This window comes from Tauraco erythrolophus, chromosome 8, assembly GCF_009769465.1.
Source record: "Tauraco erythrolophus isolate bTauEry1 chromosome 8, bTauEry1.pri, whole genome shotgun sequence".
Classification (NCBI taxonomy): domain Eukaryota; kingdom Metazoa; phylum Chordata; class Aves; order Musophagiformes; family Musophagidae; genus Tauraco; species Tauraco erythrolophus.
In genome coordinates this window covers 15,367,853-15,470,199 of record NC_141472.1, presented here as the reverse complement: position 1 = coordinate 15,470,199, position 102,347 = coordinate 15,367,853, and the positions used below count along the sequence as shown (strand labels likewise).

General features: G+C 41.2%; 4 protein-coding genes and 2 non-coding genes across 14 annotated transcripts; 3 read left to right on the top strand and 3 right to left on the bottom strand.

Moving 5' to 3' along the window:
- Positions 1-19,945: 19,945 nt before the first annotated feature.
- INO80D (INO80 complex subunit D) lies at positions 19,946-54,635 on the bottom strand. Of its 3 annotated transcripts, XM_086616148.1 has the most exons (13): positions 54,605-54,635; positions 53,230-53,299; positions 45,352-45,447; positions 44,999-45,245; positions 38,708-39,456; positions 35,580-35,688; positions 29,849-30,073; positions 27,707-27,816; positions 25,689-25,822; positions 24,031-24,248; positions 23,464-23,621; positions 21,286-22,478; positions 19,946-20,861 (listed from the first exon to the last, which is right to left on the bottom strand). In XM_086616148.1, the coding sequence occupies exons 4-12, from the start codon at positions 45,214-45,216 to the stop codon at positions 21,310-21,312; spliced, it is 3,090 nt and encodes a 1,029-aa protein (XP_086472274.1). In that variant the 5' UTR covers positions 45,217-45,245; positions 45,352-45,447; positions 53,230-53,299; positions 54,605-54,635; the 3' UTR covers positions 19,946-20,861; positions 21,286-21,309. The 3 variants fall into 3 exon arrangements, with proteins under 3 accessions (XP_086472274.1, XP_086472272.1, XP_086472273.1); XM_086616146.1 differs by having other exon boundaries at positions 19,946-22,478; XM_086616147.1 differs by lacking the exon at positions 54,605-54,635 and adding an exon at positions 54,415-54,436 and having other exon boundaries at positions 19,946-22,478.
- A 4,038-nt stretch (positions 54,636-58,673) lies between these two features.
- NDUFS1 (NADH:ubiquinone oxidoreductase core subunit S1) lies at positions 58,674-78,723 on the bottom strand. Of its 7 annotated transcripts, none has more exons than XR_015222295.1 (22): positions 78,366-78,723; positions 77,572-77,639; positions 77,242-77,333; positions 75,678-75,785; positions 75,333-75,409; positions 75,159-75,240; positions 74,919-75,049; positions 73,977-74,162; positions 73,381-73,515; positions 72,865-72,979; positions 71,716-71,861; positions 70,963-71,091; positions 69,634-69,763; positions 68,995-69,155; positions 67,243-67,397; positions 66,479-66,654; positions 65,619-65,753; positions 65,348-65,420; positions 64,903-65,026; positions 63,657-63,770; positions 60,549-61,805; positions 58,674-60,240 (listed from the first exon to the last, which is right to left on the bottom strand). XR_015222295.1 is itself a non-coding variant. In XM_086615779.1 (20 exons), exons 2-19 carry the CDS (start codon positions 77,633-77,635, stop codon positions 64,935-64,937), a joined length of 2,187 nt encoding a protein of 728 aa, XP_086471905.1. In that variant the 5' UTR covers positions 77,636-77,639; positions 78,366-78,723; the 3' UTR covers positions 58,674-61,805; positions 64,903-64,934. The 7 variants fall into 7 exon arrangements, 4 of the variants coding, with proteins under 4 accessions (XP_086471905.1, XP_086471906.1, XP_086471903.1 ...); XR_015222294.1 differs by having other exon boundaries at positions 58,674-61,451; positions 61,663-61,805; XR_015222293.1 differs by having other exon boundaries at positions 58,674-61,805.
- A 286-nt stretch (positions 78,724-79,009) lies between these two features.
- EEF1B2 (eukaryotic translation elongation factor 1 beta 2) lies at positions 79,010-82,975 on the top strand. Its single transcript, XM_086615782.1, has 6 exons — positions 79,010-79,140; positions 79,366-79,488; positions 80,863-80,986; positions 81,370-81,436; positions 82,129-82,254; positions 82,781-82,975. The coding sequence occupies exons 1-6, from the start codon at positions 79,061-79,063 to the stop codon at positions 82,933-82,935; spliced, it is 675 nt and encodes a 224-aa protein (XP_086471908.1). The 5' UTR covers positions 79,010-79,060; the 3' UTR covers positions 82,936-82,975.
- Positions 81,217-81,294, top strand: LOC147528356 (small nucleolar RNA SNORD51). The gene has a single exon (XR_015222320.1). It is a non-coding gene; the product is annotated as a small nucleolar RNA SNORD51 (small nucleolar RNA).
- Positions 81,745-81,878, top strand: LOC147528355 (small nucleolar RNA SNORA41). The gene has a single exon (XR_015222321.1). It is a non-coding gene; the product is annotated as a small nucleolar RNA SNORA41 (small nucleolar RNA).
- Positions 82,976-87,805: 4,830 nt separating the features above from the next.
- Positions 87,806-88,861, bottom strand: CMKLR2 (chemerin chemokine-like receptor 2). The gene has a single exon (XM_009984922.2). It carries the CDS (start codon positions 88,856-88,858, stop codon positions 87,806-87,808), a length of 1,053 nt encoding a protein of 350 aa, XP_009983224.1. The 5' UTR covers positions 88,859-88,861.
- Between the last annotated feature and the right edge of the window lie 13,486 nt (positions 88,862-102,347).

Genomic DNA, 102,347 nt, shown 5'->3' with positions numbered 1-102,347 from the left:
ATGAACTGGTCTAGATTTCCATTTGTGCTTCCTTCTCCCTCTTATGGCATGGAACTCCTCACAGTCACATACTTTCTCTTCAAGATGTCCCTGAGAGGTAGGAAGGTGCTATGTGCAGCCCACAGCATAAAGAAGCACATGTAGGAGCACAGGATGTTTCTGGTTTAGCTACGAGGTGTGTCGCACACCAGGTGTCTCAGCATGGGGCCACCCTCTCTTGCGGTCTGAGCCTCCTGAGACAACATCTGAGGACACCGCAAAGCACTGGAGAAGAACCAGCAAGAAGTTACTGGAGTTACTGGGCAAACCAGCACAGCAGGGGCTGTGCAGGCTCCCCCAGCTGCCCTGGGGAAGGGGCTCAGGGGGAGCCCATCTTCCTATGTGTGCAAGCCACGGTGGGGTGGAGGAAGGAGAGTGACGTTCAGACCATCAAAGTTTGGGCTCATCTGTATTTGGTCATAAGTGAAAGCTCTCGTGACAGCTCTCTGCAAGATAATCTGTGGGTTTTCCTCCAGATAGGTTAAGCAGCTCTTGGATTAGAAAGTGCTGAGGAGTGCTCCCTGTAGTTTGTCTTTGCTAATGCTTTCTTTAAGATCCTGTTCCAGACAATGCAAGTGATGGCTCTCTTTATAAATCTTGGCCATAAAAGTTACATTAGCACAGGGATGGGTAATACAAGTTCACCTACGGAGATCTCCGTAAGCCTGCAAAGCAAGCACGCTACCTTGTCAGACGGGCGACGGTAAACCAGTTTTTTATAAACCTTCAGGTTTAGCATTGTAAATTCTGTCTTGACACCCAGCCTCCCTTGGCAGAGGTAAGAAAAATCCCAAGTAAAAGGTCCTCTCTAGGAAGGACATGATAGATGAGAGACAGAGAAGTGTCAAGGAAAAAAAGTGTTTGCAAAGACTGCAGGAGCTTCACCCAGTGAGTCTGGAGCTGTCAAAATCCAGGTTGTCAGGATAATTGAAGAAAAGCAATTTCCTAAAGAGTAATGAGCTAAAGTGAAGGAAATGTGTTTCCTCAGCTCTGGAAACAGGATATACTGAATTATCACATAGTGGAAGAGCCTAGCAAGACATTTTGACATACGTCACTCAGGCATTAAAGAGCTGCAGCCTCTTTAGGAAATTAAGTAATGAGGGTGAATAGGAATAAAGGAAAGTGCCTGTTTGGAGCAGATGAAAGGACTCCAGATGTGTATGCGGCTGTGACTGCTTCATATTGTTTGGGACTTTCAGCCCTGAAAACAAAAGAGACAATCCTGATGAAATATGTAAGCCTTCACTTGAATGCTATCGAGACAGAATCAAACCTAGTGTTAAAGCACAAATACAGAAAGGAAACACAAGAGGAAATGAAAAGTGAAAGAGAATCTCCCCTTGAAAGAAGTAATAAAGATATTCCACTGCCCCATGCTTTCCCTTATCTCACGCTGCTTGGGGAGCATCAGTTCCGCACGTGTGAGCCACTGCATAGACTATACCACATATCACAGGATGTAATTTCTGGGTTTGAAACGAACAATTGGAACTGAGGGCCTCGTGCTGCTCCTCAGCATCCCCTGCACAGCCCCAGCCCCACAGCCCACTCGCTGTCACTGTCGTTTCCACCGAGGGCTCGCCAGTAGCCCCGCCACCCAGCACGGCTGCTCTGGAGCAAACCCAGCGCAGGTCAGGAACAACTTTGAGTTGATTATTAAAAACTCAGGCAATACTTACATTGCACAATCCACTTATGACAGCCTTGCAGAGTTTGGACAATGAAATAAAAACAGGAACGCAAAAGTAAAGCTGATCGACCAGGTCATGTCGCCCTCTGCGGCAAGCTGCAGCACTTTTGCCCTGCCCTTGGTCGTCTGCTTGGGTTCATGCTGTTTGCTTCTTCCCAGGGCCCGACACTACGTTCACCAGTTCTCACGAGCTTGCTGGGGACCACACTTCTGACTGAGGTCCCTTCAAACAGCCCTGTCAGCCTGGCACATGTTGGGGGGAATGTCAACACCAGTGCTGGTCTGGAGGACACGGCTCCTTTTGAGTGTAGTTCAGACCTGGGGTGACTAAACAGGTGAGCTGTGTCACACTGCCAGGAAGTTTTCATCGAGGAAGAAAAAAGAAAATTCAAACCTTTTGATTTGAAGCTTTCCGATCCAATAGAGAGGTCTTGCCATGGGGGAGTGAGCTTGACAGGCAGCCATTGTGTTGTGGTGCTATCTGAGACTCAACAGGGACTATAGCTGTAAAATTAAAGTGATTCAAAAATGTGGCTTTCAGGTCCCGGTCTTGGGTTGCAGAAAATAGCTGGAATCTCAAGCCAGAATATGCTGCAGTCCTGCCTTAGCCATAGCTGAATCTGCAATGACGACGCTCTCCCACCGTTGCACGTTTGTGTGGGTGCAAGCAGACTGCTTCCACCCGGAGAGCCACCCAGCAGGCATCCACCTGGGTCCCACTCTGCACCTGGGGCAAACGGACCTTCGCAGTTAATGACGTTAACGCTAGCTTGCGTCCTTTGAGAAACTGGGTCTCCGTTGACCGCTGTGTGCCGCAGGCATCCACCAGCGAGGCAGCCGGGGCAACCGCGGAGGAGAGCGGGGCAGCTCTCGAACCGCCGCCCTCCTCTCGTCGCTGCCCTACTCCTCCACTTCCGCGCCAGGAATGGTGTTTTGCTCCTGCATTGATCATGACAGCAGGATTATTGTAAGTATGCTGTGGACTCAGATAGGCCATTAGCAAGGAATGATCCCTAGGTAAATAATTAGCAAATTATCTGTTTGAAAATAGAAGCAGAAAACTTAATTCTTGATTGTTAACTGCCTGGTATTTTTCACATAAAAATTACAGTCATAAACCAATTTCACAATGCAAGCCATGCACAGTAATACTTTCCTCTGTCAATCCATTTTCCCAGAGTAAACAAAAACCTCTGAGAATGCTTATCTTGGTATAAAACCTTGCAAGAAAAATAAACAGAATGATGTCCAAAATGAAAAATAAAACAGGATCTGTTAGTTTTATAGCACTGGGAAAGCCATAAAACTTCATACTCCGAGTGCAAGAGGTTGAAACTGTTTGCTTTCATCAGCGTATCCCTTCCATCAAACACCACCTTCCACAGCAAATCAAGTCCCAAACAGCTGGTGGAAAAACAGGAGGCAGAGTGAAAACAAGGCTGAATTATGAATTATATGAATGAGTGGATTTATTTTTATGGCATTAATGATGACCAAAGTAAAAAGAGGATTTCCTTTTATAGTTCTGATGTATTTAAGAGTTATGCACCACAGGGTGCGTTCCAATTACAGGACCAGAGAGAGACATGGAGGGGACACGTTGTTTAAAACCCACCAGTTTCCAGCCAGAGAGTCTCACACCTGGATAGCCGCCCATATAGGACAGGGTGAGTAATGTCAGCTGATAAGGCAACAAGAACATGAAAAATGCTGTCTGTCATAGCTCCACGGACTGCTAACTGGAGCTTTGGACAAGAGGTGAAAGCAGACCAGAGAGAGCTGCTAGCAAGAGCTTGGTTCCGCTGGAGTAGATTAGGGTGTAAGACAGCAAAATCTGCAGGGTGTCCACCAGAGGAGACAGTTGCTGGGCTGCACACAGACAAGGAGGGAGATGCTGAGTGAAGAGTACGCACAGTGATGGTGAAGCCAGCTGTGCTACCAGGTGCCACAGGGACAGTGAGGTGCACGGGACAACGGAGAGCCTGTGAGATGGGCTTCCAAAATGCAGGCAGGCATCAGAACTGAAAGTCTTTTTGTGTCATCCACTGAGGCTGAATAGATTCAATCACATTGAGTCACTTCTCTTTTCTGCTGGTATCCTCCATCATTTTTGGCATAGTTTAGTTAATGCCAGTAGAAGATTCAAGCATTGTTCATCTCTTACAGACTTAAGTTAGAGCAGCCAGATACAGATTCTGGCATTGGTTAAGAGCACCAGTTGTAAAATCCAGGAAGAAGCAGGAAGAGAGAGGTAGAAATGTTGCGGGTAAATATCCCGTGTTACTGGGGGGAAATTGAGGAAAAGAGTGTCTGCAAGTATTCAACTAAATAACATAAGAGCTGCCACTCACCAGCCCCACTCTCCATCATCTGGCAAAGGCAGATGGCAGCAGTGCTGCCTGTGGGCAAAGTCTGCCCAAAAGCAGGGACTACTCAGAGAGACACGGTGCGGTCGGCATGAAACACTGTGTGAAAGCAGCCAACATCACAGCAACCAGGAACTGACACGAGCAGGACTGCTAGCTTTTTAAGCGTTTTTAATGGGAAACCGTGTCTAATAAAGGCATCATCTTTTTGGCGTGTCATCACAGGAAATTTGCCACAGGCAGCCAGCTTTGCAGGGCATGCAAAGTATCACAGCAGCTTTGCTGAATTTTTCCAATAGAGATTACTTGTCAAGATTCTCATCTCCATCATCTTTGACAGGGCCTACCTCAGACAACGTATATATTTGTACGAGACCTTGACTGATTCTAATTTCTTAATTAGGGGTATTAGGAGTAGCTCTGCCAAGCAAGGCCTTGGACCTGGGCAGAGCCAGTAGAGATAAAGGAGCCAAGTGAAGAGGATAAGGTCTGACAAGGAACAATTCTGACTTCTAGAAATCTAATTTTGCTTACCAGAATCTCTTCAGCAACAATTTTAGTTGCAGTCTGAGGAGAAAGGAGATGGAGAAGGGAAGACAAAAATGGAATGGGCAAAACATCGGGCAAAAAAGGAGGAGAAAAAAAAAACCTCCAAAGCTATATTAAACAGTAGGACCCAAGGGAGAGCAGAAAAATGAGATTAGTAACAGAGGAAACTGCCTGGCTCCACTGAGCAAATGCTGGTTAACAGAAAAATTAAATTCTGCGGAATTTAACAAGGCATTAAACTGGTTGGGGGGTGGAGGAACAAACCAACAACCAAGTGCTCTCAGATATGTCAAGTAGCTTTACTGACTTTGAACACTCAGCTGGACTGGAAAAGCTCTTTACTAAAGCAACCATAACAAATGCATGCAAATTGCTGAGAGTACAAATTATAGAAGACTATACACTTGGGGAGGTATCCTCCGCTGATGCTAATACATGTGTCTTGATTCAGGCAGCAAGTTTAAATGTCTGCACCAACAGGCAGCAGGAATGTGCAGAGAACAACCCCAGATGCCTCATGTGTCTTGGATTTAACCCATTCGTATGCTTCTACGCACTTAAGGAATCACCCCTTAAACCTCTCTTCCATCCCAGTTGGGTTCATCCTAACGGGGTGATGGCAAAGAACATTTTTCATTTGCAAATGGAAAATAGAATCCAACAAAGGCATTATTTCGAAGACCTGCCCAAAACTGGTTGTAAGAACTTCAGGGCCCCCAGACTCAGGCAGCTCTCCCAGCACTGGAAGGGATCAGGAGCACCATGAAGAGACACAGGGAAGCTGTAAGTGGTACCACTTGCCCCATCTAGAAACGGTGACAACAGTCACTTTGGAAAATATCTGTGAACACTTCCAGGGTCCAGTTCTGCACAAATTCCACTGGCACAAATGGGAACCGACTCTGCCAATGTGGCAGTATTGTAACTGAGACTCACAGCTCAAAATCAAACTTTGGCAGAGTACAGGCCCAAATCTGACATAAATCAGCCTCTCCAGTCTTCCCGATGCTTTGGCACCAGCCGGTTGAGGCAGGGTTGCTGCTATCCCATCAGCTGGAGTTTGGGCTCAGTGCATTTCTTCACGAGTACTGTCACTCTCAGCACATGCAAAGTCTCAGTGCAAGAAAGCCACAGCTTGAAGAAGAACGCTCCAACACACTTAAAACCCGAGAGAAACCAAGATTTCTTTTCATCTGTGAAGTCCTTTTTAGCATGACCCATACTCTGTTATACCAGGTACCACACAGATGCTCTGATGAAGTACTATATAGACAGGGGAGGGTGCCATGTCAGAAGCCAGCTGTGCTCCTCACAAGCCTTACTGCCCTCCCTGGGGTCACAGCACCAGCTCAGAGCACCCATGGGGGGAAGACCCTCTCCTCTCCCTCTCACGACAGCACTTTCTCTCCTGCTGCAAACGGCTGCTACCGCATCCGATGTGGCTGCAACGGGGAAGCTCGAAGTGGCTGAAGCCCGTGACACTCTCTCCCAGCAAACACAGGCTTGCAGAACACATGGGAGCTGTGAGAAAACATTGGTCAGCATGACCACCTTTACATCTGTACCAGCAGCCTAACTAGCATCAGCTGCCTGGGAGGCATCACAGTCGAGGGCCCCGCAGGTCAGATTTGCAGGAGCCCCCTGGGACAGCTGCTGGCTGGTTACAGGGGGTTTCTTCCACCAAGAGTTGCACAGCATAAAAGCAAAAGCTTTAAAATTTATACAGGCAAGAACATGAAGCTGGTGCACAAGCTCAGCAGGAACAGGCACCAGAGCCAGATTGAGTTCACGTTACAGGACTCTCCTCCACACTGGTGGCTGCCAGCCATCGCAAGTGAGATGTGAGGGGTGAACAGGACAAGCCTCATGGTCCTAAGGACATCTGTCAAGGGAGTTATTGGATGCAGGCGTAGAAAGTTTGTACCGCTGTTCCTCTACAGAAGCACAAGAATGTGTCTCAATATCAAAGCTACTTTGCTTTCAGGGACATTTTTAGCACAGCGCTTCAATTTTCTTACTAGATTCACTCGTACCAAGACTCTTCACTGCCACCTTCCACAAGTCGTAAATTAGCAATAGCAGTAAACCAAAGCAGCCCTTTCTGGGCTGAACCTCACACCAGTAAACACAACAACTATCTCTCATCCCTTTAAAACAAACATCCTGTATCTCCAATTCAGACCCGACAGCTGCAGAGTACCAGCCATGCGCCGGGGTGTAAGCCCCAGGGGGAGCATGAGAGATGGCCCCTGTTATTTCCTGCAGATGGGACAATTCCCCTTGACTATGCAGGGAGAAAGAGAGGTTGTCTTGGCCTCTGCAGGAAGCCAGCTCCCAAATTTGATAAAGGTTTCTTGTTCCACTTGCTTCACCAAATATGAGAGCAACACTTGCTCTTGTAACAAAACGTCACCTGCTTTTCAAGTATGAACTAAATGAACTTTCCTGAGAAAATAATTGCCAACTATTAAAAAGCTACTGCTGGAGCTCGAGAGGACTGTCAAAATACAAAGAAAGATGTACCACGTTCTTCCCGAATTGATCCTTCAAATGAAACCTATTTATGTTTTGAAATGTGGCACTAGAACAATGACTGGTTGTTTTTACGAAGTTTCAGACTGAGAGCCATGCAATCATTTTCTAAGAGCAGCATTTCTTTGCTGTTCATGGAAATGCTGGAAAAAAAAAACAGGTGAGTCAGTTGGTCTCTGCCTCAGCCAGCAGGAGTCTCAGCCCATCTTTCGTCAAGCCCACGCTGGAGAACACCCAGCTTGGGACCAGGCCCGGCAACTGCTTCTGCCAGGGAGTCATCCCCAGGGAAGAGCCTCCATTTTCCTAACTTCCATCTTCTTACTCTTCATTGCGGCCTCAAATCTTACACCAAATAGCCACTTACTTCTGCTGTTTTGTTAAAAGCAGATTTTTAAAGACGATTTTCTCCATAAGAACCAATTCCTCCACCTCTTGCCATTTTGACTCTGAGTGCTACTTGAGACAGGAGAACTTTGAAGGATCAGCTTTGCAACATCCACATGCACAGCCAGAATCGCACCAGTAACAGCCCAGAACTATTACCCCTGTAGTGTTCAAATGCCTCACGCCCACAACCTTGAAATTCCCTAGAACAGACAAGCTTGAGGTAGATTTTCTCCAGCCATATTGCATTGAACTTACACTGCTGTGTTTTCCTTCTGTTTACTTTAAGTGTTTGATCTCTTCTGTCATCACTCTGTTTTGACAAATGTCTGGACGCAGCACTTGCGGTGTACTCCCATCTCCCAGGAAGGCAAGGTATTAAGGCACAAACTGGTTTTGTCCTTTGCCACAAAACCTTTGCAGTGTGTATTAGCATGGAAGACAACTACATCCTTCACTGACACCGCTTACCCCTCAGCCTGAATCACAATCAGGCACTGTGAAACGCTGCTCTAATTACACTGTCTAGAATGGCTGGGCCACCGTGCATTAAAAAGAAAAGTCAAATTACTGAATGCCCTTCTCATCAATCTCTGCTGATAGTTACTCCGATGATCAGGGCAGCACTAAGAGAGACTGCTTATGAAAAACACGACCTGGAAGATGGTCTCACCTAGGACAGAACTGCTTCTTCCCTTGCAAGTCAGAACTTCAAACATGTTGGAGATGGAGACTAGCAAAGCAAACACCAGCTGTAGCACGTACAGAAAGCAAAGGGGACGACTTCACAGAACAAATGGTGAGAGGAAGATGCAGCAGCCATCTACTTACTGCAAAGTGTCCACAGCGTAGTTCTGTCTGAAGAGAGGACATCTTTCAAGCTACTGTGGAAAAGTCGCTCTCAGAGAGCAAACCTGGTTAGTGCCCGCCAAGGCAGTCGAGTTCGCACCAGCCGCTGCAGAGGATCAGGAACAGCAGCTTTTCCCCAGTGCACAGCTGTCTGTGTTTGAACAATGCAACGGTGATTCCCAGCGTCTGACCCATCCAGGTAGTCACTACATGCACGCACTGGCCTTGCAATCCTGCCTCAGAGCTGACCGGAGCCCCGCAGCACCTCAGCAACCATCATTTCTCATCCACATGCTAATCCTCAGAATAACACCAAACTCCAATTTACCAGTTCCGGTGATGAAACAGGTATATATTTTTTAAATCTCAGAAAACTCAACAACATAGAAGACAAAATTCTATTCTATACTCCTTAAATTATATTTCAAGTACAGCTCTGCAACTCAAATCAGAAAAGAAGATGAAGAGGATCTGGTCTCCAGGCCAGTGATCCAGAGCTAGAAAGCACTGTAATTAGAATCAGGACTGAGATTTAAGACCCTGGTTTGTTTGCAAAACTAATTAGCTAATGTTATTAGAAAGCAATAGAGAATAAGCAAGAGCAGAATCAGACTCTACAGCTATCTAATCAAAGGACAGTTTAATAACTGTACTTAGGATAAGTTTAAAAAAAATAAATCACTTTATGGATTAGATTTCAGCCTGGGCAATATCCATACATCTCGGACTTAGCAAAATGGCTTGAAGGAGAGCGTTTCATGATAGTAAACACAGCTACTTCACAGCAAGATTTATTAATACATCCAAAAGAAAGAAAGAAAATCATTTTGTCACACTATATACAGATAATACATACAGTGTTTTATACACATATTACATCAGTTTTTACACAAGAAAAATATACATAAAAATGTAAACTTTTGTATACAAAAACCCTTAAACAAATTAAACAAGGACCAGATAACAAAAGGAGACCAATCTATTATCATTTCATTGATTTTTTTTTTTAAATGGTAATACAGTACATTCATTGAGAAGTATGAGGAACATGTGAGCCAACTTTTCCTATTTAAAGGGAAAGTACAAATGCAAGCTTTCCTACCCGCCCCTGGAACGCTGTCCATGAGCCTCCAGCACTAGAAGCAGTAGTGTGAGTTGCTATCGCTGCCAAGGGACCCTGTAGGAAGCAACCCTTCTTCTCGGGCATCCCCATGCACCGCACTCTCCCAAAGAGACACATCCTCAGAAGCCACCTGGATTGGGCTTTTTGTGCGTATTAGCTAGTCTTGCAGCTAATACCATGAGACGGGATGCGGCAACGCAAGTTTGTATGTTCCCTTTAAGCAGTCATTAAGTGGATTTAGCTTTGCTGGAGTAAGTTGTTTATTTTTCCCAATGTACGGTATGCTGAACACGTGTCGGGGATGAGAGGGAAGAAGGAAGGGGTGTAAGAGACTGCTAATCCTTGCTACCATGCAATTACTTCAAAATCAGGTACGTTTGCAAGCTACAAGTCACTGGTTCAAAATACACTGCCTCACCTTTGCTTTCCCACTGCAACTTGTTTACATTTTAAACTCTAGTGGCCAAACAACTGTACGAGGCTCTTTGTTACAAGGCCGTTTCTGATATCAAAGCATGATCAAGCTACCTTTAAAATGACACCAAACACAAACTTCTCTGAGACAGCCTTAAAAAGAGTGAGCATTCCCTCTAAGCACTTTGGATTGTCCACCTGTCACCTTCTCTTTTATTAAATCTAGGATAAAGACGTTTAGCCTTAACTGCAAAAAGGATATTGGTTGAGATTCTGACGTCTGTTTTGTTCCACTTGCAGATAAACATCTTGGGGAATTGAAGGGAAAAAAAATAATAAAAATAAACCCACAATAATAAACCCAAACCCTAAAACCTCAGGCATCAAATAAGAAGGGAACTACTTAATATGTTGGTGAAAAAAGTTGCAGAAACTCATTGGAAACAAACGAATGATAGATTCCAATGAAGGCTTCTCACATTACATAATTTAAAAGACTTGTTACAGACATCTTCAATAAAAACATCCATCCTCCACAAAGTATGTTAAAATGTAACACAATACTGATGCACTGGTATTTCTCCTGAAAAGCACAGAAAGACATGAAATCTCCTTAGTGCTATCAGTACTACTGAATGTAGGTGGTGAACAATGATTTACGAAAGTAAAGTAATGAGGGAAAAAGCTGTGTAAAAGAAACCATGAATCATTAATTATAATTGAACAAAAGGAGGGATGGGGCAGAACATGATTACAGTATGCCTCAGAAACCTCTAAAGGAAATAAATTCCTAAAAACTTGTGTTTCCATTTCTTTCTGATGTCCATCTAAGTGATGGTGGGAGTAAGAGCTTGTCTGCTTGCTTTTGGTTTTTTGTTTTCTCTTTTTTTTTTTTTCTTTTTTTAAAATAACCCTTCTAGTAAAAATTCAAAAGACAATTACAAATGGCTTTTGATAATTAAGAGTCTCCTTTTTAAAATAAGACTTTGATAACACATTTCTCCATTTCTTCTATATAATACAGCTTCAGTGAAAATACGTCATAAGGGACAGCAATTTGCAAAAAGTGGGGAAAAAAAATTGCCAACCAAGGTTCATAACATATACACATGTATATGCAGGACATCTACACTCTATATACATATTTAATATACGTATGCATGAGTATATATCAGGAGAGAACCAACAGGTGCATTCTCCACATACATAAACTGAAATAGAGTAATATATGTGTGTGCATAAATATGTATTATACACACACAGTACACAGACATACCCATACACACGCCCAAACATATGTATTATAGAAATCGTCACGTACGACTGCATGAAAGCTCAGATGGAAGAGAACACCAGTTACCTTTTCGTAATAGAAATGCAAGGAAGACAAAATTCCATGGCTGAATTGCGGCCAAGAAAAATCATGCCATATCCATACTGAAAACGTGGAATGCAGTACAGCTCAATGACAGAATTGGAGGAGCATTCTCCATTGAAACTGAAGCCTAAGTTAGCCAGGAGTTTCAACAGCGCTTAAAAGTGACTGAGCAGGTTCCTGACAGCTGCTTTCTGCTAAAAGGATAAAGAAGCTCCATTTAGCCAGAAAACAGAAATAAAATACTGAAAACCACAATTTACTTGAATAAGCAAAATCATTCAATACACAATTAGATGCAAAGTGCTAGCATGTTAAATGGCCAACTCTGCAGCTCGTTTCAAAATCTGTTTCACGGTAAAACATAACGAGCCATGTTTCTCCTGATATGTTTGATGACAACTCCACTGGTCAGAACAGAGCGCGGGGCTGCCTTCTGCTTACTGCCTGCATTACGGGAAACACGAAAACCAAACTCCCTTTTTCTCCCTGAGGCTGAAAATTGAAGATCATTTTCGGTGGGTGCATTTTTCTCATTTTGAACATTTACCTCTAAAACATGATGCTGGGGTTAACCTTTTAACATGCCACGAAGCTTTGCATCAGGTTCTAAGAAAAGTTTGTGTTCATCTGCAGATCAATCGCAGTCGTACTCAAGCACAATTGAATAGCTGGGAAATTCTGCAAGTTCAAGCAAGTGGTCAGGGCCCATTTCAGCTGCCACTACAGTCACCGAGAGAATTTCTCTAATGCATAAGCAGAGCTGGATTGGGCCATTAAAGCTGATTGCTGCTGGCAAGAGAAACTGTAGAGATGCAGGGACAAGGAGGAGCTGGAATGGAGGCAATGGAGCAGAGAAGCAGAAGAGGTTGGCATTGCAAGAGGCCTTAACGAGTATTAACATAGAATAAACCAAAAGCAGAAACGTACCAAGGAAACTCCACTGTGAGGGCTGAGGTAACACAAATCAATGGTGACCAAGCTCAGATCAGTCACTGGTGTCACCCAAATCCCTCAGAAGAATTAAACCAACCTTGTTTGGCACAAGTGCTTACCTGTTACACGTCTGTTACATGGCTAGTGTCTCTCTTTAGCTCACACACTTACTCATGTTACGACTAATGTACATGTGTGTGATACAACGTATATTCCATCTATACATCTGTATGCATGTATATATAGATTTAGATTGATTGCATTCATACGTATTTATTGTACATCATAAGGGCAAGTCCACATTCAGCAAAGTGCTACCAACATCTCATATACAGATATATCTCTCTGTACAGGTATACACAAAAGTGGGTCTATTCTTCCCCATAAAGGCATAAAGATTTATGCTGCTAACTCCCATTACCACCAAATAAGCAGAAGGAAAGGCCTCTGACAACTTCCACCTCCCTGCCCTTTCAGTTGTATGCATATGTGCCAGAAACGAATTAAAGGGAGGGGGAAAAGGGGTGGGATGCGTTGGGAGGGTATAAGCATACTGATAGGGAGGGGGATATTAAAAAAAATATTTGCAAATTAAGATTTGATTTGTAACTGCTTAAAAAAAGCTTTCAAAAAATTCAAATGCCTGTGCAATACTGGAAGCTCTATTTTTCTAAACAGATTTTTAAAGTCACCAGGATCATCATCATTAAAAGTGATATGGTATGAATAAATAACAATTAGGTTACTTTCTCCAACCTAAATAGAACAGTACAAAAACTACGCCAACCTGTAAAAATGTTTCTGACTTCTCACAATTCCAAGTGAGAACTCCTATAAAGAAAACTTCCCTCTTCAATTACAAAAAAAAAGTTAAGTGGCCATAACTAAATTCAGAATTTCACAGCACAAGTGAAACTCCCTGGATCAAAAGTGCATTTTGTTCTGCGATCCCATAACAGCAATTTTGGGTAAATATTAATACACGCCAAGATTCTACTTTGAAGACAAGATCCTTTTACAGAATAGAGATCACCCCACAAACAGTGCCCCTTACAACCTAATTAGAAAACGCAAGTACACTGATTGACAACGTTTTCCAAGTCAGACCATAGGAGATTCGGGTATCAATGTGCAGAGATACAGCAATTCCCATGCCTCCTCATCCCACCAAATGCAAACCTTCCCATTTCAATTTCTCCTGAAAAATATCACTCATTTCTCCCATCCCTCCACCTCCCCCATCTCTTTTATTTAAAGGCTGTCTTTGGGAGCTTGGTATTTTCATGGCATTTTAAACAGGGCTCAATGCAACTCATTTAAAAAAACAGTCAAATTGACATGATATCAGAGTTAGCCTTATAACAGAAGATTATGTAGTAGAGAGCTTCAGTTATTTATACAACAGTGAGGACATAACAACCCCCTACTAAATAATCACATTTCTACAATACATTCCATCACCTCTTGACTACTTTTCTCTTTACAAAACTATAACCTACATACAATATACACATTCGTATCGCACATACATCCCCCCCAATGCATATTTTTTGTGTGTATATATAATACATACATGCACACAAGCAGTCTAATTCTATTTATAAGTCACAGTGGGAATTCCTTTGTGAGGAAAGGAGGGGAAAAATTCCTGAATAAGACACTGTAGATTTCTAATGTTCTGACTTTTCAAATTCCAACTCACAGAGCTAACTGGAAATAAATACATTAAAAAAAAAGAAAAGGTCTTACAAACTTGTTTCACAACTTCCAGCTACAGTAGTTGGATTTTTAAAAATTTGATCTATTTACCCTGTAACTAAATTTCTAATCATAGGTACAAACCACGGATAAATTATTGCAGAATGTAACACTCAAAATAAAATTTAAAAAGAGTTATAGCAACGGTAATATAAGGGTTAAAAAGAGTTCTATGCTTTGTTGATACAGGATACCATTTTATTTTATTTATATATATATATATCTATATATAGATATAGATATCTGCAAGGTAGCAAAGAATAGCTGTACACCTTGACACGGCAAAGATCCAGTGTAAAAAGGTGCTTCACTAGTTTGTTTTTCCAAAAAAGCTTGTATATAATTTTATAGCTATTAAAAACACATATGCAACATAATTCATTACACTCAATACAGCTTTAGTATAAAACTTATAATTTATGAGGTGATGTTAATAGCATAAATTAATATACCATTTCTCTTAAAATCTACAATAAGTATTCTGAAAGCTCATTGGGGAAGGGTATCTTTAAATAAAAAGTTTAAAGCTGAGCGTGATGAAAAAGATTCTGTATGTTGAACTTGAGATGAGAGCCCCGAGAAGAGAAAGAGTCCCTAAGCCAGACACCGTGGACTATAAAACTGAACAAAGATTTCTACTTCTTGCGCTCTCACTTAGGTGACGCTCTACCTTAAATTATTATTTACTTTTAAAACTATTTAATTTTTTTTTTTGTTAACTGCCCTTATTTCCACAAGGAATCCCTGAGACATACCCAAAACTGTACAGTGAAGGTCATCACTGTTCAGAGAAACTGGTTCAACCCCTTCTGGTAGGATGTAGCTATTTTGCATGAGGATCGAACTGTCCATCACTTCAGAATGACCCTATTTGCACCAGAACCAACTACACTGTTTAAGACGCAGGTTAGAGAGCCATTTCAGGGTAGATCGGTCCACTCCAAGGTAGAAGCCAACGCCATCGCAGTTAGCTACATCAGAGCGATCTGCACCGAAGTTAAAGTTTTCCAGAGGATATCTGGGAACGTTACCTATCCAGAGTTCTCGTCCATGGGCACCGGCTGACAATGACAGAAAGCAGGTAAAACATTAGCACTGCTGGACCAAGTTCAACGCGCGTATGCGGTCGATACGGGGGTACTCTGGACATCTCACTGTGTGTGTGTTTGGGTGACTAGCAAGGGGGAGGAGTAGGAAGAATGCATTTTTCTACATCAAGTAAGTACAGTTTTAAGGTGAAAAGCCTAAGTTTCATCCTGTTCACTTCCAAACCAAATTCTATGAGCCAGAGAAGACTGAAAAGGTGCCAACACTTACTCCAAGGAGACAGCAAAAGAAAGCCTTCTCCAACTATTGCTGTCAATCTACAGCCAAGCCCAATTTCTTCTTTCACGCTTCCACTACCTTATTCCATAGTAGTCAGAGAAGGAGTATGTGAAAGCAGAATAAAACAGCGGAAAGCAAAGAACCCAACGACCATGAGAAGTAGCAGAACAGCAAAGGCAAAAAGATCCCAAAATAGTCAGTGTTTGTTTGCTTTTTTTTTTAATGGCTGAAGACAGGAGGGAAAAAAATTGTCCTAAGACACATCTTTTATAACTCCTCCTCCACCAAACTCTTTTTTCCCCAACAAGTGTTTTTGTCTGGTTTTAAAGACAAAACCAGAACTTTACCTGATAGAGCTAAAGTCTGATGTCCAGGCCTCTCCTAAAATCCAAGCTTAAGTTTAGTGAACGCAAATGTAGATTTTTCCACCAATCCTCCTTACTTTATTTGGGCTTGCGAGTATTAAAAAGAATAATTTAAATTTTCCTTCATGACTTTCTACTGATGCACTTCTCAAAAGAGGAACCTGTCAGAAGGTAAACTCTTGCTAAAAAAGCCTACACATTCACTGCTAGTGTGTGCACTCCCATGACCAGTGTTGTACCCTCAGCATCTAGTTCATGACATATGACATGCTGTGAAACATCATCTTACTCATGATCTGAGAAATACTTTGATCTATTGCACTGTCATTTTAGCATCCGAAATGCATGTTATGAATTGCAGGAATCTCTCCTCCTTCTCATTTTACAGTCAGATTCGATCAGGACCATGGAAGACTTACCGATTGGCATTACTTACATTGGAGAAGTATCTGAGAATGGAAGAATAAAAGAAAGCATGATGAAGAATGCAGAGAGGAAGGAAATAAGGGAGGTACAAGAAGCAGCCCACAACACCCCATCATTAAATGCTACCCAAGAGATCAGAAAGACCTTGTGACCAGAAAATCAGGAAGACCTAAAGATCTGGTCAGCACATTAGCCCCAAACTATTCCTTCAGTTAATGTTTCCACCACCACCGGACATGCAGCAGGCCTGCACAGGAGACTCCTTCACATGTAATGGTAAAAATACAAACGCAAAAAGAAACATCCCACCAGGGAAGCTGCCCAGACACCCACACAAACGCTTCACTGCAGAAGATCACGGCAGGTAAGTTTTCTCTTGTTTGTTTGCTGAAAGCACCTCCCGCCACCGTCCCTGTGCCCTGCAAGTCTTGAAAGATTTGACTGCAGGTAGCTGGCTCTTCTAAAAATTTTTCCCTCCTCCCTGCCCAAAGGCTCATACTGTTGGAAAATTCACCAGCGGATTCAGCTTGCTGCAGCACAAAGACAGGGTGGAATACCCCTGGAGCCCTGCTGAAGCCTACAGCGAAACGCAGCAGCCATGATGCTGCAGGAGCTCAGGCAGGAGCTGGAGTTCAGAAGCAGACTAACACCGCAGGTATGGAACCCCCAGGGCCAGCTTCTCAGGGAAGACACCTGTCCATTGTTTACTGTACTCCCTTTGTGAGACTCTTCTTTCTTTCTTGGCAAGCAGATTCAATCCCAGATGGTATTTAGATGTGGTAACAGCAAAATGAAGCTTCAAACTGAATTTGGCTACTGGTTTGCAGGTTCAGTCCTGGGCCCTTCGCCTTGGCCATGTCCCTGAAGCCAGTGACATCACACTGTGCCCAACACCTCACAACAGAACTTCCCAATTTTTCAACTAATACCCATCTCCACTGAAAAAAAAAAAAAAAAGCATGCTGCTTCCCTTGGCTTCTCTTTGCTATTATGGATGACTCTCTTCTGACATTTTTTCCCTTGCACTTGTATTCCAATACCATCTCTGATTTTTGCCAAGCAGGTGACAAGATTCTCGGGGCCTTCAATGCTTTCCAAATCTTCAGATCACTAACCTGCTCCATGAATCGGGAAATCTAGCTGTTGCCATCTTCTCCACAGTGCCTGAGGCTGACCTGCAACTGTGCTCCCTCTCAGCATTATCACTTTACAGCCTTTATGCCCAACCACAGAGAAAAGCATGCTACTAACAAGAAGGGAATTAAGCAAGAACCTGGAGGAACTGGAAGGCAGGAGGAGATGAAATGATGCATCTTTTCCATCTTCTTGCATCATATATAGATCTTCTTGTGTCATAGTAATTACAAGGCCAAAGAAAAAAAATCAACTTTGAGGTATTTAAGTGCATATGGCTCCCCTCAAAGTTGGCGTCAAGTCTTCCTAAGTGAAAGGAAATGTCAAAGCGTGTCTCAGAGTGTCTAACACACCAGGCCAGCATGAGACTGTTCCTGATGAGCCTCTGTACACTGTCAAAGTTCATCTTGTATTAAGTACTTTTGTACAAAGACTAATTGAGGTGCTATTATTACCAAAAATGATGTTACTGGAATTTTATACTAAGTCTAACTTTTTTTCAATTCTTTAAAACTCAAATCTATGTAAAGAAATTAACTTTTAGGTTGAACTAGCTGTATTCCATTTGTTAACATGTAAAGGGCATGACGGGTATCGACCATTTCAAATCAATGGACTAAAACTGCTACACTAGCTCTTTGGTGAAAGGGTGATTAGAGTGCTAATTGCTCTACGAGGAGATAATACTCAAAAACCTTCGCGAGAAAGCATGGATTCTACTCGGGAACCACATAAATAACAGCCTCGAGGATGACCTTAACCAGACCTGCAGTATTTCCCAGAGGAAGAGATGTGAAACATCTCTGGCTGCACATACCTCTCGGATTGGATCTCTCACATCCAACAGTAAGACACTGATTCACTGAAGTCAACAGGTTGTGTGGGTGTGGAAGCCCACTTGGAACGATCCACCTCGTAAAGCTAAGATGAAGATGAAGACCTGTAACTGCTTGGTAAGCTGTAACCATGAAATTGGTGGCTGTGAAAAACGGGGAGGTGAACTAGGAAAAGGCAAGAATGGTGGCCTATTTCAGAACTCTGTGTCAGACAGGACGGAGGGATTCCTCTTTCGAATGTATACAAACTGAAGTTTATTTTTTAAAAGTGCAGCTTTATTGCAAACTCAGTTTGCTCATTGAAAAATGTTACGTAGTCACTTTTCAGGGAAGAATCATCAAGGGGTATACGAAAATTGAAGTCTAAGCGGGGAAGAGAGCTGATATTCTAGGCTGCCTTAAAGGAATGGAGGTACATAACAGCCATTGATTTCAAACAGGAATTTCGGACCTGCAATGCTTTGAGACAGCTTTTGAAATTCCCTGTCTACATCAATGCTCAGATTAGGAGCTGGGTTCTGTTCGGAGTTAGACGAGTACAAACTCACAGTGACCTTAGACCAAAGAGCTCCTCCATAATTTATACCAACACAAGCAAGCAGAACTTGGCTCTCAGTTCCTCTTCTCCCTTTCCCCCTGCCATTTGCTAAGAAAGAGAAATGTGATGTGGGGCAAATACACTCTGCAGTATCTGCAGCTTCATTAAAGAGTTTGATGGGCACAAGAACGATTTCAAGACCAAAGCCTTGAAACCAATTTATAGAAATTAACATCCTCTAAAATGACATGAATACACAAGCAGATTACAGAATTAACCATTTGGTATACTAGTTCTCCACTCTTTTTCAGCCAGTCATCCAAACACATTGAAGAAGGTATATGGACACAACAAAAATAATTTGCAAATCAAACAGTTGTCTCCTCAACAAAGTATGGGGAACATAATACAAAAATAAATAAATGCCTTGTCAGACTTGCCTCATTTCACAATACCACTGGGCATTCCTCTATCAGCAGGACAATCACAAGCAGGATTTCAAAGGCTTCAATTCAACTTTTTACATGATTTAAAAACATTTAAATGTTACAAACATATTTAAATCACCACTTTAAAATATTCGGCTTATATTATTAAGATCTATTTTACCAAGTATGAAATAAGGACTTCATAACAACAGAAGCATGAAAAATCATTTTGTTTCCTCCACCTACACAATCTTGCAATTTCAGAAAAGGACATCAACATCATTCATACTCCTTTATATTTAAGGAGAACAAACCTTTCAAGAAAAGAGGGATAGTATGATTGCTATGATAGTAAGAAAACACAAGACCTATCAGATTTAAATTCTGTTCCTTAGCAAGATGGAAGGAGAGGTTTGGGTCAGAGATTTTGGTGTGGGCCTGACTGCTAACAAAATGAATTACTGAAGCAACTAAACTGCCTTTAATGATTCCTTGCTCAAACAAGTTATTAGGCCTCCCTATTACATGTGCTTGGTATCAAGTCTTAATTTCCTGAATAGGCTAGAATACATGCACGTAGGACATTCTACTGCAAAGTACAATGAAATTTGTCTTCTACAGTAAGAGACTGAAATGTGGGATTTTCTATTCTCTCTGATCTGCATCTCAGAAACAAACCAAGAAGAGTAAAGATTTCTTATATTAAGTAGGAGCTAATTTTACAGTCAAAGTCAGAGTACAGTAGCAAGTTTGAGCCCTATAAAGTCACCAGCAAATTCCTTTTTTCCCTTCCTGATAAAGAGATGTAGGTAAACACCTCAGAATTTCTGCTGCTGTTATATCTTGGATTAAAAAAACATAAAATATTTTTAAAAAAAAAATCTAAAAGATAGTGGACTATTTTCTTTAAGAACTGAAACTACTACCAAAAAGTCTGCGTACTGTCTTTAGCAGGAGGGCAGTGAAAGCAAAACTGTCCTGCAGACAGAAGAAATTCTTACCTATTTTGCTTTAGTGATTTCTCTTTTGTTTAGCCATGACCTGCTGACAGGTACCTGCTAGTTCCTTTCATACATTCAGCTTCCCATAGAGAGCATCGAACCCTACAAGTGTCAAAAAAACTATATGGCTCCCAGGGCAGAAAAAACTATCCAAGAAAGTCTCAGTGGCTACACATAATTTGAGAAACGCATCCATTTGAAACTTACCAAAGGGTCTGACCTAGACTTGTATGGATGGGCAGAATACCAACCAAATTCTTCCAGTTTCAGCTGGGAAATACCTGTCAGCCTGTCAGGCAAGGAGTTCTGGACAAAGCCACACTTGAAAAGGCAAATCATCGATGCTACAAGGCCACAATAATTAAGCAAGGGAGGGAATTTCTGCACAAGAATCTTCACTAATCCATGATCTATTTTAATCCTTCTGTTTTTCTTTCTTTCCCTGGGCTAACTTTGTATCAGCCTTCAGATTCTGGGAATCAGTCAACCGATCCCCTTGCTGCTCAATGAATTTAAAAATCATAATAATAATAAAAAAACGAAACAAAAATCAGCATGCAGTAAGAACAGTGACCAGTTCTGGAAGGGGACAACTCCCACCTCTTCATCAAAAGGAGGAAAGGAACTGCTGCTCCCTGCACCCCAAACACACACACGAACACAGAGGAGGTCAAGAGACTATTTTAAGAAACTTCCAAACTCATCCTTGAACCATGATCTTGATTTAGGACTTCAGTGCACCATTCTCAAATCAATGTGTGCAGCCAAGTTTTCCATGCCAGATGCTACCTTTGGAAAAAAAGGGGTTTTTTTAAAAAAATTAAAAAATCAAGAGACTTCTGCCCATTCTACCAGATGCTAATAGGATGGCAAGCACTGATCCGAACCCTAGGAAACAGTAACATGCATCAGTAATCTGAGGTATCTTCCCATTTCTATGTCTTACTGCCAAGATCAATTACATCCAGTAACTGTGCTGTATCCTTAAGGAATTATTGGGGAACGGTGAACCTGCCTGCAATAAATGAGCACCGGTGCGTAAAAAGCACATGTGAACGCTACAGCTAGGTTCACAGAGGGCTAATCCTGGTCAGTACTGAAGCAGGGGTTTTCTTCTCAACCCCCTCTTAAAAAAAAAAAAAGGGAAGGGAGGACAGAAAAAATAAAGAAAAAGGAAAAAAGAAAAGATAGAAAACACAGGTCCCCCATCTACCTGCACAGAGCCAGGCAGACAAGCTCAGTTGGAGGTGGTGAAGGGCGCGGATGCGTTATTGGTACTGGTAGCGGTGGCACCGGTTACTGCGAAGCCCGTGGGAGGAGCTATGGAGCTGTGGCTGGGCTGCAGGTCCTTGGGGATGCCACTGTGGGAGCTCAGCTGGTGCCCGAAGGCTGCGCTGAACTGAGGGAGCTGTTGTTTAGGGGAGGTGGAGGCCATGAGTTCAGCGGAGGCAGGACCCATGCCACTAAAACTGGTCTGCGGTAACCCCGGCAGCACACTGGAGCTGTTGGGGGTCACAGTGGCGAAGGCAGGCTGTGTGGTCTCTGAGTGCGAGGTGGTAGGTGGTGTGGACAGGGAGGTGGACAGGAGGTGTCCATCTGCACCGAGAAGGTTGCTAAACGGAGAGGGGTCCCCAAGATTGACAGGAAGATTTCCCCAGTGAGTTCTGGGGTTGACCACCCCGCTAAGTGGCACATCCAGCTGAGTTGGTAGCAAGTGCTGTGCCATCATGGGCATCTCTGCTGAGAAGGTAGCTGCCAGGTTATCACCAGAAAAGGATGTGGTGTGAGGGGATGTGATATGGTCACTGTAGGGAGACGGCACATGCTCACTATCATAATGGCTTCCATGGGGTGAGGAGTGTGAATGGTCACTGCTGTATTGCTGTCGTGAGGTGATCAGGTCATCTGCCTTGCTCAGCAGCTGGGCAGGGTGGGGCCTCTGGGAGGCATGGCTGCCATCATGAAGTCCATGAAACTGTCCTGGGAAGGCTCTCTCCCCAAGGCCACTCTGGCTTATCAGAGCGGCAGAAGTAAGGCCGACGTTGGCTGGGGCTGAGAATTGCCCCTGGATCTGCCCTGCCAGGGGCGTAGGTGGGTTGGACAAGGTAGCAGAACGGAGCAAGTTCTCATCCAGCTCCAGACCGGAGAAATTATCATGTACCATACGCCCATTCAACAGCTCCCCCAGATCCGTGTTAACCTCTCGACTCAAGGACTGCATTCCTGGAGCTCCAGCACCTGTAGAGAACACCCCTATCCCTCTATCTGACAGCTCCTGAACTGGCACACCATCTGTCTGTGTAAGTACTCCAATGGTACTCAGGCACTCGAGAGAAGTTACAGCCTGTAGGGCCCGTTCCAGTTCTTCAGCCTCTTCTGTAGTCGGAAGAAGATCTCCATTTTTACCTGCAGAAACAGGGACACCAGAAGTTAGTGCACTCCCTTAGGTGTGCCTCGCACTGGCACTCTAAGGATGCAGATGTACAGACAGTTCAGTACACAAGTACATTGCATGTTAACCTTCCAGAATGGCTTGTAGTACACAGAAAATTTCCTTCACCAGTGTTCACTAGGTTAAGCAAGGTAAGAAAAATGAGAAATTACATCTTCCTCTTCAATGGAATTCTCTCTCTCCGCCCTCCTCTTCCACATACTACAACACAAGACGCCTCCCAAACTCACTAGACTTAAAAAAAAAGCACTTAAATAAGATTTTCTTCAATGCTGCAATAACACAAATAGTTTACAAACTCCCTTTTACTTCGCACATTACAGCCTGGGCCTAAAATTTACAGTCAGTATAAGTTAGGTTAATTTCAACCCAAACACCATCTGATGTCATGTCATATCACAAAACGACCAAAGAAATCACATACTCCAACTCTGGTTGTTCTGATTTCTTTGTTATCTGTGATAGGTACAGAGTTCTAGAATCCAGAAATTCCGGCACAGTTCTGATCAAAAGCTAGTTTCAAAAATGTATTTAAAGATCTTATTCTCACTCTCTTCTCCTTTTATCAAAGGCCAACATTGACTGTGATTCCAGCCCCACTCAATGGCAGAAAGATGCCATTACTGAGAATACGCTTGATTAAACTGCAATACTGACAGATAGTAAAAACGTAAAATGAATTATTAAAATACTAAACCAATTAATATTTTCAGAGCAGTAATTATAAGAGCAAGCAGAGAACTACACACATCAGACTTCTTAAAGTCTGCTTTACTTCAGAGCTCACAAACAAACAATAGAGCAAATGCACACTTCCTTGTCTAGAAGTTATTACCTCTGTAGGAAAGCAAGCAACCCCTCAAAATGCATTTTAGAAACACTCACTTCTTCAGTTCACTGACTATGTTCACGCTAGCATAAAATAAAACAAAATAGTACCTTCAAAGAAATCAAAATCTTGCAAGTCATCGGGCAGCCGCGGCAGGACATCAGAGAAGTCCTCCTGATTCAATTCCAAGTCATGTGGAATGTCTGTGATTTCATTGGCGATATCATCAGGCAGCTCATCGGCACTCAGCTCTGGTGTGGAGGGGCTCCTGGACAGAAAGTACTGTTAGTCTACAGTATTCAACTCTGATTCCTCCAAATGACAACTACGAATGTATACGCATCTATAATGTGCGTTTCTCCACACCTTTCCCCCCCACTCCCAAATCATCTAGGAAAAAAAGTGCTTTTAGAAAGTTTCTTTAGGAATTTTGCACTTAGCCTATTGATTAAATACATAATATGAGACATCAGGAGCAAGACATTTTATTCATCAAACTCAATAACTGCTCAAATCTAAAATGACCCACTCTAAGGTTTTTTCAACAGTCACATGGAGATGAAATTTCTAGCCCCACTCCAGATGCTGATCAGCACAGCAACATCACACCTTTCTACAGTGCTCATTGACAACGTCCAAGCTAGCAGTGGGCAAAATGAGGCAGGGCTACCACTGACCGTATGTGGGGCATCTCTACTGGCAGTGAGACACTGGCAGGCATGGTGAGGTTCCCTTGGGGCACTGCAGGAGGAATGGGTTTCTGGGGCCGGCGTGGGCCTCGCCTTCTCTTCTTCTTGTGTTTTTTGGTAAGTGCAGGTGGCTTCGTTTTTTTCCTGGGTTTCCTCTGCTGCTGGTGCTGAACTTTACGGGAGCTGTCCCCTCTCAAGAAATTGTCCTTTGGGAAAATAACAACAGCAATGTCACCATATTAAGAACAAGTATCACTTTCCTTGCTTTTTTTCCCCCCTGGTCATTCTGCAGACATTCACATGTAATGCAAGACAGACTGCTAACTGACACTCAGGCAAGATTATGAAAATTAAGCTGTTTCCTTCCTCGTTGATCCCAATAGCAAAAATCACATAGACCAAATTATGAGGTAGGCTAAATAGGAGATCATGCAGTGTCACTTCAAAACTCATCATAGCAAACTCTAACTGAATCAATCAGTGCAAAACCATAACCTTTGACAGCATTCCTGTAAGTATTAAAGACAGAACGCTGCTGTGAGGTGGTGATAACGGGGATAGTGTGCAGCAGCTGAAACCAGCATCCTCAAGTGCCCACTGCCATAAAAGAGGGACAGCACTGAGGAAAAGGAATTAACGCTGTAGGACCAGGGTAAGGATGTGGGTAAACAACTAAGGCCTCATTGCTTTTGAGCAGTAATCACTGACTAATCAAAAAATAAACTGAACTATCATCAGTCTTCATACTGCGAATGGCAAAAGATTGTATGTGCTACAGAAGTAAACCTTGAGACACACACTGAAGACTGCCTGGGAGACGGGGAAAAATCTCATACAAATCTGTGTAGTGCAGACTCTCACATTTTAATCTATAAAACTCCATAATTCACAAGTATTGGGGAAGCTAGACAAAAATGATAGCAAAAAACTTGCAAAAAACAACAGGAAAAAAAAAAAGGCAGTTTTACACCTAATGCCTTGAAACAGAGGCAAGACAGAAATGGGTCTGTGAATTATCCTAAAAGTTTTGCTCTGGAAGATGGGAGACATAAAAGGAGAGCAGAAGACATCATCCTAATTTCTGCATTCTCTCAACTTGTAGCAGGCCACTGCTTTTCCTCTGGGATCCACAGATCCCTGAAGGAGGTTAAAGATAAATTCTAAGAGTCACTAAAAGGTAAATAAAGTAGCAAAACCATTATTTGTATGCTTGTAATTGTTATCTACACTTCCTCTAGAAAATATTTTGGGCCCCATGTACTGAGACTGTTGGAGATGCAGTGTTCTTACCATAACACACTCATACTATATTCAGATCCAAGGGCCAGGAGTAAGTCCAAACAAAACGACCACAGGATCTCTCGCAATGATTTTCTATTTCTTGATTCAAGAGAGGAATTAAATTTCTTCCAGTGAAGGAAATTCTCATGCACGCTTTATTACATCCTCAGAAGTATGTAAAAGATTTTCACAACACACTTGATACTAATTGGGAAAGTTTGGCAAGTATTAGCCTCTTAAGAAAAATAAAAGGAAATGAGCTTTTAAGTTCATAGAACTTAAGTTCTATGTTCATAGAAAGACTGGGGTTAAAACTTCTTATCATCCTAATACACAAATAATTACAGTTTTGACTTTGTACTTACCATTTTTTTGGCATGTTCTTCGCACAGAGGTGTCTGATGTGTAATGTCAAAAACTGGCACAGAGCACTGTTGACCATCTGCAAACTTGGCTGTGCAACTTGAGAAGAGCTGCTGAGAACGGTTCAATAAGATATCTGTGCATTTCTGCATCAGGAATAACACACGAGGCAACAATGGAGGAACGCCCTTTGATTTATCAAACTGATGAAGATCAGAGCCTTCAACTCTATCTGTCCATAGATGCTGTTTTTAATGAGTACCCTAACTTTGTTATTCAAGTTCAAAGCTAGACAAGGCTCAAACCCAACTTTTAAAAAGAAAAACTGCATTCATGCAGAATCTCTAATGATTTTATTATATATTGAGATAGTTTTATGGAAGCAGCCATTTCACTAATGAGTTCTTAGCAAAAAGAAGCCTTTTCCTGGAGTCTTAATCAATAGATCAATAGTAGCAGTTGGAACAGTGTAGTCAACAGGACTATTTCCTTACAGACTAATGACAATCCATACTGAAACATTAAAGAAAGAGTATTTCTTAATTCAATCTTTTAAGGTACATTCTTGGCATTTATCTTTAGAGCACAGACAAAGAAGTTTCAAGATCCTTCCTGTTCCTCTGAAAAAAAGATGTGCAATCAGACAGAAAGGTCAAGTAAATCCAAATGTAAGCTTGCTGAGATTTCCTTCAGAAAAATCCCCTGCAGGAGTGAAAATGTTTCCAGACTTAAAGCAAATCAAACAGATATTTCATTGTGTTTTTTCAAACAACATTAGAAGCTCCTTCCATCTTGAACAGTTCTCAGACCTCAAAATCACTATGTATGTTCAGAAAATGTTAAAACATAAAAGAAAGGACAAAGGAAATGAAAAATCTGCAGAACAGTCCAGATGGTTCTGACCCATCTGTCGAAGTCTACTAAGATTCTGCTCATTTTAGGAGAGACTATTTCCATTGAGAAGAAAGTGCAGAGGGAAAAAACGGTCCCGTATATAAAATCAATTCTCTGCTCTAGCACACCAAAAAGCAAGACCACTTAAACTTCAAAAAAAAAAAAAAAATCAGAATCATGAGGCAAATCCCAAACACAGCTGCATACCATGGTGCTCTCTCATAGAGAGGTTTTGAACTGCTCTGCGGACTACTTTTAAGGGGCCTGCAAAAATCAATGAAGAAAAACAAGTCATCTGCAAATCAAAAAGACTGAAAAAGTGCTACAGTCTGATAGCAACTGGAACAGACAAGCTCTAGACACTTAAAATACCAAAACCAAAAGTTCCGATAAAAGAAGTCTCTCCAAAAGTGCCAACAATTCCTCAGCTAAAAGTAAAAAAGACAAAGTCTGAAGAATTCTTAAGTATTCCAGGTCACAAGTTTGCCTGTTTATAGTCTTTAGAATCAAACCTCACATCTAATGTGCTCCCTCCTTTCTGCGACCTTCATGCATTGGCTCTTAACATCCTTTTCAGGCTTTGCTTGAAATCCCCAGCCCTGGGAATTCTTCCTCGTCTAGAACTTGAATTCTGTGACTCCTTCTATTCTGCTGCTTTAAACAATGCAAATGCAAAACATCAGATTTCCGTCTTTCTAGTCAGTGTAAACCCTCTTTTTCCACTGTGTAAAAACTTGTTCCCATAAACCCTTCATAGGTAGGTAGTCCATAGGAACCTACCAAGAACTGTATGAAAGACATGAGGCTGAAAGCCACATGGTCTGTACCAAGCCATCCGTGAAAGACAACAATTTTTGTAAAGGCTTCTTGCACCTGCTAAACACAGCTTACAAAGTAAAATGATGCGATTATGATAGATACCAGTGGCAAACTACTTATCTTCACTGTCTACAGACCCAAGTCACACAGACAAATTAAAAGCAAAGTACTTGATGATACACTAACAAATTGATGTTTCTTTGTGAAAACACATGTGTCAATGCAAAAAAATAACTAACAAACAAAAAACCCTAAACCAGAACAGCTTCCATGCCCGAATGCAACTTCCAAAGAGTTAAGAGGATACGCTGAAAACAATGCCTGGTGAATGGAAGGGCCTTGTTAGTGCACTGTTCTCCTTTCGAAGTCCCAGTACAAGTTGTTGGTTCTGCATCTCTCTGCCTCGCTTGGCTTGTGCTGAAAAAAACAAAAAAGCATAAAAGTTTAGAGAAGAAAAACCCAGTCTGAGGTGGTTACTTAGCACAACTCTTGCACTGAACGTGGCACAATAGGATGAAAAATTGTAACACACGTGTGTGTGTCGTGATCCAGATGGGTGCACACTACTACCACGCGCTACACAGGGATACAGAATAAATGTCAATGACAGGTGAAGGTGTGACTGCAGTAACAGGATTATTGCTTATTTCACAGGGCCTTAATTTTAATGAGAGGTGTTGTGTGCTACTACCATGTAAATATCACAACACCCTGCAACAGAGCCAAGGTCAGCAGTACATGAGTGCCCACACAGGTGACCCTTAAAATGAGGTCAATCTTGAGAACACAATGTATTGGATATGCCTACATGGGCAGTCAAGTGCACTTCCAAGCCTGTTCATAAATCAAAACATGCCGAGCATCCTCAGAGCTGACATGCAAGCATGTGCTCAGACAAACTTCAACTGAGCTCTGGAGTGGCAGAGCCTGAGCGTGCTCAACATGGGTAAAAGCTCTCCTTCAACGTGCTACAGCCCAATCCACCAGCAGGTGCCCGGAGCTGAGCGCTTCCTCAGCACAGCCTCAACACCTTGAGCCTGAGCTGCAAGCAGGCGACCAGACAGCAGTGTGGATGAGTACTGCAAGCATTACACAGCTCGCTTGGTGTTAGCCTGCTCTTGAGGCATTTGTCACCTTCGTGTAGACAAAGCTGGCGATTCCAGGGCTGAATTTCACCTCTGTACACGTTGTTTTCTAGGTTGACAAAAAGTTGTCTGTAGCCTGACTGTTTTCCTTCAGCCATTTCTGTCATCGACTGCACTTTGACTGAGCAAAGTTTTAGTTAGAAATATTACTCCTGCGAAAAATTTCATAACTGAAAAGACTGTGGTTACCTAAACTAACCAGAGCAGTGATGATAGGCGTACCTGGCTTTGCCAGTCTATCCAAAACAATGTAATCTTTTTTGCATAATAAAAAGCAAAAATAATGGAAAAAACCCCAAACAAACAGCAAGAGCTTGCCAGTTCTGGCAAGGTTTTGCCTATAAGTTTAAGTTTGGAGACATTTAACCAACTTCGTAAACGAGCAATGCACCTCTACATTACACCTCCGAGCAGCTCTCCAACATCACTCCACCTCCCCAACAATAAACCTTCCAACTGTCATGAACCACAGCCCACTGTCCACAAGAAAAACCATCCCATAACCAGAACATACGCTCAGCATCCTGCTCCAGCCTACCTCTCATGTTAGTCTCCCCTACCCCCCATACTCACGCATCCTGTAAAGCAAAACCACAACAGCAAAAGGATGCTGCTGGTACCCCAGACATAACGCCAGGGTTCAGACTTACTCTGTTTCTGCACAAGTATGAATCAACCAACTCTCAGTATGCTGAGAGCTGCAGGGATGTTGACATTATCTAGAAAGAATTCCCACAGAAGGTAACCTTCAGAGTTGTTAGAAGATATTTATTTTGTTGCCAAGTTTCATTTAATGTTAGATTGATTTAAATCTAACAAAAAGCATAAGCTTAGGTTTGATTTGCTGGGAAGAGAATTAAGAGGCGGTACAGACATTTCAGAATAAGCTGTCTGAAAAACGAAATCTGAACTGAAGCAGTGAACTGCAGACCAGACTGCACGCCTTCTAAAGAACTGGGCTTAACGAAATACCAGATATTTGAAGGCAGTCAAAATACATAGATTAATTAATAAGAATAAATTTTAGCAGGCCACTAACTTCCCTTGTGACATTTCAGAAATTGGGCCCAGATACTGCCGAACAATCCACATTTTAAAACACAAAGCTGGAGAATGCTTGTCTTCATGGAAAACGTCACATGCCATGTTTGTTTTACTCCACTGATAGGCATTTACATGTCACGGTTTTTCTGCCTCATGCATGTCTACCAGTTTCAGAGTTCAGTATTTCAGCGGTTGGACACTCTGCCCATCTCCACCCTGCCCAGACCCCAGGTTACTGTAGTCACAGGGCAAGGTCTAACCTGGTACGAGCGCACGCAGCTCTTCGCAGTTCTTGTATCAGTTGCCCAGCACGCTCCGGCTCTCTGCTGGCTGCCTGCAGCAAGGCTTTCCGGAGTGTATGCCGGCATTTCTTCTGACGAGATTCTGCCCGCTCCAGGCGGCAGAGGTGCTTGTATTTCTGCTGAAAGTAAGTGCAAAGTCTGGTCACCCTGGAACTCCTGTCATCTGCATTGTCATCATCGGACCTGAGGAAGGGAAAATAAAAACAAATGGGCTTTAAGTATTTTTTTTTTTCTAAGGAAGCTAATTTGTTATTTTAATAGAATTGTTAAATTGGCAACCATCTTCTAGCCCCACAAACATCCAAAGGCTGAAATCAGGCAAGGTTGTTTGAGAAATGGTAAGAGCAAGATCTCTTTTGAATTCTAAAGGTGCTTACCCTTCTTAGTATGTCATTATTAGAGATTACATCAATTTATCATCAAGTCTGACACATTTAAATGTCTGAAGCCTGCTGTTCAAGAAAAAAAAATCTATACTGTTAACCTTTATTTACTGTAAATGTCTCAGCAAATGAGACAAACTCTTAAATCAAAGTGCAATTAATAGAGAAGATAAAGGTGGGGAACTATGTAATGGAAATTTATTGAAGAAAGGTCATGCTGGAGAAGATGGTCAAATTCTAACAAGCACCAAAACTGCTGACCTTTTTCAATTCCTCTTACTTTGCCAGGTGGTGTTTTCCTTCCTAAACCAAAATGTACACTCACACAGCTAGCAGCTGATACTGCTTTCCCCTTGCTGCAGAGTTGAAGTTGAGTTACGGTGCAGCCATGGAGAAGAAATTCACATGTAACTCCAAAGCTACTGAGGGGAAAATCAGACCAGGGCTAAGCAATGACCAGAATGAAGGATTGATCCAATTCCTTGTTTGCTTAAGAAAGCCTTTTCCCATTTATCTTGGCTTTCCAAATGTCCAGGCACATATTAACAAGACCATCAAACCATGTCAACACATTCAGTTAAATGAAGTAAAAATTGTGACACTTAATAAAATCATCACTGGGACTTAGTAAAACAACAAGGTCCATGAAGCTACCAAGAAGTCCTCCACTACAAGCACTGGTTTGCAGAATGATTTTTTTGTTCATAGAGCAACAAAGAGCATGAATAGAACCTAAGCAAAGCAGACTTTGTTCAGTTTTTCCTTACAGAAGAGAGAAACTTTTTGCTAACTTTCCTATCTGTAAAACCAAGGAGGGGCAAGGGGAAGGAAAAAAGTCTGAACAAATGAAGCAAATCAAAAGCTCCCAAGGGTCAGGCTGCAGAGCTCAGCCAGCGAGACTGAACAAGCTGACATCCAAACCTGCACATAGCAGAGTGGACGACAAATAGCTGATGATAGAAGAGATGCAAAATACCAGCCATGGTATTTATTAAATAAAGTAAGATCCAGAAATGCAGGCAGAATAGCTGTTTCTGAAAGGCAATATGACTAAGACCTACCTTCCTTTCTGGAAAATCTTATTCCATTCACGCAGGCTAAATTTAACAGACTGCATCCATCTCCACTAAGGCTGCCCACAAAAACTCCACAGGAGCAAACAGCCTTGACACAAATGCACATTTTTATAAAGTTTTATGTAAAGTCAACCACACTACGTATTTTGTTTGTTAAAAGAGACTACAGATTATTCTCTAAAAACATAATTTAAAAATAATTACCCTCTCTAATTAAATGCGTAGTAGCAAATACAAACTATTACAAATATTTAACGTATATAATGTTTAAAATATTTTCACACTGAAGATGAAATGAAAATACACTTTTAAGATCTCTTAGGAAAGAATGCCTACTGGAAAAACCAACTTGTTTAGAAAAATTTAAATGTGTGCTATTTAATATAGATTTTCTTTTTTCTGATATATTAATAGAAAACAGGAATGCACAGATGGGATCAGTCAGATATAGGTAGGTCTAAGACCTTAGGTATTTCATTACTGCTTTGGGCCAAGATTTTTAAGTAAAGTTCCAGACATACTGATTTAATTTTAAATATGGTTACAAATTAACTTTCAGAAAAGACAGGAATAGTCTCTTAGGGGAAAAAAGTTTTTTTTCTGTGTGGAAAGTGTTTTTTAATGCAAATGTCTCTATATTTGAGACTTTTTGCTTCCCTCCTATTGAAATAGACAGGAAAAAAAAATTATTCATATGTTACAATATTTTGAACTGCAGTTTATGAGATCATTTTTTAAAAGTAGATGAAGACATATTTACAAGAGGCAGAAAGAAATTATGCCTGCAGTGGATAAGGGTTGATTTGGAGGCAAACAGTTTCTAAAAGCCAATGCAGAATTCTGTTTCCAGGCCAGTTAGATTAACCAAAATATGTATTGTAAGTTCAAAGAAATCTAGAAGTATTGCAATTACATCTCCTTTTTTTTAATGCTACGCAAGTACTGAAATCAAAAGGTCATTTTATTGTTGTCCTTTCATAAACAAGTTTACCAACTTCTATTTAGTTTATTCTCTTAACTGCACATATAACTTCTGAAGTTCACCTTATGCGTGGCATTTCATTTTTTAAAAGATTTCTGAAAGTGCACGCAAACCATTTGATAATCCAAAATGCTTCATCCCAACCCTTCCCTTTAAGATTGTCATGTGTAAACATCAGGGGAAGTATTACTGAGTGTTCATGAAGAAAACAAAAGCGGCACGAAGCAGCAGAAAGGAAGAGCAAAAGGGCAGCGGGAGCAGCCAGGGACCATCAGGGAACCAGGAGAACATGCTCTCTACCCTGAGACACAAGAGCAACTGTACTTCAAAACCCTCTGTAAGGAGGGATTTGAAGAACCTTCCCTTCTTCCCTTTAGTTCTTCTAGTTACTGGGAGTTACTAAATCCAACTTTGATAATACAGTGTTGATATTTGCTCCTTTGAGTGAGCTGGTATGAGGAGGGACTCCAATCCTCACACTCCCTTTTCAAACTCGTTACTTGAAACACCCACTTTATCTGTACTTCAGCGCAGGAAATGAAAAACTACTTTGTTTTACAGTCATTTGTTTTCCAGTACTTTCTAAACTACAAGACCCAGTAATCAAATCATCTTGGGAGAAGCTCCACTAATCTGCAGAAGAGAACAGCCCCTGCTTTCCCTCCGAACTGGTGCTCCAGCAAGGAATTCCTGCCACCCCAGCAGCCTTCCCCACCAGCCACCCTGCCCGCACTGCGCCCGCTGCCAGCTCCTGTTTAACTCAAACATTTGTGCTTGCCTCGAAGCGCTGCGTCCTAGAATCCTGCGACCACAGGAGCCCTATTTTTCAAAATTAAAGGACAGAACAATAAAAGCAAACATCTGGCCTATGCTTCCACAGATGACTGCAACGATGTGAAATTTACAGATTAGAAGGCCAGAAGGCAAGTGAACTCAAAAACGTATTACTATTAAGGCATTAATTTTAAACCAACTTGGTGAATTTTTGAGAGAGCAGAAGAGCAGCTACAGTACCACACAAGAAGTTCAACAGAAAGTCAGAGGATTCCCCTCACAATCACTCAACCAGAAATGCTGAGAACAAGCTGTCCAGTAATGCAGAAATTAACTGCTTGCTTTCTTTTACTAATCTGTTCTGAGAAGCATCCCTCCTGCTGTCTTCCACGGAGTCAAATGGAGAAGGACAGAATGCAGCTAGCTGGTGGACAGTTATCCCTTTCACACAGGGACAACAAGCTCAGACACAAAGGAACAGAGAAAAAATAGCTTTAATTTTACTATGAAAAACAGTAAGTAAATTCACATAGATTTAGGTATGTGACTTCAGAATCTACAGGTTTTGGGAAACAATCTCCATCAGTTTTCTGTCAAAATTAGCCTTCAAAAAATTCAGAGTCATAACAAGTCATTGGCTAATTTAGGAGCCACCAGTCTGCACCGTCGGATAAGCAAGACAGAGTCATTTTGACAAATCGAATCACCCAAGAAATAGTCTGAACTAATTCATCCTCAGTAGCAGATAGACTACATGGCGAAAGCATCAAAGTGAAACATTTCAGGTAGAAGAAATCTCTACTGAAGCTTGCAGAATAGCAATTAAAGTTTTAGAAGGCTGACATCAAGTGAATGTATCAATGTTTATTCATAAACAAAATTAAGAAAGTTGTTGAAGAGCTAACACTGGGCAGGCTGATAGAAGTAGAAAAGCAGTCAGTACCATACAAAAAATTATCCATCATGATTTAGTCAAGACAGTGTTTAACTGAAGTGCATAAAATGCTAGAATAGAACAGAAAATGTCAAGACAAGGTATTCTTTTCTCTCAGTATGTGGAAAGAGTAGGAAGAATCCAAAGGAAGTTAAGACAAATAGAAGACAAAAACACATAGAGGTGACCTTTATGAGTTGGCAAAAAAACAGGGATCTATGGAAGAATCAGATCAAATGTCAAAGAGAGAAGAGTGTAAGGGTAGTTTTTTAATAGATATATCTGCTTTGAAAATTATGTATGATTTAAAAGGCTGAAAGTCTGTTCATGTTTTCCCAAAACAGTTTATTTAAAAGTTGCCTTTTAAGTTAAAACTGATGTTTCTGAAAGCTCACTTACTTTCTGACTGCTGATACCCTAATAAACAATGGACATTCATAACAAAAAAAAAAACCACTTTCTTTTAAAAAAGTGAAATCTACACATTGCTATTAAGTTTGATTCACTGAAGGCTCTCAGTATTTAGTATCCTGGTGTCTGTCCTGATGACAGAGATACAGCTTTGTTGTTGACCTTGGGGACAATCTTTAGAGATGGTAAGAAGTTCCGGTAAGTTTCAGGACTTCCATGTAACACTAGAATAAGGTTTCATTAACATCATTACTCTAACGTGATATTTAAAAATTAAACAAATGGGAGAGAGTTGTTGTATTAGAAAGTCCAGTTGCATAAGGAAAGAGAATCATGTTATAGAAACAATCAAACTTTACTGAGACCCCAGTTTCCTTTTGTTATCAACATGCTTCAGTTTCGTCATAACACTAAGATTGGGATGATTTGTTTTAACTTTGCACTTTAAAATTTACATAATAGACATACATTATCATATCCTGCCGCAAGTTCAGATTCACGACTTAGCAGCGTATGGAGAACACTATAAGCCTTTCTGTACCAGCAGCTAATACCTGCTCTGTTTATCCCTTCAATCACATCACTTCCTTTCAATATTCCCAACCACTGGACACAGGTTTATTCAATATTCAATTATGAAAAGAAATGCCATGCCCTTAAAAAAAAAACACATTAAAGCAACATCCTGTACAATTACCATAAGGACTAACGAGTAAAATGTATCAAGTCTACTAACAAAGTTATTCACAAATAGCAGGAAAGACAAGAAACCAATAGCAACTACCTTCACTTGGTTCTAAATCAGGAAATACCTCTGCTTAGCAAGGCACACAAATTCATGAATAAATCCCACAAAACCCAATTAAATTTAGGCAAATAAGCTTAAATTCTTTCCTGACGCATCCTTCTGATAACATACGGCACAAAGGCATCTAAGTTAGCTGCAAACTGGGACAGAAGGTGACAAGCTGTTTCATAGCTCTTGCAAACAAATGAGTTCAAAAATCCTTTGTTTCAGCAAAGCACTTGAATAAGTGCTTAGGTTCCACTGACTCCACTTGAAGTGAAGCTCACATTTACATGATTCCTTCCATCAAGGCCAGCATGAATACTGAAGAATTATACTCACTCATGTCTCTCATAGCCGAGGGTTTCTCGGACAGACCACGCAACCTGGTAAGGGGAGGTTTGCTCTGAATCCTCCAGCTCTTCTCCACTGTCTTCAGACCAATCCAGCCCTAAGGGAATTGAAAACATGAACACTGGATCAAAAGTGTATCCACCTCAATTAAGTCTCTGAGCAACCTATGGCACAAAAGATGAACGTGTAGTATCGTCACAAGCATAATTATGTTTGATTAAATCATATAATATTCTCAATTACACAGGAAAAGCTACATTAACAGCCTCATTACAGTGTGCTAATAGCATGCACTGATTTTTGTCAAATTTGAGTTTTCCTTTTAATATCTTTACTGGCTTCTTTATACATAAGCAGCTTTCTTACCCACAGAAAAATATCACAAGCTTTCATACCAAGTACATGGAATCTTTAGAGACAAGGTAAGAGAGAAGTCCCTGCCACGGAGAACTGACTGCTTGGCAATTTTTAATGCTATATGATCTAAATAGGCCACTTTCATTTCTGTTTATATTCTGATCCCCGCTCTGTGCCAAAACACAGGGAGAACAGAAAAACCTAAGACAGTGCAGAATGGACAGAGGTAGATACACAGCTACACAGGATGTTCCCCTGCTCAGTCTCTGTAACTGCCTGTCAAATGCATACATTAGCATGAAAAGAGAGCTAAAGAGATGCACACACTCCTGCGCTTCTACTAAGCAGCATGCTTGAGCTTAATGACGATGCAGTAGGATCAACTTATGGTATGCACCAGCAGGCTCAGTTAGTTGTGCTAAACACAATCGTTGAACAGGACAGCCAGAAAGAGAGGCCACTAAGTTCTCAACTGGAACATTACTACTTTTTCATTTTCTTGGGTGCTCCTTGAAAATAGAGCGGTAGTTGAGATAGAGTTAAGGAGCACTTTATTTTTGCTAAAAATAAACTGAACTACTATATCTGAGATGCTTCTCAAGTCAGATGCTTTGAATTTGGGAAATGCACCAGTACTTGGTCACCTACTTTCAGCGTTAGAGACACACACACACACTTGGAATACAATCATCAGAGGCACCTTCGTCATTTAGAAGCAACACTTTTAACATAAACAAGAAATATGAGAAACACTATTTTTCAGGAACTTCAGCATCCTGAAAATTCTATTCTTTGTTCCTATTTTGAAGATATGCATTTGAACTAAGTTAAGGTATCTTAAGACATTTTATAACATCCCAGAATTGTACTTCCAATTTACATCTTTTTTTACTCTTGTCCCTTCCATAAAGGAATGGAAAAACAACTCCAAACCTTGGACAAAGATGCCCACAATTGATATCATGTAACAAATTATTTACCTAAAGTTTAAAAATAAAATCAGAGGTCATGCTGTTTTGCTTCTAATAGGCACTGCAGAAATGAAGAATAAAATCTAATCCAGATTCAGCTATACTCACACTGAAGACTGCAGTTACATTAATATCCAGTTGCATGGCTCTGATGTAGGTACACATAAAACCGGCTGCACCTTTTTAAAGATTCTGTGCAGTCATCTCTAGTGCTACTCTATCATAAAACAGAAATCCTGAAATTCTCTGAACTGGCTAATTGGCATTTAATATTAAGGTATATTATGAACAAATAACAAATATATTTTCCACTCTCCAATAATCAATATGTGAATTCTGTTACTTTGCCAAATATAAAATGTTCTAATTGCATACACATACAGTTACATATCTGCATAACCTTACATTTACAGGTGTAATCAGTTCTTTTAGTATGCTTCTTTTTTAGGAAGATGTATTCTCTTCAGTGTAAATACCACTTGATATTGTAAAACATTAAACACAGAAAGTGATCTTTCTACAGTCTCAAAACGCAGGTCACTTTCTAAGCTATTGGGGTCTGTGACTCTCCGAAGTGCCTCTGGACTTGCCATTCCTCAAAAGACCTGCATTATATGTAGGATCATCAAAGCGGTTTTCTGAAGAACAATGTCCTTTGGAGACATGCTATGGGATGCTAATTATCTTCTGAACAAATAGTCAAGCTATCCCATGAGTGACAAAGGGCAGATCTTAACAGCAAATTGAAAAAAGGTTAATTGAAATAGCAAAAATTACAGAAGTTCGCAATTAAATAAGATGTTATATGAAGAACATCCAGATTTCTTTGAATTTTTTTTTTTTAAAAAAAACATGAATGGCATTCCTGCTCTAATATCACACACCAACTCCTGCTTCCCTTTTCCCTGTCAGTATTTTACTTGTTAGAAAAGTACAATCTAAAACTAAGTGGAAAAGTAAGGTAGCTTCGGAGGGGGAGGGAGATAACAAGGACAGACAGGTGTACCTAGGTCTGTATTCACAATTGGACAAATAAGCCACACAGTCAGCTGCCTTTTTAAAGCTTTATAGAGTGCTACCGCCATGGCAGCACGTTGGTTATATTTCCTCATATTTTCACAAGCAGCACTTGATTATTACGGTTTCTAGATAGTAAGGAGGAGACTATTCCTGCACCGGTACGTGGACAAGATTCCACTCCTCCAGTTACCTTCTGTAATGGCACTGCCCTCCCACAGCAGTCTTTTGCTTTTGTTCCTTCACATTCTGTATAAGCCCAGAAAAGGCCCATTCAAGTAAAATTCTCTTATGTTCCAATTTTGCCAGTTAAGTCAACTGGAAATCTGGATCTGCACAGAACGACGGGCCAAATCTCCGAACTTCTACTTGCACTCATTTTGTAAGGTGCACTTGCCACATATTTAACATTCAATCTAACCTTGTTCATTCATGTAGGTACAGCTGGTGCCACCTTTACTACTCAAGCTGCAAATCTGTACAATGTCTGTATCATCCAAACAATGTTTTTTACACCTCAGTTTGATTTCTCAAACAGTTAACAGGACATTAAGAAGAATAAACAACCAAAATGCCATAAACCATACACAATGGCTCCTGGCATTCCCTTCATACAGAACAGGGATAAAGAAAACACTAAGAGATTACCCAGTTCAGGGTTATTTTGTAAGGATCACCCATAACAGAGGACAGGCCTAGGAAGACATTCCCCTTATGTCTTTTGGTTTCAGGTTAAAAAGTAAGCAGGCAGTGCATCTATTATCTACCCACCTAAATGTGGAAACAGATCAGTGTCCAGCTGCTGTTTTCGAGTGCACAGTTTCACCAGTCTCTGTAGCCGGCTCATGCAGGACAAGTGTGGAGAGAAGGCTGTGGCTTTCATGAGGACCCGGTCAGTCCTTGGAGGGTCCGTGACAGGAGCCCTAGCAGGTGGCAGGAGAGGCAGAGGTCTCTTGCAAGACAACTGCCGGGCTTGTGCTATAGTGTGTGTGGTGGGTGCCACTCCCTGCATTGGTAGGCTGGTGTTCGGAGGTTGAGGTGACTTGCAGACTACGCCCTGCGGTAGCCCTGTCGGCTTTAACGAAGCTGATGAAGGTGGCAGATGGGAGTGCTGCTGCTGCAGAGGCTGCTGCTGCAAAGGTGCAGGAAGGGGGCTAAAGTGCTCTTGGCGAACTTTTAAAATCTCTGTCTCTCTCTGGCGCTGCCGGTTTTGAGCCAACTTGCTCTGCAACTTTTTCCTCACTGTTGCCCCTTTCTTTAGGTCATCATCTTCCTCGTTGAAAGCAAAGGGGTCTTCTAATTCTGCCTCCAGGTAGTGGAGAGGAAGCCTAGCCCCTGGAGGGGAGAGGGACATCCCATCCAGTCCATTGGGCATCTTCAAGGCCAAGGTGGGCACTGCCAGACTGAAGGCCATAGCATCCATCTGATGCCTGACCTTTACCTCCTCTATGGGATCATTCTTTTTCTTCCTCTCCTTTTTCGGTATAAAGCCAAGTACCTGCAGGTGGCTGTTGCAGTACCTTTGAAAAGTAAAAGCAGTCAGTCATTAATTCAACTCTTGTAAGTAAAATTTGAAGAAAACAGACGTCACTAAAGGGAAATCCACATGCACCCATCTCGTGAATTTAGATGGAAACACAAGAGGTTTTATAAGAATTGTACACAACTGCTTCTAATACAGCAGATACCTGTGGTGTTCCCAACCTGTAAGAGAAAACAAAACTTATACACATAAGTGACAATTTGTAAGCTTAAGATACAAAAGTCTTCATTCATTATTCATCGGAGATTCACTCACAACTATTCAAAATGTTTACTCTCCAACAGGGTAAATACTTACAAAACAAAGCAAACAAAAAAAATGGACTGTCTGATACATAAAAAAGTGAGAACTCAAGCCATCAGCTCTGATCATTCCAAATGCTCCCAAGAAAAAGTACACCGAAGACTACTTCCTTTCATTCAGCTGTTCTTTCACTGGAACTAGTTAACATTTTAATCAACAAACATATTATGAATTTCACTGTAGTAGGGAGCAGTTTCTTATATGGACAATCTCACTAGAGATACCTGCTGAGAAGGGTCACTATTCGCACTTAACAGCAAGTGGCATAAATATTTAAATTGTTTTACTAGTTTAATATGACAAATTCTGTAGCCAGAGGATTAGCTGCATGATCTTCAAACAAAAATCTAGTTTAAAAGAAATTCTCTGCTGCTAGAAAATGTTTACACAATGCCAGGAATATGTATACATACAATCCACAAACATGGATTTTAAGCTTTTCCAATATAAAAAAGCTTTTAAAATCATGCTATTAAAAAAAAAAAAAAAAGAAAAAACAGAAAAAAAAAAGGAAAAATGGATCCCATCTATAACCTGCAGCTTACAGATGAAAACAAAGATATGAGGAAAAAGGGATGTCTATATCAAGGTATTAATGAACAAGATAAGGACATACCCGTGAAGGTATTCATGGATATGAATAAGGACAAGATACAGAAATATACCACGAAGGTATAAAATCTGATCAGTATGAACCTGAGAAAAGTAAGGTTTGTTGAACAAATAGGTTAAAATTAAATTATTCCTGGTCTTCATTGAGAAAAAATAACAGAAAAGCCCAAACCAAACCCCCCAAAAGGTTTAACACTTCAGTCTAGTGACTTTCAACTTGCAGTTCCACCCCTAAAGAAGCAATGCGTGAACTGCTGCTAAAGGGTCCATAAAAGGTAAAAAAGAAAATCAAATTCATATATGCTCCTTAACGATCTCCACACATGTAGGCTCTTGAGGGATCCACACCCATACGGACTCGCAAACCAGAAAAGGCTGAAAAGTACTGATACTTATCATTGTCTAAATAATTTCTTAAATACATTAAGTTGTAAGTCATAAATAAATCTGAGCGAGGCAAGCAGAAAGCCAGCAATGTGTGGAGCCCTTATTAGAATACACTGGAATACTGTAAATTCATATTCAGAGATGCACTTCTAAAAACAAAAATTATATAAGGAGGAGTCAATGAAGCTTTCCTTAAAGGCAACAGCACTATTCCTATAACTAAAATGAAGCACTTTTAAAATATTTTGCTTGAAAAAGACCAATGAGATCCGTTACCACAGCACTTTTAATATGACAGAAGAAAAATCAATAAACAGACAAGACAAACACAATGGATTTTTTTCCCCTCTTATTACAATAAAAAGAGAGTTTTGTTAAATGTGAATGCTTCCTTTCTATTGTTCAGAACTTAAATATTGCCACCTTGTGCTTGTGCAGGAGTGAGGAGGTAAAACCAGCTAGTCTATTTTCACTGTGAAAACCAAAGAGAAAGCAAAAAATAGAAAATGTGAATAAACCTATGAAAAGGTAATTAGCTTGGTAACATTCTCTGAGTTTCAGGCTATTAAGGATTTTGCTTGTTCATTTAATTCTAACAGTATCATTTCTATATGGCAGAGAATAAAGCTTTGGCTTTTAAAACTGACCACACTGCATCACTGAAAGCCAATGCTATCTTACACAGGCATCACCTCTAGACACAAACCTATAGATGTCAGGCTACAACATAATGAAAATATAGACCACATGCACTTGCAGACTCCGGTACAGACTGACTTGACCCTGTGCTTTAGGATCTATCAACTCTCTTGTCTGCCAGCATAACTGAGGCTGATACACCTTGCCCACTGGTCTAAAAGGAACAAGAAGCAGCTAGGAAGAGCACTTAAGTCTTCTCTGGAGAGTAGACTACATGTAGGCAGTTTTGGCGAGGTGTAGTTTATTAGCACCAACTCAACCTTGGCCTTGCCAGGCTCTAACTGGTCCTGCGGAGCCAGGCGGGCATGCACATCCACTTCCCTGTCCTTCAGGCTCCAGTATGGCTTTTTACCTGGCCCTGGCCCAAACTGGCTCTGACTTTATGCAGTGCTGCAGAGCCTGGTGTAGACGTTAACTGACTCTGCTGGAACCAGTCTATAGCTAGCAGAGTCAAGGCAATGAACTTTTTGGATCAGACGTAATGCCAGGGAAGGTGTTAGTAGTTCGTGCTCTGAAGACAGATTACTGGGAAGACTGGAATAGCACCTGCAAGTAGCACAGACCCTTTCACATGGCTCTGAGCATGAAACCCGTTAGGGCCAAACTGGCCCTACAAGAGCCAATTCTGATGTGCCTGTCCTTAGTGGCGCAATTTCTCAATTCTGTAAACTGCCTGTGAGTTATTCTCAGCTGACAGTACCACACTGATTATCTAATATAGTTTTTTCCTCCTTCCTTACTCAGTGTCAAAGGCACCAATTCTAGTGCAGGTGAGGTCAAATGCAGGCAGCACATATGGTAAGAGTGGTGGGCCAACATCCATTAAAACTATCGTAACACGAAGCACACAAAAGGTGACGGGCTCTGAAGGCTTCAGCTGGACAGTTTCCCACATCACTGGGAAGGCAAGAATCCAGACAGTAAGGTTTCCCACCTACAACTGCATTCTGCTTCGCAGTACATCCCAGACCAGTACCGAGATCTGTCACTTATTTAAAGGAAGATTCAATCAAACTGGAGAGTTACGTTGTGTATTAACAAAATATTTACAGGTAATCTTCAAAGAGGAGAATTAGAGATAAAATGGTGTTTAACTCAGTTAAATTGCAATAACACTTAACTTAAAAATTAAGTTGAACTTCATTATCTATGTGTGTATTTGGACAGGAAAGAATTAGGAGACGTATTCAGAGGAAATACAGATACAGAACCCATGTCTGTATCATCTCATATACATTCTTTGAAAAACAAGACAGTGAATAGAGAAATTGGACTTCAAATAAGGCAATGAAGTTATGCACTATTAATAGATTTAATTTGTAGAATGTTAATGGTTGACAAGAAATGTAATAATATAGCGGTATATTAAACATCTTTGTGGTTGGTAGCACCTCGTTTGTCTGGGGTCAAGTGATAACGTTTTTTAATTATCTGTGGATGAACTACGAAGCTTTTGGCATATAATGCATGCATCCTGTTAAGACACTTTATTTTTTATAATCTTTAGAAGTATATAAAAAGATGGCTGTCTGAGCATCATACAGCCTGCTTCTGATCATGTACAGTTACATGTCTAAAACTGTGACAAAATGACCATCTGACAGTAATTTTGTACACAAAAAATTAAAAGATCGGAGTGAAGAACTCAGACATAGCAAACATCTTTATATCGAACAGAGTGTGAAAAAAGTCTCCTAAGAAACAGATACAGGTTTGCCTGCCAAAAAAAAAATGTAGAGCAGGCACAGTCTTATCACTAGCATTCATTAGATTTTATTGTTAAAATTAAACTCCGCCTTGAGAAGCAGTCTTTTAAAATATTCTTTCAAACTATCACATCCTCTCATTTGAAATTAAAAGCTTATTTTCTCCTTCAGACACCTGCTGTCCTCTTCAAGTACTGTAATGTGACACTCGACATGCAATTGAATTATTCTAATATAACATACACCAGATGTCATGACCACACTTCACTTTAACTTGAGAAAAATAAAAAAAAGAACAAAGTGTGAACTCAATTCAAGGTGTAAAGAAAAATCTCAAATTCCACAGGAACATGAGACCTAAAAAAGTGTCATTAAGTACTATTATTTCTATTGTTTTTAAGCATGACCCCTGGCAAACAGCGACGCGGTCTCAGTCAGCGCTTGCATCTGAAATTACAGCATACTATTTGCACTAACAATTTCCATGATCATTTCTGCGAGCTTATTTCCAAAGAGCCTCAATTGTACAGTGGCAAAGAAACAGTCACTGACTGTCAAATTACAGCTTAAAGTTATTCATCTTGTGCCATTTGAGCATTTGCCCTACAGCTTTTGACAAACGTTCATGTTTTTTTCTCACTTCATCAGTCTCCTCAACTGAAATGGCAGGTGAAGTGCAAGTTAATTTAGAGCACAGTCCAACTGTTGTTTCAGACAAGAGAGGGAGCTGTGAGCTGAGAAGGAAGTTGCATGTAGGGAACAGTGGGAACACTGCTAATAATGCAAAAGGTTAGTGAATGGCAGCTAATAATGTGAAAGGTCAGTGAAGAGCGGTTTGATTCTTTTTTGGCACATATTGTTTATACTTTAGGTTAAAAAAATCGTTTCTAACAGAACGAGTCTCAGACAGTTAACACACATATTAATTAAATACTGTGTTACTGGCAAAATCTGCAATAATGACTCTGAAAAATTAAAGTCATATATACCTGGCAGCCAAGATCAGACAAATTCTGCTATTTCAGTCCAAGCAACACCAATGAGACTAGTGTTCAGGAAGTCTTAAAGAGCAAGGAAGAATGTCCTCATGGTTACAGTATGGGCTGCAATTCAGGAAACCTGGTTTGAATTCCCAGCTCTCCAACAACTTCAAGCACTATCTCTTGCAAGGCATTTAATAGCTGGGCACCTTGGTCATCTTCATTTGGGCAGAGATGGAGAGGAAAGGGGGAAGCAAAGAAGAAAGGGAGTGGACAGCACTTTCTCAGCTGATCTATTATCAACTAATATTTATTTTATTCCAGTAACACAGCACTACAGATCAGTACCAAATGACAAACACTGAATTGTAATTCTGGATCCACTCCTATGTGTCACTACTCCCTAAGCCCAAAAGGTATGCATTTTCAACTGTTTGTCCTGAACAGCTAGATGTAAGTGTGCTTTTGGCACAACAGGCCAAACAAGCAGGCCTTTTTAAGAGCGTGTACTGTGACAAAGCAAATTAATTAGAACAGCAGGCACTGTATAGCAAGTTTGATCCACAGTTTACTGCGAATTTGAGAAAAGCAACTAACTCTCCCCAAAACTTCCTTGGGAGTAAGTTACTGCCCCTTTTCTGAGTACTTGACGCCCACAGAAGATAAAATAAAGTTTACTGGTCTTAAAACAAAACACTCAAAGGAATATCCTGGAATTCAATCCACTCAGGCCAGCTCCTCCCTCACCCTGGAATCTGGCAGCATCTTAAAAGAAAATTCACGCCTATGTCCCAGCCACTTCCGACTTTGCAGATGGGTAAGCACAACTCACCTACGGTCCTCGGATTTGGGGATAGGGTTGGTGCAGCGCTGGCTGTTATACTTGGCCACATATTCACATTGCTTGAAGGGGGCAGTCTTGTCCTCCAGAACGTGTCTGATACAGAAGGCGTAGCCGTTAAGTCGCCTCTGCTTGCACAGTTTGGGGCTATATGAACACAAGGGCTTATTGTCAACCTCAGAGAAGTGTATGTGTTTGCCTTCATACATCACGTGACTCTATTCCTTGTGAACATCAGCTGAAAGAACCAAAATATTAAGACAAATCACACAAGGAAAAAAAAATGCATTCAGTTGTAGATAGCGTGTTTCATCTTGGCAGGAAAGGGGGACACAAAACAATACCTGATTTTAAATCTTCTGTACCATATCAATGTTAAGAGAGAGCCTCAAGGACACCACTATCCTGGAATGATGATGAATCAAGATGAAGCAGATTGTCTAAGGAAAACATCAAAAAGGTCAAAGTCAGTCAGAATAAATTAGATATTATTACTGCTTAATAAGCAAGTGGCCAGATGTAGCCACTAAACCTATAGTTCAGCTAGCATCCACTAAGTCAAATCCACTAGCACAACAGTTTTCAATAGTCACAGATCTTTGGAAACAATGAAGGGAAATTACTGGGGAAAATAAAATTCTACTGCCACTGCGCTTAAACCTGTTAAACAAAACTCCACTCATCTACCACAAAGTGATTAGGAGCTACAAGTTGAAAAAGGTTAAGCATCAGATTAGATCAGTTGCTTTCAGGAATCAAGTTGAACGATGATTAACCTATTTGATTGCAGAGGTTTCACTTCAAACACCTTTGGTGACAAAAATGCTGGCAACTATCCGTGCTCTGCAAAATTTTAATTTCATCAGGCAGCGCAAGAAAGCTTTTTTTTTTTTTTTTAAAAAAAAAAAAAAAAGCTTTCTTTACCATATCTGATGAACAGTCTTCAGGTCTTCTAGCTGCCTACTGATTCTGCAAGCATCAATATGCAGTCCTTCCTGAGGTCATCATGGTTCTTCAGAGCTTTTCCTACTATTGTACTTATTTTAGGTAAATGCACACATTAATAATGCCAGAGGCAGTACTCCCATCAATGCCAGGAGGGCTGAAATGTCATTTCAGCAAGAGGCTGGGGTTTATTCCCTCTAAATAGATTCCTATAGAGCAAATCCATGCAATCATAGGGTACTTTTGCAGTTCCCAACACTATTGAGTCTTTGGCAACCATCTTTAAAAAAAAAAACAAAACCAAAACACACACACAAAAAAGTCCTGACCCATCCCAAAGCAGCTTCAAATAAAATCAACAGTATACATATTCTGCAGCTACTCTGCTACACTCAGCTTAACCTACAAAAGGCAGCTTTTATTCAGAAATGCCATCCTGAAGCACTGGAATAAAATCTTGTGAACACGGTATATTCAGTACTCGGATTGGTTTCATATGTGTTATATACCATGCAAAGGAATGTACACAGAGGTGATATTCAGGAAACATGTAATAAATTAGAGGCATGTGATAAACGTACAGATTACCACCTCAATCAACTTACTGGCTCCCAAGGCCTGAAATGGCCAGAACACGATTGCAAGGAGGGAGCCTACACAGACTTTGCAGGAAAGATGCAGTTTTCTCTTGCGAAGGCATAAGCCTTCCCTATGCACTGTATAAAAGCACGTTGAGAAAATGACAAGCACTATGGCACTGGGGGATCTAGAAAAGCAACTTTAAGTCACTCAGGCAAAACAAAACACATTATCGCACCTCTAACAGTAAACTGCATAAACCAGGCCTTTCAGTAGCATATATCTAGTTGCAGAAGCAGAGGACAGAAGACTACCAAAAATTTAAAAACACACTTAAAATTCTTGAAATAGTTGTATAAGCACACATGCAGCATACACAGCATACAGAATGCAGACATGTGCTACAAAATGTAACTAGCACAAGTGACCTGATTAATCATTTGACAATAGCACGGATCATTTCATATTTCCTCTTTATACACATAGTTCCTTTTCCATGCACACACTCTCCCAGGGGCAGGGGCCTCCTGCTTTGTTTACACCAGACAGCCATAACACAAGTGTGGACATCTAATCCAGCTCCAATCACCTTTCCCAACTTCTCTCAATACAGAAGCACATGAAAGTACAGAGCACATATTATATATATTCGAAACTAATCATTGGAGTATGACCCTTCACAACACATCAGTCCTGAGAACAAAGTTCATTGTTGACTGTGCTCTTCAAAAACATGAACCAGGAAGAGGGAACTCTCTCTTCTTCAGCATGTTGAGAACCAAATAATCCTTTCAGACATCTTTATTAAGGCAGATACTCACATACACTTCAGTATTATCCAGCAACAACATGAAAGAAAAACACAAATCCCATGGTGACATGTCCAATACAGTAGTTGTGATCTGTGTTTGGGTCTCCTATGTTTCAGAGGCATCCTCCTCCATTACTAGGGCAGCAACAGTAACCAAATGAGTCTTAACTAACGGCATCTCATATGCACAACGAAGCTGATGGAAAGCCTTTTGCTCTGGAGTTTGCTTCTCTCGACAGTTAACCAAAGCTTGTATTTGGTGGCATACTGGACAGGATGAAAAACTCGAAAGAACAAGTGCATCTTGCAGTTGAGGTGACTCACATGCTGCTCTCTATTTCTTTCTGGTTTATTTACAACCTTCTCTTAAGCTACTACTATCACGCTTTGCGGAGTTTTTAATGGATCAATGACCTTCTCCTCTTTCACACAGCCCAGCAACACTTCTTTTCTGAAGGTTATCAAGCAACACACCAAAGAAAGAGTTCTTCAGAACGGTTCCAAAGTAAACAGTGAGAAATGCATACCTGGTGTGCCTCCGTTAAGCTCCTGCAAAGAAACTGCTCCACAGTTCCCCGTCACTATAATCCTGAATTTATTCTTGTTCCCCCAGTCTTATTTTTGGATTTAACTCATAATTAAGTCTTATTTTTGCATTTAACTTGACTGAGTCAAGGCAGACATAGCATTTTACTTCTCACTTGTCTGAAAGATACAGGGCACAATTACGATGCCATATGAAACATTTAAGCAAAAATATTGACAATAATCCTCAGGGAAACCGATGAGCTTGAACGTGAGGTTTTGGGTCTATATATACCTTAAAAGAAGCTCATGTAAATATAATAATGTTAAAACTCCTGATAGGAGTTAGTGCAACTACAGTGCAACAAATAAAAAGAAAGTTAATATACCTAGCAGTCAATGTTATATTAAGAAAACCCTACAGCAACTCTCTTAAACTTGCAATTATATCTGTATTGGTAGATTCCTACACAGACTCCTGGAAAGACAGTGGCACTCCGTGGATACACTGCCAGGACCAGAGACTGAAGTTGTACTTAATCTAAAAAGGCTTTTTCTTTCTGCATCCATAATATACGATGCATATATATATATACACACACATACATAAAATAACAAAGACTTTTAAATCTATTGATTCTGATTTAATCTGATGCAGTATTTTATTTTGAACAAAATATACAGGAGTTCTTAACAGAGCTTTTTGCTGCTACATAAAAAGTAGCACAAGGATGGAATATGCACATGCGCTTAACTGAAGAGAACTGAAACTACACTAAGCTAAATAGTGGGAGGGGGAGAAATTATTTTTGTCCCGCAGGATTCAGTAAGAGATGACGGAAACATGGACTTCCCCTGGAAAAATCTAATGCTTAAGCAGCTGTATTTCACTGCAAAAATATCAAGATACAAAACTTTCTGGAAGCTGTTTTGGATTTTGTATTTATACTTTATACATTGAAGCTGTAGAAAGGTTCAACAGAAATATAATTTACGCCTGCATATGCTCCAACTGACTTTAGCCACAACCCATGAATGAGAAACCAGAGGCTCCTTCTTGAGGAACCTAGATTTTTCTTAAACAACTGCTTCTAAATAAAAGATTTGAGCTGATCAGAAGCAACGGGGCAAAGAACAGAAGAGAATCAAAAAATGTGTGCCATTGCCAAAGATAAGACATGATTTAGGCTTAAAAAATCATAGTAGGGGATAAGGCAAACATAGAACAGTCATATACCATATCACACAATATTACAACTAGAGGTACTTGATGAAGATAGTAGCAGATATCAAAAGATATTAAAGAAGTACTTCTTCATTTTTACTACTCATGGTTAGTGAACTGCTGGAACTTGCTGTCAGAGGCTATGGAAGCAGACAGTATGATCAGGTTCAAAAAGACAATAGAAAAGTTCATAGACAATAAGCACATAATTAATGTACCTGCTAGCATGCCTAATTTAATAAATATGGATGGTGGAGGAGTAAGAGAAGAAAATACTAAGAAGTGGCTGGGCTTTCATGCTTTCCCTAAATAGCATCATTTATTCCTACTGCCCAAGACAGAACATCAGGTTGGATCAACCCTTGATCTGAACCAACAGAGTATTTCCTGCGTTTTTCGATGGTTATCACTAACATTTGTAATTTGATAACAATTCATTTCTCCTTTTCTCCCATTTTTTCATCCTGAGCCACTGACTGGAAAAAAATCTCCCCTCTCTGGCAAAAGCCCTATCTGGACATGTGAAGAGCAAAAAACTTGGCATCCCAGCAAGTCTTCACAGCAAGGACAGGCAGGACACAGAGCAAAGCCACACTCTGCGACATCATCACTTAGAGCAGGGCTACCTGTCCTGCTGAGAGCAGCCACCGGTGGTCCATAAGACAACAGAAGGCGCTTTGCAAAGTGACTGTAAAAAGAGAAACGAAAGACTTAAATACACACAGGTACACACCTGCGCAACTGTCAGTACCTGCTGTCAGGCAGAGGAAGAAGTCAGCTCGGCGAGCAGGCATAATTAGCTCCCTTGCAGCACACATCACCTCCAAGACAACAAAGTTGTAGCTCTGCACTCCATGAACCCTCTCCCAAAACAGTTACACAGTCCTTCAGAAAGGCTTGGAAACAGTGTAGCAGCAAACTTTGACAGGCAATCTTTGCTAGACCATACTGAGTATCAGCATCATGTCATACAGAAATTTGGTACCTGACATCATCTGTAGTCTACAGAGAAGTTAACAGCCTAGTCCCTAATAGAAAGCCCAAAGCACTATAGCCCCAAAACTCAATCAGTAATTTTGAGAAAACATTGTTCTGAAAATATTCTAATATTTTAAATCATGTGGGTTAGATACATTCCTAAACATACACTCAGAACTTGATATTCAACATATGTAAGACCCTTTTAGGCAATGGAATCCCCAAATGCATTGTAAATTGCAAGGCAATTATATGCCAGTGTTTAAAAGACGTGTAATTAAGAGGACTCAGCTCAGAGCTTCACACATTGCATCCACACAAAAGCCACGGTTAAAGAGGTCTTAACCGTGTTGTTTTGCATTTGCTCACACTAGCGCAAATTTCATGTTAAATTGCTTGGTGTGTTCATGACATCTCACAGACTCGGTACAATCATCTACATATGCTTACTGAACCATCAGCTTGGGGCCAGAAGTGCACCACAGGTCTACAAGAACCTCAGCTTTTCCACAAACACAAATCACATAAATAGCAAGTAGTTCTGTTGATTCCTCAACTTGTCTGACCCTTTTGCTGAGACTACCAGTAAATACATTGATTTTAAGATGCTTGGGCAACACGGAATTTCATCCACTCAGAGATGAACAGAGACCATAAAAATCATTGCAAAAACACACACATTTAAAGCTACCTTCCAGTAAAACTTTTGATTAGTATTAGTAAAAACTGCATTATTAGAGAGAAAGCAAAAACATTCCTTTTTTCTATTTCATAGTAAGAGACTTTAGGCAACTAGCACTTCTCTGAAGTGCTCTGTTCTATCAAGAGAAACTGCACCACATCTAATTGTGGTTGACATCAACACCACAAAGTTTTAACTTCTGTCCCCCTTCTGTGATCTAACCATAACTTTGGCTTCATTCTGGTCATTTAACAGCTCAGTTCTCTACTACGCTCAGCTACCAAACCAAGCCTGCTGTAATTCTGGAAACAAGAGTCTTTTTGTTAGTAAAAGCATCCAAATTGAGACAGAAAACACTGGGAAGCAACCAAAGTAAACTACAAGAGTTCCTGCAGGGAACACTTATTAACTAGAGCACAGTCCTTACTCAAGAAGACCTCTGAAGAGCCCCGCACAAGTCAAGGTACTACACACACACACACACACAAGTACCCTGACAGATCAAGGCATTTACCATGTTAAGACTTTACTGGAAGTTTTTAGTTACCACCTGGAATCATGTTTGGGACTACTTTTTTCTATATGTTAAAATCTGCCTAGGAAGATAGAAGCAGCCTCATTGTCCTCATTCTGCCTTTTTAGAAAGCTTATTCTTCAACTCTGCAGTTCATACTGCATAAGCATGTCCGATATATTAACGGAAAGGCAGCAGTATATTTTAGACAATACTGGTAACATAGATTATGCTTCAGAATATAATGCAATACAGAATTAAATTTAAGTATTATTCCCAATAATAATAATAATAATGGCTAGAGAACTAACAGACTTGTAACAAGTTTCAATCAAGGGCAGAAAACATAACTTAGAGGAGGGAAAATAGCTCTTTTTTGTTCCAAAACTAACAGGTTATTTTTGTTTTCCTACAAAAAATTAATTTAAGCAAGAATATTAATTTCAGCTGAGTCACTCATCTGATAAACAGTACCTTAAAGAAAACATGACAAAGCCCAAAGACTAAAAAACAACATACATATAAGACTTTAGAAATTTCAGAAACTTTGAAGGATTTCTAAAGAGAAAAGATGTTAAGTAGAAAGATTCATAACTGTCGCTAAGAGCACATTCTTATAGATTTCAATAAAATAATTTCCTAAACAACGGCTATTCCTGACCTAAGGTTCAAGATGGGCTCTGTGTCTTTGGAAGTCTTTTCAACGACAATTTCTGCATTTAAGCAGAAGGTCTCAGGCCCCAGTCCTGCAATTGAATCCTCACAGGTAGATTCTCATGCTTGCACAGAAGCACGCTTATTTCAACGTGGCTATAAACAAAACAAGCCCAAGTTTTGCCAGGGCAAGCAGGGCTGCAGAAAGGCGGCCTTCAGATGCAGCAACAAATGGAACTTTAGGCCTTCGCAACATTGCAGAAATGCACTTCAAAAAGTTATCTCAAAATATCAAAACTATGATCCTGAGAGAAGGCAGAGACTAAACATACCACAGCATACCTTGCATCTGTACATGAATGAAAAAAGGCCGTAAATCCAAGACTTTTATTTATTAAAATAACAGATAACCTGCACTTGAATCTGAGATTAAACAAAATACCTCAGTCTTATCTTTAGCCCCAATACTACAAAGACAAACAAGCTTATTTTCACACAATACAGGAATATCATTCTTGCTTCAGTGGGAATATTCAATAAATAAAATAAAGCAGCAGAGCTCCTCACAGAGCAGCCTTTTAGCAGTCACAAGCTATCAAAGTTTCAATATAGTATTACAATAAATTTGTACTTCCTGAGGATTTACCATACTGTGAGAACATGGTACATGCAACTCGGTAGGATCAGGCCCTACACAGAAATTCATTCACTCATCATAAAAATATTGAAACATCAAAAAACTCCCACTAAGTAAATTTCAGGTTGCTTTCTGTAGATAATTTAGCTTTACAATTAATAAAACTTGTCTGATGTATGTATATGTTACAAACAAATCACATAAAAGGCTGAAGATGGCTGCGAACATGTCACCGGGTTGTAAGTGACAGCTTCACACAAAACACGAGCACTCCAGTTGAGCAGTCAGGAGCAGCGGGTACAGCCTTGGCATGAAACACTGCCAGTTCAGGGGTGCCCACAGGGGAGGGCTCTCGACTACAGGGGAACGATGCGCTGCCCTAAATTTGCCAATTTTCTTCTTAGGTCTACCGATCCTCAGAAATTGAGAACAGCCTTAAAATAAACCTTCATCGTGTGTTGTTAGGTAACAAAGTTAGAACTAACTATAGATCTACATATTTTAATCAGATGCAGTGATATAAGGCTTTAAGGTGAGCACTACTGACGTTTCCAAAATCCATTCGGGGTTACCTGCACCGAGCCATCAGCCCTTTGAGCTAAACGACATACGAAGGAAGAACATTTGCTCAAAACCGGACACCTCCCGCGTTAGAACCCGGAGCTATTTCACCTGTGCGGGGTGAAGCGCGTCGGTGGGTTTTCCAGCGGACTCACTTCACAACTACCAGACGTTCTTTCCCCTGGAAAAAAGGACCCTTTCATTTTCAGTCCTGGGGGGCAGCGGCACCTCGCAGAGACACACGCACACACACACCTTCCCCCAGCGGGGCCCAGGCCCGGAGGACAGCCGGGGTGCCCAGCACGGACACGAGAGGGGCCCAGGGCCCAAGTCCGTGCGCGGCCCTCGCTGCTACAGGCCGGCGGGGCAGCCCCTTCCCCGGCTGCGGGACCCGCGGGCTGCTACCCCCGTCCCGCCGACGCCGACGGGCCCTGGGACAGGGGGGTGGCTGAGGGACCCCGGTCCCGGCCCCGGCGGGGCTGAGGCGGCGGCCGGCCCCGGCAGGTGGCGGGGCGCGAAGGCGACCCCCGGGGCAGCCCCGAAGCCGCCCCCATGTGCTGGCAGCTTACGGAGGAAGCGGCACTCGGACGGCCGCCCCGCACCCCCAAAATCGCACCTCCACTCCTCCCAAAAAGTTACGAGGCGAACCCCCCCGCTGCCGGGCTGGGCGAGGGGGTACACGGGCGACGGGGGGGTGGGGTGGGGGGGTCGGGACGGGCGGGAGGGGCCGCGGCCTCGGCCCGGGGGGCCCCCGCCCCGCCGAGCCCCGTCCCCACGGCCGCGGGGCGGGCGGCGGCAAGGAGGGGGGGAAGCGCCCTAAAAACGCCGCGAAACTTTCCAGGCCGCGGCCGGCGCGGCCCCGCACGCCCCGCGGGACCGGCACCGCCTCCGCCGCGTCGGCCCGGGACCGGGCTGGGGGAGGGGGTGCCCCCCCCTCCAGCCGCCGCTCATTAAAAGTCATTTCGGCAAATTAATGCCGCCCCCAGCCCCCCGTCCCGCGGCCCCCCTCGCCCCACCGCCCGCGCGGGGCGGGGGGGGGGGAGCGGCCCCGGCCAAGGCGCCCCCGCCGCCTCCCCCCAGCCGCCACGCTCCGCCAGCGGCGGGGCTCGGCCCGCTTTGGGCCCGGGGCCCGGCGCGGGGGGCCCGGCGGGGCGGGGAGCGGAGCTGCCGGGCCGCGCCGCGCTGAGGCCTAGCGCCCCCCCGCCCCCGTTCTCCCCCGCCGCCCTTCACCTCCCGGGCAAAGGCGCCACGGCGCCGCTCCCCGACCCTCCCGCTGGGCCCCGGCGACCATCTCACCCGCCTTCGGCGCTCCTCGCCGCGCCCGAAAGGCTCAAAAACCTTCCCGGCTCCCCTCACCCCCCGCTGCGGCCTACACCGCCCCGACCGATCCCCGGCCTCGCGTAGCCCGCCTCTCCGCCCGCCCTGCACCCTTCGCACCGCCTGCCGCGCTACGCGAGCCCGGGGATGCAGGCCGGGCCTGGCTTACCTTTCCAGCTGCTTTTTTTTTCTCCTCTCTCTCCTCTCCCCCCTTTCCCTCTGTTGGGCTGACAGATCAGAGTTTCCTCCCCAGCAGAGGGACTGGGAATGGGCTCGAGCTCTGTGCTGAGGAGCTGCTGCCCCCCTGGCTCTGAGAAGATCCTGCTTTTTGTGGGGAGGAAGCTTTGGGGGCTCTTTATTATTTTAAAACTACAAAGTGCTCAGAGGGTAGGTGATTATTAAGGGGAATCCCTGAATATATTCTCCAGCAAAGAAGGCAGGGCTGCTGGGGCTGCTCAAGAAGAGAGCCAGCAGCCTCCTACAGCACCACTACAGGCACCGAGAGGACATAACATCAGAGAGCGGCTCCTCTGCCCTCCAAAACAACAACTTTCCTACCATCTTGGAGGTAGTAGAGAGGGAGAGAGGGAGGGGGAAAAAAGTACAGAAGGTTTTTATAAAGTGTCAATTTGGGGGAGGGAGCCAAATGGCCAAAACCAGATTTTTTTATCATTTATGCGACTTTTTATTTTAAATAAAAATAAAATACTAAGCCGTGTGGCTGAAGAAGTGATTTTATTTATAACCTGTTAAGATCAGCTTTCTGGAAAAAAAAATTAAAAGGAGGTACGGTAAAAAATAAATTTTTAGTAACTTTGTTTTTCTTTAAAAATTAAAAATTTGCATTTTTTTCTTGTAATTTATAAAGTTGATAACATTTTTGTCATTGTGTGATAGTTGTAAAAATTAATATGTAATTGTGGAAGTTAGTGTAACTTTTTTTTTGGCGCTGGTACTCTCAGTAGAGCAGCTGAGATTGATGTGGGATAGTTTCGCGAAGCTGTATCATTACGTCTTTCTCAAGGCATTGTAAATAAAACTGGATGTACAGGTAGGAAAAAACCAACTATTTTTTATTCTTTTTTTTTTTTTTTCTAGAATAGGCCGTGTAGAGAAGGTGTGGGAGATGTAATGCAAGCAAGTGGAACTTGTGATATGTATCTGAGAAATTCTGCTAATCTGTCATAAATTTAGTGTTGTCTGCCCTTTAGGATGGGATGTGAAAAAATAAAGCTCAGAGCAAGAAATTTGGAGGCAATAGTTGTTTTTAATGTTTTTAAACCACTTTGCAGCCTTCTAAAAACTGTTTTGGTTCTTTTTAAGTTACTGGTTTGATTTGGGGGCTTTGTTCCTGATATATATGAATACTAGTATTCTTGACTTGATTCTTTACAGGCTTGAGAAATACCATTAATTTATATTACAATATTTTGTAATATAAAATAGTTGTTGTGTTTTTCTTTGTTGCCAATGTTTTTATTAGATTGTAAAAATTAGGTGAAATGCTGTCAAAACAGTGTGAGATGCTACCACGTATCTATAGGTAAAGACACTGATTACTGTATTCAGCAGATCTCTGATAATGTTTCTTGCAGTAGGATTTTGCACAGCCCTGTTCAGAGATGAACTGCAAAGATGCCTTTTTATTTGTCCTGAAGGAAGAAGAAATAATTAGGAAACTAATGAGCTATACCTGAAAAAAAATATATTGAAAGTTTTTCCATTGTAAAAATTATTCAGGTGGTATAGGCTAATTGAACTGCAGTCAAACTAAGGTCAAATGAATGAAGGTATTGAATTACTTAGTATGTTGTCAACCTCTCCCCCTCCTCTGTCAAATCTGAAATATGTTGGTTTAGCTCAGTTACTGTAATCCTTAAAAAAAAAAATAAAATTATTCCTGAATTTAGATTCCTTCCATTTTCAAAACATACTTTGTGAATTTGCCCAGCTAGCGTAGTGAGTGTAGATTGTGTGTTTGTAGTGGGTTCTTCGTTTAGAGAAATTAGTTTGAATTAAAGTATTATTGAAAGTCAGCTGGTCTTTGTGTCAAACTGTGTATTTTTTGTTCAGCAGGAGTTTTTTTTAAATTCTGGTTAGGCTACCCAGCATATTTTAATAATTCAGTGTGTTGCGTTCTGTGGAGTTACTGCATAGGAGGTGATCTTCCGTATCAGATTATTAATCCATTAAATGCATTATTCTGCTCTGACATTAGAAAACCAAAAAATGAATCAAATATGTTAGTCCTATATCATATTTTAAAAGATTTTGTATGGAAGTAATGCGATAATTAGGGTACTTCATGATCTTACAAATTATTATCGTGTGCTTTAGAGCACGAAGTATAATCATTCTTTTTGTAAGATATTTAAACAAAAAATACTTTTATGTTCTATATCTAAACTTCATTGCAGGAATGACAGGGATTACAAATGTCGGTCATATATGGGAAACGCCTTTTCAAATATTACAAATAAATTATCTCAGTGGATTCAGAAATTCAACAAATGCAGCATAAACTAGTATTTTGGGTTTTTTTTTGTTATAAATAAATAAAGGACCAAATTCTCAGACTCCAGTTTTGTAAGTGCTTGTAGGCCTGATTAATAATTCAGAAGTGTTTGAAGAATCACTCAGTACTTACTTGCATAAAACTCTTACCAAGTTGGTAGGGTGTTGTTAGAGTACCGAATTCAAGTTTCTGCACTAAGTGATTTCTTGTATCTAGCATTATTTTAAACAAGAGAACTGCTACTTTTAACTGTAATTCAGTAGTTCGGTATAGTTCAACTATAATTCAAGTTTGTTCTCTTTTTTACACTATTAAGAAATGTTTAGTGTTTTAGGAATAGAGGCATGAACAATTGTTACCATGAACGCTTGGTCTATATTGAGTCTGTGGTATTCTTGAGAGTATCTGAGGGGTTTCTTACTATTTTTTTTTTTTAAGTGGGATGCAGATGACATAACATATTAGAGAAATGGCTATGAAGGCACTTGAGAACATGAACACAGAAACAATATTTGACTTACGTGCTTGTCTTCGCAGATACTGACTTTAATTGGATTACTTGCATGCCTCAATTTAAACACGCATCATAGTAGCATTACACATTTTGGTGACTTCCTGAGGTCTAGTTGATGTGCGTAGAAGCTTAGTGCCAAGGGAAAGGAGAAACATTTTGATTCTAGCTGGGAATAGGAAAACTGAAATGGGATATTTTTTAGTGTCTTGTACAAAAAAAAAAATTGACTCTTTTTAAGGAGAACAAAGTAAAGAGGAAAAATTCACTAGATCTTAGTTACATGGACTATTGTGTAATCATTCAACAGAGAAATTAAAATCTGTACATTATGAATAGAGGAATTTATTTAACAAAACTTTGTATATTTACCTGAGAGGATTAAAAGTATTTGCTTTTGAGTAATTTACTAAAAACTGCAAATATTATTTTAATTGTTTTGCTGTCAACAAAATGTTACACAGTAACACCCTAAAGGAGCAAAGTCTGCTAGCTTTAGTAATGTGGAATTAAAAGAAGGTTTAAAAATAAAGATTTCTTTATCTATATAGACAAGACTCTTGAGAGATGGATCATTTTGATGGAGTAGTGCTCTGAAATTATGTAGGAGAACAAATTGGACTCCGAGACTCCTGTACAAGGACAGTGTGTAAATCCGAAGGAAGAAACATCCCCTGTACAACATGAAGAATTGTATTCTGGAAATTCCATTTCTTCACTACAGAACAGGTCTGTCTGCCTTGACTTTGAAGTGGCCACATCCCTGGACCGGCTGCTCCAGCCAGTAAAGGTATTGTACGCTTGAGCACAGGGTGGTCAAAGGATGTTAATGTTCCCTAAATCACTAGTTTCGGGCTCATGAGGCATACTTCGCTGGTGTGTCTGCCTGGTTGGTGTTAATGGTGAGACAAAGGGCAGTGACATAGTGAATAAGCTTTGTGAGTCTAATAAAAGTAATGGAATAGATGCTTTAGGTTGTGTACCAGTTACTGGAGGAGACTGCATCAGGAAATGAACATTGACGCTCTCCCAAGGTCATATGCACACCCAGTGCAGACCTCAGGAATTTCTGGAGCATGACTTAGACTCTGTGCATGTGGTGAAGAGTCTGGGGTTTTCAGCAATTAGTGTTGGAATGTCAGTGTCTTGCTATTATTCCTTGAAAGACACATACATTCTGAGGCAACAGTTCCAATATCTTCAAATGCTTTCGAAAGGAATCAGCAATTTATTTAAAATGCAGATGAAGGAACAGTTGTAAGCATGTAGATGTTCATTAGAGAGTTTCATATATAGAGCCACATTTCTGTAGATCTTGTCTTTAGGCGTTCAAACGCTGAAAAGGGTGACAAATTAAATAAAACCTGAAATTATGATTAGATACATTCTTCTAAGCCATGTCTTGAGCAGCAGTTTTATGTGGTGTTGGTTCGTTTAATTGTGGTGAGTTCTGAGGTCAAGGTAAGCATTAAAGCCCAGCGTATTGGTATTATTAAAAATTGTTATTCTTCTATTTCAACAGTTCTTTAACACGGAAATGTTATTGCAGTGGTTGTCTCTAGCATATCTGAATTTAAGTTACCCTGTCTGCTGCAGTAGTACGTATTTGATAACCTGCGTGCTTTTTGCCACCTTCAGAAACATCAGAGAGTCCCTATCCCAAAAACGTTGTCTGCAGTCTGAGGATTTTTCTCTAGCAAATACACCCAAGTTACGGCATAAATTCAGTTTCTTAATTCAGCTGCTAAACTCCTTCATCCCCACGCTTTAGTACACTCCTCCATGGCGGACAGCACGGCTGAAAGTGTGGGACAAACCATATGTAGAACAGAGTAACTTTGCTTTACTTCATTTGAAGTCGTAAGAGCTAGCAAAGCAATGCAAAGTACAGGTGACTGGCCTTGTTTTCATGAGTCTTAGGGCCTTCATTAAAGCTTATGGGAGCAATAGGAATTTTGCTGTGGATTTCAGTAGGAGTATAGTTGCAGAAGTATTTAACCAATAGGGAGCAGAGGTATGCTAGCTATTGCATGATAATGTAATTAATTGATAGTGAACTGTACTGAAAATAGTAATTAACTAAGACTTAAATAATCTGTTCTTCGTTATCAATGTGTATTTTAATCTGCATTAAATAAACGATGTTGTCTTTCTAAAGCTCAGCAAAGACAAAATAGTAAGACTGTTAATTGTGGGAAGGTTGTCCAGAGTACATGATGGGCACGTGGAGATTTCTTTAGAAAGAAGACAAAGGAATGGAATAAACTGTCCCAGCAGAATGCCTAATACACTCCCATTTTACTGGGAAGCCCACTGTTAATTCAACGTATATTGTTGCATTTTTACTATCTGCTTCTGTCTGTTGATGTTTCATTAACTATGATTGTAGCGGTTAAGAAGCTACACATTATCACCAGTCCTTCTTGCTGCTATTGGTTCAGTTATTCATTTACATTCCGGTTAGACTGGGTCCTGGTCATCACTGCAAATTGGAAAGACGAGAATTCCCACTCTGGACCAAATCAGCAATCTCTTAGTCTTCTGAGAGTAGCCAGTGTAAGATGCTTCAAAGAAAGATGTGGAATATCCTGTGATGGATAATTCAGAAAGGAAAAGCATGCAGGACAGGATTTTTCAAAAATAGTTGGAGTTGAGCTAACATCAAAGCATAAAGCTTAATTAGTGTCTGGGGTCATGAGATCCCACTGGATTTTGAAAGTTGTTATACATAAAGCTTTTTGCTCTTGGTATGTTTCTTCTTGATGCATGGTTCTCGTCCCTGATCTGTTTCAAACATAGACACAGGTGTACAAAAGGTGACAAGAAGAAATAAAATTATTTCTTTGAAATATTAAAGCGTATTCAAAATTCAATATTAGCATCAGAGTGAGGAGATATCTCTACCAGCTATTGTATCTTACTACACAGAGGCCTCTAAATCTCAGTAGGCTTCTCAGCGTTAGGCTGGAGAATGTGAATGGACGCTCCCATGTAGCCAAGAGGAAAACGCTGATTAACAGTGTTCCGCAAAGCAGGCTTTGCTGATTACGGAGTCACTCGGAGTTTGAACTGCGAGGTTTTGTGTACCTTGTGACAGAGTCACCCATGACTCTCTGTGCCGTTTCTGTTGTGCTCAGCTATGGGGAGCTGGGGATACCCCGGTACTTTGGGACACGTTGCTGACATCATTCCATCAGCTAATATGCGTTACTGTGAAGCATCTTTTGGATAAAACCTTACACAACAGAGAGCCATGACTTGTATATACCTCCCACAGAACGAAGGATTCAGTTTGTTTCTGAGCAAAGTTTTCCTTGTGACTCTCTGTAAACTTCAGTGTTTCATTCCCAAAGGTACTTGTGTCCATTTGAGATTTTATGAATAATGATAAATAATTATGTTTTAGTATATATTAATAAATCAGTAGGTTGGGTTTTCTTAATAATAGGAATTTAAAAACTGCTTCTTGAGGAAGGCAACTTCTTGGGTAACTCTGGGAGAACTTACCCCATAAAACGCGTTCTTGTACTCCTGATAAAAAGCTTACTTCTGTTGTCAGTGAAGTCCTTAACTTTTAGGTGTTCTCCATAATTCCTTGCTTGCTTATTGCTGTTTTTTTATCCATGATGGTAGTCACAGTTAAGTCCCCTTCTGTCAGTTTGCTTGTTAGCACTTTCTCTGTCCGTGTTCTGTCAGTGCCTTGAAAGAGTCAGTCTTTCAACCCTTCATCACTGAAGGTGATTTCATCTAATTGCATATTTGAAGGCCAACACAACAAATCATTATTAAGAGACTGTCTTGTTTTGGAAGAGGATGCTTTGGCTTAGCCATCGCTTGCAGTATTTTATGAAGAGCAGGGATGGAGATGAGGTTTTTACTACTTTTTATCTCTGGATTAAGGCTGATGCCAGGCTGCTGCTCCGCTTTTTCTTTAGCTCTATGAATCTGAGATGCTTTTCTATCTGTTTCAACAGGAGTATACAGCATATTCTGCAACCAAGCAGATAGCAGACACTGAATCTATCAGCCTCAGAAGAGACACTGATCCCAAATCCTTTACTTCCTGGGGAAATGCTACAGGCACTTCCTTTTCTGCCTTGAGCTGCACTTCAAAATACATTTTAAAAAAAGAGTAAGTTACAACTATTTTTATGAATGGCCTAGTTTTGTTGGCCATTTCAGAGTCTTACTGAGAACATACTTCAGTTTTACTTGACCTGCACCTAGGACCACATTGTCTTCTTTTCATTGAAGCAGCTCACTGAATTGCCCAGGATTTAATGCAGTCTCCCTCTGGAACTGAATGGATGTACCCATGGGATGATGGTGCTTCCAGGAAGGTGGCTATTGAACAGAGTTTTTAAAAAAAGTTTTGTTTGTTTGTTTTAAAATCACAGCCTTAGACTTAGACGCTTAAATCTGCCTGAAGTATTTTGACAAAGTTTGTTTCTCTCTAATCTGGCTGCTGGTGTTAACCTGGCCTAAACTTGCTTGCAAAGGTAAGTGCTTAGTAGGGTTTTACCTTGAATTAACACACCCTTTTCCTTCTCCACTCCCCACAACCTTCTGCTGAAGACAAGACTACATAAAGGCAAGGTTTAGTCTAAGCCATGTTTGGGGTTAACTGCTTGCACGTCAGAGCTATGCTGGCACAGGGGTGTGCTGAGAGAAGAGGATACTAATGGCTAAACCCGTGCGTCTCTCCCGGACATGGGCCTGTTCTTTGCCGTACGGTCTGTGCAGGCAGGAGCGCACAGAAAGAAGCGAGATGAAGGTTACTGGACTGGACCATAACTGGTGATGCAACCAGTAGGAAATTCTGGCAGTTGGCCGCCAGGTGGTACCAGGGCTGCACTTGGGGAATTAAATCTCCTTCGGTTCTGGTCTTCACTTTAAAATAAAAGTACAATAAACCCCCTGCCCACTCCCCAATAGAGTCTGCATAAACGCACCCACCAGCATTGCATTTGGAGGTTAGCTGCATCAGCAGAACTGACTGCTCAGGCAATGTATCCCCTAGCTAGCAAGCCCTTACTTTGTAACAGTTGAGAACAACAGTTGGAGCACGTTAACCTCCCTCATCCCAGCTCTTCATTGCTGCCTTCTCATAATGCTCTGCTTTAGTCTGAGGTGCAGCTTCAAAACCAGCAAGAACCAACGGTGAACTTGTTTTTAAATGAACACAGCTAAGTTGTATAAATAGTCCTGTTTCTGTAATTTTTGTTCCAATACTTTGCCCATCCTACATCACCTCCCTTCCTTTGCAGACCGCTACTACCCTTTTATCACTAGCTGGGCAAAAGTCCACACGTGCGCTGACTGTCCAGCCACCAGGGCAAACAGAAGAGATAAGGGAAGGGCTACACTGTAAACTCAGTTGATAAGAATGCTAATTTAGATTTCTCTTTACTGTCTAGTTTCCAACAGTCAAGTTTGTAGAGAGCCTTGTTGCTATTATCAAGTTTGGCTGCAAAGTGCTATAATACGCGGTGACTAGTTAGGTAGGAAAGAGGGTAGAAGCAGGACAGACAGCTTGCCTTTCAAGATAAGGGCTGGACACTGTTTTTGAATAGAAATAAGAATCTCCTATACAAACTAACTGAAGGATGCAGAGCTTTCAAAAAAAAAAAAAAAAATTAACGTGTACCAGAGCTCCTAGAGTTAAATAATGCTGTAACATTTAAGGCAAAAAAAAATATCGTTTTCTAAAGCTTTTGAACCTTTATAAATTTTGAAGTGAAGAAGTGATAACTTACTTGTTGCACAGCTGAAATTATTCCTCTGTGTTTGTACAACATGAATTTTCAGGAATAAAAATAAGGTTTTCATCCTAGGAACCTGAGAACCAAATGTTTTGCTGAATATAGGATTCAGCTACACCCTTTCCTCTTAAACCTACCATCTGTGAGAAGAGCCAACTGCCTTCCTTTTGGCATATGTTCTCACACACATTCTTCTTTTGCTATGTCCCTGCCATAAACCCCTCTTCCTCCTAAAGAAGTAACATACCACAAGGACAATGTGAAGGTATTACGCTGTACTTGGTCACCTATGTGGACATCCACACTACGGGATCCTGTGAACTGCTACATTAAAAATCGACTACAGTATTTCCAGATGTCTCATTAACATGCATAGTAGCATCTTTAAATAAAGTGAGCAGTTGGGGTTTTTTTTAACACCAAAAGAACTGACCCTGTTGGTAACTGGAAGATGGCAGGCCCAGTCAAACAATGTCCAACGTTTAAGACTGAGTCAGCTACTGTAAGGACACTGGGCTATACCGGGTTAACCAGAAGAGTTTTCTTCCTGGGCAGAAGGAAGACAATTTTTTTAAAAATTACTTGCTTGTTACTGAAAAATTTCAGGCATGGAGAAGAAAAGGAACTTTATAAAGCCAAGGCTTCTACAGCAGCACTCTCGTGCACTCGGTATTATTCTACGCTGAAAAATGCAGCTTTTTCCTTATGCAAAAGTAACTTTAAAAAAATAAATAAATTAATAATTAAGTTGGAAGTGATGGCTTTATGAAACTGTTCCCGATTTCATGATTCCTGGAAGGATTACTCTAAACCTTATTACCCTAGTAGCCTGTTGAAGTTATCCTTCTTCCAAACGTACATTCACCAACATAACAGAAGAGACAGTTGCTGTTCTGAAGTCATTCTAAAGCTTAAAAAAAACCCCGCCACCCAAATAACACCACACACAACCCCTTCCCCCATTTTGCTATAAAAAGATCAGCACACAGAGAAACTATTCTGAGATCTTTTTTGTATTTGAACTGGTGTAGCTAAAGGCCTTTATATTTTTGCTAAATTTTTAAAGCAGTTCAATATAAGGAAGCTGTGTGAAAACTGCTTTTCTTTTACACAACATCAAAATTATTTTTATTTCCTCCATGAGCAGTTTCTCAACTGAAAGGAAATGGAGAAACATACAAATACCTAGAGCAGTGGTAGGTCTGAACACTGACATAAACCAGGATGTTTGACTCAAAACAGGGACAACTTGCTCTGAAAGCGCGTTACAAAAATAGCATGTACACACTCTCACCAGTGCTTAAAATTAAGATACCTGGATACTCTGGAAGAAGGTTACAATCTGGTATTTTTGCCAGGTCGACTTGTTCCTAGCAAATCAAGACTTACTGAGTCTGAGCTGCTTACTGAGTTCTTTTCATGCAAGAAGTGCGAACTGTATGAATTACGTAGGTAATGGATTGTTTGGTATTATAATTTATTTGTATACAATCATCATGTACTCTGCCTCTGGGTACAGTTGAGTGCTGCATGTTCGCTCAGACACGACAACAGTCCTATAATATTATGGGACTATTTGAACTGATGAAAATGTGAATGAATAAAAGAAAAATACAAGGACATAGCAAACAGATTTTGAAAAAAAAGTATCAGTCACAGCGGTTAACTGCAACAAATACTTGGATGGAGGTGGGAGCAGTCTGATTAGTCTCTAGCAGCTGGCTGGCTCTTCTACTGCATGAGCACCTTCAACAACAGCTTTGACACACTTGGCCATTGTCTGGGATGCTCTACTGATTGAATCTGAAAAAAAAAAATATCCAAACATACGTCAGTGTGTTGTAACTGTTCATTTTCAAAATTATACTCAGACCCAATATAAAGGAAATTTAGTACAAGACTGCATAAAAAGAGGATAAAGAAAATTGCTTAGTTGAAAATATAATTCAATAGTCTGTGCTTTATGCAAATTCCAAGTCATTTTACTGGAAGATTTTGTTTCTTTAAAATACTCAAATCCTACATATCTTAGTGGAAAGCTTTAATTGCCTCATAAGAATCTTACTGTAAAGCAATGTAAAATGTATTGCTGATTTCAGAATTAAAAGGCCATACTACACGTACCTGTCATATAAAAGTCTTTTATTGTGAGCTGAGGTGGAACAAGAGGATCAGCAAGAAGTTGTTGCTTCACTAACTGTGGCAGGAAAGGAAAAAAAAGAAAGTCAGCTTCATGAAAGAAACTCGTTACCAAAGCATTTGTTTAGTAAATTCTGCTTTCTGTGCAGGTCAAAGAATGTCTGTAGTACTATATACAAAGAAGGCCCATTTCTTTAAAAAGCATCAAGCTATGCAACAGCACTAAATCATGCCCAGATGCTTCAGTTTTGGTTACCTTTGACAATTCATTTGCCTGGTTGAAGTAGTTAGCCTCTTCCACATCATCATATCGAACCAGATTAGGAGATACTTCTTCTAAACGCTTCCGTATTTGATCAAGGTTCTCATAAGGCAAGGTCATACCAGCCAACTAAGAGATTCACAGAAAGAAATGCCATCAAGTCTAGGGATTTAATACACAGTGGTTTAGATTACCAATCCATCAGCATACCTGAAGTAAAATCAGGAAAAATCTGCACTCCTGAAAACGCAGGCAGTTATAATGTACAAACTGAAGCAATTCTGTTGGACTTCTGATGCCTACAGTTAAGACTTCCTCATGTTAAAAAACTAGGAGGCTGTCCTGTTTGCTATACAAAGGAAAAAGACAAGAAGTACTTTTCTCCTTCCATACAGATGTCACTTGTACTTTCCATAGCCTACCACCAAATGAGATAAAAGTTGATGCAATTATCAATGGATCTTGTTTCCAGTGACTAGTAAGCACGTTAATGATACCAGATCCTGTCCTCAGAGTTCATGTTGTTTTCTTTCTAAAGAGCAAGAAACTGCATCGTCCCACCAGTTTCCTCTAAAGCACTTCATGAAGACCTGCAGAATTTGCAGACCAAGCTTCGCCCATTATGCATTCCAATAGCGTACAGCAGCTACAATATTAGTGTTATCCTCAAAAGGGAAACAGTATGATTTAACTCACGGAATTAACAAAGGATTCAATACAAAACATTACTTCTTAAGCTACAGTCTTGTATTTCCCTGAAAACATACCTCTTTTTTGGAAACACTTTTCAATATAAAAGGAACTGAACCTCTCAGTATATTTTTATTAGAAGCAATTTATAACAGCAATAGTACCTCAGAGACAGCTCTAATAATTCTCCAGTCTTCCCTTGCCATTCCAGGAGGCGTTACTGCTACTCTTGTCTGCTGGGCCCTACCCTCAGTATTCACGTATGTGGCCGCCTTCTCTGTATATGCTGCTCCTGGGAGAATAACGTCAGCCATGGGAGCTCCCACATCCCCGTGATGTCCTAAATACATGGAAAAAGGAAACAGTACACAATCACGTAAGACAAAAATAAGTCAAAATAAAAACAAATGCTTTACTAACACAATACAGAATTTCTGCGTTCCCAGAAAAAAGGAGTTTCTAAGGTTTGCTTAGCCAGTAATATAAAGCCTATTAGGCTGACCGCTCTGAGGTCTTACTTGCCTGATATTCTGGGGAGAATGAACAGACTAGAAGCAGTAGTAAAAGGTAGTTCAGTCCCTATAGTCACTAAGCTTTAGAGGGCTCCTGGAACAAGGATGCTTAGTGAATTAAGGTAAGACCACGGCTCGGTATGACAGAACAGCTGGGAACCAACGCCGTTGTTTGCCAGGTTTGAAGCTATGCTCCAGAAGACCCAACTGATTTATATTCCCTTATTGTTCATCAGCATTTTCTCATTTTAACCTAAGAAATAGGTAACTAGTACCTCAGTTGCGTGTTGAAAGTTCTATTTCTTGGCAGAAAATAAAGGCTAGAACTTATCAAAGGGTCAGATATGTTTGTAAGAATATGCCACTGTTTAGGCTTTCTCTCCATCTATTAGATAACAACACTTCTTAATAATTACCTTGATAGATGATAAAACAGTCCTTTGGCAAATCCTGACGTGTTATACAACCTGAGTCTGCTCCCAAGAGATACAATACTTGGGGAGGATTTTTCCTAATCGCCTCCACTCCTGGTTTGAAACCCAGATCCAAAGCAGCTACCTGGCTTGCAACCCTGTAGGAACAAACACATTATGACTTCAAATTATTTCAGATTTTCCCTCTCTCATCAGAACAGACCTAACTTCTTTTTTTTGACTAAGTATTTCAAAGGGACATAAGAGGTCTCTTAACAGTAACAGGGCAAAAATGAAGCATAAAGGCAGCTGAAAATTTTGACAGAGTATTTGACAGAATATCAGGTTGTTTTTGCATTTTGACGAACTAATGCCATTTGAAGTTTTTGTGGGGAATCTCACCTATTTAAGATGGGATAGCAAAATAAAGGCAGACATTCCAGGTCAGGGCCTAGTGGCAGGCAGCTCACTTGTCATCTGGAACATCAAGGTTCACGTTTCAGCTATGAATTGAACCCTCTACAGGCCTTTAATTTAGGGCACTCACGTGGAAGATGAAAGACCAGCTACTGGACTATCAGCTAGTCTGAAGCATCTAAGACTTAAGACCACTATTTCATCACTATTCGGTTATTCACACATAAAAATACTTTTAAAAGAATAAAACAGTAATTTTCATTTTCTGGCAGTCTTTTTCTTTTCCAAATAAACAGTTTTGCATAACCCTGCATAATTAGGTGCCAGATTTACAATTATATTGAAAAAAAAAAAAGATTCTCTCTGTTCTCTCTGTATAGATCTTTCAGTGCTACTCATGTTCGTCTGACATAGTCAGACATACAAGTTCCAATAAGTTAAGTTGCTTTTTACACTTAACGGTAGAGAGGATGGTGCACCAAAAGAATGAAAGTCAATATGAAAGACTGCCAAACCACATGTAAAAAAGATATTGTGAGCATTCCTTATCTCATCAGTGTTTTGGTAATAAATGTTTCCCTTTCAACAGCAGGATTTAATTTAAAATTCCAGTTTCCTTCAGAGGACCAAGCCCTGCTCTTGCTATACTTAGTTTTACATCAGTGAAGCTGCTTTTGGCAGAAGGACTTTGTTGAGTCTCTGAATCTGAGCACCACCATGTTTGCTGAAATAATCTTTCCTTTACAGAGGTTGTCAATTTGACAGACAGGAGTTTTAGACAGTAGAGGACTGTCCCAAAAGAACCTTGCCTATTAAAAGGAATAATATCTCAATAAACTGAATAACTAAGATAAAAGGCTCTAAAATTAAAAGTTTTGAAGCTTTTCTATTAACTATTCAGTTAAGAAACTGCACAGTAAAAGGAATATTATAAGAAACCATATTATTTAAATACTCTTGCCGTTTTGTTTGGTTTTCTTCCTCTAGATAAAAAGCAATCATTCAGCAAGTGACGTTGGTCTGCTGTGCATCCTACTGAAAACGGTGGTATATTATTAAGCTCTCTTGTATTCTATACCTCTAAATTTACACTTTAAATTCTACATATAAATATAACAGATTAATAAGATCTCATGGAGAGTCTGAGAAGTTTGCCAGGTCAAGGAACTCATTTTTATTAAAAAGTTTCTCTTAGTTTGTACTTGTATATATTCCCTATAGGTTCTAACCTGAGAGGCTGCCCGCGTGTACACAAAGAAATCTGCACACATACATTGTGGTAACTTGTGTACGCACAACGTGAATGAAAATGGCTCCCAAAATAGCTTTAAAGCAAACCTGTGGAGGATGTTCATGACTTTCCAATCAGAACCAACACCGCTCTTAGTCCTGGCATTTTGTGCAATGGTGGAAACGGCAGCATGGATAGCTGCTCCATCGCCGCGTTGCAGTGCTGCACTACCTACCACCACCATTGGCTTTTTGGCCTGGTCAAGGACCTGTGCAAGTAGAGGTTCAAGAAATTCATTCCAAGGCTCTGAAGACAATTCTTGGTGCAGATAACATAACAAATCCCGTAATTTCTACGTAAGTCTTCCATGCAAAGCTATAGTTCTGAAATGGTCATCATTTCATTTAGACATAGAGCCAAGAGAAACTGCTATAAGCAGTATGCTACCCTGTCAATACAGAACTATACCCTTGATAACCAGACATGTAAGTGGAAACAGTGGCAATTGAAACAGCCTGGTTTATATCAAGAACTATTCCAGGAGTTTCCTGCACTGCAAAGTTTTATGCACCTGAATATATTAACAGTTCACACATACTTTGTGCACACTAATCATTATCCTCATCTCAAAAGCAAATAACCCCATAAACAGTGTGGTACTTCTCTTCAAATCTATTCTGGGGGGAATTCAGGTTATTATTCAATACATCTCAAATGTAACAGTCACACTCTTAAGTTGTGTGTACCTTGGAGAATGCGTGTTTTCCAGAAGCAATGTCCTGAAGTATCTGTGGGGATTCTCCTAGATGATCATATGTGTAGGTCAAATTCACAGGAGAGCCAACAAGGGCCACTTGCAAGTCATTGTGAAGCCAGCTGAAAACACAGCAAACATCTTAGAAAAATCAAAGAAATACAGAGTTTTACTCAACCGAAGCCACTAATTACAATTTTAGCAATAACTTGAGAGAGGATGCAAATTCTTTCAAAGGAATTTACATGGCATTCATTGTTTTGCTAACACGCAGTTTAGCATTATTGTGACTGTTAAGCAAGTTCAAGGTTTTTTTAGAAAGACTATCTATGTACATTTGGGACCAGTGCAGCAACACGCCTTATATGAAAAGCTCGTAACAGGATTCTCTCCTCCCCTCAAACTTTTGCCAATTCAGTGGGAAAAAAGCTGCACAAAATGAGGTGCTGCAACTTTAAACCATCTTTTCCAGTGTTAGGCAAAAACAAACACCACAAAAAAACTCCACGCCTACAGCTACTATGAAGTTTACTTAGCTTGACTTAACTCTTAGTTACTTCAGAACTGAAGTTAAAGTCATTTGTAGGAGGAAAGAATTCTGAATTTGACAGTGCTCACGGTTTTAGCAATCCACTTATTTACTAGATAAACAGAGAAAAATTTAGCGGGTTAGAAAATTTTTCCTTTTTTGCAGCTTCTCATAGCACGGACTTATAAAAATATATGAATCGTTCATAAATTTCAATGCATTTTTTCCTCTCAAAAATTTAAGGCCATTATGGAAGATCCTAGCATTAGGAAGGACAGGGCTTTTATGAACCTCAGTTCTCTCCTGCTGACATACCTTGTTAAAGTTGAATTAGCTAAGTTCAAAAGTTTGGGAAAGCCACATTACTTGCCAAAGAAAACGTTAAACTTCAACGACTGCTTCTAAAATCAGCACGTCTGATTTGTTACAGCAACAACACAAAAAGCAGCAAACTGATGCTGAAAATAATTCTTTATGGAATATGCTTTAACAAACTTCTGTAAGACAGAAAATCTGACGTGTTTGTGTAATGTAACAAAGGAATAAATGTCTGAGTATATGAACTTACATAAAATGTCAAAGTGAGAATGAACAACAACACAGCTATGCACTACAGGGAGAAGAGACCCCCTTTTTCTACACATATATCACCATTCCCTTTACTAAAAGGTGAACTAAATCCAGTGAGTCCCTCTGGATGAATGTTCTCAACTTACTGCCTGCAGCTCCACCTGAGCACTGTATCAAATCCAGATGGATTTGCACGCTTATTCACCACCAAGGAATACAAACCTCTTTCGAATTCTAGCATTAAAAAGCGGAGCCTCAAAGCGTGGATTGGTGCCAACCAGAAGCAGGACATCTGCCTCCTCCACTCCAGCAATCTTGGTATTAAGTAGGTAGTTAGAGCGTAAATCTGTGCTATAACAAAAAGATGTGAGAAAGGAAGAGGATGAGAATTCAGCAAAGGGAAGGAATGAAGGTATGTTAAAGATCTAGATGTTCAAAATATTTTTTCATCTCAGGAATAGAACAGGGAAAGAAGAGATTTCTCAATCTGAATTACTAATCCAAATAAAAAGTAAAAGCCTCTCTCTTTCATGAGTATCAGAGACAACAAAACATTAAAGGAATTACAATGTGGATATTTCCTACATTTACAGCTATTGGCAGCCTTCACAAACTTCATCTGCTGTTACACAGTTTATAATTATGGCCATAGTTGTACTACAGTCTATTTCTATTTGTGTTGTGAAAACTAAATTAACTTACAACAAAGTGTAACTGGCTTTCAGTAGCCTACTGTTAAACTGCAGCAGCCTCAACATACAGTAAAGTGTTCAACTCTTGCTGTACTAGAAACCATGTATCAACTCACAATCCATAAGTACTCCTTGTAAACAGATACTGTCAATTCAAACAAAACCTGCTAATGCATCAGCAACTGCTATCCTTGGTCATTTCAGAACCGTACCATGAGGTGATCTGCAGACCGGAAAGTTTATTAAAGTACTAATTACAGACGAACTTCGCCTGGACTCTTACCCAGCTCCGGCAGTAGGGAAGACCTCTTCGGTGCAGAGCGTATCACAGTTTACTCTATTCAATAAGTCTTTCAGAGCTATTAGCGCTTCTGCATCCACCAGTCCTCCTACTATTGCTGCTACTTTCTTACCTTCAACAGCCTGTAGCTGGAGAGAGAGAAAGCATAAAGATAAGCAAAAGAAACCACTGAAATAAATCCCATTTGGCCCAGGTAAACGTTTGTTACATGAGGACGTCCCAAAGCCAGCAGTGCAACCTCTGGCCTGGAGTAGCACAAGCTGATCAGCAGTGTCTGACTTCTGCAAGGCAGCAACTCCAGCTCCTTCAGAACTCACGATAAGCAAAGAACAGCTCTCTATATTCTATGCAGGTCTCTCCCACTCGAGTTATTGCTCAGATGTGGCTAATTCTCATCTGGTGTGGCGAGGAGAGGAAGATTGGTGAATGCTTTTATTTTAATGAAGCTACAGCACAGACAGAATACAAACTTCCATAACACAAGCTCAGGTAGTAAACTCAACTCAAAGGTATTATCTGCGAAGCAATAGCTTTCGTAACAAACCCTGCTACTGTACCACGGGCAAAAACATCCTTGAGGAAAGTTCAATTACAGTTATTCAATTCTACTTCATCCCACATAAAATTCTAAATCAAAATCCAGAGCAGTCATGCAGCACTTCATTTGAGCAGCAGAATCAATCACCACGCAGAGAAAGCACTGAGGCAAGCGCAATTCAGATATAAGTAATACTGAATTAATGGCTTTGATGGCAAAAGTGGAGATAGCACAGTTTAAATAAATTTGAAGAAGTCTTCAGATAGATCAGAGTAATTCAGGAAAGTTGCTTCCTCCTACATTTCTGAGAGAACGGTTTAGTTTCCTATTTAAATAAAAGTAATTTCTCTCCCAATGCCCCAAATGAAATCATGATAAGACAAGGTTCTTCAGATGGTCTAATCCATGAAACAGGAAAGAATATTCTGAAGAAGAAATTTATATGGAAATACAATGGATTAGAAGTCAAATGCTCCCCTCTAACCTTGAAGAAAAAAAGCCCTCTTCTATATAACAGTTTTCATATTAATCATTGTAACATGTCCAGCGTTAGAAATTAATTGTACATTACATATATTGAAAGTTGTTCTTACCACACCAGCAACACGAGTTAATACATCCTCCCACGAGGCATAAACAAATAGTCCTTTCTCATTTTTGATCATTGGCTGAGTAAGTCTCTGGCGCTTCAGACCATCGTAAGCAAACCTACATGAACACCACTGATATTACTAAAGAGCAAAGGCAAAGATAATTTTGTATACTAAATATTTTCTAAGACTGAGTTTTCTAATAGCTTGCGATGATTAGAAAAGAGAAACATAAGAAATATTCCACTTTAACTTTTCCTTCTCAAAAACAAGCGAAAAAATCTGATACAAATAAAAAAGTTACTGTAAAAAAAACTACAAAAATGAAAACTTCAGAAAAACTCAGTAACTTCAATTATATTATTAAAATAATGTTTTACCAATTATTCTTCACTATAGCTTTACGATATTAACAGTGGAATCCAAAAGTCAGTGCAACTGTTCACGTCTCTGGTTCTGCAAAGTGTGCCTTTAACGCATGCACAAACGCACACATGGGCACAAACACCTCCCACACACCTCGTTTTGTCAGATATCCATTCCTCGTTGATATCTTCATGCAGCCTTGGCAAAATTCTCATCACTTCTCCAGTCCTCGTGCTCACTACGATGTTGCTTCCAACTGCATCAAGAACATCAATTGACTCTACCTTCCTGTTCAGAACAGATAAATCATTTGCAGTTTTCTATACACAAGCAGCAACAGACTGCATAACAAACAAAACAAAAAAAAGTGCTGTAGGCTTATCTTTAGATATACATAGAAGAGCTTAGTTTCACAAGATATTTTAAATGTCTTCAACAATTACAAAGTTATTCTCCTTTATACACATTTTGTTTACTGAGCAACCAGCACAACCTACAAGTCCAAAACACTTTAGAGCAAAAATAAGGGAAGAATAGTTGACAAAGTGTAATGTTCTTCCTTTTCTTGAATGAGCTGTGAGTAAACGACAGAATTTGTGTTAGATTCACTCTATGGAAAAGTCTACAACAAAACCACAGAGAATAAAAATCAAAGAAAACCCTTGGTATCATGGATGGGCATACTCTAAGATAAAGTGTATGACAGAAACGGAGAAAGCTGCATCATCAGTATGAGTTAAGATACATACCTTGTCTCCCATGGGCGTGCAGTAAAGGCATATGGCTTGGAGGTAAGAGCACCAACTGGGCAGATGTCAATAATATTTCCTGATAACTCAGACATGAACATTTTTTCAACATAAGTACCAACTTGCATATCGTTTCCTCTTCCTGTTGTTCCCAAGTCATCTACCCCTGCAACCTCGCTAGCAAACCTGGTAGATGCAAAAAGAATGAAAAACACATGTGGAACGTACAACAGCAACATAGCACATTTTTCAACCCTCATCTCATTTTCTTAAGATAAAACATTTGCTTTAGTTCACACACCTGAAAGAAGAAGAACACAATTGTTTAGATGCATTAGTCAGTGTCATCACATGCAGGACTTTACATCTGCAGAATTTCATTCAGACGGGGCTACAAAAGCTAGGTGGAGTTAAATCAAATAACAGAGCAATTCAGTGCTCAGTGAGTTTCACAGTCTGAGCCCAAGACTAGTCCTAACTAACAAGTTCTTTCTAGAACTAGGAGAGTACATTGTATTCTTCTTCATCTGGCTCAGGTTAGCAGGTACTGAATCTCAGGACCACAGAATAGCATACATATAGCTACCAGAGGCTGTCAAGAATGAGTAAGTCTTCAACTGTGACTGAGGAAGTCTCTTATTAATGTTTTAAAATCCCTTCTGGCACTTTCTTACCTTCAACACTAACACCACAGGATCAGTTCTGCCCTGTAGAATTCTGATTTCACTTTGATGTTTTGGCCAGTCTATTTCCTGCGTGACAGCTATCTGGTAGCTCTGGGAAACCAGCTATCAGTCCCTACCAGAAATAAAATTCTTAAGTACAGTCAGAAAAGAGGTAAGAAAAATTGACTGCCTCTGACAGCGTGTTTTTCACAAGTAACAAACTGATACAAATACATGTGCTCAGTACTCTCCTCCAGTGAAAAATAAAGGCCATTACCTGATACATCGAGTGCACTGTATACACCGAGTCATGATTGTTTTGACTAACGGGCCAATGTTCTTGTCCTCCACAGCACGTTTGCCCTCTCTAAATCTACTCCTATCACTGCCAAACATCATCGATTGATCCTAGAACAGACAACAGAAAACAGACATATCCAGGTTGCTGGAAAGCAGAATTTCACCCAAGACAAGAGTATTAATACATAAGTCTAGGCAATTTGATTGGATGTTGTACCTGTAGATCACATTCTCCACCCTGATCACAGATAGGACAGTCCAATGGGTGATTTGCCAGCAGGAACTCCATTACACCCTCTCTGTTGGGTTCACAAATTAAAGTTAATGTCCACTTTACATCATTTAGCAAATAGTACAACTAACCAGCTACAGGAGGCCAAAAGGAAGGTACCTTGCTTTCCTGGACTTCTCAGAATTTGTCAGTATGTTCCAGCCCTTCATAACTGGCATGGCACAGGCAGCAACTGGCTGCAATCATCATAAAAAGCAAGCATGAACACAACATATTTCTTCTCAACATGGGCACAAACCCCAACCTCCCAATCTGTAAGAGCTCTAGAACTTTGATCCATAAACAATCCCTGCGGCCCAATGGGAAGAAAGGAAAAACCTGCTTTGAGCAGCCAAATGACAACAATTTGTCTGCTAATGATAGCGCAAACAATTATTTACAAGATTTCAACTAGGCCCTAAGCACAGCAGAAAATTGTCACTCCTATGAAACATACAAAAATACCTTGGGAGCTTTCTCGATTTCCACAAGACACATCCTACAGTTTCCAGCAACAGAGAGACGATCATGGTAACAAAAACGAGGTATCTGAATTCCAGCCTTTTCACAGGCCTATAAAGAACAAGAAACAAAGGAAAATTGAATTTTAGTTAGAGCTCTCAGTTCCTCATAAAACATTATTCAGTTTTTCAAAGAATAACAGCGTTAGTGCCCAGGAGTATAGTGCATTCAACCTTCCATCTTAAGAAGTGACTATAAATAAAAAAGTGATCAAGCAGAAACATGTCAGGTTACCAATTACAAATACATTTTTTCCAAAATTTGTAACTGCTTGAGAAAATGAGAACTAACTTCTCTTTCATTCTTTCTTCCAAGAATAGAGAGAACCCTCTCTAATAGATAGGGCACTAGCAATAAATATAACTTTTTAAAGAAAGCATGCACTATTTAAAGAAAAGTACAAAAAGAGAAAAATTTGAAAAATATAAAGGAAATAACAATAGGCATAATGACTTCAGATAATTCAATAACACAGATACTCTCTATAAACGTACTGGAGCATAGTCAATCTTCACCTTCAGTAAAACCCCAAACTCAGAAACATTCTTCCATGACATGGCTGAATAAGAGATAGGAGGACAGAGGCAACAGATTTCCAGAGAACAGATGAAGACGGTCTTTCCTGCATAAAATCCCCATGGCTGATGGGATCTATGCTACAGCGCTAGCTACGCCTGTCAGAAGAAACACTACTGAATTCAATAAAAAAGAACTACCAAGATCTAGTTTTTCTGATGATTTCTACAAAAAATTATCACATGTAAGCAACACTAAAAAACTAATAAAAAACAGCATTTAAGAAAATACTACATTAGACTCCTCCTAGGGGCATTCTAATGTCTAAATAAATTAGTAACTTGTATCCAAAGAATGAGGGATATATTTTGAAACAAACACTATGTACTTCAATGTTCTAACTCACTATACCACATCTCCATTTAATGGCTTCCTAAAAAGAAGTTAGACTGGGAAAACATCTACTTGAAATTTTGGCCTGAAAAGCAACAATGCTGAGTACAGGCTGGGAGATCCATGTTCCATTTCTCCGTACACCAAGAAGAATAAAAGCAGCAAAGCATCAGCATTCTGAATCATAAGAATAACCAAAAGGAGACCATCCCTCCTTTAGCTGAGATGCCACTTTAGTTAAGATACAAAATTAACAGGTTCTGAAAGACTACGGGGTCTCGTAGAGTTCAGAGCTAGAACTTCAACCAGAATTTATCAGAGTCTGTTACTGCATTGCATACATTTTTGCAGCTGGGATTGCAGCTGCATGCATCTTCCTTCTTTCAGGAAATCATGGCAGATGCTTCTTTTTCAAACACTGAACTCTCCAAATGATTTCTGCCACGTGAAATTGCATCACAGTCATTGAAAATACCCCTAAAGAATTGCAAGAAACAATGCAAAGGATTTTTTTTTTTTCTGTATAGATTAGAACATGCTGCCAGGAAGTGAGTGAGATGGGGAGTCCAAGAAGAACTCAGCATGCCGCTTCCCACACCTGAAGTACTGTGGTTCCTGGGTTCACCAATACAGGATGACCGTCCACAAACACCTCTATTTGGTTGCTGGCTGCTGTCGCAGTTGTACGTCCTGAGAGACATGGAAAAAGAAAACGAAAACTTTCAGTTACTGCTAGATGCAAACTGTCAAACCCCATGTTCCTTATCTTACTGTTACCCAGTAGTGGTACAATACCAGTTCTATAAGCAGCACAACACAGAATTCCAGAGCTGTGAACAAAGCACACCTACATGCCCTTCGGTAAGTCAACTACACATGCACTAATTTTACCACTACACACACACAAACATAAACCGGATACACTTACCACGCGCTTTGGAGGACTGGGAGACCCCAGCTAAGGTCCTGCGGACAGCAGGTAGGCGAAGCATGGTGCTTTGGGAAGAGAGAAAACAGCATTAAGCTTTGATCAACTCAAATGCTTGCGGACAGGTTTTAAGCAGGCAGAGCAGAAAGTTCTATACCAGCTGCAAAAAATACGTGTGCGCCTACGGGTACAGAGCTATAGGAGACCAAAAGGTCACTTTCTTAAACTCCAGGATGCGCAGCTCTTTCCACAACGGCTCCTACTTCGCACATCCGTAAGCCACCGCGCATTAAACGCGGGGAAGGAAACCTTCAGGTGACCAACAGCTGGAAGCGCGGCGCGCGCCGCTGGCTCCGCAGAAGCTGCCAGGAGCGCGGACCAAGGAGGAGCAGCCACCGGGAGCGGGCGGCACCTTCGCTGCAACCGGTTCGCGTTCACAACCGCTCGCCAAGGCGCACAGCGGGCGCCCCGCCGCCCTCCCGAGGGGCGGCTGCGGCCGGGAGCCGAGCAGGCGCCGCGCCCGCAGCGGGCCAAGGCGCGGGGTCTGCCCGCCCCGCCCCGCCCCGCCGCCGGGCCCCGGCCAGGCGGCGTCCCCGGGGGCTCGGCCGGCGGCAGCACTGCCCGGCGCGGGGGTCACCTTGGAGGCGCCTCCGCCGCTGCCCGCCGCCGAGCCCGTCAAGGGCACCGGGAGCAGCGGCGGGAGGCGGGCGCCCGTAACGGCGCCACCGCAGCTCGGCGTCCCCGCGGTGCGAGTGCGCGGCCGCCGCCGTCCCGGCCACGGCACTCGCCGTTACCTGGCGCGCGCCGCGCGACAGAGGCGCCTCGGCCTTCCTCGCCGCTACAGGGGCTGCCCTCCGCCTCGGCCTCTATGGCGGCGGCCTCGGCCCTTTCCGCCGCTCCCCGGAGCCTCCTTCGGCAATCTTCGCAGCAGGCAGCCTCAGCCGCGTTGCGACGTGCGCGTTCGGCAATCTTCGGAACAGCTTCGGGGATTTCCGTCAGGGTATCGGCGAACGGTGGCACTCGGCAAGTTCCGCCAGCCGCCCAGCGCCTTCTCGGCCACCGTCAGACACGCCGCCCTCGGCAATTTCCGTCTCCTGCTGCTTTCTTCGTCCAACTGCGGCGACTTCCGCTGGTGGCAGCGGTCCAAGGGGGGGGTGGAGGTGGGGGGGAGGAGAGCACCGGTAATGTTACAGTTCCCTCGTGACGCTGAAAAGCTTCCTGGGATTTGCCGTTAACTTCACATTTATTGCTCTGCTCCTTCCCTGCACCTCCGATGTCCCGTCCGCTGCACGCTGTGCCCTCGAGCCGCCAACCCGTGAGGAACTACTTCGCGTTCCACTCTTGCGGAGGGATACAGCCTGGCGCGAGCGCGCGGAGGGATCCGAGCGCTATATAAAGGCGGCGCAGGGGCTGCTGGGTCTCTTTGCGCGGCGGTCGGGCGCGGGGCGGGCGGGAGAGTGTGTGCCGCGCCGCTGCCGCCGCCTCCGCCATGGGCTTCGGGGACCTGAAGTCCGCCGCCGGCCTCCGGGTCCTCAATGACTTCCTGGCGGACAGGAGCTATATCGAGGGGTGAGCGGCGGCCGGGAGAGCGCTGGGGCTCGGGGGAGGTGGGCCGGGCCTGGCCAGGCCGCGGCGAGGCCCGCTGGCCTGACGGGAGCCAGCGGGGGGGGTGGGGGTGGGGGGGAGCCTGTAGGCTGCGGCGGCGCGATCGTGTCTGTGCTCGGCGGCTGCTGCTTCACATCCTCCTGCGTAAGCCGAGGAAGGGCGCTAACCTCGGCTTGTTCTCCTCCGCAGGTACGTCCCTTCGCAGGCCGATATAGCGGTCTTTGAAGCAATCGCTGCGCCGCCTCCTGCAGACCTGTTTCACGCTCTTCGGTGGTACAATCACATTAAGTCGTACGAAAAGCAGAAGGCGAGGTATGGTCAAACTGCGAAGCTGGAATACACGTGCGAACCGGCCTGTCAAGTGTGGCATTTGTTTTTTCAAGTTTGAGCAAACGAGTATCTTTCACTGGTACCACGTGGCTTTTTGTGTTGCCGTGGGAACGGGAGCAGCTCTAGAAGCCGAGCAGATGTCTTCTGTCAGTAGATTGCACTTTTCACTTAGAATTTAGGCAACCTGATTCTGTTCCTTTTCAGTTCCTGACGTTTCTGCTAAAGCTCTTAAGAAAGGCTTGAGTTTTGTTGCTGCTATTTACACAGATTACTGCAGAAAGCTGGAAATTACTTGCTAGTAATCGGCCCTGTAAAGGCAACACCGAAATGAGTTAGAAAGTATTGCAGGAGTCTTTAAAGAGAAATATACAGTATGTAGATGATAAATAAGGAGTTTAGGGTTTTAGTCCTGGAAAATAAAGTCAATGATTTGCAATGCAGAAGCACATCTAAAGAAGGAGAAATATGAAAGCAAATTTTATCTTTTTTCTTTTTTAGTGATTTTAGTGTTCATGAAAGGTGCTGTATTGACATCCATGGAGACTGCAGGCCTCTCTAAAAAGGTACAGCATAGGTAGTGTCAGTGTCGCTACACTGCCTCCTCTATGTGCCTCAGTCCTGTTTGGAGAGAGCACTTGTAAAGTTGGGTGACTTGGTCACCAGTACGTTTCCAAAGCTCTTCTAACGCTAAAGGGGACTGAGATGATAAAGTTGCTTCAAAAAGTGACTGCTCTCTGGAAACTACTAGTTCCTGAAAGCCAAAGCTAGTTTTACGACTCTTGTAACAGCAGTTCACAGTAACAATAGAGCTACAAGCTTATTCTAAGATTACAGAACTACATGAGCTATAGGAGAATTAATTCAGGGGATTCCTTTCCCTGGTGTGCTGTTGAGAGCTAGCTTTCAGGGTGAAGCCTTCACTGACACTTCCAGAGTCACAGGATTGGTTGCCTTGCAACAATGTGTTTTCTGTCACTATTAGTTTTTAAAGAAATGAAAATATTTTTAGGGAAGCACGAATGGGAATTTGATAACTTTTCCTATACAGAACATAATGCAGATAAATGATTCCAATAAGAAAGCTTTCTCTAGCTATATACCTAGGTGCAGCAGCAATGTCGGGCTGGATCATGTCAGCTTAGATGAACAATCTCTGAATATGAGATCTGCTGTAGTCTCAACTAGCATGTCATCAGGAGCTTTGGGGAGCTTCTGTTTTCAAGTAGCAGAATCAGTGATTTTTTTTTTTTAAGTGCAGCATTTTTACATGAATGCACTTGTAGGTTTACTGACATACTGGCAGTGTTTGTGTTGACATTTGAGTAGGTTCCTAATAATCTGCTGGTTTTTTTTCAGCTTGCCAGGAGTGAAGAAGGCTTTGGGGAAGTACGGTCCTCCTGACGTTGAGGACACAACAGGTGCAGCCACAGATAGCAAAGATGATGATGACATTGATCTCTTTGGATCTGATGATGAGGAGGTGCTTGCGACATTTTTTTCATATTATATATGGGTTTTTTAGAAATGCCAGATAATGCAGATTTTTGCCTTACTCATGTAAGTTACTTAAATTTGTGACCTTGATACCAGATGCTACTTGGAATTCTCAAATTCAGTTGTCTTTGCAGAACAGAAAAGCTTGGAAGGTAAAAACTCAGAGTTAGAAAGACATGCATTGCCATGGAGTGAACTGTCTACTTTTAGCTTCGACTGGTTACATGATGAGTAAAACAAAAAAATCACCATCTTTCGGCTGACAGTTGTGATGATTTGTTTTTGCCTGAGCAGATGCCAGTCAATTTGGTAATGCTTTAAAACTGCGGGGTTTTGTTGTTTTTCTGTGACTTTGGATTTCTCTTTCAGGAAAGTGAAGAAGCCAAGAAACTGAGGGAAGAACGTCTAGCCCAGTATGAATCAAAGAAGTCCAAAAGTATGTCTACTGAGAACTTTCTAATCTTTCATGCTTGCGTTAACTTTCGTGTGTTTGAACAGGATGGTTAGAAACACGAGTTACCTGTAATAGATAAGCTTGACTGGAATGACATGGAAGTAATTGGCTTCACTTGGATTGCCCGTGAGCTTAGCCTTTCCCATAGCAAATGGGAATCGTAATGTCACTTTCGACTTGCTTAATACACTCTTGTTTGTCTTACCCAGAGGATGAACTTTCTATATAAACGGAGATAACCCTGGGATTTTCTTGGAACGTTTAGAGAAGAACCTACGATACGCAAGTCCCTCCACAGCTACTGGTCTGGAACTGTTCAGAACTGTAGCAGTTGCAGTATTCCCTCTGTGGAAAATAAACTGTTACACAGCATTAAGCTCCTTCTCAGATCCTCTGAAAAGGAATTCCTATGTAACATACAACGTTAGCTTCTTAATTTAGGTTTTTTTTATGAGATTATTTCTCAAGAACGTGCATATATACACCTTGAACATCGGGATATGCATAGCTTAATTACTCTTGAAATGTGTGTTGGTACAAGAGGCATGTTGCAGCTGCGTGAGGAGGTTCCTGTTGATGAAACTGGGAAATGTGTTCATGTAAAGCTAGTTTGTGAGTGTATTAATGAGTTTTTGAAAATTTCCTAGCTTTTAATGGTGATTTTCTTCCACCAGAACCAGCTGTTGTTGCCAAGTCCTCAATCTTGCTTGATGTGAAACCCTGGGATGATGAGACAGACATGGCCAAACTGGAGGAGTGTGTTCGAAGCATTCAAGCAGATGGCTTGGTCTGGGGATCTTGTAAGTAGGAGAAAATTGCAAAGCAGGGAGAGGAGAGAGAGTGCAGCCTCTTAATAAAAGCGTGTGAATAGGTAGACTTGTCCCTGTTGGCTGGTCCGTGAAAACGCAGGTAGCTACAACCGCGTGAGAATTGCAACACTCCAATACTTCAGTACCTTGACATAGTCAGAAAGGTGTGCTGGCGCAGGAGCCAGGTTAAGATTCAAAGGCAGGTTTTAAAAGCTTTAAAACTTTGGCTCTGCTATCCTGCATCTCCCTGTACGGTTCCCGATACAGCAGGCAAACACCCGCACACACCTGCATCACTGGTTTGGGGCGGGGTGGGAGGAGCCTACAAAACCAAACCCTTTTTGACTGCTTTGTAATGAATGCTGGGGTGTTGATTAACACGTCTGTAACACGGAACAAATTACTTTTTTTTAATATATTCCCACAAACTACTTTAGTCAGTTCAGTGTTACTAGATATGTATTTTTAAGGGATTCCACCAATCAAGGAGTACTAAATGCTTTTTTTTTTTTTTCAGCCAAGCTAGTACCAGTTGGCTATGGTATCAAAAAACTTCAGATCCAGTGTGTTGTTGAAGACGATAAAGTTGGAACAGATATGCTGGAAGAGAAGATAACAGCTTTTGAAGATTATGTACAATCAATGGATGTAGCTGCTTTCAATAAGATTTAAGTGCTGATATATCTAGAATAAATCTAATAGCAAAAACTTGGCTGTGTCTGTGGTTGATTAAAAGTTGTGTAATCCAACTCATAAATTTAAAATTTGGTTGGTGGGTAAAGTAGAAGCTAAAACTATTTCAAGGTTGGTCCAACACCCCACTGTAGAACCCAAGACTGTGAACAGAGGAAATGGAAAATTCACATTTAGCATCAATCCAGATTGAACACTTACATGGCTTTAAACATCTGAAATGCACTTTGCTCAGTTTTGGGGGAAGTTGCATCTTCCAAAGTTTCTGTAGTTGGTCTGGAAGGAGGGATGGCTTTAAGGGAAAAAGCACAGGGCTCGGGCGAAGTGCAAATAACTTCTTTTGGCAGTTAAACAGTATTCCTGTTGTTCAGTAAGGGTGGGGGAGTGACCAAATACAGTGTGGCTTTTAAAGGCTAAAACCGCTTTGCTGAGGGTGTGGAGATGGAGATCAGTGAAGCAACAGGGAGGGGGGACTGGCATGCGCTAGAGATGAGGCGTGAGTGGAACAGATGCTCCTTGGCCTGAGCTGCCGTGGTTGCGTGGATGCTTGAGCCCTTTTCCTCTGAGTATCAAAACGCCTGCAGTGAAAGTGTCCAAGGCCAGGTTGGGTGAGGCTTTGGGCAACCTGGTGTAGTAGAGGACATCCCTGCCCATGGCAGGGGGGTTGGAACTAGATGATCTTTGAGGTCCCTTCCAACCCAAACCATTCTGTGAAATGATTTCAGGATCTTTACCAGGGCTGCTCAATCGTTCAAGGCCAGGTTGGACGAGGCCCTGAGCAACCTGATCTAGTTGGAGATATCCCTGTTCCTTGCAGGGGGGTTGGACTAGATGACCTTTGAAGGTTCCTTCCAGCCCTAACCATTCTATGAATCAGCGCAGCACGCGGCGGTCGGTGCTGATCGGCGCTCCTGCTCGGTCCGGGTGCGGCGCGCCCCGTAACGGGCCGTGCCGCGGGCCGGGCGCGGTGCGCGGCGGGGCCGGCAGGGGGCAGCACGGACCCGGCGGGCGGCGCGCCGGGAGCGCGCTCCAGGCCAAAACCACCGCCACCAGCAAAAGAACAGGTGTCCAATTAAAACGCGAAGATAAAGCAGCGTAATTCACACCAGTCCGAGCTGCTGACTCGGCTGCAGATTGGTTTCTAGATTGATTTTTGAGGTTTTTTAGAGATTGAAGAACCTATCAGAACTAAGTTGTTTTCCAAAAACTCCATCTGTAGGAATGATAAAAATGTAAAAGCTGTCAAGCTTCTAGACCTATTCACGTTTCTAGGCCGCCTGTTGGATTACGATATGGAATTTATTGTGACTACGAAATGGAAGCCTTTTATGCGCCACGTTGGTCACTCTGAGATGAAAATGCTCAGTGCCGAAGCCTGGCGACAGCAGCTAAAACAACTCATTTCGTTCTTTTTTCGCAGAGCATCTGTGTGCAGTTATCTGGCACAGCAGGTCCTGTTCCTCTTTGGTTCAAGGTCTGCCAACTTCACATTACGCAACAGCTCTGTTTTATAAGTTGTCTCAGAAGAAAAATCTGCCTGCCAGAGGTTTAAAGCATGAGTAAAGAATTGAAAGTAAGTATAATTACAGGCTTCGTTCCCACCTTCCATAAAGTTTACTCCTAAAGGACTAGCCTCACCCTGTGTATAATTAATGCACAGTCCTCTTTTCTGCAGCAATTCTCCAGCTGTTGCTTCTGCTAAATCGCACAGCTCAGGTTTAGCTGGTCTGTCATCATGCTGTTAAAAGCAGGAAAACAGCAAATGCCACATCAGAAAAAAATGAAATAAAAATTCTGCCACAAATTTTTATTATCCTTTTCATTATTAAAAAATTTATTGTTAAACTCTCTCCTTGACCTTGAAATTAAAGCTCTAAGTGGATAAATGGTTTGATTTATAGACTGTAACTCTGCTAAAATACAGCATTATGAGCCACCCACCTGACCTGCCAGACTGGATTTTTGTGTGTGTGTTTCCTTTAGCTCAGCAGGCATGTACAAACTCTTCAATTGTTGGGTTTTCTTTCAGTTGTTGGGTTTTGTGTTTGTTTCGTTTTTCTTTTCCCTGATGTGAGAAAGAAACCTGCTGCACAGGAAAAAACAAAACAACAACAAAACAAAAAAAGCTAGAGTCTCCCCAGATACAAAATAGGTAGGCATGTGGGCAAGAGAATTCCGCAGAGTCCACATATATCTCTGTCATGGGTTTTGTGCAGTATTCGAGTATGTGCTGGTATATTAGTGCATCTTTGTACCTGTGAAAAATCAGCATCTTACAGTAAATGAGGCACTTCTATCCCAAGTACACCCTATCTCAGACAGATCTGCAGAAAGTTCCGTAACTTAAGGATGTGATATAGAGCAATACTGACAAAACAGTTTCAGCAAAAGAATTGGTTACAAACTGGTCTACATAACAACCTTCACAAGCGTTAACTGTTCAGGAAGCAGGTAAGAGTAAGTAACCAGAACCTGTCTATTACAGAATGTGGCAATAGCTGTTGTTCTTGAATGAATGGTTGATCACAGAGCTATTGCCTGTGACTGAAATTTCCTATTTTTTCTATAGTATCTTTTAGGACTATAAGACAGATACCCTCCATATGGCTTTTTTCCATTGTGGTGGATCAAATGAGCATTCCTCAGTCCAAGCAGCGTCAGAACTGTTGGTATTGTTTTGGACACTCTTTGAAAACAGAAGCTCAGAGCGTTGTCTGTTTTGTTTAGGTATCTTCTATTACTCTTGCAGAAGTGATTTGGAGATAATTCTCTAACTGATCTTGGTGTGAATGAGGTAGTAGTTACATTGCAAAATTGCTAATCCGCTTATTTCCACAGACCAGGGCTGACTTTGGCCTTATTCAACTCTCTTCTGTATCTCCATTGTCTGCTTCAGTGGAGGCTTTCTGATAATTTATGCAAGACAGCATATGTATGTTCCCCCATTTGAAAATCGAGCTCTTTACATAGCACACATAGCAATATGTGCGCTCACATAGCTGACACGAAAGGAGACAGCTGACATAAACCTTAGTTCCTGTAGTAGAAAGGGTCAGGGCTTGCTTTCATCTTCCAAAATCCTTGGGAAGGAGCTGTTCTAAAAACAGACAGTCCCCGATGCTGAGAAAAGCAAACGAACGCACTCTTTCAAAACAACGAAGTTTTATTACTTCACTTGGAGCACAGTCAGGAGAGTAGTACTAACACATCATTCTTAGAAAGGTGTCAGGGAACATGTGAAGAAAAAACTGCAAAATGTTTGATTTAGGCACATTCAGCAGTACGGAGCCAAAATATGATGATGAGTCACTGTGTACCAGGCAGCAAATGACTCAAAGGGAAGAGCGCTGCTTACCAGCTTTCCAGCCCAAAGTTAAATACACTGAAATTCCACTGATCCTGCCTGACTCGCCCAAACTCTGAAACCAGAGCCCATAGAAACAGTTACAGACCACAGTTAGGCTGCTTCTATCTGTACAGCTACCCATACTGGATGTGCTCATGCATGCACATGTATATTCTCCAAAAGCAAATATATTTACATATAAGGCCCCATTTACAGCATACGTGCTACTTATGTGTGTTGGCAGGCCATAGAAACCAGGTAGATTATCTGAAAGGCAGTTTTATTCTGCATACCTAGGCCAATAACAAGGAAAAACTGCGTCAAATTTACCCAAAGTTCATGCTCTCACTTTCAGTGTTTTATCCCACATTCAACTTTTTAATTAAGTGGTATTGCCTCAGAAGTTGGTCCACTCCACTTAGCGTACATATTTACATTGATACATGTGTGATTCCACAGCAAGCAACAAGCTGGAACAGAACACCGCGTAACTGGGACTACTTCATCTTTCTTAAGGGAGTGGACTCCATTTCCTGGATGTACTGTCTTGCCTTCTCATTTGGCACAAAGTCCAAATTCGGCTACAGACTTGTGACAGAATATCATTGAATTCATTCTGGCCATTTTTAGAAGATTGGCATTAAGGCAAACAAAATGTTAGATTGTTTCTTTGCCTTTATTTTACAGAGCATTAAAGAGAAAATGATAGTTGTAAACCTCTTTAAGCCTGAAAGTTTATAACATGGAAAAAGAACAAATGTGTCAGGGGGCCTTTAATCTCAGCTTCTCCAAGAAACATTTTCCCTAGTTCTTTGCACACTTCAAATGAGCCTAATACCTATCTCAGTGCTAAAAGCACAGGAGTAAGTGACCAGAAAACACAGGATCTCCTGTCTTAGTTTTAAGGACAGGATAGAAAGCACTGGGAGAAAACATTTATTTCCATATTTTTATTTTTGACAAGAGAAGGCAGCAATTCAGTGTTCTCTGTCCCGGGATTCTTCTCTAGCTGCAGCGTAGAACCACTGATAGCTTCACTTAGCTGGGATGTAGCCAGGTGATCCCTACTTAAGGCAATACTAGACAATCGGGAGATTCAAGACCCATTGATGTATGGCCATGACCTCTTGGGTAAGAATGCCTAGATTGAGTGTTATCAGTGATGGCAAGGAGGATTATTTTTATTATGTGCTCTTTTTATATCCATAAGGTCTGAAACCATAACAAAACAACAGGATTACAACAACATTCCTGATCAAAAAACACAGATTAATTCTACTTTTGCTGACAACTTTCAGATCAGGCTGCATGTGCACAGCCAGTACTCCACACCCAAACGATGTGTCCTTTAAAAACCTTTCAAAGAAAGCATCACGTGCAATTAAGCCAGCTGTTTACATAAGACTGTATATGCAAAGATGCACATCTGACTGGCAGATGTGAGTCAAGAATATCTCCAAATCTCCCGTCAGCTATTTTGGAGCGCGATGGTGACAAGAGCAGTCACTGAGCAGTTTCACAATAGTGCACAGGCGCATGGGTGTTGTCCGAGCTCCACAGCTGCTCGCTGACAGTTCCTGACCGGCTCACCTCCCACAGTGCCAATTTTAGCACCTCAGAGACTGTTGTCTTGACCTGGGCCTGGAACTTTTTGCTAATCAGAACGTAGAGGATTGGATTGAGGCAACTGTTGATAAAACCAAGGCCAGTGGAGAGGGGAATGCCATCTTGCAGTAAATCATGCAAGTTTTCATGGTGGTGAGCAGACAGCTCCACAATGCTGAATATGTGATATGGTGTCCAGCAAACAAAAAAAGCTACAACTACAGCAATGATGGTCCAGAAAAGCCTGCTGGAAGTCAATACAGTTCTCCTCTTCACTTTGACAATCAGCAAGGAGTAACAAATGACCATGGTCACTAGAGGAAAGAGGTAACCGAATGCAAGCCTCACCCAAATGAGAATGTGATGTGTCAGCAAAATAAGTTCTCTGTCATGCACATGGAAGTTGTTGTAGCAAATGGTGACATTGTTGAGAACTGTGGCTGTGTCTCGAAAGTATAAGGCAGGGCCACCAATAATTGCAGCTGACGTCCAAATGATCCCACTGAGAATGAGCGTGTTCCTTACAGTCCGATACTTGTAGGAAAAGACGGGGTGGACTAGGCGGATGTAGCGGTCCAGGCTGATGAATGTCAGGAAGAAAACACTGGCAAACATATTAAGTAGTGCAATGAATGAGTTCATTTTGCAGAGCCACTTCCCAAAAGGCCAGTGGAAGCCCATTGCCACGTATGTAATATAGAGGGGCAGAAAGAGAACAAAAATGAAATCTGCAATGGCCAGATTGAGGAACCACAGTGTAGAAACAGATTTATCCCACTTGAAGCCCATAAACCAGATGACGATGGCATTACCTGGCACTCCCAGCAGAAATGCCACACTGTAAAAGGAAAGTGAAATCATATGGGCAATGCTGAGGGAGGACTGGGGTGATTCGTCTTCCTCAGACAGGTCGTAGAAATAAGAGTAGTTCTCAAAATCTTCAAATGCCATGTTGCACAATTGCTTTCTGGGGAAGAAAAGAAATACAACAGTCAAAGGGAAAATTTTTTACTGCACTGCAAATAGTAACTTGCGATTCCTTTAAGTTCTTGGTCACAAAAAACTCAAAACAGTGACTTACTTTCACATATCTATTGCTTTTTAGCTGTCAGTTGCTAGCACAAAGCTTGTGGAGTATTTTGGTCACAGGCTTTTCAAGAAATACTTAAGGCAACACTTGTAATCTTCAGGAATTGTTTTCTCTGCATTTATTTCTTAACAGAAAGCACTGAGCACAGTATCACTGATAAATTACTGGGAGACCAGCTGCAAAGTTTTACTGAAGTGTGGTTTTTCTTTTCTTTTCTAGTCAGGTTTCATATTTTACTGCTCTGTTCCTATCTGAAGCAAGTTTTATGGATTATATGTCAGAAATCAGAGAAGCACCAGGCATTTTTGTAGGCAAAAAAGTGCAGTCAAAATGCCAGGAAGACATTTTTTAGAAAGTCACCACCCCCACCCCACCCCTCAAATTATAGTTAACAAAATCATAGATGACAATTTCTCCAGCAACTGAAAGCTTATGGGTTTATTCCTCTCTACCATGTATCTATGTTTGTATCAAGGAATGCTGATTCCCAGACACATTCTATGTATTAGATTTCCTAACACAGCAAAGGATGTAGGGAAGAAAACATACAGAACGTATTTCAGGGACAATACACAAAATTGTGGTATTCTCCCACTAGTGAGCAGAGAAACAGGTACTAGGTGAAAGAAAATAAAGCTTCCCAGAAGAATAAGACACACTGTAAGAGCTATAGATGAAAATATGTGTGCCTCCTTTTTTCTTCTTTTTTTTTTTTTTTTTTTTTTTTAAGACAGAACAACAATCTCAGTTTTCTTCTGATGCAAAAGGTTCTGGAACTTACAAGTACAAAATGATTTTTCACATAGGAATTTTCTTCTAAAACTCTAAAGTAAGAGTGTGGGAGGGAGAGAATGGGAGGGAAAGGAAAATATCGACCAAAAGAAAAACCGAGAAAAAAAGAGAAATGAATGGGAAAACAGTAACCAGAGATTGAACAGGAAAAAGCACTCAGAAGTTATGTGTTCATTCCACAATACAGATAAAGCTGCAGCACAGCACAGATGGTCACAGTCTGTGTATCTGCCATGGTCAAAATAAATATTCTGCTAAATTCTATTATCATTTAAACCTATATTGTCTGGCTGGACTCAGCTGCACTAAAAAAACCTGTCCCTGAGAGCAGGATACGACCAACCCATTAGCTGTACTATGGATGAGCTCACCGGTACACTTCCGAGCGCCAGCTCCACTCAGAAACTGAAATTCACACCACGCTTTTGGAACTCAGCCCTGCATTCCTGTGATTCCATTAATTTTATCATGCTAAGGATAACAGAGGCAGGGTCTCCAGAGCACACTGCCTGCAGAACGACATCTGCAAGCTCCTGTTCATGTACATACCTTTCCTCCAAAAAAGCAGTTCACTTATTTTGAAAGGATTACTCACACAAGTGAAGCTATGGCATGTGCACACGCATTAGCGGGATTAGATTTCTCATTTGTAGATGGATAGACAAGGGGCTGGGGGGGAGGGGGGAGAATTGTGTAATTTTGTATCTCTTAATAAAAAAATACATAGTAAGAGTTAATACAGCCCGTTCTGTCAAAAGGCTATGATAACATTCGCCCTTTATAATTTACATCAGGCTGAAGGAATGTTATTTGGTTTGCTGTCCTGATAAAATGATACTTACTGGGCTGCATTTATGTAATTACATGCCCCTTGGGGGTAGATTCTGCATCAAATACCAGTACCACCCATCTGACTCATTTTTTCAAATAGCTTAACAGCTGCTGAGAAGTAATATAAACACGGAGCAGTACCACTAACATCTGGAACAACATTACATTTGGGCAGTTTCAGAGGACAGTCAGGTTAATAATTGCATTTTTAAGTGTCTTTACCTATATACAGAACTATACATTCAGATCGAATTCATGCAATTAAACAAAACAAAAACCAATTTTTCAGTCTCTTGCTGATTAACATCCTGTATTCCAGTCACTAATCAATTTTGCTTTTAAGTTTCTCAAGATCTAGCACAATGCAACAATACTTGGATTCAAACATTTCCTCCCTATATATGTAATGCCCCAACTTTTTTTCCATAACAGTGATAAAAAACCATGACAATAATGAACATTTGCATACTGCTCAGCAACGTTAATTTTATATTTAGAATTTCAAAGATGATGTATAGCAGGAGAAAGAAAACATAACCTAAATAAATGCCAAATATTTACCAAGCCTCCTGTAGTTTAAAACTCCTCTATTGAAAGAGCGTATCTCTAGAATGCAATTGTTTTTCCAAGCTTGTATTTTCCTTATCTCTAACTCCTAGTCTTCCAATGCAGTAACTCTTTAGCAGTGGGACCAAAAATCAGGAGGAACATTGCTTACCATTTCTCTCAGTGCACAGATCCTGAAACTAGACTCTATGGCTAGGGCTCCGCAAAGTCTGATGATTACATTTGCAAAGCCTAGAAAGTTTTACCTCCAACATCCACATATATGAAGCATTTCTGTAACAGGACTCACAGTCATAAGTCCTGCCCTGAAAAAGATAAACAGTAAGGGATTTTCAGTGGAGCTATGCTTGTTTACATCAATAAGGACTCAGATTTTTTTTTCTTCTGGGATAACCATTAACCATCATTCAGCAGGGATGTTTCTTTGTGTTCTTGAAACACACATAGTCTCAAATGCATGAGTCTGGGTTTTATTTATTAATAAACTTTCAGAGTCAGAACTGTCTTGCGGTTCCATTATAGGTCTTGAAAGTTAAGAAATTTAATTCTATTCCTTATTCTGTCACTGACTTCCTGTATGATCTTTGACAAACTGCCTAATTTCCAGGCTGGAAAGACTCTCCTGAACCTGTATGCAAACAGAGGCTCAGTAGAGAAAACAAGACATTTTGCCAGCAGTTTCCACTTGGCTTTCAGGCCAACTGCTAGAAAGGGTAAGGAACATTTGGTGCAGTTCACTGGCTCAGTTCCTGATGGTCTGGGGTTGCAAAAAGGAGCCAAAGCAAGGAAAAGACTTTTTAATAAACAGGAAAGTGTGGTTAGAGGCCTGGCAATAAGACCTGGGGGCAGCCACAGGTTACAGAACAGTGTTGTACTGCACATGGATGAATATAACCAAGTTTAGACTTCATCCTGTCTTTTTTTTTTTTTTTAAGATAGTAAACAGCCTGTGTAAAGCCCACGCTTAGCAGTTGTTTGACTGGAGTCTGTTCCTGTTTGCTGAGGTCACAAGCAGCTCTGAAAACTGAGCCTCCTTGATTCAGTTGCTTAATTATGAGTATAGTTGCTTAATTTTAAGCACATAGGTTTCAGAACATTTGACCAGGAAGTTTGATTTCCTGTCCCCTTCTGTTTTACAGAAGTTTAATAATTAAACAACTTCATAAGAACATCACAGGCTGGCACTTGGTGCTAGTACATTTTAGATCCTGGAACAGAAACAGAACTACCAAGGAACACAGACTGTTAGGAAATATTTCTAAACTACAAAGCCACAGAACTGCTGGGAAGAGACTTCACCGCATACTACACAATCTTTCTCTCTCTGAATTTCAGTAGAGAATTACAGAATTACATGTCAATTGACATATTCACAGCTTTTTACTACAAGCACTTAGAGTTCATTTTCTCTGCTATCATTGCAGTATTTCATAAAGCCGAGTTGGGCAAATGATTAAATCTACTTAGAACAGCTTTTGTCACACTAAGAATGTCCTTATGGTTACTACATGGGCCCAGTAATTTGGACTCTATTCACGGCTGTGCCACACACATCCTGTTTGATCAGGGGAAGTCGTTTGACCTCTCCACGCCTCAGCCCTGAGGTCAGCGGAATGGCTTTGGAATTAAATTACACTGGGTTTTCAGTCTAAAAAAGGAGCAAACAAACAAAACCGTTGCAATTTCTACTCACTTCACTTGATGCAAATTCCTCCTGGGGGTTCAAAGTTCTCTGGGCACCATGCAAGCTAGGGTTCAACTTAATTCCACTGGTATTTTATGCCACATGTTTGGGCTACAGTCCACACCACCTCTCTCTCACATTTGGTTCTCGTTACTTTTGAAACTTACAGAGAAGTCCAAGGGAAGAGCTTATTCACTGCCTACACTAGTTAAAAAGTTAACATAAATATTTGAGTCGTAGTCCCAAAATCTATTTGTTCAGTGTGATAAACAGTGCTCAGAGCCTCTGGACAGCTAAACTGATTTCAGAGGTCACAACAGTGTATCCTGACTTAGTAGGAAAACACAGCAGTTTGCAGAGTTGGCTGTCTCAACAGTTAACTCTATAGAGGGAATATACACACAAACCCTCCTTTTACTGTCTTTATGAATAATTTTGAGCATATCACATTCCGGGTGTATGATCTATGGCTAAAGGAAAGCTTATTTGATTGATTCACTTCAACTTTTGTCATTTGCAAGAGTCAAACTTTGGAGAACAACTAGTTCCTCAGAAGGTAACCTAAAGTCTGCTTGTCATACTGTGTCTCGGCAAGTTTGGATATTGAATTAATTTGAGAGCCCTCAAAAAAATTTTGGAACTTTTGAGGTGCTAAATTTTGAATTTATCTAGTTCTGTTCAAAAACAGAAGCATGAAATTCACCCAGTAGTTTATTTGTAAAGTTCAAAACGCAAAAGGCTGAGCAAGTTTGTTAGACGTATACACATATTTCTGGCAAGTATTTTACAAAGACAAAAGATCCTAAAACTCACAAGGAATACAGATAAGATTACAAACTGTCATAGATTCCTATTTCCCCCTCAAAAGAACAAAGCCAAGATCACCATTTGCCTCCAGGTAGAAACATTCCTATAGCAGGAAGTGCCTGATACAACCCTACTACAACATTAAGCAATAGCTATGCTACAATTCAAGCCTAAAGCTGGCCCTGCAGACAAAGCTACTAGGAAAGTTTAAGCTTGTATACACGAAAGCAGAATCAAGGCTTGTGCGCATGTTTTCTCTTTCACAGACACATACACAAACGCCTACCTCTCGACTATAGTTTTAATGGTCATTAGACATATGGTGACAATATGATTTTGAAAGCTGTCCTCAACTCAACAGACAGAGTGGGTCATAATAGATGCGATGCGTGACTGGAAACCTTTTCAAGCCGTGACAGAGATGCATTTGTTCTAGCAGACAAGACAAGAATGCAAATAACCATCATTCTCCATTGCATCTCTCAGTGAAGCAGTGTTAGAAATGCATATGCAATGTACTAGCTAGACATCTCCTAAAGTTTACGCCAAAACCAACTTTCTTCAAGCAAGGCCAAACATGACCTTATTAGTCATAACATACCATTTCATGTGCGGTATTGAAGTCATTTGCCCAGATAACAGCCTCATAACACTTTATACAAAGGGAGTGTTACGGTGGGATTAACAAACCCTTACAGAGCAGACTTAGTTAACATTGGTGAAGCCACGATTTCAGACCAGCACTTTTGCCACCACAGAAACATTAAACAACAAATGGAAACCCCAACTTTATATCTAAATAATGCTGCTGTAATAGGAAAAGTTATCTACAGTAGGTCTGGCCTGAATATGACAAGTCATCCAGACAACTTCTGCAATTGAGCAGCATACCATTTCCACAATAAGGAAACTCACAAACATCTGCAACCAGCAACTGCGTATCACTGAAAGTGATTTATTTTCATGCTGATCCCAAGGACCAAGACTTCCATCCCCAAAGAGGACAAAGAAACTCAGATGTCCTTGGGATGTGCACTGAGGGGTGCGGGGGTACACACTTGGTAACTGTGTAGTTAGTGCTTGCTCTTGCTCTTATTTCTACTTCTAGCTGTATTGGAAGGGAATATCTTTTTTAATATTCCTTTTGAACGTAAGGAGTTTCCATAACCACTGCAAGTCTATCATGTATAGACCACAAACATATTAAAGCAGACTCAAGAAAATGCCAGATGATATCTGTGAAACAGTTAAAGTTCCCTATTCTGGAGGAAAAAAAAACCAACAAAACCAAAGAGATCTAAGCATTCATACAAGTAGGTAAAAATAGAAGTTTAGGTAAACAGTGCCACTTGAGATTTAAAATATGGTCTTACATTGTATGTGTCAGCAGTGCCGAAGTATTTACGTAATTGGTCATAACACCTCAGTATTCACAGCCCTCAGCGAAAGCAGACTCGTGAGAAGTACCAACAGACTGGTTTACAGACGAGAAGGCTGAGAATGACCTACAGGAAGTCTCTGATCAAACCAAGTGCTAAACCTAGAGTCCCTGCCTAGTGGTTAAACCACAGTCCTATCCTCCTTTCTTAAACATAACACTGTCCCCTCACTCATGATGGAGTGGAGAAACCACAGCTTCACCTCTGGGAGACCTTCCCCTTCCTGAAGAGAGGCTCTCCCCTCTGCCACCATGCTCACTGTCTTGGAGGGAGCCAGCACCTACCTGGGCAGCCCTTGCAGATTCTGGTCTGTTTCCCTACACCAAAGAGAACAGGAAGCTGGATCTCCACCACTTGCTTGTTATATACATTAATGTGTCTCTGTAGGCCCAGGACATACCTCAGAGCCATGAAGCACACCTCCCAAATGCAAAGCCCAGCAGGTACACCATGTATAGTATTGGCTGCATCCTCAGCATGTAAGACATGCACACTAATGAAGTGTTGCTCCAGGGAAGTTTCACATGTTTTCTACTCCTCCACAAAAGCCAGCAGTATTTTCTTTGGCTGTAAGCCACCATAACAACTACATACCTAGAGTAATGGAGACATCAATTTAAAGCTTTTAAAGTGCCTCAACCTCACAGTGACTCGATTGATAAGATAATTAATGTTTGTATTTCTAATCAAGCATGGCTTTCTAAGTTTTTCATGCAAAAATTATATAGAATTTTTACTTTACAACTCTTTTATGTATTTGTGATGAAAGAAGATTTCAACTAGCGTTCATACGATCATTACATGATCATGCAGCTCTGAGCTTGTTTTTTAAATGGTTGTACTCCTGCAGCAAAGACATGCTTTGGCCATAACTCCCTCCTAACATGAAGTAGCAAAGTGACAGCAGAGAACAAAGAGTCCATGCAGAGATTTCTTTCAGACCATCAACTGTTGTCTCAGCAGTCTGATTAAGGCCAATTAAACATGTTAGACAACAGCCATTCTAAAGTTACTGCAGGGTAATGACAGGTCATTACGGAAAAAATAAAATAACCCCCTCCAGCAAGATACAAAATATCATATAACTAATCTAAAACATAGCTTACAATCTGTTACACTTACAGTCCTTTTAACAAGAAGAGTTCAGAGCTAATCCCATAGAAAATTAGCAAGACAACTCATTCCTCAAATATGTCTTCTAATATCCTATTCTATTTCACATACTAATTTCCCAGTCACTTCTAACAGTATGGTTGGTTATGTACTGCCCTCTAAACTGATCTCTGTTCTTCCAGGTTTATTCGACTGCTCATTAAATCCACATCAGCAGTTTCTTCTAAAACAATTGTAATATTGCTATGGTTATATTACTCTTGACACATACTCTTGCATGAGTATATCAAAACAACCAATTCCAAAAGAGTGCTAGTATATAATCAAAACATTCCAGCTGATAACATACTGCATTTTGTCCTCACAGTTAATACACTAGGATCACTGTGTCCAGTAGATTGAGTGTCTGCTTCTCTATCAGTGTTTCTCTAATATTCCTACTATACAAAGCTAATTCTTTTATTTACTTTAAGTTCAATTCTAAAGTAAGCACTGCCTGTATTCCTGCAAAACTGAAAAATGCATATTACTAATACAATGTCAGGAGGGTTGGATATTTATCTGTCTCCCTAATACAGCATTGGGAACACTCCCTAGCACTGATAAGAATAGATGGCACCTATGATTAAGATGCTAAACTAGAAGCTTGGAAATACTGGTTTCACAGGCTTCCTGTATTACCTTAGCGAATCACTTCTATGTCATATTGAATTTGACTCCACCAGATAGGGTACAACACCCTCAGTTTAGGACTTTGACAACGTGTTACTCAGTTTTCTTAAACAGATAACGATTCTTAGTATTCCCAAAACATCTCATTAAAATTATGTGGGGCTGAGCTCATGAAAAGAGGATCACTAGAAAGAAGAAATGGGAGTGTAGAAAGTGGTATTACATTGATGGTACAAGACTTACTACTCACCATTTTCTCACTCTCATCTAGAAGGCTTCAAAAGAGAATAAAACTTCTGTGCCAGGCTCATACTTGCTGAGAGAAGCAAGTATTTTTTGTTGGGAAAGTACCCAAAGGCCTTAGCCTTTGAGATCAAAGTTTCACTGGATCTAGGCACTATAAGCACATAATGAAAGACAACTCCTGCCTTGTTTATAATTAAACAGAATAAGCAGACACAAGAAGAGCAGGGAAAGGAACAGAAGTATCTTGCCCAAAGCCAAACAGTAGATTCAAAGGCAGAGTTGGAGGCAGAATTCAGACCTTGCCAAAAGCATGAAGAGGCAAGTATCTTTTGTGGATAGAGGGAAAAGGTGCTGGATCTTCATACTTGTACCTTGTGGTTCTTGAAACACATCCTTCAAGAAGTATCAAAAGGAGACAAGAAAGCCTGGGCTGGGGAAGAGAAGTAGGAAAAGGCTGCAAACTCTTTGCTAGCTAAGGTCCCTGGCAAGGGCTGGAGACTTCTAGAACACTGCGCTTTGCAGATAACACTTGCAAACAAACCTGACTTGTAGCAATGGGGTTTATTATTTTCCCTTTGAGCTCACTAACGAAAAAGTATTGTATCTGCAGCAGGTCTGTTCAGTTCACCTAAAGAATTGTAATGCAGTAAAACGGTGGGCCGGGTATAAGAGAGCTTAAACAAGGTAGCAAAAATTCTCTCTGGAAAAGAGCAGCCCCGGTCTGATAGGGGGCTTTTTGCCCTCAACGTCTGTAACACACAGAAGATATAAAGAATACAGAATTAGATGAACTCCCATAGAAGTACCACAGATGACTTCTGAGGACATAATTTTCCTTTTTGTCTCAGGAGCCTCAAGCAAACTGTTAAAGTAGCAGCAAGTGTGGGAGAGTTGATCTGTGCATGATGGCATCTGCCCTTCTAAAACTGAATGTCTCTTGGACACAGCCCACCCCAGCCACAGCAATTGCCGCTCCTAGTAACAGGCCATGAGAAACTGTTCCTCCCACTCAGCTCTTTTTGCAAAGCCAGCGAAAACAGAGCCCTGCGCTGTTGTGAAACGGCTAGCTTCAGGCTGAATGAACACAAATCAAACCATTATCAGGAATAATGAGTGAAAATTAGCCAGACAACCAGCCACCACAGTAAGGAGACAGCTGAACTGTTGGCACATTCCGTAAGACAAAATGAATAAATAAATAACAAGACCATTCAACAGATTACAATCCTCTGCAAAACTAGCTGCTCAGTGCTTAGAATAGCAGAGCTATTAATAAAAAATTAATATCTCAGAACAGATCACAAACGCCAAGTGGCTTTTGAAAAACATAAGAAAATTTTTTAAGGCAACTGGTTTTATTAGGAAACAGAGATACACATTTTTCTCTTCAATCAATCTATCAGAAATAAACACAAATCTTAACTATTTCAGAAATTGCTCATTAGACTGTCAGCAGAGAAGGAAGTTCTTAAAATGAAAAAGATGAATTTATAATGTATAGTACATACAAATTGCATTATTGTCATCAACAGTTTTCCTCTGCTTCCACCAGCACAGTGAAAATCTGTGGTCAGATCCTACCTACAAATCCTTTATAGAGTTTCCCTGACTTAAAATCCGTCTCCACAAAAGCAATTAGAGAATCCAAACCATAAATACATTCTCCAGAGTCAAATAACTTCCACTACACCACACTTGAAGAAATTCTAAGTTCAATAAAAATGGACTCTCGTATCACTCATAGCACATATAAAATCCCTAGTATTAAAGTAAACTTGATAGGACCTCTATTCTGTCTGCCTGGTGTAAGTGGTTGGTAATGTTATAAATTCAGGCAGAAGCTGCGGTGACATTAAACAAAAGTAAATTAGGTTATCAAAATTTTCACACTTCCTAGTTCGGCTGAGGCAAAACAATAAAATGATGCTAGTTAAAGTAAGCTGTCATAAGCAAGTTAATCCTGAATCAGTTTCTACAAACCTGGTCTACAAACTCCTCTACCGTGATGTATCTTCACTCACTGTCTTCTCCTATGAGAACTACTATGAATTAATAAACATTTTAAACTATTCAGTAATACAATCTTATTCAGCTAGAAAGCAAACATGTTTTAATTCACAGACAATCTATGCATCTTCTGTAAATCTACAAAAAACAGTCTGGGATATTGTTTGGCTTTGCAAGATCACATTTAGAAAGGCTACGAGTGACAATGACATTGCTACCTCTAGGTCTGAATTAGAGGTGGAATCCAGCTCTGCCTCGTTGTGTGGTAGTATGTAAGGCTGTAAATCTTCTTGTCACTTTCTAGGAAACACGCTCCCCTGCACTTAATGACAGCTAGATCCACATCCTACCTTATTCCACGATGGTTAGGGAAAACACACACACCTTCCAGCTCACATCATAGAAGCCTTTAATTCTGCATGACTGTAATTCTTCAGAATTATTTTGTTAATCCACTACTTAAATTGAAAAGATTTCCATTTTCTTTTGTAGAATCTGTTCAGATCAGAACTGATGTACTTATTTCTAATAATATTGGTAATTGCTATAGCTGTAGGAGACATACTATTCCTAAGCAAATAAAGAAATTAAACCCAACACACAAGGGGAGGCAGGGCTGCGGGGGGAAGAGAGAGATTTAAGTCAAAGTCACTTACCATTCTCTGACAGGATAAAAGACTCCTTTAAGTGTGTATAAACACATTCAAAAGTCAATAAAAATTAAATTCATACATACTTTCATATCTTTTCTTGCTGCAGGGGTGGTTCAAAATAATCTTTGAAATACATAAGCATCAAGTTCTTTCTTCCAAGCAGCTCTTCTAGCCAGCATATACTACACTACCTTCAAGGCTTTGCCTGCAAGTGTTGTTGTAGCTATAGAAACCATTCTTTGGAAGGGAAGGAGAGAAAGATTTAAAATATAACAGAGACATTGACCTACCTTGTTTAGTTCTTTGAAACGAAACGCACTGTAAATCAGGGATGCGAGCTCTGTAGCAGAGGGAAGAATGAAGTGATCTGCAGAGTTCAGAGTGACTTCAGCGTGATTCCAGCTGCTTCACTTGGCTACTGCCTTCCTTCTAATAAAGCTGCAGAATGATATAACGCCGTGTTTGTTTTCAGCTGAGGAAGTTGTTTCCAACTTCCCTTGGTTTTCTAGACCCAGTTTTGAAATATTGCCTTTCTGTATAATCCCAGTATTTCACCAAAAATAAATGTTAGACATGTGAATGAATCATTTTGGTCAGTGTCCAAGCAGATGTGGTGGCTGATGAATGGAAAGAGACCTTACAGTTGTAGGCTGCTTTTTGTTATGCAGAGGAGAGGTTGAACAGTATTTCTTTGTAAGCTCTCTGGTTTATACAAAATAATGTTGAATGAGCAGAAAGATGCTTAAAAAGTCACACTGAAAGCACAATTTTGTAACTGTACAGTGAGATACATTTATTTTGTATTTATGATTAGGAGATTGATCTCATTTTCTGTGTAAGAGAAGCGAGCTCCTCAAAATATCACTAATTAGTGCCTCTGCCTGTCAGTCATCGCAACACTGGTCAGAAATTTGAACCAGGTTTTAGGAGACTTGGCTCGATTCCCAGTTCTGTAAGAGCCTGCTGAGTTTTTGTGGCCAGGCCTCACGATTTCCATGTAGCTTAGTTTCTCAGTCAGTAAAATGGGAATATTATTCCACTAGTATCTACATACCACAGCTTCACCTGACTCTGATGGTACTGCACTCATCATACCATTTTAAACCAGCTGAGCACCTGCCAGTCTACCCTACAAAAAACTGAATGTTCTAGTGGAAGCAATAATCTAACAGTTGTACTCCTCTGTCATTCATGCAAAACATGTAAAATGTTCAACATTGATTGAATTCAGTCAATTCCAAATTTTCCAGATATCATCCCTATTGATTCCAGTGAAAATCAGAAAGAAAAACCAACCAGACAACCAAAACCAAACAAACAAAAACCACAGAAGAGGGAGGTACTTAGTGTGAAGCAGCAAAACTGAAGTCTCAGCATCTGGTTAGCAAGGCTACCAGTTTTAAGCACCTCTCTCTCAGTCCACAGATCACAGATTCTCTTAACAGGAACCAAAAGTTCCTTTCAGCAAAAAGACCCTGCTTTGTCTTTCCTCCACAACAGCTCTTCCAATATAACTTAAAAAGCTGTTAGCTTCTACACGCAGGAGAAAAGCTATGAATGAAAGGAGCATGGAGATTATGCTACAGGAGGACACAGAGTTCCTGGACCACAAGGAAAAGACGGGGACATGATACTAGTGAATACATTACATAGGAGACCAACGGGGGTTGCCTGACGAAAGAGCATGGAAAGACTCAAGGAACTCAGGATTTTGCACCTCACTTGTTCATTTTTTGCATTTTAAAGTTTTCCTGTTTTCTCTAGGTAACTGATTAGTGAACCTTCACTGATAAAAGCTCTTTTAATAGTAGTTCTCTTCTTTTGCAAATATAGGGATAGGGTAAACTCATGAAGTTCAACAAGGCCAAGTGCAAGGTTCTGCACGTGGGTTGGGGCAATCCCATGCACAAATACAAGCTGGGCGGAGAATGGATTGAGAGCAGCCCTAAGGAAAAGGACTTGGGAGTGCTGGTGGATGAGAAGCTCAACATGAGCCGGCAATGTGCACTGGCAGCCCAGAAAGCCAACTGTGTCCTGGGCTGCATCCAAAGAAGTGTGGCCAGCAGGTCGAGGGAGGTGATTCTGCCCCTCTACGGTGCTCTCGTGAGACCCCACCTGGAATACTGCGTTCAGCTCTGGAGTCCTCAACACAAGAAGGACATGGAGCTGCTGGAGCGGGTCCAGAGGAGGACCACAAAGATGATCCAAGGGTTGGAGCACCTCTCCTATGAAGACAGGCTGAGAGAGTTGGGGCTGTTCAGCCTGGAGAAGAGAAGGCTCCGGGGTGATCTTAGAGCAGCTTTCCAGTACCTAAAGGGGCCTACAGGAAAGCTGGGGAGGGACTTTTTCCAAGGGTGTGTAGTGAAAGGACAAGGGGCAATGGCTCTAAACTGAAAGAGGGGAGATTTAGATTAGATATAAGGAAGAAATTTTTCACTCAGAGGATGATGAGTCACTGAACAGGTTGCCCAGAAAAGTTGTAGATGCCCCATGCCTGGAAGTGTTCGAGGCCAGGGTAGATGAGGCTTTGGGCAACCTG

What these genes read in the sequence shown, in the direction of transcription:
- EEF1B2 (XM_086615782.1), top strand. Translation starts at nt 79,061, where the DNA reads ATGGGCTTCGGGGACCTGAAGTCCGCCGCCGGCCTCCGGGTCCTCAAT. An exon ending in GACAGGAGCTATATCGAGGG is followed by an intron (nt 79,141 to 79,365) that starts GTGAGCGGCGGC and finishes TCTCCTCCGCAG; the next exon opens with GTACGTCCCTTCGCAGGCCG. An exon ending in TGAATCAAAGAAGTCCAAAA is followed by an intron (nt 81,437 to 82,128) that starts GTATGTCTACTG and finishes TTCTTCCACCAG; the next exon opens with AACCAGCTGTTGTTGCCAAG.
- CMKLR2 (XM_009984922.2), bottom strand. Translation starts at nt 88,858, where the DNA reads ATGGCATTTGAAGATTTTGAGAACTACTCTTATTTCTACGACCTGTCT.
- NDUFS1 (XM_086615779.1), bottom strand. Translation starts at nt 77,635, where the DNA reads ATGCTTCGCCTACCTGCTGTCCGCAGGACCTTAGCTGGGGTCTCCCAG. An exon ending in GTGGAGAATGTGATCTACAG is followed by an intron (nt 75,050 to 75,158) that starts GTACAACATCCA and finishes TGTCTGTTCTAG; the next exon opens with GATCAATCGATGATGTTTGG. An exon ending in CTGTTTTATCATCTATCAAG is followed by an intron (nt 66,655 to 67,242) that starts GTAATTATTAAG and finishes CCATGTATTTAG; the next exon opens with GACATCACGGGGATGTGGGA.
- INO80D (XM_086616146.1), bottom strand. Translation starts at nt 45,216, where the DNA reads ATGTATGAAGGCAAACACATACACTTCTCTGAGGTTGACAATAAGCCC. An exon ending in TGATCTGTTTCCACATTTAG is followed by an intron (nt 35,689 to 38,707) that starts GTGGGTAGATAA and finishes CAATTCCCTTAG; the next exon opens with GGCTGGATTGGTCTGAAGAC. An exon ending in AAGAACATGCCAAAAAAATG is followed by an intron (nt 24,249 to 25,688) that starts GTAAGTACAAAG and finishes ATTTTCCCAAAG; the next exon opens with GACAATTTCTTGAGAGGGGA.